The sequence below is a fragment of the Sminthopsis crassicaudata genome, chromosome 3 (genome assembly GCF_048593235.1).
Source record: "Sminthopsis crassicaudata isolate SCR6 chromosome 3, ASM4859323v1, whole genome shotgun sequence".
Taxonomy (NCBI): domain Eukaryota; kingdom Metazoa; phylum Chordata; class Mammalia; order Dasyuromorphia; family Dasyuridae; genus Sminthopsis; species Sminthopsis crassicaudata.
The window spans coordinates 182,028,332-182,161,837 of NC_133619.1; the positions used below are offsets into that span (position 1 = coordinate 182,028,332).

Here is a 133,506-nt window from a genome sequence, read left to right on the forward strand (position 1 = left end):
GAAAATATTTTACTATCATAATGACTCACACTCAGACTTTGTCTTTGAGGTGGTAAGTAGACAGGAACAAAACCTAGGGAAAAAACCTACAGCAGAAATATATTGAGACGATCACATAAACTGGACTAGACATTTTCTCTGATCTATACATTCTCAAACTTTTCTTAAATAGAAATTATCTACTATAGATAAAGCAATTTGAGCTATTTCCATGGTCTTGGGCATCCAGAATGCAAAAGAAGAAGGGGAAAAAACACCACCCAAACCTAGCAACTGATACTTACTGACCTTGAGCTCACTCAGGACCCCTGTGCCCTCCTCATCTGTGTTACCAGCATACTAAGACTGGCTTACGTCAAAACCCATCCCTCTACTTCATTCCTCCCTCCCTCTTTCTAGTGAGCCCAAACTATGGAAGTTTGCTCAGGTCTTCATCATCAGCTTGGTCACAGCCTTTCAGGAGGAAAAGCCTGAAGGGCTGCAACCCAGAAGTACTAACACTGCAAAGCTCTGAACTGCTGGTAACAGGGAAAGCAGACTGAAAGGAAGCTGGTGCTGAAAGGAAGGGATTCAGGACAGGACCCCACACAGGTGGGAAGTTCTATGGCACTCCACCAAACCAGAGGGAAGAGACATAGCATCCAGTTGGGGCCCATTTTATACACCTAGAGGTCAATTGAGGCAGATCTAGGCAGAGGATCTGTGAATTGCCTGGTGTAAGGAAGTTGAGATGCTATGAGATTGAGCCCCAAAGAAAACACTATCCAAAGAAAGGGGAAGGAGCAAGGAAATGAGTGATAAGAAAAAAAAGAGGAAAAGGAGATATATTGATGCAGGTATTACCCTCTTTTCTATCTCATTGCCTCTCAATCCCCCTCCTTTATTTATTTTTTATTATTTTCCTTTTTACTTTAAATCAACCCTCTGATTTCCCTCATTGCTATTGCCTTCTTTTTGAGATTTCTTTTCATTTACAGAGTGTGGGCCCCTTGAGAGCAGTGCTTTTTATTTTTTTGAATTGTTTTGCCTTTTTTTTTTTTTTTTGTATCTCTTCAAACTAGTAACTGTAGTGTGCTTGATAATTCGTAAATATTTAATAGATACTTCTTTTTTGACTAACAAAAAAAGAGGCAAATCCTTAGAGTCTTTGTTTTCATTCAGTTATGTTCCACTCTTTGTGACCCCATAGAAGTTTTCTTGGCAGATATTAGAGTGATTTGCCATTTATTTCTACAGCTCATTTGATAAATGAACTTAGTGACCCTGGGCAAGTCACTTAACTCTATCTCAGTTTCTTATCTGTAAAGTGAGCTAAAGAAGAAAATGTAAAACCACTCCAATATCTTTGCCAAGGAAACTCCAAAGTAGGGTTATGAAGAGTCAGAATGATTAAAACAACTGATTAGCAATATACCCCTTGACAATCTCATACCCCTAGTAGTATGCATATCCTAGGGTGACAGAGGTAGGTCTGGAACCCAGATTTTATCACTCCCCCTTTCCCATGAAGTCACACTGTATTGCTCTCTGCAGGTGGTGGAGGAGACACTGATGAGAAAAAAACATTTCTCAGTTCATCCAGGGATGTTTCATCAAATTAAGAGGGTCCCAAGTCTTCCACAAGAAGCACCTGCTTACATTGCAGTGAACAGCTTTGGTGCTGGTGAATCGACTAATGCATTTCTGCACTTGCACAGCAAGGCTGTGTCCTGGGGTAATCTTGTATGGAGCAGATGACATTAAGGGGTTCTCTAATTACACTTAGAGGTGTTGATATACCAACATGGTACATAAGATGTAGCAAAACGTGTTGTAAACCCATTATCAATATCTGACATCATAACTATAATTTCATGCAATTTGATATTGGAGATAAATGGGGGACAGTGCCAATTTTCCATTCATGTTCAGTGCTTGCCTAATGGTGCAATTTTCAGATTTTGTGTTTATATAAATACTAGGGGGAAAAAACTGCTTGCTCTGAAGCAGCTGACACTGAGTGGAGGCCCTTTCAAACCTGAAAACATGAATGTTAAGAATATGTCTAATGGACTAGAATCTACTGTGACCTGAAGATAGTGAAAGGTTCTCTCTGCCAGTGAATTTTTTGCCTTGAGGAGGCAAATTCATTTTTCTTGGGCTTCAGAGTAAATTGGAGAATTACCCAATTGGTAAATTACCCTGATTCTTCTCTGGCTACTGTTCAAAATGGTTAGTGATTTACTTCAAATTTACTGCCCCCGAGATGACATTGATTAAAAAATATCCTCTTAGGCCAAAAAAAATTGGATCTGAAATCGCCTCCAACCCATCTCAGCCAGATTGGGGACATGTCATCATTCACTGAGACAATCCATGTTTAGGGTCAATGATAGACAGACAGAGAGACAAAAAGAGAGAGAGAGAAAGAGAGACAGACAGACAGAGACAGAGAGAGACAGAGAAATAGAGACAAAAAAGACAGAGAGAGAGAGAGAGAGAGAGAGAGAGAGAGAGAGAGAGAGAGAGAGAGAGAGAGAGAGAGAGAGAGAGAGAGAAGAGAGAGAGAAGCTTAAAAACAGAGAAGGAAACCTACAGTGAAGCATAATAGGTATAATGGCTATTCAATAGGTACAATTAAAACTTCAATTGCCACCAATCCTACCCTTAGTATTTTACTTTTAGAAGATTATGGGTAGGGAATGAACCTGCGATTTCATTGGTATTGAAAACTTCCAAGTAAAAACATCCTCTCCATCATGCAGGTCTTTTCCAACTTATAATCTTAGAGTTCATTAGAACATTAAGGAGTTAAGTACCTGCTGGTACTCCACTACTTTGTTAACTCCTGTTAGGGTTAGTCTGCTTACTGACTAACTCCTTTTTGGGAATTTACCCTTATCGTCAATGGTGTAAACTCACAATACTTATACAACTCATATCTATGACTAGTGATGATCAGTATTGACTAAGAGGCATTATAAAATTCTTCTCATAAAGATGAGAGTGTTATGCTACAGTCTCCTTGAGCCGTTCTACCTCAGTTTCCCTCATTGTCCTGACTGAGTTTCCCTGAATTGTTCTATCTCAGTTTCCTTAACTGTTCTGCCTCAGTCCCCTAAGTTGTAAAACCCCCCTGGTTCATTAAGACTGAGGACCATTTGCTCTAAGGTTATAAATTGTCAATGGGAGATGAGGAGCAGATCAGACTTCCTGGCTCCTAGCTCCTTCTGCCCCCAAGAGTTTATGACACTGCCCCTCTAAAATATTCCAAAAGATAAGACTATCTCGGATACTTCACTGACATCTTTACTTCTGTTATTCAAATATTCTGACTCTGGCTTTCTTTGTATAGAATGGAATATAGTAGATGCTTGATAAATGCTTCTTGATTAATAGCTGAAAAGCAGTTTAGAATCATATCAATTAAATTATACTTTATAATCCTATTATACTTTACAAAGAAAAAATAAACTAATTCATTTTTAAAGATTTTTAATGGCAAAGTTATTAGGAAAGGAATAGAGCCAATAAAAAAAGTAAGATTCTAATCCAAATTTTGCCTCTAACTATCTGTGTGACTTTGAGTATTTCACTTAATTTATTTAGGCCTCAGGGATATAAAATGAGGGAATTCAACTAAATTAGGGATTATTAGTTTTTTTCTTTCATGGAATCCTTTGTCCGCCGGTTACTTCTCAGACTAATGTTTTTAAATGCATCAAATTAAATAGATAAAAAAGACAATTGATTTTGATTATGTTGAAATATCACAATTAATATATATTTTAAAGTTCATGGACCTCAGGTTAAGAATTGCTAGAGTAAATGATTTCTAAAATCTCTTCCAGCTTCCAAATTCTGTGATTCTATACAAAATACATTTCTGCTTTATCCTTAAGTAAAAATTTGATTTAACTCTAAGCATTCTATTTAATCAAGGCTTTATTATTCAATTAGAGGAATTTTGGCTTGGTGGATAGAGGGCTGACCTTGGTGCCAGGGAGATCCTAGATCAAAGACTGTCTCAGCCATTTCTACCTCTTTAACCATAGTTGAGTACCTTAACCTGTTAGTGCCTCCCAGTCAACTTTCCAAGTCTATATGTTAAAGATATGTTGTTCTGCATCGGTAAGAGAGTTTCTATATTGAGAATTCTCTTTATTGATTGAGTCATAACAAACAAACCTTCTTTCTTCACTGTTAATGATGATATAAGACCCTCAAAATTGACTTGAGTTTAATAAAGACAACTATTCTTAAAATTATGCAGTGATTCCCAATTGCTTTTTTTTGGAAGGAAGCAATTGAGATTAAGTAATTTGCCCAGGGTTACCCAGCTAAAAGATGTCTGAGGTCAAATTTGAACTCAAATCCACCTTACTGCAAGCCCAGCTTTGTCCCTTGTATCACCTCGGTGCCCCCAAATTACCTTTTGAATGGAAACTGACTTTAGGATCTAAAATCCTCTGTCAATCAATCAATCAATCAATAAGCATTTATTAAGTGCTTACTATATCACTCTGCTAAGCACTGAAGATAAAGAAGGAGCCCTCAAGGAGCTCTCAATCTAATGAGGAATACACAACATGCAAAATCTATGTCCAAACACTTTGTACAGAATAAATTTAAATTAATCTTAAAGAGAAAGCACTAGCATTATAGGGGACAGGGAAAGACTTGTAGAAATTAGGATTTTAAAGGACCAAAATATTGGTCCTTGCTACCCCCACCAACTTACCTATCTGTCTCATCTCACTCTCTCATAGTTGCTGCTCTCTGAATAGGCACAATTCACAGTATTTAGCATATCTTCCTACTGCATCATATTCACTATTCTGGCTTCCTGCAATTCTTCCTCTTTCTCCTGGCCCTCTAAATCATGGTTTTCCTCCATTCTTTAGAATTGCTTTTTTATAAAATCTTCCTCACCCAGCTCCAGCTGGCTTCAGCAACTTGTCATATGAGGTTTTAAACTTTTTAAAAATTTATTTTATTAAGAAAAATCAATAAGAAAAAAGAAAAACAGAAAAGTAATATAAAACAAAACAAAACAGAACATTGTCATGTGCCCAGCATAACATCAGAGGAGATTCAAAATATATGACAATAAATTACCAGTTCAAGAAAGATAGGTAGATAAACTAATCTATTTATTTAGTGCTATACCAATCAAACTCCCAGGAAACTATTTTAATGACCTAGAAAAAAATAAAAACAAAATTCATCTGGGAAAAAGGTCAAGAATTTCAAGGGAGCTAATGAAAAAAAATCAAATGAAGGTGGCCTAGCTGTACCAGATCTAAAACTATATTATAAAGCAGTGGTCATCAAAACCAATTGGTACTGGCTAAGGAATAGACTAGTTGATTATTGGAATAGATTATTCACAGGATAAGAGTCAATAACTACAGCAATCTAGTGTTTGACAAATACAAAGACCCCAGCTTTTGGGATAAGAATTAACTATTTGACAAAAACTACTGGGAAAATTGAAAACTAGTATGGCGGAAAGTAGGCATGGACCCACATTTAACACCATATACCAAGATAAAGTCAAAATGGGTTCATAATCTAGGCATAAAGAATGATATTATAAATAAATTAGAAGAACTTAGGATAGTTTACCTCTTAGACTTGTGGAGGAGGAAGGAATTTGTGACCAAAGAAGAACTAGAGATCATTATTGATCACAAAATAGAAAAATTTGATTATATTAAGTTTAAAAGTTTTTGTACAAACAAAACTAATGGAGACAAGATGAGAAGGAAAGCAATAAACTGGAAAAACATTTTTACATTCAAAGGTTCTGATTAAAGGCCTTATTTCCAAAATATATAGAGAATCGACTCTAATTTATAAGAAATCAAGCCATTATCCAATTGATAAATGGTCAAAGGCTATAAACAGTTTTCAGATGAAGAAATTGAAACTGTATCCACTCATATGAAAGAGTGTTCCAAATCACTATTAATCAGAGAAATGCAAATTAAGACAACTCTGAGATACTACTACACACCTGTCAGATTGGCTAAGATGACAGGAAAAATGATGAATGTTGGAGGGGATGTGGGAAAACTGGGACACTGATACATTGTTGGTGGAGTTGTGAAAGAATCCAGCCATTCCGGAGAGCAATTTGGAAGTATATTCAAAAAGTTATCAAACTCTGCATACCCTTTGATCCAGCAGTGCTACTACTAGGCTTATATCCCAAAGAGATCTTAAAGGAGGAAAAGGGATCCCACATGTGCAAAAATGTTTGTGGCAGCCCCTTTTGTGGTGACAAGAAATTGGAAATTGAGTGGATGCCCATCAATTGGAGAATGGCTGAATAAATTATATATGAATGTTATGGAATATTATTGTTCTGTAATAAATTATCAGCAGAATGATTTCAGAAAGGCCTGGAGAGACTTACATGAACTGATGCTAAGTGAAATGAGCAGAACCAGATCATTGTACATGGCAATAAGATTTGTATGATAATCAATTCTGATGGAGGAAGTTCTCTTCAACAGTGAATTTATTCAGACCAGTTCCAATTGTTCAGCAATGAGGAAAGCCATTTACACCCAGAGAGAGGACTGTGGGAACAGAGTTTGGACCACAACATAGCATTTTCACTCTTTTTGTTGTTGTTTGTTAATATTTTTGTTTTCCTTCTCAGACATTTTTTTTCTTTTTAGATCTGATTTTTCTTGTGCAGCAAGATAATTGGATTTAACATATTTTTAACATGTATTGGAATACCTGCCATCTAGGGGAGGGGGTGGGAGCAAAGAGGGATAAATTTGGAACAGAAGGTTTTGCAAGGGTCAGTGTTGAAAAATTACCTATGTTTTGTAAATAAAAAGCTATAATTAAAAAATAAAGAAAGGCAGGTAGATCTTAAAAAGCAACCTAGCAACTCAGCATTGTCATTCCCCCCACCCCCGTCCAAACCAAGCTAAGTCAGGTTCTCATCTTTTCCCAGCTAAACTATTTTATTTTTATTATTATTATTATTATTTATTTATTTATTTTTATTTTTTTCCTGAGGCTGGGGTTAAGTGACTTGCCCAGGGTCACACAGCTAGGAAGATTTGAACTTGGGTCCTCCTGAATCCAAGGCTGGTGCTGTATCTACTGCACCACCTAGCTGCCCCCCTCCTAGCTAAACTATTGCAATAATTCTTTAACTGGTATTGCTGTTCCAGGCTTTCTCTTTTCCATGATAAACTTTAAAATATTATAGGATCATAGGTTTAGAGAGGAAGGGATTTTAGAGACTATAAAGTTCAACCCCTTATTTTGTAGATGAGAAAATCAAGGTACATGGAGATTAAATAACTTGACCAGCTTTTAAGTTTCTGAGGTGGAATTTGGATCTTCAAATACAGAGTTCTATACTATGACTACTTTCTTAACTAGCCTTAACATGACTCTGATTTGGGTAGCATAGTTACAATGGAATGACCTGAGAGTCAGAAGACATGGGTTTTTCTAACTTTAATATTTACCAGTTTATTTACTAGCTTTGTGATCCTAGGCAAGTTATTTAGCTAGTCTGAGCCTCAGTTTCTCCATTTGGTATGTTTCACTATTCACCTCACAAAATTATTATGAGGAAAGTGCATTGTAAACCTCTAGGTGCTTTAGAAATGAATTATCAGGGGCAGCTAGGTGGTGCAGTGGATAGAGCATTAGCCTTGAGTTCAGAAGGACTGGAGTTCAAATCTGCTCTCAGACACTTAACACTTCCTAGCTGTGTGACCCTAGGCAAGTCACTTAACCCCAGCCTCAGGGAAAAAAAAAGAAATGAATTATCATTAATGTCATGTCACTTCAGGCAAACTAGATTATTTTTTACCCTTCTTTCTTGTCCCACCCTCTCCTAGCTTCATGCTCTTGCTTATTCCACCACTCCTAGAAGGGACTTTCCTTAATCTCCATCTGTTGAAATCTCTGCCTTCATCTTTTGTGAGATCTTCCCTCTTCCCCCACCCCAGTTGAAAATTCTTATAACCCTTTGGCTTAGGCCATGTAGTTATTTGTGTGTGTAACCTGGGTCAGTTTTCACATGTCACAATTGATTTTTGCTATCTCCAGCTGATGATCCAATCCCAGAAAATATGGGGTCTTCATTATAACAGCACACTCTTTGTCACTAACTCCCCTTGTGAATATGATTCACACGGCTCCAAGAAGAAGAAGAAAAGGTTATTCATACGTTGGAGAAATAATAACATTAACTCTAGCCAATAAGCATTCTTTTTCTGGAATTCTGTTAGTCTTAGTCATTTACAATTGTTCTGGATGTCGCCCCAAGAGCCAGCCATTGCCTCCTATAGCCTCTCAGTACCCACTGCAGTTCTCCAGAGTTCCCAGCAGGTGGCATTACTAGTCCTATTTTCCCTCCAGAGGAAAAAAATCATGTTAGTGGGCATCCCTTCTCAATGTGACTGAAGTGGGCATTTCAGAGTTCCCATGGGACCTTGACTTATCAGCATTGCTGTTCAAACACTTGGACCAGATCAAGATGCTGTCACTCCAAAGTCTTTTCTTTGCACACAGTTTCCACTCATAAAAAAGTTTGCCCAGTAGTGAAGAACCCAACTTTTTGGGTTTATCTTTGAGCTCGACTCCACCAGGGAATTGAAATGAGGACAAAATAAAATCAAAATCTAATGTTCTCTTCTCAGTGCCCAGGAAGTGCATTTTCTGCCCATACCAGCACTTTCTAGCATCAGTTTAGAAACTTGACAAAACAACTCATTTTTCCTGAAAGTTATTCCACCAGCTCCATGAGTGCCTCTGGGGTGGTCATCAATTATCTAAATTATGTAAAGCTGTTTTCCTTCATATATAGTCCAGGGGGGGCCAAACACCTTATCACGTGTTGAAGATAGGAAGGAAAATGTATGCTCCTTTCTATATGTACTTGTCCCTCTCCTTGTTAGATTACAAATATATTGCAGGGAGGATCTACGTCATATCCATTTTTCCATCACCAGTGACTACTTCACCATTCCTGGTATATTGTAAATTATGTCAAAATGAAAATAAAAGTGGTTGGTGTGGGTCTTTTGTGTGGCTTCTGGAAAGCAGTCTCATTCCTTTGTAATCACATAATATCTATCTCTGGCCATCTGTAACTAGATCAATGAATGAATTAGAGAAGGGGAAAAGGAAGGAAGGAACTAAGAACTTATTAAGCACCTAGTATATGCCGACGATGTCCTAAGAATTATTTTATTTGATTCTCATAAGAGGAAGATGGTGTTGTGATCCTTATTTTTACACTTGAGGAAACCAAGGCAAAGATTCAGTGACTTCTTCAGGGTTATACATTTAATAAATGTTTGAGGCTGGATTCAAACTCATGTCTTCTTGACTATAGACCCAGAACTTTATCCATTGTAACACTTCCCTGTCCAATATGAATGAACTAATGAATGTGTCAATGCATGAATGAAAAAGCATTTATTGAACATTTACTATTTTAAGGCCCTATGTATCACTTACCTATCCAATATGAGTGAAGCAATGAAAATACCAATGAATGAATGAAAAAGCATTTATTGAATACTTACTATGTGTAATGAGAAAAGTAAGACAGTCCCTGCTTTCAAGAAGTTCACTTGCTAGTAGAAGAGACAACACATGTTGGAAATTTGAGCAGGAAGCCAGATGGAAAGGTTCCATGATATGTAGGGTGGAAAGGTAAAGCAGAAGAACTTGATGTATGTTGTGAAAGTGGTAGTGTTTATGCTCCCAAATTGTACTTTTACTAGTTACTATTAATCTGCTTTGTTTTAAATGACCTCCCAGGTTAAAGAGTGGTCAAGCCCATTTGTTTAGAATAAAAACACTGTCTCTGGCTTCTTTTGAAAGTAACAGCATTATTTCAGTGCTCTTCATAAAGAGAAGTTGAATAAATTGTTTAATAAATACTTGTCAAACTTAGATAAATTAGTAAATATTGTCTTGTGTTACTTGCAGAAAAGGAGAAAAGAAGCAATAGAAAACAGAAAAGGGTAAAAAGGGAGAAGGAGAATTCATGAACTGTGGAGAAGCATCTTGGCATGGAGTTGGACTTGGGAGTCAGAAAGGTCTGGATTTATATTCTACCTGTGACATATTGGTTGTGGTACCCTTCATTGCCCCAGGTGATAGTACCTCTCCTTTCAGTTTGCCTTCCAATTACTCTTTAGATCTCTTCCATTATAATATAATCTGTCAGAGGGTTTTGTCTTTCTTTGTATCTCTAGCTTGTAGTACAATTTTTGACACTTAAGTAAATATTTAACAAATACTTGTTGAGTTACTGAAAGGCAATGTTCTAATAGTATTATCACATAACATTGGCAAATCAGCATTGGCAAAGGGCTAATAAGCTTCCTTCACACAAGTCAAAGATCACAGCTCCTAATGAAGTCACAGATCCAGGCAAGAAAAAAATTGCATAAGGGAAGGATGTGTTAGAACATCATCTTTCAAGATCATGAGGGCACCAAGATAAATGTAACTGGATTAGAAAACGGAGGAAACCTGTAACAGTTGCCACTGAGCCAAGGATACAGTTAAAGTGATTCCCTTCCTAGTATTTAGGGGTTTGTATGGAGGCAGTTCATTCTTTCAGACTCCTACAGGATCTCAGGGATTGGCGTAAATTTGGAGCCAATAAGACATCATCCTGAGTTCAAATCTTACCTCAGATATTTACTAGCTATGTCATCCTTGGCAAGTCACCTTGCTTCAGTTTCCTCATCTGTAAAATAAGCTGGAGAAGGAAATGGCAAATCGCTCCAGTATCTTTGCCAAGAAAACCCCAAAGGGGTCAGTCATTAAGAGTCAGGTACAACAGGATTCAACAATAACAGTAAAACAGGATTCCCAGACACCCTTTCATAGATAGTTTTCCTTCAAAATGAAAACACTTTAATGATTCCATGGTATTTAGAGCTGAAAAGAGCCTAAGAGAGTATATAGTCTACTGGATATTCTTTGGGGCTAATTTCATTTTTAACTCTATATTCTCCCAGGCTTCTAAACAAAGTATTTGGAACATAGTAGGTTCTTAATAAATGGTCATTGTTAGAGCAGAGCTGTGCCGGGAAGGGAGGGAGTGTTCCAAATTTATTTATAACTGCCTAACAATCAGTCATTTAAAAAGTAAATAGGCATTCTCTAGAAGTTGGGGGCTCTCCTCAATGTAGAGTAATCACAGAGATTATCCACTTTCTAGGAATGTTCTATAAGATCCCTGTTTGTGTACAGTTGGTCTAGGTGACCCTGAAGGTCCCTTCCAGCTCTGAGCTTCGAGGACTAAAAGTTCTACAGTTTTCATTTTTTTTCCCTATCAAAAACCACCCTGCCTGATTGAGAGATTCAACGTGAAATGGGAAATATCTAACTCTTTGGCCACAACTTACTTTGATACTGGGAAAATTAAAATCTGTTGTTCCTATGTTTGTGCATATTGAGGAGGAGAGAGAGAAAAATGAAAATAAAAACCTTTTCTTACCATTTTTATTTACCTGACTTTACATATTAAAAATGTCTATTGGTTTGCCTTTTTTATTTTGGACAGTAACTCTCCAATAATCCAAAACAAAATCTTCATTTTTTTTTTAAGTATTTTATTTCAGCAAAATGCTGAGACAAAAAACATTGCTGCTACAAGGAACATGGTATAATGATGTCATGGAGACTGAGAAGGTGAAAAAGGAATGCAGTAGTTGTAGTGGAGGGGAAAGAACAAGCAAACAAAATATCCTTAGTAACAATTGTGCAGTCTGTAATTTTGATCTCTCTCTCACACACAGAGTGACTATTAGATATTTTTCTCTCTCCAGAGATAAACATCAGACAGTAGGAGCAAGGAGGAAGAAAAACCAATATCCAGACAGTAATGGGGAGTTTGGGCGTAGGAACAGAATACCCAGCTTCTTGCTCAGTCATGCTGTTTAGGGTCTGTAGACATTGCCCAAAGCACCCTTAGAGAAAGGAGACTGGCAGCGTGATTGTTTATCAGTTTGGAAAACACAGAATGTAAGATTCCCAGGCACATCTAAAGTGCTGTTCATACAGATAAGTTAGTTCTTCCTGTTCCTAACATGCTAATTAGGAAAAATCTCATTGTGCCCTGGCCACAGCTGGCTCCTTCTGAGCAACTGGCATCATCTGATGTCACTGTTGTTCTCAGAAACATCTTGTTCTCTTCAATCCGGCAGAGGGAAGGGGTAGGAGGGAAGGAGGAAAGGATTGCTCAGCTGAAGTAATTACGGATATTGGTAGCTTGAAATGTGTTTGTTTTTCTGTTAAAAATGGCTTTTTTTTTTCCTTAAGAAAATCCACATCTGCATCCATTTTCAGGCTATGGGATTTCTTGCAAAGAGACCTAGGCTTTGTTGACATGAGAAGTGAATTAAGGGTGCATTTAGTGTGGGGAGCAGGTGATGGAGAACCTTCAGTATTTGAGTGTGGCTACTTTATTTCATTTTCCCAGACAAAAATACAAACACATTTTCTAGCTGAGGGACCTGGGGCCCAGGGAGTGACTTATCTAAGGTCACACAGATATGATATAGTTGCAGAGTTGATATTTGAACCCAGACTCTCTGACTTGAAATCTTTCTATTATACCACTCCATTGCCACTGTGATGAATCTAGTCTATATTTCACAGAATTACAGAAACTTAAAGTTAGAAGGAAACTCCACAGACCACTATCTAGTCTAACTCATACACAAAAGAATCTTAACTACTGACAAATGCATTAACCTAATCTCTCAGCATCTTAAAAGAGAGGGGAATGGCACAAGAAGGGGAAAGCATTTATTAAGCCCCTACAAAATGCCAAGTCCTGTGCTAAGTGCTTTGCAAATATTATCTCATTTGATCAAAACCCTGGAAGTAGGTGCTATGAATGTGCTCCACTTTACAGTTGAGGAAGCTGAGGCAGACAGAAGTTAATTGATTTGCCCAGAGTCACACAGCTACTCTTTGGCAATAAATTTGAACTCAGATTTTCCTCATTCCAGGCCCAGTGCTCTATTTATTCTGCCACCTACCCACCTCATATTAGTATCATAGAATCAGTTTTAGATCTGGAAGGAATCTTAGAGGCCAGCTAGTCCACTCTTCTTATTTTATAGATGGACAAACTATGAAGCAACTTGTTCAGGATCACACAAGTAGTAAATGGTAAATCAGCATTTGAATGTAGGGCCTCTGACTCCAAATTTAGTGCTTTTCCACTATTCATTCTCTCCCATTTGTCCAGCTTCCAACTGGTAATTTGTTAGTTCATCTGTATTCTGAAATTACAAGTTTTGTCTTGTGAGAAATGTGTTGTTTTGTTGTTGTTGTTCAGTCATTACAGTAATGTCTGATGTAACCCCATTTGAGGCTTTCTTGGAAAAGAAACTGGAGAAGTTTGCTACTTCCTTTTCTAGCTCATTTTACAGTTGAGGAAACTGAGACAAACAAGGCAAAATGACTTGCCCAAGATTATATAGATAGTGAGTATCTAAGGTCAGATTTAACCCTAGGAGATGAGTCTTTCTGATTCCAAGCCCAATGCTCTATCCACTGTGCCACCTAGCTGTCCCATGGGGATGCTGGGCATCATCATTTGGACTGGATCTACATATCAAAATTAAATTTGGGGGAAGGTTTGGTTTTGATGCTTGTTTGGAGCCAACAACATAGTCTTAAAGATGGATGTTAGGACAATAACATTTTATTTAAGACACATAAAAAATTATTCCTTTGAGATATATATATATATATATATATATATATATATATATATATATATATATATAACTTTTTAACAATATTTAACCTCAAACACACAGCATTTTTTATTGTAAACTGGAGAAGCTAAACCTTCCTTCTAAGCATGCATTTTTGACCTGGGATTACCATAAATAGATTCCTTTAACGACTGAAAAAGAAGGGGAAGGAACCCTTCACTTCTGTATCCCAGATATAATGTGTTACAAAACTATCATCTAATTCTTGGGAACAGGCAGGGGTTCCAATGTGCACTTTTTGTCTTGCCACTTTTCCTGAACAAATAGACTGAATTCTTATATCCCAATCAAAACGAAGCCACAAGGAAAAACTGTCAAATACTATGTTGGCATTCAGGACAGAAATAGAGTTGAATTGATTTGAATACTTCATAGGGCAATGCTTCAAAGCAAAGGCAATCAGCCTTTTCTTTTCTGCATATGGATGTTAATGCAATTGGTGAAAAAAAAAGTATCAGCTCATTTTCATCATGAATCCTATTTAAATAGATGAAACTAAATGAAATACCTAACCTCCTTTTTGTAGGAAATAATAATATGTAGAATGAGGAAATGGCCAGGGATCAGTGCTTCTCTGCATGCTTGTCTTAATTCACAGAAAGAAGATAAAAAAGGTTTAGATGATGTTCCTTGGCAAGACTTTAGGATAGAAATTGATATGTATAGCTCGAGTTTAGTTTCCTTTAGTTGTAGGGCTAAATCTGGACTATGATTATTCTGAGACCTATGTAAATTACAAATCATGCAAGATTTTTGACCCATTGAATCATGGGATTTTGGCACCTGAAGAAATCATCTAGTTCATTTAACAAATGAAAGAAAACTGATGTCTAGAATGATCATATGATTGCTCCAAGGTCACATAACAAATTAGTCCTATAGCTGGTATGGAGTTCTAGTATTCTGGAGTTTTTTTTTCTTTAATGCTCTGTTTAGCCTAAACCTGAGGTTCAGCTCAGCTGTAAACAAAACCAAATTACTTATATCACTATAATCCAAATGAAGAAAAGTCCAACCAAATGCTTCCTGGCAAAACTTGGAATGGGCAAAATCTGCCATATGTTATACAAGGACCAGTATGAAGAACACACACACACACACACACACACACACACACACAATCAGGCAATTTATCAGAGCTTCAAAACATGTTTACATCTCTGGGAACTGGGCTATTTAGGTGAAGGACAGGATGGAAAGTAGAGGAATGCTCATAGAGGGAAGTAGGAGGAGCATTAAAGTGAACAGGCTATTCTAAGAAGGTAGCATATCCTCTCCTTAAAAGCAATAATTTCTCTACTGAAACAGATTTTGTGCTCATGAAAGATACTGGCCTAGAGACTAATAATCTTATAAACTGATGAAGGAAAAAGAAGTTTAAAGAAGCGATTTGTAAATAACCCTTACACTCCTAAAAGGCAGAAGAAATCAATGAAAACAAAGAAATAGGATTTGTTGTTGTTGAATGAATTAAAGAGTTCATCTGAGAAATCAAAAAGAGAAGGAGAATACAAAGTAGAAAAGAGGAGAGGATAGAAGAATGGGATCTGAGGAGAAGGTGGAAAATAGAGAGGGAAAGTGGTACAGAAAGTAAATTGGGTTTAAAGCACTGCCCCATGAAGTTAAGAATTCTATGATAAGAACTGTGCTCATTGTGCTAAGCAAAACCAATGCAGCTAAGATTAGTTGAAAAGCAGAAAACTCGGGGAAGGGATTTACAGAAAGTTTTTCAATAAAGGCCTCATTTCTCAATTATATAGGCAATAGATTTAAATTTATAAGAATATAAACCAACCCCCAGTTGACAAATGATCAAAGGATGTGGACAGTTTTCAGATAAAAAATCAAAGCTATCTATGGTCATATGAAAAAAACACTCTGAATCACTATTGATTAGATAAATGGAATTTAAAATAACTCACACCAATCAGATTAATTTGACAGAAAAGGAAAATGACTAATTTTGGGGGGATGTCAGAAAATTAGGATACTAATGCACTATTGGTGGAGCTGTAAACTGATCCAATTATTCTGCAAAACAATTTGGAACTATGCACAAAAGACATACCCTTTGACCCAGCAACAGAACTACTATTTATCCAGAGGAGATATTCCTTTTAAAAGGAAAAGAACCTATATGTACAAAAATATTTATAACAGTTCCTTTTGTGATGGCAAAGAATTGAAAATTGGGATATCAATCAGTTGGGGAATGGCTGAACAAATTGCAGTATGTGATTTTGATAAGAAACTATTGTGTTATAAAAAATGATCAGCAGAATTGTTTTAAAAAATCTGTGAAAACATATGAACTGATGCAAAGTGGAATTAACATAATCAGGAAAACATTGTATGCAGTAATACAATATTATACAATGATCAATTGTGATTGATTTAGCTATTCTCAGCAACACAATGATCTAAGACAGTTCCAAAGGACTTATAAAAAATTGTTATAAATCTCTAGAAAAAGAACTGATGGAGTCTGAATGCAGATTGAAGCATACTTTTTTACTTTATTTTTCTTATTTTTGGGGGGGGATAGTCTGTATTTTCTTTTACAACATGACTTACATTGAAGTATGTTTTGTGTGACTCCACATTTAAAATCTATATAAAATTGTTCCCTTTCTCAAAGGGAAGAGAGGAAGAAAGAAAGGAAAGAATTTTGAATTCAAAATTTTAAAAAATGCTTAAAAATATACATGTAAATGGAAAAAGAATTGGAAAAACAAAACCAGAAAAGAAAGTCATTGTGCTATCCACAACTTATGTGGTCAAGTGAAAAGAAAGGCATCATGGTATGTGCATGTATATTCAGATAAGGCAAGTCAGAAGCCAAACTTAGTTCATTGTGCCTCACTAAGATAGAATCTATGTCTGAAAGATCAATATGTTTCAGAAAAGATCAATAAGTTTCAGAAACTGAGTAAAGATTATTTCATTCTTTGTACTTGTATACCCAGTACCTAACACAGTGCCTGGCCACAATAATAATAAATGTTTGTAGACTGATTGAACTAGAAAGTCAAGAAGTGTTGTTTTTCAAGTGTATGCAATAGCGACTCTTGGAAACAAATACTATTTCAGTGATTAAAACTTGGGTGCATTTTGTTCTTAGTATCTATTAAATACAAATCTAAAGTGTGCTTGATCCTTTTCCAAAACAAAGGATAAATAACAACAAAGAGTGTTGCAAAGAGAGAAATTACAATTAAAAAGAAAAATAATATGACATACATCATACTGACATATTGGTTGCTTTAAGTATTTTTATATTATTATAATATGGCACCATGGGTTTCTGTGGAATTAGGTTTAGGAAGAAGGTGAAGGTGAAAACCTAAATCATCTTACTACAACCTACCACCTCCTCCACATACACATCCACACAGCATTTTCTTAAAATTACCAGACAGTTTTCATCAGGCCATGTTATTTGTAATGAATAAGTAAAAAACTGAATTTTTTTTTTTTTTACCAGATTACAAGCTTCTTAAGAGCAAGGACTGTTTCAGTAATCAAATTATAGATTTCAAATTAGAAGAGACCTGGAAGATTATCTAATCCAACCCTAATTTCATAGATGAGGAATTGAGATCCAGTTCATTCAGGTGGGCAGAACCAGAACTAGAACCCAAGCCTCTTTCTCCAAATCTAGAACTTTTCCCACAGTATCACAAAATGATTTAAATCCTCACCTCCAGTGTCTACTGCAATTTCTTGCACATAGCAGGTATTTAACACAGACTTATTGAATTGAATTTGTAGAATGACATCATCGTCCTTTTTGGAGCAGTAGGTCATTTAATTGAATAATTTAAAAAAGCAACACATAATACTTATCACAAAAGGCAGCCAACCTTGCTATCACTATTAGATGCTGAGAACAAGATGCTAAGTTCTTTCCCATGACCATTTGCTCGATCTTTCCTCTTTGGTTTTTCCCTAAACTGCTGACTGATGCTCATTGCAAACATAGATGGTACTTGGATGGATCCTCCTCCTTGTCCGTCCAGGCATTTTGGGGAAGATCTTGAATGTTTTGGGTAGAAACTCCATGCAAGCTTCACGGAATTTCTTGATTCTCCAGCAGTAAATGACAGGGTTGAAGACAGACTTGAGGTAACTAAGCCACAGAACATAGGTACTGGTAATATAGAAAGAAGAGCTGTAGTAAAACTTCCGGCTAAACACAGACATGAGGCTGAATATAGTATGAGGCAACCAACAGAAGGAAAAGCCAATGAAGAGGATGAAGATAGTAGAGAAGGCCCTTGTTTTGAAGCTCATGTCGATGTTCAGTGGGTGTGGCCGCTGGAGACCCATCAGTCCCAGTTTGCTCACCTGGCTCAGGCAGAGGCTCTCAGTGTGATTGTGGACTCTGATGGCGTTCCTGCGCACAGTGTTTAGGATGCATAAATAGGAATAGAGCATGACGCTGAATGGTACAAAGAAAACTGTTACCAGCAGTATCACAGCATAAGCCCGGTCTGCTGGAAACTCTGTGTAACCCAGCACACACTGAGGGGCCCGGGTAGGCACTTCCACAAAAGTCCAGCCCACTAGGGAGGGAAATGAAATACAGAAGGACAGAGCCCAGGAGACTGCAATCATCACCTTGGCCCTTCCAGGACTCAGTTTGTCTTGGCGCTGGACAATGATGAGGAAGCGGTCTACACTGATGATGAGGAGGATGGCAACACCTTCCAAGACAAAAAACCAATAAAGCATGGCTGAAAAACGGCAAAAGTAGGCACCAAAATGCCAGTGCACAGTGATCATGGTGACTGCCATGAAAGGCATACAAAACAAGGACAGCATGATATCAGAAAAAGCCAAGGTTGCCAAGAGCAGATTAATGGCTGAACGCATGGCGGGTTTCTGGTACACGATGAGGCAGACAATGGCATTGCCGAAGAATCCAACGGCAATCATCAGCATCATGACTAATGCCAACAGAATCCTGAGTGGGGTGGACAAAACCACAGATCTGGATGCTGGGGACAGGCTGCTCATATTCAGCAAAAGGGAATCATAAGAATCAGTGGGAGTACTGTTGCAAGCCATCACTGAAAAAAAAATTTAGGTAGGCTAACAATGGTGGAAAGAGTTGCCACTAGTACAATGGTCACTGCCATTTTTGATCTGTTGGGTGCATTTTCTGGTGACACACCTATAGAGCTTTGCTAGGCCTTAACAGTTAAAGAAAAATCTTTGGAGAGTTCTGCTTCATACATGAAAGGCTAGTTGGGAAATAATGTTCACAAATCACTGACTTGCAAAATTCTTTTTGGTGACAACTGATTGTAGTCTCCCTTCCACGCTCTCCTGGGAATTGACCTAAAGGAAGGAAGAATACAGGGAAGAAAAGAATTATTCTTTACAAGTACACACATGTGATGGCTGATTCTTCTTAGCTTAAACCTATTCTGAAAACAACAGTGGAGAGTCAGGGAGAGAGGAAAGATTTTTTTTTCTTTATTGACATTTCAAGAGTTTTGACAAAGCGTGATATGCCTGGGTTTTATTTGGTCTGCGGGAAGTACCATAGGAAAAGAAGTCAATGGTCCTCATTTCAAAAGGCTGAAGTGGTGAATTCTTTGTAATAAGACTTTATACCATAATCTCCCTGAAATTGGACTGGTAGAATAAAGTCTCTGTCTGGCAGCATTCCAGGTTGTTGATGCCCTTCTCAGTAAGGTCTAAAATCTGTCTTTTGAAATTAGACTTTCCAGATTTGGGAGCTGAATTTGACTCTTTGAAGGCATGGGAAAAGCCTTTTTTAGGAAATTCTCTTAAAGCCTCTAAAATTAATTTGTTAATTTCTAATTTATTTTAGAATATATTCAGACAGTTTTTTATAAAGGTGCAAAGACACTGATTTGGAATAGGGATAGTTCTTTTTTGATTTGCTTTGCCTCATTTGTTTTTATGTGTCAACCCTCAAAGTTTACAGTTTGGATTACATTTTAACTTTTTATTAGGAACAATCTGGATTCAGTCTTTTGTTCCAGATTTATCTCATGTTATTATTCTCCCTTGCACATTCTATGCTCCAACAGAAATGGCCTGTTTGATGGTCTGCTAACACAACATTTAATTTCTTATCTCTGTGATTTTATGTGGGCTATTTCCCAAAGTAGGGATACTTTCCTTTCTTACTTCCTCTTGTAGAATGTCTAGATATTTCTTCAAAGCATAGCTCAGATGTCATCTCCTACAGGAATCCTTTTCTGATCTTTCTAGTTATTAGTGCTTTCCTTCTTTCCTCTCTTCCAATAGTACATAAACTTCTTCAGGACAAGTATTATTTTATTTTTGTTATTATTTGCTAACATTTAACATGGATGCCTAGCACCTACTTGTTGCTGTTCTTCCTTTCAAAGAGAAGCCATGCCATCATGGGGTGGAATTGAATTAACTAATGTTCTAATTTATAAAAATGTCCTTTAAATCCTCCCATTGTAATTAGCTTATCTGGTTCATGTTTATTAAGGGCTGCTAGAACCTGAGAACAGAAGTCTTATTGTTTGGAGAACAACTTATTAAAGATTTTGCCACTTTTCCATGCTCAAGTGCTGGAAATTCATATTCATTTAGCAAAACTGGATCTTTTGTTTTTAAATTCAAAGATGCTTTCAAGGGCTTTGTAAAGCAAGATTTACTATGAAGTCAATTTGTAATTTTCTCAAGATGCACTTAATTTAAAATGAACATCTATCAAAATAAAAGTGAGTGAAAGTGTTTAGGTAAGCCTAGAATTTGGCCATATTTTCTTTTTTTTTTTTCTTGTAAAAAAAAAAGAAAGAAAAAGAAAAATGGGTCCAGATCAGAAATAAATATTTCCACATTTCTGTTATTAAGAAAGGACTGATTTTTTTCAAATACACTGAAAACCAAAACAATTCTAAAATTTTACTAAACATAGAATTTCAAAGACAACTTAGTCTCACAGTGTAGTGGAATAAACAAATGCAAACATGAAGATTCTCCATATGCCATAGCATAGCTAGGGCAGCCAGCAGACTCCAACTCTGGGAACCACCATTTACTTCAGTGTAGCAAACAGGCATCCTCCACTGTTCATATCTCCCCCTACTTCAGCACATCCCCAGGCAAACTGGTGGACTATAACCCTATAGGCACTTAACTAAGCAGGCAGCCTTCAGAACAAATCCCCACATGCTTCAGCATAGCCCCAGGCAACAGGAATCCTCTAGAAGCTAGACCACAAAATGTTTCAGTGTGCAGTCTGGGGAACTGGAGAAAACATCCCACTAGGCCTCAGCCCAGGTCAAATACCACTAGTAGACCCAGTTCAGCACCAGGTGAGCTGCCAAGACAGTGTCCAGCAGCACCAGCTACCTACCACCATTACCCCTCAGTTCAGCATCAGACATGAGGGTTCCCTGGAGGGTCTCCCTCAAGCCAACATTAGTGTAGTACAAGATATACAGCCAGGAACTACAGTAACTGTGGCACAAAAAGCCTGAGACAGTATTCCTTTGAATATTGAGGAAACTGAGTTAATCAGAGTTTAAACACAAGATTACATAGAGGAATGCCTTCCTCTGAATTAGGGGCAGGGCAGAGTTAGTGAGGCAAGAGTACTTCTGTTTTTGACCAGTCTTCCTGAGGACAATTTAAGCATCCAGTTGTTTCAGGCACTTTTGGCTTTTTTCTTCAAGAGATAAAATGGAAGAGACCAATACCACTAGGTTTCTGAAGGAAAAGATTGAGAACACATGAGAAGAACTGAAAGTCTTCACCATATTTCTATCTCCAGTTTACTACATTAGAGATTGTAGGGCATGTCCTTTTGGATGAGATCCAAGGTTCTTTCTGAGTTGAGCTGAGTTATCCAACTCCCAATGACCCTGGGCAAGATAATAATCTAAGGCTGATAATGTGGGCTTGTACTAGGGTGATGGCAGTGGGAAAAGAGGAAAGAATACATATAAGAGATTAAATAGAGGTTGTCCAGAAAAATAACAGTCTGAAACATGAATCACCTTTCTATAACATATAAAAAGTACTCACCTACTTTCTGCCCAGGGCCTTACTTATTAACTTTTTACACTGTCTATTTAATTTTTGAGCAATTCTAACTGTTGTTGAAGCAACATTACTTAATGGATAGAGAGTTGGCCATAGAGCTGGGAAGACATGGGTTCAAATCCTGGCTCTTACAAATCTTGGCATATGACCTTAACCAAACACTTAACTTCTCAGTGCTATAGAAAGCAAGATAAAATTATAATTTTAAGAAAAGTACTGCTCTGTATGGATAGAAGGACTTTACAGCTACTTTATAGTTCCTTCCTCTAGGAGTTCTTTCTTATTCTAAATTGAAATCTGCTTTCATATAGCCTAATATCCCACCAATTCTAAAACATTATCCTAAAAGACAATTTTCTTTTTGTTTTTAATGATTATGTTACCCTTTCTCAGTTTTAGGACTATGAGTCATCAAATTTTCTCAAGTACCATGACAAATGCTTATAGGATTTTTGTTGTTGTTGTTATAAAATAACAAAAGTTAAAACTCTGTGGGAGGAGCTAAGATTTTGATGATGAGATTCACCCCATACCACCTAATTCAGTGGTCCTCAAACTTTTTAAATAGGGGCCAGTTCACTGTCCCTCAGACTGTTGGAGGGCCGGACTATAGTAAAAACAAAACCTCATACTTGCCATAACTCAGAGGGCCGCATAAGCGTCCTTATCGGGCTGTAGTTTGAGAACTCCTGAAATTGCTTCTCCTTACCTCCCCCAAACCTTGAGAAGCTATTTTCTGTTGTCTTTTATTGGACACAGGAAAACTATATTACTGACATTCTCAGATGTTCTGTGTTTTAGGAATATCACTCTCTTCTTTGAATATCACTTTGACCTGAAGCTAGAGAAAAAATCTGGATGGTGGCAGAGTACTGGTATTTTTTTGTCAGATAGACTGTAGTCTATAGATCATAGAAAGGTGTGAAAAGGAAAATCAGAATGATTGATTCACCTTTTACATTTCTGAAAAGCAGTATGGTGTAGTGGGAGGGAGGGAGAAGAATCATAAATGTGGAAGTAGGAAGAACCTTGGAGGCCATTTAGTTCCATTCCCTTATTTTACAGAGGAGGAAACAGGACCAGAGAAATGATTTATCTAAGCTCAGAAGCAGGTGATCTGCAATTTGAATCCAGATCCTCTGAATCAAGAAAACCTGAGTTCAAGCCCAGCTTTGAACACGTACTAGCTTTGAGAGCATGGGAAATTTGCTTATTTTCTCTCTGCTCCTGGCACTTTAAAAATTATAAGTTATAGATTAGTTTTATATATATACACACACATTCACACACACATACACACACATCAGTAAAGGAACTTCCCATAGCTGGGAGATGATATCTGGACTCTCTGTCACTGTCTATCTTTCTGAATCTGTCTCTCTCTTTATGTATATATGTCTGTATGTATGTTCATACACAAACATATTCTAGAAAAAATTGTCTCGGTTGAGATGTGATAGAGTACAGATACACAATAAGGCATTTTTAAAAGTTGTGACTGTGTTGATTTTTTTTGCTTTAGTATAATTGCTCATTATAATGAAAGATTGGTGTTTTGAGATGCATTGGTGAGAAGAGATAGATGCAAAAAAAAAAAAAAAAAAAAAAAGCAAGAAAGAATAAAAAGCCAGAAAAATATAGAGAGAAGAAAACAAAACAAAACAAAGCTTAGAAGGGGGAGACAAGGAAATTGTATTACTTCTGTATTAATTCGATATACAATTTAAAACATAAGCCATCTAGTATAAGTTGAGTTAGGTAGATAGTATAATGGATAGAGGGCTGGGTCTGGAGTCAAGAAAATGAGACTTACCGAGTTCAAATCTGACCTCAGATACTTCTTAGCTATGTGACCTGGGTAAGTCACTTTAACCAGTTTGCCTCAGTTTTCTCATCTATAAAATGAGTTGGAGAAGGAAATGGCAAATCACTCCAGTATCTTTGCCAAGAAAGCCCAAATGGGTTCACAAAGAGTGGAATACAACTGAAATAAGTGAATAACATATAATGTAAAGCCATTCCATTACATTACCTTCCAAGTATCTCAGACTTTTACTTGAATGAATATCTTCTGCTATTCCAAGCCACAATTTTTAAATATCTTGGAACTATGTAGCAGCTTTGAAAGGAACAGTATTTTCATCCATTTCAAATCACAGGTATGTTTCATAATATATGTGTATTTTTTGGGGGGTAAATTCTCAATCAAATGGAGAATGATATGATGGGATCTTTCCTCTGAAATAAGCTGTTCTTTAATATTAGTCCTTTTATCATGTCAATGGTTGCTCTACTGGACTGTCATTTCCTAAGAACACATGGGTCTAAAAATAGAAATCAACTTAAGCAAATGAGAAAGACTGAAACAGTTTTCCTGAGGAAACAGCTTGAATCCATCACTACCTGTCACCTGTCTTCTGATACAGACAACCCACCAGATGGCATACTTCAATTTCAATAACTTTATTGGCAATGAAAAAATATGTGAAATCTGTTCAACATACATCGAATAGTCATGTTTAAGAACAGGTGTTACACCATGTGTCCTAACTTCCTGAAAAAAAAAAAAAGGGGGGACTTAAAGGATTTATTTCTTAATTTCTTTGAGTTAAAACTGCTAGAGAAGAAAATTATTATTAACAAAACAACTTAGCTAATGGTTTTGGTGTCATAACCTGTGTGGGCAAATTAAAACTACTATCCCCATTAAATAATACATACATGTAAAAGGCATTTGTTAGTGGATTGAAAACAGCGCTGGACTATGAGTGGTGGTTTCCACAGCATCTAGGACAGGGGTTTTTAATTTTGTGTGTGTTTCAAAGACCCTGTATGGATTCTTTCTCAAAATATTTTAAAAGAAAGAAGTTCTAAAGTTCAGTTAAAGATTAGTGAAAATAAAGTTGCATTTTTTTTCCTATCTAAATTCATGGATCCCTTGAAAGCTATGCACCAATCTAGGGTTAAGGAGTTCCTGGTGTAGGGAAAGTAATGTTAAGCAAGATGTAAAATGGAGGGAGTGGGAAAGGGAGTATTCCAAACGGGGGTGGAAAGGGATTACAACAGGATAGGAGAGGAGCTCACCTCACTCCAACATGTGATAGCTTTCTGTTTTCACTAATTGTTTTTGCTAACTAGGTGCTGAACTCTGTTGCTTCTTCATTGCTAAAAGTTTGTGAATGCTGTTAGCATCCTCTATATTCAAAGCTTTGGGGCAAAGCTCCCATCATCATATCCTTGTTACAACTCTAGGAGTGAGCTAACATTAGACTTTTTCCTTTGGAAATGAATGAATATTTTTAGAACGAAAGTGACTATTTCATCAGGATGAAAGGACAAAAAATGTGGATAAGGGGTTCAGGTAGGTATGAGTGAATGAAACAAGGAATAAGAGAATCATTAGAAGACTCAGCATATCAAAATCACTCTCTTTTCTGAGGCTATACAGTTTGACATTGGTTATTTTTCAAGTGATTTGGACAATGAAAAACCAAACTGGCTTATTCTGACCCTCTTTGGGGATTAATTTAGTTGAGTTTTCTTTTATGCTCTTAAAATCAACCGATTATATAAAGAGAACTGAAAAGGACCTCAGAGGTCATCTAGTCCAAACTACTGTTACAAATGAAGAATATTAAAGCACAGAGAGTATAAATGACTTGACCAAGTTAATAAGCATCACGTGCAGGATCTGAATCCATATCCTCTAATGTCAAAACTAGTATTCTTTTCACTATAACATGAAAATCTTAGGGTGCAAACACTATAAAAAGGACAGATTTTCTCCTTCTGGGGATACATCTGTTTCAATGAGTCAAAAGGCATATCTACTGCACAAAGAAGCTCTTACATTATAACTCCTTTCTAAAACCTTAAAATTAAATTATTTGGCATTTGTAAAATCTCTCTAATAGCTTTACACTTACATAGATCCTTTTATCAGAAGTCAAAAGTACTTAATTCTTATTTGATTTAAAGTTGGGAATTTTCAGTTCAGCATTCAATTTATTTGAACATTTTTTTTAAAGCTAAAAGCAAATTTGGCAATATTCCCTCTCTTTTAAACTGTTTAGTAATGCCTTATTAAGGTGCTTTTATTAAGTCCCCAGATCCTGAATGAAGATTCTAAGGCAGGAAGAAAGCATATGGCTCTTGTTTAAAAATGGAAGCCTTAGCTTGGTATTTTAACAAAATCTGAGACAATTAGCACCTCCCCAAGATCCTGAAGAACCAGAGCTGCCAACAAACGGCCTGTTTCTCCTGGCAGAACAGATGACATCACCACTTTCCTAGACCCACGGAGAGTTCGGGACAGCTGTAATGTCACTTGTCTTGGCAGAGAGTCCAGGATGTTGGCAGCTCTGATATCTTAGGACTCCAGAGGAGTCATCTTGCAAAAACTTTTTCCTTCCTTAAAAGAACAGCTGTGGACTCAACCGCCTGGTTGGCCTTTCCAAAAAAGCAAATTTTAACTTTTATAAAACTTTTGCAATTTTATTTTATGTTCCTGTTGTAAAAGCAACTGAGACAGCAGAAAAGGCCATTTTTCCTTTGCCAATGCAATGTTGTCTGAGCACAAGATTAAAATGGACATTGTTTTGAGTTTGTGTGTAGAGAGATTGCATTGGGTTTTGAGAAAAGGGTATCAAGTGTGGGTAATTGTACATTGGAATGGAGTATGATTGCTAATTATAGCAACCTTCTTCCTTATGTTCCCATGTGTCCCCATGACAGACGAGAAGACTACTGTTGGAGAAGTTATGTCGCTCCTGAAATGATAAATTTCCTTGAAATTTTTAGGATCACTGGGTCATAGATTTAGAATTATAATTAACCTTAGACTTCATTGAATCCATCCCTCATTCTAAAAGATGAGCTGATACCCAGAGAATTTAAGTGACTTGCCCAAGATCACAAAATTAGGAAGTGTTTGAGGCAAGACTCAAAAGTAGAACTTTCTAATTCCAAGGTGAGCCCTCTAAACACTGTTATTACACTGCCTCTCTATTAACTTTCTGTCACTTGACCAATCATTACTTTGATATTTACAATGCCAAAATGACAAAGATGCTTTCACTTTGCACGTGAATAGTTTTAGTTTCTTTTAACTCAGTGGATGCTCTGAGAGGAACAACAGACTAAGCACCCCAAACAATGCTCATGGGCTCACCCAAGATATTTTACCTGAGACAGCTAGAAAGTTCAGTCCTGAAGACAAACCTATTCAGTCATTATATGTGGACTGACTCAGTCAACTCCCAATATGTGGACCCCCAAGCCAGTTTTCTTAAGCTTTTTTTTATCTTGATAAGGCCATTTCAGTATAATTGGCTTCTTTGGTGATCTTATATATTTTATTTTATGCATCTAAAAGCATTATTCTATTGGTTCGTGTTCTGTTTTGTCTTTCTTTTCCTTCTGTAAATTTTTTTTAAATGTTGTAAATAAGTTGTAGTTTTTTTGTTTATTTCTATCCATTAACATGCCATTCTTTGCTTGTTCTCTTTATTATAAATGTATTTCCAGCACAGTAAATTATGTTCTTAACCTTTTTATTATTGAGAGCATGAAAAGAAATTTTCTGTTAATCATTGGGGTGAAAAGTACACTAAGCTTCCCATATTCTACCAAGGCTGGAATGATAAGCCAAAAAAGTGAGATGTCCCAAGTGTATCTCTAGACTCTTCATGTAAAGAAGGAGTCTCTGATGGGGAAGTTTACTTTAACTACTAGTCTTTTTATCCTAATTTTACATTGAGAAAAACTTCAAATAGTTAAGTGACTAATTAATGTTTACACAGCAAGTCAATGATATAACTTAGATGAGAACTCAGGTCTTTCAACTCTCAGCTCAATGCATTTTTTTCAACATATAATATTGGCATTTTAACCCACATAGCTCAAAATGCATTGGGAGGATGAAATAGAGTTATTTTGTTTAAGATTCTCAAGAATTTGAAAAACTAGCCAAATTCTACTCATCATTTTAATGTGCTATCCAACTGACACAAACCCTTTGATATGATATCAAAATTCATATGTGGAAACAAGCCAATTTGTTGATGAGTTTCCCATTTGTAAATTGTTGGTCTTGGCATGTATGCATATTACATATATATCTAAGGTACACACTATTTTTGCATGACATGGGAAATCCTGGGTTAATTCCTGTGCTGGATTCCCTATAATAAGCAAAAACTTAAACATTTTCCCTTTTGAAACTATCTTTGGAATATACATGAAAATGTGATGTCTCTAGGGGGACAAATGAGTCAGCTGATGGCTTTTTCATAGTGCTACAAAAAGGACATTGGTGATGAGTCATGATTTGGGTCAAATTTCTAAGACCTGGAAAATTATGATAGGAAGTAAAAGGCTGGCTGAACCTTATGGCATATTGCCATATTAGTCATCCAACAAAAAATGGAATTTATGGTCTATAATTGCATTATTATAAAACACAATACCATATTTTTAAATAGGAAGTTATAAAAGCTTTAATTTTTGAAGCCTTCCCATGTTTTCAGAGTCATAGGCTTGAGCTAAATTGTTGTGCAGAATTCTAAACATTCCCTCAAGCAACCATTAGGAAATAATACTATTAAAAGATGTTGTCAGACTGAGGGAAGAAATCAGATACTACTGTTCTTTGAAGTCTCTTCTAGATAGTTTTAGGTGGGTAACCAGGAATGCTCTCACCTAATGCCTTTATCTTCCCCCATCATGTGCCAAGGAAATCTAACTCATTGTCTATTCACATACTTTGTTTAATCATTCAAGGGATAAACGTTTAAAAAGTGATTTCCCAGAATGGGTACAACTTGAGGAGATTCTATTCTCTTCAATGTCTAAATCCCTTCTAGTAATGTCAAGTGCTTAGGAATCTGTATCAGAGAGAGATTGATGCAAGATTGATTCATCATGGAGGAATGAAGAACCTAAGAGAATTTTGTTTTTGTAAAATGACTTTTAAGTCATTTAAGTGTAACTGTTTTGTCAACTTTTCCTCACTCTTACCCTTAGACACAAAGAATCCTTTTATTTCTCTGAGTCCTTACCCAGAGATCTTAGAATTTCAATATCTTCCATCCCCCCACAATGGGTAGCCACTAGCTCCCCTTACAAGCTCACACACTCACAATGCCTTATTTATTATGTCTATGGAAATAAATAGGATTCACAGTCATTCTCCCTTGTCATCTCCCCAAGACCTATCTAGTTTTTGTAGTTTACAATACTTTTTTAGGATAGTTTACAATACTTTTCTAGGACCTGGTTAAAAGATAGTTGGGATTTGTTTTCACTTCTCAGTGCTGCCATATACAGCAATTTTGTCTGCTATACTACATTGCTTGTTTACTTTTAAGATAATTTATACATGGTTTTCCAATTCCTAAACCTTACACAGCAGCCTTTTGAAGGGGGGATGAAGGGAAGGAGCTATAGTTTGGTTTAGAGAGAATGGGAGGAGAGGAAACTTCCCTTTCTATTCAATCTATTTCAACAATCAATAAATAATTTGTTAAGTACCTACTATGTGCCAGGCACTATGCTAAGTACTTAGGATAAAAACAGAAGAAAAGACAGTTCTTGCCCTCAAGGAGCTTACAATTTAATGGGGGAGATAAAATGCAAACAAATTTATACAAAATAATCAATATATTGGACAAATAAGAAATAATTAACAGGAATTAATTAATAGGGAATAATTAATAATTTCATCAGAATTAAGAGGAGCTGGGGAAGGCTTCTTAATGATATTAAAGAGCTCTAGAGAGAAAGACTCTGGAGTCAGAAGCTTTGGTTTTAAATCCCCCTCCCAATATTATATATTTCACTTTGGGCAACCTCAGTTTCCTCATATGTAAAATGAGAAGTTGAGCTAGATGGTCTCAGAGAACCCTGCTCTAGAACCCATAAACAAACACTTGTTAGGTATTGATATGTGCTGAACGTCCCCACTCAAATGAGTCCCTGACCCCAAACCATACAGATTTATTTATTGTTACCTATTTCCAATTCTTTCCTTCACTCTCAGAAAATATATCTTTCAAGATGATAAAGCTGATGGAGCATTGGATTTAGAATTAGGAGAACCTGAATTTGAATTTGCTTACTTTATTGAACCCCAGTTTTATTATCTGTAAAAGGGGAATAATAAAACTCACCTAACAAAGCTTTCTGTAGTACTCAACTGAGAAAATGCATGTAAAATACTTTGTGAATCTTTAAATGCTATATTATTATAGGACTGACTGATATGAGGTCCCTCCAGTCCTTTCTTTCACAATGCAACACTCCTCAGTAGTTTTATTTATTTTCTCCTTTCTTGGGGAATAAGGTGTTCCTTGGACTTTGCCAAAGTTCATACCCAATACTCTTGCCTTGATGCCTCTCTGGTTCCATCAATTATTTCTTTTCTTTCATGTATATTTTCCCTTGCCACTGATGCTTCCATATCTTTTTAAATATTCTCAAGTTCCTCAAGGCAAAAACAAAACAAAAGAAAAGCCATTTCCTTTATTAATTTTGTGTTAAATTAATGCCATAGGTTCATCAGGCTAAAGCTGGTAGGGACCTCAGGGTCCAGCCAGATGAGGAAATGGAGGTCAGACATGAAGTTAGCAGCAGACATGAAATGTGAATTCATGTCCTCTGACTGTAAGGGAAGTATTCTATCTACTAAGCCACCATTACCTTATTCTCCTCCATTTTACCTTGAAAATGCTCGGTCTTCACTAGTCATTCTTTCCTCAAATTCTTTCTTCAATTCTTCCACACAATTTTATTAAATAAACGTCTTTCACAAGGATTATCTCCTTATTGTCAAATCCAAAGACCTTTCCTAAGTCTTCATTTTCTTTGATTTTCTATTACTTTGGACTTTCTTGATCATCATTTTTTTTTTAAGTATTCCTGCCTCCCCTGACTTCTAAAATGTTTTTCTTCTTATATTCCAACTCCTTGCTCCTAACTCTGGGTGCAGAAGCTGTATTATTAACCCTCTTCTCTCACTTTCTTTTATACTTTTCAGAGTTTTAGAGCTTGAGCCCTCCTTAAAGAACTAGAGTTCCAGAGATCATTTAGGCCAGGGGTTCTTACCTTTTTTTTTTTTTTTTTTTTTTTTTTTTTTTAAAGTATGGGCCCCTTTGACAATCTGATGAAACCTATGGACCCCCTCTCAGAATCATGGTTTTAGACATATAAAATGCCAAGGATTGCAAAGAAAATCAATTATATTGAAATTGTATTTGCACTATTTTTATAATGGCAAGGAATTGGAAATTGAGTGGTTATCCATAAGTTGGTGAATGGCTAAATAAGCTATAGATATGAATGTAATGAAATATTACTGTTTTATTAGAAATGATGAGCAGCTTTTCAACAATAGATGATTCAAGGGAATTCCAATAGACTTGTGACAGAAAATGTCATTCACATCCAAAGAGAAAACTATGGAGACAATGTAGATTTTAGTTGTTAATTAATTCCCACTCGATTCCCACTCACTTTCTTGCTCGCTTCTTTGCTTGCTTCCCGCTTGCTTCCCATGTGCTTCTTTGCTCATTTCCCATGCACTTCCTTGCTAGCTTCCCTGCTAGCTTCCCGCACTTCCTTGCTCCCTTCCCGCTCGCTTCCTGTGCACTTCCTGCTCGCTTCCTTGCTCGCTTCCCGTGCACTTCCTTGCTTGCTTCCTGCGCAATTTCCACTTGCTTCCCCGCTTGCTTCCCACTCGCTTCTCACTCGCTTCCCGCGTGCTTCCCTGCTTGCTTCCTGAGCGCTTCTCTGCTCATTTCCTGCACGCTTCTTTGCTCAAATCCCGCAAGCTTCCCTGCTTGCTTCCTGCTCACTTGCCACGTGCTTCCTGCACGCTTCCCCACTCGCTTGCTGCGTGCTTGTTGTGTGCTTCCCGCACGCTTCCCCACTCGCTTCCTGCTCGCTTCCCGCTCGCTTCCCGTGCACTTTGCCGCTCGCTTGTTGTGCGCTTGCCGCTCGCTTCCCGCTCGCTTGTTGCGTGCTTGCCGCTCGCTTCCCGCTCACTTCCTGCTCGCTTGTTGCACGCTTCCCGCTCGCTTGTTGCGCGCTTGCTGCGCACTTGCCACGCGCTTCCCACTTGTGCTTCCCACGCGCTTGTTGCACATTACCGTGTGCTTGCCGCTCGCTTCCCGCGCGCTTGCCGCTCACTTGTTGCGCGCTTGCCACACGCTTCCCACTAGTTTCCCGCTTGCTTGCCGCGCTTGCAGCTTGCTTGCCGTGCGCTTGCCACTCGCTTCCCGCTCACTTGTTGCGCGCTTCCCTGCACGCTTCCTGCTCGCTTGCCGCGCGCTTCCCGCTCGCTTCCCGCACTTTGTTGCGCGTTACTATGTGCTTCCTGCACGCTTCCCGCGTGCTTCCCGTTCTCTTGTTGCGTGCTTGCCAAGCGCTTCCCACTCGCTTGCCGCGCGCTTGCCGCTCGCTTGTTGCGCGCTAGCCGTGCGCTTCCCACGTGCTTGTTGCGTGTTACTGTGCGCTTGCCACTTGCTTGCCGCTCGCTTGTTGCGTGCTTGCCGCTCGCTTGTTGCGTGCTTGCCGCTCGCTTCCCGCTCGCTTGCCGCGCGCTTGAAAAGATGACATTGATAAATAACTGGAGGTTTATCTGTTAACAAGACTCCTCTCTGAACTACTTCTGAAAGAAATTGATATAAAGCTTGATATTTATGTGTCATAATCTTTAAAGGCTTTTGAGGATATATCCATTCTATAATACTTGCATCTTGAAAAAAGACACCAAAGAAAGAATCTTATAAAAGAGCAAATTTCATGGGAACTAAAGAATCCCATCTAACTATACACATACCCATGTTCTTCATAATTTGCTGAATAGCTTGTTCTTATAGAACAATAATATTCCATAACATTCATATACCATAACTTATTCAGCCATTCTCCAAATAATGTGCATCTACTCAGTTTCCAGAAAGTTTTTTTTAAAGGTTAAAATGTTTACAACCCTACATGTGAAGATGATATATGTAATGTCTTGAGACATTACATGTAGGGTTGTAAACATTTTAACCTTTAAAAAAAACTTTCTTTTTCAGGGCAGTTAGAAGGGATATATTTAGATGGTGTAGGTATAAGTGATGATATAAAAATGAAATTGGTGTAGAAAAGATATTGTACTGGAAGAAGAGGAAAGGGGAGGCAAATTATGTCATATGAACAAAAGACCTATTACTATTGAGGTTTTTTTTTAAATTATTTTTTTGCAAGGTAAACTCAATTGACTTGCCAGAGTCACATATTATATTTTATTATAATATAATAATACAATTATGTTATATATAAGTATATATATAATATATATATGTTATATATTTTATATATATACTTATTTTGGTATAGAAATTTTTCTCATTCTATAGGGAAGCAGGAGGAAAAGGGGGAAGTTAATAGAAGGGAGAGTGGAAATAGAAGGGAAAACAAATAAGAAAGTGAGGAGCTGAAAAAAGGGAGGGCAGATTGAGGAAGTGTTGATCATAAGCAAAACACTGGTTATTAGAGAAAGGGTGATGGGAAAGAGAAAAGTATAATCTGGGGGAAATACTATGGTGGAAAATACAAAATTAGTCATCTTAACAGTGAATTTGAATGGGATAAAATTTCCCATAAAACAGAAGTGGACAGCAGAGTGGATTAAAAACTAGAATCTTATAATATATTGTTAACAAGAAACACATTAGAAGTAGAAATATACATACAGAGTATGAATGGAATTCAGTTTTGCAGTGAGTTGTTGGAACACAAAACCCAAGCTAAGGAGATTAATTCCAATCTAAATTTGCTCAGAAATGTTTATCAGATCCAAAAGGATCCAAGGGAGTTCCTCTAACAACTCCCTGACCTTTTCCTTGTACAATAATAACAGGCATCCTGTGAGTGTGCAGACATAGGAAAAACTTTTGATAGGAATGATCAGCAAAGTAATATCTCAAAAGGATTTTTTTTATTTTAAAGTGGTGAGGAGGGAGGAAGAAGAGAATAATGGTAATTATGATGTGTTAATACAATTATTACAAGAGGTGAGTAGAATAACAATTATGTAGGATATGCCTTATTAAAATACTTTATTATTCCCTTTGTGCATAAAGCTACTATCTTTCTTGTGAAAATTTTGGTGAAATTTGTTTTTGTTTATTTTTACAAAGCTACAGAAGGGGATATTAAGTTCTAAAAACTTTGCTGTCACATGTAATTTGGGTCAAGAAAGTGTTCTGGAAAGACTGGCCAGGGAAAGAATTCCAAATCTTCCCTGCCTGCTTTACCAAAAATACTTTGCCTTCTCCATTTGGAAGCATTCTTAGGTTAAAGTCACCAGGACAGGGTGAAGTAGAGGGGAAGAAGAAAGGAAAGAGGTATGTAACCTACCATTATAGGCCATTTTCCAGATTTTAGTCAAGTTCTTTTTTGAATCCCAAACTAGAATTTAATATTCTCCTTTTCAATATTTATTATTAAAAAAAGTCAACTCACCAAATCAAACCTAGGGCAATATGTACTTGAATGCCAGATGCTCAGATTTCTAATAATGACAAACATATTTTAAATGTTCAGGTTTCTGGTGACACCACATATGTCTTTCATAGGATGAGGAACATATTTAGTTCAAAAACAGATGAAATTTGAAACATGTGAATTACACGTCAAAGCTGGAGGTGGGTAAAATGACCCTCAAGTCAACAATTTATAGTGTTCCTGTACTCATATACTCAAATAGTAGAAAATATTTGTTTTCCATAGTGGAAATACAGTTTTGGCTTGCAAAAACAATGCTTCTGTATCATCTGGATCACAAACATATATGTGATTTCTTGTTGGCTGCCTATATGAGGAATGTATATAGAAGCAAAGGCATATGAAGAATAATGAATATAAAAGTAAAGTATGACCATATAATGACAGTGTTAAGAATACTAAAACACAGAATGAGTTGATACAAGAAAGGAAAACTAAAGAGAACAGTTATATTGAGAAATTGCTCAAAGAAAAGGCAGAGCTGATGAACTCAATTTGCTTCTGTTTTCTCTGACAAGAAAAATAATCTTTGGACTTGAAAGGGCAGATTGAAAATTGGTAATGGGGGTTGATAGCCAATATAAAGTAGCAAAATTGTAAGAGCACATTTTATGAGCCCAGATTATCTGATCCAACTGAACACTATCCTAGGGCACTGAAAGAATGGGCAAGTATAATTCAAAAGCAACTATCAATGATTTTTAAAAGACTATGGAAAAGGGCAGCTAGATGGTGTAGTGGATAGAGTGTTGGCCCTGAAGTCAGGAGGATCTGAGTTCAAATCTGACCCCAGACACTTGACACTTCCCAGCTTTGTGACTCTGGGCAAGTCACTTAACCCCAATTGTCTCAGCAAAAAACTAAAAAAAAATTTTAAAAATAAAAAATAAAATACTATGAATTACAAGAAAGGTATAGTCAGATTGGATGAAGACAAATGTCTGCATTTTCAAAAAAGGAAAGAGACCAATGAGTTTGGCATAAAATACCAAAAAAAAAAAAAATACTAGAATGCCTTATCAAAGGGTTGGTTAGTGACTATTTGGAAAAGAAAGATACAATCATGAAAAGCCAATATAGCTTCAAGAAATGGTAGCCCCAGACTAACCTAATTTTCTTTTTTGATTAAAAAAAAAACCCAACTAAACTAAAACTGGATCAGAGGAATGTCATAGATTTACTTTACCTATATTTTACAAAATATTTTACATTTTATTTATTTTACATATTTATATGTAATATAATATTGTAATTCATCATTTAGTTAATTTTACATCTTTTAAATTTACAAAAATATATAGCCAAATATATAATACAAGATATATAATATATGATCAAATATACTATATTATAATTTATTGTTTATTTCATTTTACATATTCTTTCAGGAGATAGAGATATGTGACCTAGGACAAAGCTTCTTAAACTGTGGATTGTGACCCTCTATGGGGTTTTTCACATAATTGAATGTGAAGATCATGAAAAATTTACCCATAGTAAAAAGCATCTGATATTCTACCATGATTTAATTCTTTATATTAAAATAAATAAGCACATCCATTTCATTAGTTTGCAAATTTGCTTTCATCTTTATTAAATGGTAAAATTATATGTATACCAAAGAATTTCTATACCTATTTTTATATATCAATATACTTAGGGTCAGATAAAAATTTCTCAGGCAAAATGTTTAAGAGGTCTTGACCTAGAAGATAGTATAATCATATGGCTATAGTATAATCATACGGCTATGCATTTATATGTCTGAATGCCTGAATACAAAAAGTAGTCAGTCACTAAACATTTATTAAATGCTTATTATATGCCAGACACTATACTAAGTGCTGGTAATATAAAAAGAGGAAAAATAGTCCCTGTCCTGAAGGAGTTCAGAAACTACTAGAAGAGACAACATGTAAACAAATATGTACAAATAAGTTATGTATAGGATAAATGGGACATAATTAAGAGAGAAAAAACTATTAGGATTAAGAGGAAGCTTTGGGAAAGGCTTCCTGTAAAAGATGTGATTTTATTTTTATTTTATTTAAAGCTTTTTTTATTTTCAAAATGTATGCATAGTTTTCAACATTTACCCTTGAAATCTGTTTCAAATTTTTTCTCCCTCCTTCCTCCCACCCCTCCCCTAGACAACACGTAATCTAATATATGTAAAAAATGTGAAATTCTTCTATACATATTTCTACATTTATCATGCTGAACAAGAAAAATCAGATAAAAAAGGAAAGAAATGAGAAAGAAAACAAAAAAAAAAAAACAAGCAAAAAACAATAAAAAAGTGCAAATACTATGTTGTGAATCACACTCAGTCCCCACGCTCTTCTCTCTGGGTGTAGATGGCTCTCTCCACCACAAGACCATTGGAACTAGCCTGAATCACCTCGATGTTGGAAAGAACTACATCCATCAGAATTTAACCTCATATAATCTTGTTGCTGTGTTCTGGTTCTACTCACTTCGTTTAGCATCAGTTCATGTAAGTCTCTCTAGGCCTCTCTGAAATCATCCTTCTGATTATTTCTTATAGAACAATAATATTCCATAACATTCATATACCATAACTTATTCAGCCATTCTCCAACTGATGGTTATCCACTCCGTTTCCAATTCCTTGCCACTATAAAAAGAGCTGTGACAGGGGCAGCTACTGTGGTACAATGGGTAGAGTACCATCTCTGAAATCAGGAGGACCTGAGTTCAAATATGGCTTCAGATACTTAACATTTACTAGCTGTGTGACCCTGGGCCAGTCACTTAATCCCATTGCCTCAGGGGGGGAAAAAAAGAGCTGCGACAAGCATTTTTGAACAAGTGTGTCTTTTCTCCTTTTTTATGATCTCTTTGGGATATAGACCCAGTAGAAACACTGCTGGAGTTTGATTGCCCTTTGGGCATAGTTCTTTATTGCTCTCCAGAATGGTTGGATCAATTCACAACTCCAATATTAATCATTTATCTTTTCCAGAAGTCTTAGCCAATCGAGAGGTATGCAATAGCACCTCAGAGTTGTCTTAATTTGCATTTTTTCTGATCAATAGCTACTTAAAGCATTTTTTCATGTGACTAGAAATTGTTTTAATTCAGAAAATGAGATTTTAGTTGGGACTTGGGAAGCCAGAGAAACTAGAATACCAAGATGAGGAGGTGATCATTCCAGGGATGGGATAACCAGAGCAAATATGGAGAGTCAAGAGATGGAGTGTCATGTTTATGGAAAGGGAAAGGGGCCAATGCCACTAGATGAAAGAATATATGGCAGGAAGTAAAGTATAAGACTGGAAAGAGAGGAGAAGGGCTAGGTTATGAAGGACTTTGAATGTCAAATCAATAATTTTATATTTGAAACTAAAGGAGCTAGAGAGCTACAAGAGTTTATTGAGCATGAATAAGGGTGAATTGACAAGGTCAATCCTGTGCTTTAGGAAAATCACTTTGAAGAGGATGTATTGGAGTGGAGAGAGACTTGTGTAGGACATACCCACCAAAAGACTATTCCCATTATCCATCTCTGAAGTGATGAGGGCCTGTACCAGAGAAGTGGTAATATCAGAAGAGAGAAAAGGACATAGTCAAAAGATGTTACAAATTGACAAACCTTGTTAACAGATTGAATATGAGGGATGAAAGACAGTGAAAAGTCAGGAATGAACCTGATGGTCTGGGAGAACGAGCTTATCCTACAGCTATGTTTGGCCCGATGTTGTTTAATATTTTTATCAATAACTCAGGTGGGGCATGCTTTGGAACTATTCTTATGATCCCTACTGGCAACTGGTCAGGACCCTTGAGAGTGGCTATCTCTCCTGATAGGAATAGCCCTAAGAGATTGAGAGAACAACTTTCTAATTCTACAATTCACAAGTTCCCACTAGTGTGCTTCCTCTCATGATTATCATTTGATGTCCAGTTAGCCAAATTGCCCAAGTAGTTTTTAGGGATTTCCTAAGATAAAATAGTAATAATAGCATTTATATAGCCCTTCAAAATTTGCAAAATATTTTCCTATGTTATTTCATCGGATGCCCACAAAACCCTACAAGGTGGAACGACTGTGTAAACCTCCTCAATTGTTTGTGACAAACTTTCCTAACAGTATATACAGAGTCCAGGAACAGTGTACACATATGGCAAAGGGGTTAACTCAAAGCTCCAGGCTGCTATTAAGTTATTTTCTCTCAGTCATGGCATACTTATGAAGTACCTCCTGAGTATAGCTTAGCTGCTCTACTGGGCTTGCAAAATCCTAAAGCTACCTATTCTCATAGGTCTAGTTTGTCCTTGGCTCCTAATTCAGTCAGCTGTTCTGGAGAAACTGCTAGGATTGGGACCCAAATATGGGGGAAGTCAGAAAATGATTTGGTTCTATAAAATTTACAAGTCTCCCCAGGGCAAGGAGAGAAGAAGAAAGCAAAGCTAGTTTATTTCTTCTCCTCTAAGTGATTCTTCCTCAGGGAATGGCTTTCTGTTCTCTGCTGCTAGATTCTTAAGTTCCTAATTCTAAACTAGCTTAATGGTTTTTTAAAAGCTCCAAAGGGCATGTGACTGATCCAGACTTCCTGTCATCCCTACTTGAAATGCTTTTGATCAATTGATTCAATGTACAAATGTGGGTTTATATATATATTTGTATTTATTTATTTTCTATTGATGCTGTAAAGTATTTTTGTATGTACTTATCTCCCCTATTATAATGTAAGTTCTTTGTGAGTAGCATTGTTTCATTCGCTTGCATTTTCATTGTCAACCATAGTGCCTGTCACATAGTAAGTACTTAAATGCTTGCTTGCTTGATTGTTATACCAATTCTTTCCTCAGTGTATTTGTCCTGGACTCCTGAGGATGCACATTATTCTGCAGAGGCTACTAGAAAAGATTGCCTCAAAGGAATTGTTTTTTTCATCCGGTGATGGCTAAGGCTAAGTGGGATGGGAAGATTGATTGATTCATCCTTACATGTGTATGAAGTCACAGAGGGCATGTTCGTTAGATTTGTTGAAAACACAAAGATGAAAGGGATAAGATTTTTTTTTTTAAAAGTCCTATCAGACTAAAACATTTGGCCCAATCTAATGAGACAAAGGGGCAGCTAGGTGGTTCAGTGCTTAGAGCTTCAAGGTTGGAGTGAGGAATACATGAGTTCAAATCTAACCTCAGAAAACTTACTAGCTGTATGACCTTGGGAAAGTCACTAAATCCTGTTTGCCTCAGTTTCCTCATTCCTCAGTCCTCATCCTCAATTCCAAGACTGAATTTGAACTCAAGAAGAGTCTTTCTGACTCTAGTCCTGGCCCTCTATCCACTGTAATGAGGTAAAATAGGAATTTGGAGTGGTTAATAGAAATAGATTTAGAAGAGTAATAAATTGTAAAAAGAATGTTATATAAAAATAGCATAATAAAGATTCAGTTCACAACATAGAGAAATCATAAAAAGCCATCTTCACAGATTGCAAAGTTTTACTATTTATTATGTGAATTAAAAGGGGAGAGATAAGTTCTCTAATGGTATTCACAATTAACCAGAAGCCATTAGAAGGAAGACATAATAAATAGTAAAACTTTGTAATCTGTGCCAGGACTAGAATCAAAAAAGTCTCAGGAGAGCAGAGGCAGGATCTATGAAGTAAGGGGAGAAACCAAAGAGGAGTTTGGAAAGATAAAGGTGAAATCTAAGAGGAGACCTCTAGCTGATCAAGTCCCAATCCTATCTAAAGATATACTAATTAATATAGTCTCTGAGAGGATGGAGACTACAGAGGCTGAAAAAGAGTTTTATTTCTCATCACTCTGCACAAACAGACTTCACTATGGTTGATAATAGCCATTTGGGCCTCTTTCTGATAAGGGAAGAGAATAAGGGTTTCAAAGTCCTCATCAATTGAGCCATGTAACTACCCCATTGAGGATTAGGGTAGGTAAAAGTCTGGCTGTGCTCTTTCCTGATCTGATCACATATTGGACTGTAATGCTTACTTTGGGGCATTACATATCAGGAAGTACATTAGTAAGCTAGAGATTGTCAGGGGTGGGAAGTGAGGGCAAGCAGAGTGGTGAAGGGCTTTGGGATCATGCCGCATGAAGACTGATTGAAATAACTGAAGCTATTTATCCTAGAGAAGACTTAGCAGTTGACATGCTAATGAAGGCTGTCAAATGAAAGGAAGATTGGACATTCTACTTGGAAACATAGGGTAAAATCAGGAGCGATAAATAAAAATTATAAAGAAGCAAACTTAGGCTTAATGTTAGAGAAGAAAAACTTCCTAATAACGACAGCTACATAAAAGTGGAATGCTAGGTCTTGGAAGAAATGGATTCCTGCCCAATGGAGGTCTTTAAGCAAATGCTCAACCTTTGAAACCAGTTGGTTGCTTGATATGCAATAGAGGGCATCCTTTCTCAAAATGACTTGGATTAAATGACCTCAGAGATCCTTTAAACAGTTGTGATAAAGCAGAAAGAGCCCTAAAATTAGAATCAGAGGTCCAGTGGCTAAGTAACTATTTTGCTGAGTCTCAGCTCCCTCATCTATGCAATAGAGATAAAAATGATGTGATGATCAAGTGATATATCATATTCAAAATATTTTATAAACTAATAAGATCCTTCTGAATGTCAGAGGTGATAATGGTGCTAATTAGTAATGCCTTCTCTACACCCTAGAATAATAAACAAAAGATGAATTATCTGACTCCCCACCTTGAAAATAGATCTACTACAACAGAGAAGAGATGACCTTTTGGGGATGACACTGTTGATATTCTAGGAAACTGGTGAGACATGACCAGGATTTTATGACAACTTCATTGATGAGGTCCTGGGTTATTAGGTAGGGTTGGCAGAGAAAGACTGCAGTATTGATGAATTACTCCCTGAGGCATGCAGGGAAGGGCATTGAAGAGGATCAGCTTAACCTTATAGTCCCATCCTCTGTGTAAGTTGTCCAGTCAGAAATGAAAGTTATGTCAAATTCTTGAGATTAAATGTCCCCTATAAATCTGTCAATGGCTCACACCATCTTTGCTGAATCCCTTTTGGGATTATAGCCCACCACAGCACACTGCCTTATAGTGTCTTTCCCCTCATCCCTTCCCTATGCTTCAGGTATCTTTCCTCTCATTTCCCCACTCTGCCTCAGATTGTATTTCCTCTTTTTATTTGCTAACTCTTTTAGGGTGCTAAACTCCTCTGTAGATTTAGCCTTCCAGCTAAGGGCATATGTTCCCTTTCTCCTGGTTAACTGGGCATTGCACTAGGGAACGTGTCTTTTCCATTATTAATTGTTAAAATTCCTTTCCTTGCTAAACTTGATCTCCTAATTCCATTTCATATTTACCACTCCTGGTGCAATCTCTTCATTTTGTCTGTAACTTTTTCTCCTAAATAAACCTACTTTTTGCTAAAGAGAATGGCTATTGTGAATTATTCACACAACTGAACTTGAACTTTTGGTGTCTACATCAATCACAACATTTGTAACTAGGAATTGCTCTCCTAAATCACATCACCATGAACACACAGCCTTGCTTGTGTTGAATTATGGCCATAACATGTTAAAATTATGCCAAACCAGATTAAAATGTAATTAGAAAATATTTAACAAAATAAATAAAAATAAAGTAGAACATAGGTGTCAACATATCTAAGTCAATATGTTGCTGTGGGAATCCTTACATTCAAAGTAGTAGCCGCTTCTTTACATTCTCACACATATCTACACACACATATAAGTTATACATGTACATTCATTCCCCCCCCCCATATTTCCATATGATTTATGATGGAAGAGAAAAATCAGGACAAAAGGGAAAAACTACAGGGGAAAAAAAACAGAAGAAAAAAATGGTGAAAATAATATGCATTGATCTGTATTCAGTATCTAAAGTTATCCCTATGGATGTGAATGATGTTTTCCATTCAAAGTTTATTATAATTGCCTTGGATTACTGAATTCCTGAGGAAAAAAAAAACAAGGCTACCATAGTTGATCATCACACACATTTGTTGTTTCCTGATCCTGCTTGCTTCACTCTACATCAGTTCATATAAGTCTTTCCTGGCTTTTCTAAAACCAGCTTGTTTCATCATTTTTTTATAGAATAATAATATTCCCTTACTTTCATATACCATAACTTATTCAGCCATTCCCCAATTGATGGGTTTTTACTTATTTTCCAATTCTTTGTCACCAACAAAAGAGCTACTACAAACATTTTTGCATATGTGGGTCCTTTTCCCTCTCTGTAGCCCATTGTTTTTATTTCAATTTGATACCACAGCATTACAATATAGCTGTAATTCCCCCAGAACAAGACTATGTTTGAGTATTTAGTAATGTTGTGACTTAGATGTATTTGAAAAATTCCTAAAAATTCCTAAAAATGTGATTCCTAAAAATACCTCCTGTAGAGGGCAAGGGACTCTGAAAAGGTATACTTAAGGCTCAGTATGATTGAATTAATCTTACAACAAAGTATTAACTCAGTAAAATTGAGATAATGGTTCTCTAGTTTACATGTACTTAATTGACACCTATTCTACATGTGTGACACTTATGATGATGTATATAATAGAGTATATAAGAGCTAAGAGATCTGGGAGGAAAAAGAGACTTCAATTTAGAGTCCCTTATGGGGGGCTGGCCTGTTCTCCTTCACTTCTCCACTGAGACCAAGGTCCAACTGAAGATCCTCCAGATGGGTCTTGGTTTCAGTAGAGAAATACAGGAGGCAAGAGAGCCACCAGGATGGTGGTCAAGTCTTCTCTGTCTCTGGCTGAGTTTGTCCCCAGTTTATACACTCTATTACAATTACATCATTACAGTATACTGAGTATAAACCAATTATTATATCACTAGGGAACCATTATTTGTTGTAAGATTAAATCAATCATACTGAGCTAGAGAACTATTAATCACCATGCTAAACTAGATAACCATTGTATTATCAATTCTGCTGCATTAACACCTTGTTGTAAGAATCCTTGCCTCAAGTATATTTCTCCAGAGTTCTGGCCCATTACAATCTCCTCCTCTACTGATCAATAGATTTTTAAACTATTGGGTACCTAATTTGAGAAAATAGAAAAAAATGATGAAATTTGGATCCTGAAGATAATTTTCCCTCTTTTACACTTTTCCTGGGGGCTCACCCATTTCTCTAAATTATCATAGATTGAGCTGACTTCTGTCTTAGGATGAGGTCCTAGGTCTCTAGGTGGGGTTGGCAGAGAAAGTCTAAAGTACTGATAAAATTATTCCCGGGGCAGCTAGGTGGCGCAGTGGATAGAGCACCAGCCTTGAATTCAGGAGGACCCGAGTTCAAATCTGATCTCAGACACTTAACACTTCCTAGCTGTGTGACCCTGGGCAAGTCACTTAACCCCAGCCTCAGGGAAAAAAAAAAGAGAAAATTATTCCCTGAGGAAGGTGGTGAAGGGCACTGATGGGGATCAGCTCAACCTCACAATCTCATCCCTTGTGAAAGTTGTGGATAACCTCACCTTACTATATCTAATCAGAAAGCCAAGAGATTAAATTTCCCCTAAAAATCTGTCTGTGGCCAATGTCATCTTTGCTGAATCCCTTTTGGGTTAGCCTGCCATCACATTTTGCCTTGTGGTACCTTTCTTCTCACCACTCCCCCATACTTCCTGGTATCTTTCTACTTCTAATAGCTAACTAACCCACATTTAACACCACATACTAAGATTAGATCAAAATGGGTCCAAGATTTAGGCATAAAGAACAAAATTATAAATAAATTGGAGGAACATGGGATGGTTTACCTCTCAGACTTGTGGAGGAGGAAGGAGTTTGTGTCCAAGGGAGAACTAGAGACCATTATTGATCACAAAATAGAACATTTTGATTACACCAAATTAAAAAGTTTCTGCACAAACAAAACTAATGCAAACAAGATTAGAAGGGAAGTAACAAATTGGGAAAAATTTTTTACAGTTAAAGGTTCTGATAAAGGCCTCATCTCCAAAATATACAGAGAATTGACTTTAATTTATAAGAAATCAAGCCATTCTCCAATTGATAAATGGTCAAAGGATATGAACAGACAATTTTCAGATGATGAAATTAAAACTATTTCCACTCATATGAAAGAGTGTTCCAAATCACTATTGATCAGAGAAATGCAAATTAAGACAACTCTGAGGTATCATTACACACCTGTCAGATTGGCTAAGATGACAGGAACAAATAACGATGAATGTTGGAGGAGCTGTGGGAAAACTGGGACACTGATGCATTGTTGGTGGAGTTGTGAAAGAATCCAACCATTCTGGAGAGCAATTTGGAACTATGCCCAAAAAGTTATCAAAATGTGCATACCCTTTGACCCAGCAGTGCTACTACTGGGCTTATACCCCAAGGAACTACTAAAGAAGGGAAAGGGACCTGTATGTGCCAAAATGTTTGTGGCAGCCATTTTCATAGTGGCTAGAAGCTGGAAGATGAATGGATGTCCATCAATTGGAGAATGATTGGGTAAACTATGGTATATGAATGTTATGGAATATTATTGTTCTATAAGAAATGACCAACAGGAGAAATACAGAGAGGCTTGGAGAGACTTACATCAACTGATGTTGAGTGAAACGAGCAGAACCAGAAGATCATTATACACTTCAACAATGATACTGTACGAGGATGTATGCTGATGGAAGTGGATTTCTTCAACATAGAGAAGAGCCAATCCAATTCCAATTGATTAATGATGGACAGAACCAGCTACATCCAGAAAAGGAACATTGGGAAATGAATGTAAACTGTTATTTTTACCTTCTGAATCCAATTCTTCCTGTGCAACAAAAAATTCGGTTCTATACACATATATTGTATCTAGAATATACTGTAATATATTTAACATATATAAGACTGCCTGCCATCTGGGGGAGGGGGTTGGGGGAGGAAGGGAAAAAATCTGAATAAAAGTAAGTGCAAGGGATAATGTTGTAAAAAATTACCCATGCATATGTACTGTCAAAAAAATGTTATAATTATAAAATAAAATAAAAATTAAAAAAAAAAAAAAAGAATTACAAGATAGCCAATGACAACACACAAAAAAAAATAGCTAACTAAATCTTTTAGGGTACTAAACTCCTTTATGAATTTAGCCAGCCAGTCAATGGCATATTCCTAGTTCAGGGAGTATTTCCTTTGTTCTGGTTAACTGAGTTACACTGGGGAACTTGATTTTTCTATTGTTAATTGTTATATACTATCTCAAATCTATTTCATATTTACCACTTCTGGTAAACCTATTTTACCTCTTCATTTTGTCTGTAACCTCCTTTCCTAAATAAATACCCCTTTTGGCAAAGAGTATAGCTATTAAGAATTCTTCACATGAACAAACCCCATTACTAAATTCATAGATTCATTATGTACTATCAACTACTATCATGTGAACATTTATTTGATTTCTTGACAAAAGTCATAGATTTAGGATTGGCTTGCCCAGCCACTCTGGCTTCCTCACTTTATAGATGAGGAATTGAGCTCCAAAGAGGTCATCTAATTTGTCAGTGGTCATACAGGTAGGAAGTGTCAGAGCTAGACTTCAAACCCAATTCTTTTAGCTCCAAATTCTGTCTGCACTTAATATTTGAGAAGACTGAAAACCTTGGGTCTGCAAAGTCTATGGACTGAAGAAACCAGAAGACAGTAGATCTAAGGGAAAAAATAGGAAGAAGTTTTTCGGTTGTTTTTTAGGTTTTTTTTTTTTTGATGATTAAGGAATAATCAAAGAAGAACCAAGAATAGTGATTTTTTTTTTTTTCAGTTTTTTAAGTCATTTCCAACTCTTCATGACCACATTTGGGGTTTTCTTGACCAAGACAGTGGAATGATTTGCCATTTTCTTGGATTTGAATTCAGGTCTTCCAACTCCAGCATTGGAGCTCTATCCACTTCCACCTAGCTGCTTCTCTGACTCCAGAGGCAGTCCCTTATTCCCCGTAGCTCTCCTCCGTTTAGTCAATGTCCATATCAATTTGAGGATAAAAGAAAGGCTATGCTTGACCTTTGGTTTATTCTTTGATACTGGTATAGTCATTAGGTTAATGTAAATAATCTTTAAGAATTTGACAAAATAATATATTTTTCATTATGAGATGTAGAGAGAGACAAGAAATGAAAAGGCAAAGGCAGGACCAACTGCACTTAGTGAAATCAAACACACATTTTCCTTTATTCAAAACAACTTTTAACCAATACCTTTGAAAATGCTAATGTAAATCATGCAAGTCTTCTTTTTCTCTAAACATGTAATATCAAAACCAGAAAAAAAAAACCCACAATTTTAAATAAAAGGATATTTTTCTTCTTCAGGGAAAAACTAGAGGTCAAATTTCTAAGAGTTCTTTATCATATTTGTGTATACATAAATATGATCTAATTATACAATGAATCCCAATCCCTATTCCTATTGGACTTACAAAGGCTGGTTAGAAAGAAGTGGGATGGTTGTTCCTTTGTAGAAAGGAAGAAAGCCCTCTAAGCATAACACGTTCAAGCAATAGTTTATTAGGAGGTTCCCAGAACAAACCTTATCTTTTGGCCTGATAGGATAAAGGGAAAATCCCTGCAGACATTCTGGTATTCAGAGGTCTCTCCAGTGTACACAGAGTCTGGATCTAAGGTTGTGGTTGACATCTAAGATGAGGTGAGAAATAGAATTTGAATCAAGCTGCTTAAAACTAGCAGGTAAAAATTCTAGTTTCAGATGAAAAGACACTGAATGCAAACAAATACAAACATGATGGCTAAAAGATATTTGGGTAAAGAGAATAATAATATCTCATACTTGTAAACCACTTTAAAGTTTTTAAATTATTTGTTATATTTATATATGTCTTTGTAGAGATATATATGTACACATAAATGTATATGTGTGTGCATGTATGTTCACATATGTGTGTATGTATGTATAAGCCGCTAGATGATACAATGGAGAGAGCTCCAGGACTGGAGAGAGGAAGACCTAATTACAAAGACAACCTCATTCATGAGCTGTATGACTCACTGTGTGAAGTAAGTCACTTCACCCTGTTTGCCTCAGTTTCTTCATCTATAAAATGATGTAAAGAAAATGGCAAACTACTCCAAGTATTTTTGCCAAGAAAACCTCAAATGTACTCATGAAAAGCCAGACATGGCTGAAATGACTTAACATATATATCCCCACATATACACATATTCATACTACCCCTAACACACACACACATAAAGTTTCATCTGACACAACAATATTGTGAAATCATGAATTTTTTTCTTTTTTACAGATGGGAAAACCACAATTCAGGAAATTTAATAATTTGCCCAAGGTCACATAGCTAGTAAGTATCTGAGGTGAGAGGAAGAGCCTAGGACTGAAGTCCCAGTCCATCCTCTACTCACCCTGCCTTTTGCTCTAGAGAAAGGATCTTTTGACCTACTCACAACTCAGGAGCTTTAACGATTAAGGCTTTTATGAGCATGGGTTTTGTTTGATTATTTAAATGTTGATATTGGGACTTTCCACCTCACTCAAACTAGAAGAACAGAAGCCACTCTCAGTCTGGCCAATTGTTGATCTTCACGGAAGCTCTGACCTTCTGTTGTTCATCTCTCCACAGCCAACACCCAAATTTGTCAGCAGTTCAGAACTCCCAACTACAAACACCAGCCTCAGCATATTATCATGTATTGATATGCTTGGCCCTATCATCATGTTAACAGGGAGATTTAGTTAAGAGCTAAGAGAAAATAATAATATACATTTTACATGTAATCTAAAAATAATATGTAATATATAATCTAAAAAGTGACAATACACATGATTTCATTTGAGTCTCACAATGTCTCTGGAAAACAGGTATTCTAGGTATTATTACTCCCTCTTCCTTGTTTTTCCGATGAGAAAATGGAAACTCAGGAAGTTAAATAATTTCATAGTTAACAAGTTACCTCAGGTAAACTTTGATTTTAGGTTTTCTCAGCTTGAGCCTAGTTGTCTATCCATTATCCTTTTTCCTATTTCTATTTCTGCTTTCAACTGTGTGTCACTGCACAAGTCATTTAACCTCATTGAATTTTAGTTTCTTTGTACATCCTTAGTTTCCAGATATGTCAAGTGAGGAGGGTGTACTAGGTGATCTTTAAGGTCCTTTTGTGCTCTGACTCTTATGACAGGTAAAGGTTATAGGGAAGGTGGGGAGTGTGGGAACTGGGAAATATGTATTCTGACTCTAAAGCCAGTAGGAGGCTTTTATGATACAACCTAAAAACAATGAAAGGAGAGCAAAAACAAAAAGGACAGCACACCCATGATAGGACCAACACGTCTTTTCCTCTTCTCTACAACTTGGAGATGCTTTACTTAAAAAAACAAAAACAAAAACAAAACAAAAAAAAAAAAAAAAAACTGCCATTGGACATGATTGGCTTATCCAGTTCCCTGATCCCTATTCCTTCTGTGTCCTCTCCTCATACACTTTCCTTCCTTCCCTCTTCTCCTATCCCTTCATAGCCAGCATGGGGCATGCCTAGGACTTGACTGCCTTTAACTTCCCTGATGCAGTTTTCTGGTAATCTTGTTCAGTCATTTTCCAATCATGTCGGACTCTCTGTGATCCCATTTGGGGTTTTCTTGGCAAAGATACTGGACTAATTTGCCATTTCTTTCTCCTGCTTATTTTACAGATGAGGAAACTGAAGCAAGAGATAAGTGACTTATCCAAAGTCACACAATAATTAAGTTGTTTGAGGCCCGATTTGAACTCAGGAAGAAGAGTCTCCCTGATTCCAACCTCTGAACTCTACTTATTGAGCAACCTAGCTGCCTTCTGGTCATCTAAGCTCTAACACAATTCATGAACCTAGGCCCTTCACAGTTGGTGGATTTCTGAAGTTTACATAAGAGGGCTTCTAGGCTAGTGGGGAAGGTAGGAAGAACTACATCTAGAGAAACTAGGTGGCTTTTCTTTGTTGTTTTGGGCAAAATAAACCTCATTGTATTAAATGTTTAATGACTTGCAAGTGCCTCATTTCTCTCTGAATTTGACCTAAAAATCATGTTCTAGCTACACCTCCTACAATACTTTACTTACAAAGGTTCTGGAGAATAAGAAGTGGACCTTCCTGGGAGCTCCTCAGTGTTTTGAGAATACTGACTAATGCATAAAACAAAGTAAGGAGTGGTGAAGGAGGAGCATTGATCTGCCTTCATTGATTGTAAAGTGGCTAAGAAAAGACTCCAATTACAGGTGGCTTGATACAAATTTTAAAAAGCCAAACTGAACAAATTGAACCAAAACTAATGACTGTTCCCTAAGTGGCTTTATATAAACCTTGCCTGAGAGGTTGAGATTCTCTTCTACTGTTTGTAATATTTATAATTTGGACAACTTCTCAGCCCTTTCATTTGTCTCAAGTGTCTGATTAAACGGTTCTCTTAATTACTAAAGCAACAATAGTAATAAGGCTCCCTCGTATTGTATAGAAAACAATGAGAAAATTCAGTATAAAAAAATCAAAAGGGATTCTGTAATAAAGATCCTTGATTATTGAATTGCACTGACTAAGAACAGAAGGTTATAACATGAATGTAGAAAAAGAGAAAACAACATTTTATTAAATAAAATGGTATTTTTCCCCTGTAAAATATTCATCTCTGCTTGTTGAAATTCTTAGCATCATAGATTTGGAAGAGACTTCAAAAACCATCAAAACCAGGATTACAGAGGAACTTATGAATACCTTAGTAGTGCGCGAATAAATTCTAGGGGTTCCAGGAACTTGGATGAAAGAAAAATATATCTTAATTATCACTGATCTCTAACTAAAATTTAGAATTTTTTTCAATTACTTGTGTTGTTTATCCTTCATTTTCAAATAGGACCAATGTCTTGACTTGTGAATTGGATTGAAGTGAGGCAGAGCTGCAGCAAGTTGTCAGGCTCACTCTTCCAGTCATCAAAGTCTAGTGGCAAGAGAAAAGTCAAAATGACTTGGGATGGCCTGGATGCAGGGGCAAGTTCTAAGCCCCTGAACAAGTTCTAAGCACTCCACAGTACCTGCTTCAGTTTCCTTCATGGCCACTAAAAATAAATTCTTCTCATATGCCCATTCTGCAGGGGGAAGTCTTCACATGCTTGGGTGAACAATACAAGTAACTGAAGAAAATGCTAAATTTGGATTAAAGTACCCTGTTTGCCTCAGTTTCCTCATCTATAAAATAAGGAACATGAACTGGATAATCCCTTAGTTGCCTCCTAATTCCCACATTGTGTAATTCTACAACTGAACAATATGTAGTTCTGCCATTTAACAGATACATTCAAAAAAAAAAAAAAAAAAAAAGCTTGGCCGGAAAGGAGAGGCTGTCACTCCTATGGTTTGCTCCTATGATGTCAAAACTTGAATCATTACACTGCCTTTGCTAATGACTTGAAATGCTCTTCACTGAATCCTGACAAGCTTCTTTTTCTTCCCTTCATTCCAGAGGTCTTGTCAAAATAAATCAATTCAACTTTTTTTCTGTAAATTAAAACTCAGAAGTCAGCATTTTGTTCAGTGTAGCAGAGTGGGTCTGGAGCACTGCATTTTAAGCCTGAGAATTGGGGTCAAAGGCAGTTTTGTATAACTCACAATTTTTAGGGGAAACAGTAGTTAAGAGGGACTCCTCCTTCCCATGGACCTTTGGGTGCTTCTGTTCTAACAATTTGTCAATGATTCTAAAATCTTCTAAAATCAGTGGTTTTGAGGTCCCACCAACCTTGGAGTGCTATTGTTCTAACAATGTGTCCATCAATGATTGTAAAAATCTTTTGATCTAGGAATATAATAATATTTTCCCCTTAGATTTTAGGGAAGATATATTAGGAATCCTGAGCCCTCAGACCTTACAGTGCTGTTGTTCTAATAATCTGGCTGTCAATGATTCTAAAGTCTTCTGGCCTTAGGATAGTCTTACAAACATTGCTGACTGTCAGGTACATAATCTGTTGGTCAGTGATAACCAATTCCTGAGACCATTCCTTAGTTCTACTTCTAGGCCATAAAATTAGCCTAAAATTAGGACATGAAGAACTGGATAAATGTATCTCCTTTGCTCCTGGATCTTTGCTGAATTATTTTGAAATTTATCCCACTTCAATTGGCATTACAATTACAATAAATTTTGCCCCTTGACTTGGAAATGGGTTCAAGCTTGCAAATTCTTTTGAGACACCTTGAGACACCAAACTGAGACCCCCAACCTTTTGGGGTTTCTTCTGAACCTCAACATAATTACATGGAAAGGGTTTTAGGTCTGAATCAGAGGATTTGAATCCTAGCTCTGCCACTGATTTACTATCTGTTTAATCTCAGGCAGATTACTTAATTAAGCTCTCTCTTAATTAATCTCTACCTCTCTAAATATGGAGAAGTTGAAGGAGAAAATGACATCTTTGTATCCCTTTGTTTTCCTTGAGGTTATTTTTTTGGGTCTATGTTTTCTTTTACAATATTATTATTATTATGGAAATATTTTGTATGTCTACACATGTATAACCTATATCTAATTGCTTGCCTTCAAAGACTTGGAAATTGAGTAGTAGAACCCATCAATTGGAGAATGGCTGAATAAGTTTTGGTATATGCTTGTAATGGAGTATTATTTTTCTTGAAGAAATGATGAGCAGGATGATTTTAGGAAATCCTGGAAAGACTTAGATGAACTGATGCTACATGAAATGAGCAGAACCAGAACACTGTACACAGTAATAAGAAGATTATGTGATGATCAACTATGATAGACTTAGCTCTTCTCAGCAATGCAGTGATCTAAGGAAATTTCAATAGACTTGGGATAGAAAGGTCATCTGCATTTAGAAGGAGAACTATGGACACAATGCAGATCAAAGTGTTGAGGCTGGGAAAGGACCCCAAAAAGTTGGGGGTAGCAGACCTGTGTCATGTGGTATCTCAAAAGAATTTGCAGACTTGAACCTATTCCAAGTCAAGGGGCAAAGTTTATTGTACTTGTAATGCCAATTGAAGCAGGCTAAGTTCCAAAAGAATTTAGCAAAGAATCTGTAGCAAGAAGACATATTTATACAATTCTTCATGTCATTGATATTTTAATTTTATAATTTAGAGATAGAACTGAAGAGTGGTCTCAGGAATTTTGGTTATCATTGACCAGCAGATTTAGGACCTAAAACCAGAAAACTTTAGAATCATTGACAGGCAGATTGTTAGAACAATAGCACTCTGAGGTCAGAGGATCTCAGGATCAGTAATATATCTTCCCTAAAGTCTAAGGGAAGAATTATTATTACACTCCTGGGCTAGAAGACTTTTACAATTATTGATGTACAGATTGTTAGAACAATAGCACTCTAAAATGGGAGGGGAGGGAGGAACCTCAGGATCACAGATTCCAAAGCCAGACTTTAGAATCACTGACAGATTGTTAGAACAGAAGTATCCCAAGGTCAGGGAGACCTTCCCTACTACTGTCTTCCATAGAAGCTATATTCCTTCAAAAGCATATTTTTTAAAAAATTATTACCCTTTTTTGGTTTGCTTTTTTATTTTGCTTGCTTAGGATAAAGTGAGAAGGGAGAAAGAGCGAGCATTTGGAACTCAAAGTTTTGAAAAAGAATGTTAAAAATTGTTTTATAATTGAGGGAAAATAAAAGACCATATAAAATTTTTAAAAAGGAAAAAAAAAATTTGAAGGGAATGAAAGGGAGAGAGGAAGGAGAAGGAAGGGGGGAAAAGGAGATAGAGAAAATGAGAAGAGACAGCGAAACAATTTTTAAAATAAATTTCTCAAAGAGTGAAAAAGGAAGTTCATAAGGAAGTACAGATGAACCAGATTTCCTGGAAAGCAATGGGTTGAATTTACTATATATATTTTTAAAAGAGTAAGTCATAGAATCAATATTCACAGATACATAATGTTCTTTTTGTGTTCTAATTTGTATAGGAAACACTTTTTTTATTTTTGATGATTATTGTTCAGAATATAAATAAGTAATTTCCTCTTAAAAAGAGAATACCCTAAAAATTTGAAAACACTAAGAAAAAAATAAATTGAAGTAGTTCATACGGAAAAAAAAAAAAAGAAAAAGAAAATGACCTTTAAATTTCCTTCCACCTCTAAGTCAATAATTTTTTTTTGAAGTAATGTTACCTTGGGCAAATATCTTAATTCTTCTTTTTTCTTATTGGTAAAATGAAGGACTTTGCCTAAAACTGGAGTCTTGTTGTTCACTTGTGTCTGATTTTCATGACTCCATTTAGAATTTTCTAGGCAAAGATATTGGTTTGCTGTTTCCTTCTCTGGTTCATTTTACAGATGAGGAAACTCAGGGTTTAGTGATTTACTCAGGGTCACAGAGCTAGTAAGTGTCTAAAGATGAATTTGAACTCAGAAAGATGAGTTTTCAGGCCAGAATTCTATCCATTTTACCATGCAGCTGCCCCTAAAGTTGAGGTGTGAGAACTGAGGGTAAGAGATCCCCTCTGGTCGAAAGAATTCGCAAACCCAAAGTTTGTGGCAAAAGAGGATTTATTTGTACCAAGAAGACAGCTTTCTTAGTGGGCAAAGAATCTCGTTAGGATAATTTTGCTAAATGTCTGGGCATATAACAGATATATTGGAGCTGCTTTGATCTTTGGCCTCAAGCTAGGAGGCCAATCTCCAGATGAATCTGAGAGACATTTTCAATTCAATACAATTCAAAATTGTATGAGATTTTTTTATCTTCAGAGTTTCCCTTATGGACAGGAGGGTGTGCCCCTCCTGTCAGGAGGGGTTGAAACCCTCAATCACCCTTCCCCCAAAGATTCCTTTCCAACCCTACCCCCACAGATTAAAGGAGACACAATTTACATCATTTTCCCACCTCAAGCAGTCCCCCAAATTCATTTGGGGCAAAGAGAAGAAGGTCTCATTTTCTGTAGCTGCTTCAAGCTGACAAGGGCCAAAGAGTTGTCCCCATGTTCAATGGGGATTCAGGCCAGGAAGGGAAGTACGAGATCTGAAGACAGCAGTAGCTGCATCTAAGGGATGTTGTGTGTTCAAGTCAGATGTGTCATGATCTCCAGGCCGAACAAGCAGTTGAAAATTCATAGCTTGGAGCCTGGAGGAAACAAATCTTACAAGCAGATTAAAAATGCAGGGGCCAAACATGAGTAAAAAAATAATAATTAGAAGTGGAATAAATATAGACCATAAGCAGGAACCTCCCCCAGAGGAAGACTGAGGATGTGTGAGGAGTTTTCCATGAATGTCTTTCATTCAGCCAGCTCCCTCTAAGCTTCTTTCAGTTCAAAGCTCAAACTTCCTTGAGTTGCTGATGTACATACAGCAGGATGAATTGACTAGGGCACAAACACCTCCACTTGAAGCAAGGAGATAATCCAAGGCCATTTGGTTATTTAAAGCCATGTTAGCAAGAGAGTCCAATGATTCTTGAATCTCCAGGAGAGGGTGTGAATTTTCGTTGGCCAGCTGGTTGATTGTGGCAGTCAGGTTAGAGAGAATGTTTTCATGTTCTAACTATCCCATTCAGAGAACCAGCATTGCTGTGCCTTTCTTTAAATACCAAAGAACATTTTCCCCCAAATCCCCGTCTTTGTCTCCTTGAAGGGGTGGGGGCAGTGTTTGAGGAACTGGCATCATATACAGTGAAAGGAACACTCAGGTAACCTAGGGTGCAAGACCCATAGTGGCTTAAAAGGGATTAAGCTCTGGATAGAGAGAATTACAAGCTAGGAAGGGTTGTAGTCAGAGGCATTTCTCTTAACAGGTCCCTTAGAAACATTGGAGTAGAATGGAGAACTTACTTCACAGAGAAAAGCATATTCCTTAGGCATACAAATGGTACCTGAGATCAGGTTCTCTAGCAGTTCTAGCAGTCTCCTGGTTGCTTGTCCCCAAGGATGATTGTAGTTACATGACATTCTATCAATTGGATGTTAGTTTTCAGGAGGTTATGAAGAAGCTTCACAGAAGGTGCTGTGGAAGCACTGTAAGTGAGTTTGCCAGGATATTCTTGGAATATTTCTCAGATATTTCTCAGGATGGTCCATAATCATAAGTACACCTAGCCCTTGACCCACCTGTGCAGCTGGTTCAGGTTGCCGAGGTGAAATTGAGGCAGGCTTGAGAGGAGTCACACACACTTGCACCAACAGTACTAGTGGTACAAGTCAGAGTCCCCACATCAGGGATGTAAACATGGCCATTATGGGACACGGTGACAACTACTGTTTCTGCTGTATGGGTGTGGTAATGTGTGGGGTGAGATCTTCCCCAGCAAGGAAGCGGGATAGTCAGGTCAGAGTAGTTCCCCTGGGGGGTAGTTAGTACAATTGGGGTAACCTCCAGGGTGGAGATGGCGGCATTTGGGAATGGGACCTTTGCAAAAAATGCATTAGATTGTATCTGTGGTCCACCTCGGGGGTGTTGAGGGCATGCCCAACAATCCTGGATACCCCCATTATCCACAGAGTTCCCTAGTCTGACCAGGAAGTTATCTCCCACTGGCGAAGACTCACAAAGTAACACCAAGAAAGCTGGAGAGAGAGTCTTAGGAGTAGAGTCCTCAGGGTGAGAAAGAAAGGAAGGAAATTATAGTGAGAGAAAGAGAGACAATTTCATTCTTCTTTCTCCAAAGTTTTTTCAGGGGTCCTGTGGAAGAGAAACTTCAGGTCCTCTATGGGCTCACAGGAATATTCTGAGATATCTGAAGGAGAGGTAACAGAAACAGCATTTTTAATCCTAGAAATGAGTCCAACTGGGGGACCCTTCCAGTTTAACTGACATTGGAGTAGTCAGAATGACCTTATATGTTCTTTTCTACTTTACTCCTAGATGGTCAGCACCCAGAGGCTTCCAAGACCACGATGCTGGGGTTTACAGGGAGGGCAGTCTGAGTGTGAACATCTGTAGGTTTAGGGAGATGCTCCTTTGGGTATTCAAAAAGGGCCTTCTGGGCTGCACCAAGCTGTGTGGCAAACTGAGTGAGCAAATGCTGTTCCAGATCTACAAGAATGTCGATGTTTAGGAAAGGCCTCCCATACAGAAGTTCAAAAGGGCTCAGCTTAATGTTCTCCCAACTCACAATGAGGACTCTAAGAAGCCCTAAGGGGAGATTCTTTACCCAATCCTCTTGAGTCTCTAAACACAGTTTTTACTTGCTTGAGGGTGTACCAAAGGAAAAAAAAAACAAGCTATGTGACATGACTTGGATCCTTAGAATACACAGCTTAGAATCCTACCAAATTAGGATTCAAAGTCATAGTTTTGAGACTGTATAAAAAGAGTGGAAAAGTGAATCCCTTCCAAGTGTTAATCTTTAGAATGACAGGTAGGACTAGATCAATTCTGAGGCCATGACTCTTTCTAAAAGAATCTAAAATATCTGTTCTTTTTGTGTGTCTGTTGAGTTAGTGATTTTAAGGCTGTGGAAAGGGTACTTCTCCCTAGGCTGTGCATAGCTCTGCTTAAAGTTTTAGGGCAGAATAAACCACAATGTATGCCCTAAAGGCAATGTATTGCTTTTGGAAACTACAAAGTTAAAAAGGCATGTTATTCTGGACTTCCTATTGGCCCTGTGGAGACATCTGTTTAAATGAATCTTGCTGGTATTTTTCTTCTTAAGGTATTCACATATTTTTGTTCTTGAGGCAGTTGAGATTAAGTGACTTGCCCAGAGCCATACCATTAGTAAGTGTCTAAGATCAAATTCAAACTCTTGTCCTCTTGACTCAAGGGTAGGTGCTTTATCTTCTGCTCCACCTAGTTGCCTTGAGCGCACACACACACACACACACACACACACACACACACACACACACATATAAATATAAACATATATATATGATGCAAAAAATGAACTAAAGGACTGCCATTCATAGACACAAATTGCTTAACCCTAGCAAGATAGTGTCTGTGAATACTGAACATCTTGCTACTTTTTGAGTATACAGTAAATAGTTCTCTTTCAAATTTCCATTGGCTATTGAGCATAGGTCTCACAACCTGGGACACCTTTTCCCTAGAAGCATGGATAAATTGACCAAAGCAGTGATCTGAAAGAAGGGTAAATGCTCTGGGTTGGTATAAATAAATTAATGGCTCTATTGTGCAATGATGAGGGTGAGGTTAAAAGAGAAAAGAATAAGATTATAGAATCCATGACTGAAAGAGATCTTAAAAATTATCATGTCCAATTCTTTCATTTTGTAGATGAGAAAACTTGACATTCAATAGCAATCCAAGATTTAAATCTACATCCTTTTATTCCATTTTCAGAATAAAATAGACAATCACACAGAATTTTATCCAATTATAATAAATATAAATTATATTTATCCTTGAAGACCTAATTCATAGACTATTTCCTTTGCTAATTCACTTCTGAACAATGTAGACCCCATAAAAAGTGATTCCTCCCTCCTCTGAGTCCTTATTGAACTTACAATTCCTAACAAATCATTTGATAATTAATTTTACAATTCCTCTTGGAAGGGTGGGATTCATTGAGTAAAACAATCAAACACTCTTCCACATCCCATTTAAGTAAGTGATTAGATACTATACCTTAATTCTTTAACTGAGTAAGAACAAGTTCAATCAACCATATTGTTGTTCTTCCTTCTTTTTTGAATGACATTGTGGGTGGTATCTTGACTTGCTATCTTGACTTGCTTATAATTGGATTAAAGTGAGGCAGAGTTGCACAAAGTCATCATCCTTAATCTCTCTTCTACAACCATCAATGTTCAGTAGCAAAAGAAAAGTAAAGGTGATTGGCAATGGCCTGGGATGCAGGGAATGACCTTGGCATCTTCATTCAATGTCTGACCAATTTCTAAGTGTTTCATACTGTTTGCTTCAGCTACTTTCATGGCCATGGAATAAATTGTTCTCATCCATCCATTTTGCAAGGGGAAGACTTCCCAGGCTTGGGGTAGATTATTGAGGGCTGAAACTCCAAAAAGGTGTGCTTGAATCAGAAAACCAAGCACTTAAGGCTAATTACTTACTCGATATGAGACAATGACTCTATTAGCATCTATTTGGATAAATAGCTCTTCTCACCACTGGTGCTTGCTGAATATTTAGTGTCATAAGCCAGGATTGGAGGATAGAGAGGGGCCAGAGAGTCACTTAGCAGCAGGACAAGGAGGAGAGAGGCTGGTGACTCTGGACTCCAGGATCCAGGATTTTGCTTGGCTGCTTCCTTCACTTCTCCTCCTAAAGACCAAGGACTTTAATTTATCCTGACTCTGGCACCCTAGGCCCTCCAGGGAGCTAGCCCATACTTTACAGTTAGACATCTCCCTAATTCATAGATTGGTTTGATGTCTGTCAGTTCCCTCAACTTGGTTTAGCCCATGTGCTAAGATAGTTTACCCAGGTGTGGCTGCTGTTTATGTGATGCTTAGAGTCACAGGTGAGAGTTAGGTGAAGGTAGACACCATGGATGATGGATGAGCAGTTCTGAAAAGATCTTGGCAAGCCTCTCACAACAGAGGTGCTAATCCTCCCTGAATATCTCATACACTCAAATCAATCATAGGCTTTATACTAAATTTGGAAAAGTCCTTGATCAAAACAAAGAAAATATATTTGTTTGGATGAGGAAACTTGTTTCCATTCTGTGAGTCATCTATAAAATTCCAAGTCATTTAACTGCCTGGCAACAGAGAGGAGAGTGCATTCCAGCTAAACTCCTGCAGAAGAAGCAAAAACCTGAACCACAGCCTACTGGTGGGAGCCCATGAGGCAAAGTCCTCAAAAGATATTGCTAACTCTTCAGGCTTACCCTAGAACCCGGAAAGGATACAGTACTAATTCAGTTTTGGGGAGCCTACACATCAGGAAAAGTGGAAGTTTTGGTAGGGATTTCCAGAATCGATTTGTATTAGTTATATTTTATATATTTGTGTTTTATCTCCTTCAACTAAATGGCAAGCTCTATGAGAGAAAGAATCAAGCCTTATATTCTTATACTTCATTTTATTGTATACAATTCAGAGTCTTGCACATAATAGTTGTTTAAAAGAAGATGCTAACTGATTGCTTAAGCTGGAAGTGTCTTTATTGATAATCCATTCTAATCCATTCATTTTGCAGATGAGAAAACTGATGTTTTAATGATATACCCAAAACCAGCTCTGGAAGTAGGACTGAGGCAACAGGTTTGAAACTGGCTCTTCTGGCTAAAAATGAAAAATGCTCAGCACATTTGCAATTAAAGTGCAAAATTTTAAAAACATTTTAAATAAGAAAATATTTTGACATGATATATTAGCAACTCCATGAAACTAAAAGTCAAATTCCTCATACCAAATACCATTTAAAAAAAAAAACCCTCTATGCAGCAAAAAAACTTCTAAACCTCAAACAATATGTAATGCAACTAAATGCAGGTATAACAAAAAAAAAATGAGAGAAAGAGAGAGAAGTGCAATCTCTAGAATTTTTTAATACCATAGCATTTGACCTGAATGTGCATTTGTGTGAAGGAGACATCAAGGTGATTCATCATTCCTTCAACATATAATATGCTTCTTTATATATTTCATTGCATTTGATGTGTACAGAATAGAAATTTAGTCATTTTTCTTCTTTTCTTTCATTTTAATCTTTAAGGATGAGATAGTGGCCCTCATGATTTTCAAGGCTAATCCTTTTTTCATATGCCATTGATCTCATCTCTTTTTCTCTCCTCTGGAACACTTAGCCATCACCCTCTTTCACTCCCTGACCTTCAATCTCCCTTTTCTTCTGCTGGCTCTTTCCCCTCTCCTAGAATCATCAACTCTAAGCAAAACCTACAACTTTTCTTTTGGTAGTAGTGGTGGGGAGTGGGTTGGACTGATTATCAATATGGGGAACTTTTGGTGTAGACATTCTCCATTGATTCCACTAAGTAATACAGCTACCTCTACAAATTCATAAAAGAGTTGCCTGGGCTTGACCACTGTCTTAGTGTATTAAAGATAATACTTTGAATCCAGGTTTTTCTAACTCCAAGCCTGCTACTCTTTCTACTGACTCACTACCTAAAAGTAACTCTTTATTACTTTAGGATACTTTCCCCTTCCTATCCGCCCATTCCTTGCCTCCTCTCCTGCTATGATCATTGTACAGAATGCTGGGTCAGAAGTTGCTGGGTCAGAAGTCAGAAAGACCAGATTTCAAATCCAGCCCCAGACATTTTACTAGATATGGATCACTGGGCAGGTCACTTAACTCTGTCAGCCTCAGTTTCTTTACCTGTAAAATGATGATAATAATAGTATTAATCTTACAGAGTTGTCAAATGAGATAATATTTGTAGAGTGCTTAATACAGTGCCTGGCATAGAGTAAGCACTATATTAATGCTAGGAATTATTAACTATTATCATTAGTGACAGTAATTTTCAAAGAGAAACACAAGGAGGTCACATATCCATAAAGCTCTATTTTTAGTTTAGGAAGCAAATATTAAACATTAAAATTTTCATATTCTATTTTTACCATAACCTTTAGTCATTCCATCAAAATCCTCTGTGATCTTTTCTTTTACAAGTCAGTTTGAGCTCTCCTCCCTGGTGCTTATAAAATAACACAAAGGCAAAACTGCTGAGAAATCTATGCATGTCAGATACTTTTTCTTCTAATTGATAAGAAAGTGCACCAAAATAGAACTGTCATCTGATCAGTCCTGGAATTAACTGATATGCCTCCTTCAGTGTGACTGCCATTCTCCACTCAAATGAGTGTTGCTAAGGAAACCAGATCAGCACATTCATGAGCAACCGTGACCCCTTGTGAGTCTCTGCCCATTGAGATGAGTTAACACCAGCAAGGAACTGAGAAGTCATTTGATGATTTTGCTGACAGCTGAAGAGCAGGAGTTTCAAGAAAAAGATACATCTGTGTTTAATTATCAATCAACAAGAATTGATTAATTAATAAACATTTATTAAAATCAATCTTTTATGTATGCTGGGAACAATGCAAAATACAACATGACCATCCCTACTTTCAGCATTTGGAATCTAGCTAGGGAAATAAAACATGTACATAGGAAAAATACCTAACAATAAAAGGCAATAAATGACAAAGGACAAATGAGAGTACAGTATATTCTAGAGAAGTCCAGATGAAGGAGAAAAAGCTCTCATGAGGATATAGGAAAGTATTATGGGACTTCAAGTGGGTCTTTGAATATTCATGGGTATTATAGATTGTGCACTGTGCATTTTAAAAAGATAGCAGTATAAATTAGTAGAAGGAATACTGGCGCTGGAGTCAAAGAACTCAAATTCAAATCCAGCCTCTGACAATGACTACTTGTGTGACAATGGGCAAGACTAAGCTTTAGCATCTTTGTCTATGAAATGAAAAAGTTGTCCACGCATGATGACCTGTAATCCCAGGTCCTGGGGAGGCTGAGGAGCTCTGAGTTGTAGCAGGTTGTACTGACCATGTGCCACATTAATTCAGCAACAATATGATGAGCCTGAAGGATCAGAAAACTAGTGGGTTGCTTAAGGAGGGATGAAGGATATAAAAGGAAAAGATCTTAGGTTAATAAGAAGTGAGAATGATTCTGTGATTAGTTTCTGCACTTTTAGTCACATAAATAGTAGATAGGAGAACCAGAAATGTGATACAGTTTATAAAGCCAGGAGAAATGGGTTCAAATCCTATCTTTTATGCTTACTACTTATGCGATTTTGGGCAGTAAAGGTGATGAAATAAGTGACCACTGAGGTTCCTTTTAGGACCTATGATTCACTGACTAAATCCCAGATCTCCTAGAAGAATGATGCAATGGATAAAAAAATTGAGCCTGTAGAAACTGGAAATTGAATGGATGCTCAGAAACTGGAGAATGGCTGAATACATTGTGGTATATGAATGTTATGGAATATTATTGTTCTGTAAGAAATTATCAGCAGGATGATTTCAGAAAGGCCTGGAGAGACTTACATGAACTGATGCTGAATGAAATGAGCAGGACTAGGAGATCATGATATACTTCAACAACAATACTGTATGATGATCAATTCTGATGGACGTGACTCTCTTCAACAACAAGATGAACCAAATCAGTTCCAAGTGTTCAGTAATGAACTGAACCAGCTACACCCAGTGAAAGAACTCTGGGAAATGAGTGTGGACCACAATATGGCATTTCCACTCTTTCTGTTTTTGTCTGCTTGAATTCTTGTTTTCCTTCTCAGGTTTTTTTTTACCTTATATCTAAATCCGATTTTTCTTGTACAGCAAGATGACTGTATAAATATGTATACATATATTATATATAACATATACTTTAACATATTTAACATGTGTTGGACTACCTGCAATCTAGGGGAGGGTCTGGGGGAGAAGGAGGAGAAAAGTTGGAACAGAAGGTTTTGCAAGGGCCAATGCTGAAAAATTACCCACGCACATATCTTGTAAATAAAAAGCTATAATAATAATAAAAAAAAAATTGAGCCTAGAGTCAAGAGATATGAGTTCAAATCCATCCTCAGATACTTATTAGCTAGGAAAGTCACTTAAGTTCTGCCTCAGTTTCATATAAAATAGGGATAATAATAATACCTACTTTCTAGGGTTGTTGTGAGTATAAAATGAGATATTATTTGGACATAGTAGATGCTTAATAAATGCCAGTTCTATTTTCACCCCTTCTCTCTTGTTTATTTTCTGTTATAAAATGGAATTAGGAACATTAATAGAAAAAATTAACAAAATGACTTCCTGTCCCCTCACAGTGGATCTACCTATAATGAAATCAACCACCTCTATGTAAGTCTATAAGAGTGATCAGGGTTTTTTGTTTGTTTGTTTAATTCTGTTGTTTTTTGCAGCATTTTTATTTTGATGTTGCAGATATTTGTTCTAAGTTATCGTCCTAGAGTAATTTGGCTAAGTTTGTTAAGCTTAACTTCTCTTATTTCTCTTTCCAGAAACCCAGTAGGATAGAATCTATATAATTCTCTTTTACAGTCTTTTCTGGATCATGCAGAGATGGCCTTTAGATTGATTTTTTTCCCCCAAAAATGTTAATTGATAAAATAAAGTACCTGCAGACTTTGTGTTTCTGTGGACCACTCCACAGCCAGTGGGAAATTTGTTGAGAGAAACTAAATGGATAATTATTGGCAGTCAGCTGAATGTTGAATAATAAAAAAAGCATTTATTTATTTTGTAGAATATACTAAGCATTGGAGATATATTTTTTAAAAATCAAGAGTTTTATAACAGATATGGCCTCAATTACAAAAGATGGAAGCAAATAAAGAAACGCAAAATATGAATTCTGAGGGTTTTCTTTCTTCTATTCTTTATGGGTTTCCCCCTCTAATTTTGTAAAAGTATGTCATTCAACATATTTGAGAGCCTATTAGTATTTCTTGTAGGAAAATGGCTCTAATGAACAAGTTTGTCAGTTTCAAAATCCCTGCGATAATTATGGGGTCTGACCTAGCAAAAATCACCTGTTCGTTTCCATATTTATCACAGTGTAGTCTTTTGCCAGGATTTCTTAGAATAGTAAGGGCATTCCCTCTGGCTTTAAAAGCCTCTGAGGCTCCAGGTGCTCACTTCCTAACTGGCTAAAATTTCTTTGGCAGGCTTTCTTTAAATCTTCATTACTGATCTCTCTTCCAAAGGCTTAAATTTCTTAGTAATTTCTGCATTTATCCTCTGCACAAACCTCTAAGTAATTACCCCTCCACGTAAGTAACAGTCCAGATTTTGTCTTTCCATATATTTATGGTATCTGCAGAAATCAGGGTTTTACCTGATACATTTTTATTTCTTCTAAGTGTATCAATTTATGCAGCAAAGAAATAGCACCTCCATTAGACCAAGTACTCTCTCTCTCTCCTCTCTTATTCTGGAGATCTTTCTGTGAGCTCTCAGCAATTAGAACTAGAAATCCTAGCATCATGAAACTGGAATTGTGAGAGACCTCAAGTTCCATCTCATTCAACTCCCTCATTTTACATACATTTACAGGAAACTGAGGCCCAGGATGGTTAGATTACTTGCCCATGACCTTGGGCAGTCATCTAGCTAACCACTAGCAGTAGATATGAGAAGCAGGATTCAAATCAAGAGCCAATGCTCTTATCACTGTACCACACTAATCAGCTAAGTGTTGGAACCATATGGTGGATTTTATATGGGTTTCTCAATTTCCAGACAAAAGTTGAACAAATAATTTTCTTTTGTTCAAACATCCCTTAATTTCCAGTCATAGATATGTTTTCTTTCTTCAACAGTTAAACAGTATCCTATCTTTGAGTTGTGGATTGAAAAGAAAGACTGAGCTATGGAAATGGTTTGTTACTGATGTGGAAATTGTTTCCAATTTAGCCACTTGTGTACAGTCATATCAAATTGTTAGAATAAAGGTCAAATTCAATATGAAATAAGCAGAAAGGATAAAGATTAGTAAAAGATACAGCCTATAATTACAAAAAGTTGAAAACAAATAATCTCCAACTGGATCTACTTAAACTTTACTACCTTTGGGGGAAAAAAAGGGAATAAAGGTAAAATCACTGACTCTAGTAGATAGATAAGACAATTATTATAAGGATAACAAAAAAGCTCAGAACCTGTTTTAGCCAGTAAATGCTTCAGTACTTCATTAAGCAGAGAAACACGGAGTACAAAGCACTTAAAATCATTAAGGAACAGAATGATAGAAGATTTTTAAGTGATGTCACTTCACAAAACAGAAAAAAAATGAAGGAACAAAAAATTTTGAAGCAAACATTGTACAAAATTTGGCTAAACAATCATTTCAAAAATAATTTATAAGTGAAATTGGAAAAAGGACAACAAATATGGAAGAAATTAGAACACATTTGCCAACATTTTTATAGCAATGTATCTTCATCATCAGCTGACCCATACCATGTACACATAATAGACATTTATCCTGGAGGTGACAAAGATTTTAATGTTAAGGCTTAAAGACTGGGAAAAAATAAAGTATTTTGTTATTACCAAAAAATAAAAAAGATAGCATTTTATTCTTTCTCAGCTCTACAAAATGATTATGAGAATGGTCTATAGCACACACATATTGAGGATATCCTTGATGAAAATATAAGAAAGGAAACAGATTTTCCTTTGCAAAATCCCAAAATATTTTTGCTGAGCATAATATAGAAATAAAGATTCTCTGTTAGAAAGGAGTGTGTTGTGCAAAAATTATTTGGTCCAAATTTGTTATTCCATTGGCACAGATAATTCCTCTGTGAAGGAAAAAATCTATACAACCTTTGTTGGCACTAATGACAGTATAGATTTTTGTTGTATTTGTTTTTTTCCTAAGTATATCCTCTCTCATACGACTTTCTTCAATACTATCAAATTAGAAAGTAACAGCAAATCTGACTAGTCTCTGGCTTCACCCACTCTATGACTTGAACTTCACTGATTACTGCTTGTCTGGGAAGCAAAAGCCTGGATATATCTAAAGCTATGGCTTTCCATGTTCCCTTTCTAGTTAAGAAATACTATGAATCCAGGACTCATATACAACCCATAAAGAAAAGAGATAATCTCTTGCGAGTCTTTACTACTTTACTAATACTTTACTACTACTAATAGTACTAGTACTGCTGCTGTTGCTGCTACTACTACTACTACTTAGTAGTACTAAGTAGTTCATAGTACTAAGTACTTAGTAATATTACTAATACAGTAGTATTACTGCTACTATTGCTCTTTCTTCTACTATTACTACTACTATTGCTGCTACTACTACTATAAAATAGTATTTATATTCTCTAAGTTTTTAGAAGTGCTTTACATTTGTTATGTCATTTGTGATTCACAATAATCTTGGGATGTAGTTGCTATTATTATCCCCATTTTATAGATGAGGAAACTGAGATCGAAAGGTTAAGGGTCTTGCCCTGTCTATTAAGTGAGGCAGGATTAAATTCATGTATTCCTGACTCAAAATCTAGCAGTCTATCTACTCTGGCACCTAGCTTTCTCTAAGTCACTGTTTTGTGCTTTACTCTGATTCCCTGAATGATAACTCACTTTGAATAATATCTGACTCAGTGTTGGCTCTTTCTCCACTGATGATGACTGAAATCTCTCCCATGATTTCTTACCCACATTACTCTTCTCTACTTTTACCTCAGACTTTCTCAGTTAATACTCTACTCAACAAACTTGAGGACTTACTCTTTTCTTTTTCTATCTTGAGGGTACCAGGATACATGCTTGTTGTCTCTCAGTCTTGCCACTCAATGCCCTGGAGCTCACTTTCTTTTCAGGTCAGCAACCCATGCTTATTTAAAGTATTAATTAATACAAGGGCACAGACGTGGTATGGAGTTAGTCCATCCACAGGGCCTTCTGCTAATTTCTGAGATTTTTTGTGGTACAGAATTAGAGACTACTGTCCTCTAAGGACCTCTTTGGAGCTGTGAATACAACTTTCATATTAATCCCTCCTTAATAGTCAATCCCCAACTCTCTCTTCTAATTAGCCTATTTCCATCCCCAATGAACAACTCTTCCTCTAAGTACTTCTAAGCATTTTCTGCTGGAGAGTTTTAACTATGTTTTGCTTAGGAAAAGGGAAAATGTCTCATCTCTATTACAGCATAATGCCAAGATTAATTTGACTCCAATTCTTTTGAAAGCCCTTCTTGAGGGTTTGTTTTTTCTTGTTATTTTGATTCTAGGAGCATATTGGTCTGATGTTATGATTTCTGGGGGATATATGGATGTTGTCCTTAGTTTTTGAAGAGGACCAAAGACATCGTGGGGTGTTATTTTAACTCACATCATGAAATGGACTTAAGTGAAGAACAGGAGCATAAAATCATCAGCTTCACTCATCTAGAATCACTGAAGTGCAATGGCAAGACAAGAGTCAAGATGACTGGCGATGGCTCAGGATGCAGTGGATGACCTTGATATCTTCACTGTCTGACCATGCTCTATATGCTCTACACACCTGCTTCAGCTACCTTCATTGGACATTGGAACAAATTGTTCTCATACACTTATTTCGTCCTGGGAAGTCTTCACATACTTGAGGCAGACATTCCCCTAACTCACTGATGGATTTGAGGCCTATTAGTTACTCTTAACCTTTACTAGGCTTGACCTATATGCTGAGATGGTTTTACTGAGGTGTGATCACTGTACCTGCTCTAGTTTCTTGGAGCTATATATGATAGCTAGGTCATAAGCAGATACCAAAGATGTATGAGAAGCTCTTTTCAGGACTCAGCAAACTCTCACACCAAAAGTAGTTTTCTCTGAACACTACTTGCCACCTAAATAAATGATTAAAATCTCTTATTTGTCTTAATGTATTATTCATGAAATAAGAAAAATTCTAGCTACCTCACATTTCCCATAATTCAAATGTTTCATTCCTTAACAAAACAAGTAAAGATATTTATTGCCCAAAATTCTTATTTTAATTTAACTTAATTAGCAAAACATATAAACTGTTTTTTTTTTTCAAGGAGAGTGATTGACAGTATTCACGCATCTATAGCCTTTATTAGAATAAGATTTTTTTCTCAATTTACTACTAAATTCTCATTAGTATTCCAATGTAATCAATTTTTAGCATAAAGATAAGTTAGTTATAACTGCAGTTTCAGGGTAATCAGTAATAAAGAATTATATAATAAATTTGTAAAATAGAAGCTCACATTCATATATCCCTGCCCCCAAACTTATACATTGATTTTGATGTCTTTAGAATTACCAGGTCTTTACAGAAATAATATTCCTTTCAACTTTGATGAGGTAGGACAATGAAAAAATTCAACTAAAGTGTTGTATAGTAGCTTGAACTCCTAAACTGGTAGTGATAAAACCTGATTATAATCCTGGATCTATCATGTAATAGCTTTGTGACCTTAGATAAATCACTTAACTCTGGATCTCATTTTCTCTTTTTAAAAATTATAGCTTTTTATTGACAGAACATATGCATGAGTAATTTTTACATTGTCCCTTACACTCACTTCTGTTCCAATTTTTCCCTTCCCTCCCTCCATCCCCTCCCCTTATACATGTTAAACATGTTAAAGTATATCCTAGATATAATATATGTGTGCAGATCCGTACAGTTCTCTTGTTGCACAAGAAGAATTGGATTCATAAAGTAAAAATAACCTGGGAATTAAAACAAAAATGCAAGTCAGATCTCATTTTCTTTCTTGCAAAACAAGACTTGGATTAAAATGATGTCTAAAGTTCCTTCAAGCTCTAATGTTTTACTGAGAGTTCTGTGGTCTATGTTAAGTTATCATTATCAGCATTGTATAAAATTTCTAGAAAGGCCAGAGTAAGAGAACAAAACTTGGAGTCAATATGGCATAATAGGATTGAGCACCTGGATTCTCATCTTTGCCCTGCAATGAACTAGCTACATAATCTTAAAAAAAAGTTGCCTACCTCTGAGTCTCAGTTCTCTCATCTTTAAATAAAGGAGGAGAAAGATTAGATGATTTTTTCATGCTTTTTGTAGCTGTTAGATCCTATGATTAATATTTTGCCTAGATTATTCAGGATAGTAGCTTTTAAAATTGATACTTACACAGATTATGACCATATTAAAATTATTTGTGTTTATTAAAGATTAGGGTAGAGAATTAAAATCCCTATGTCATCTGGGAACTTTATTTTACTAATTTATTTGAATTTCCTCTAAATTGACTAACATTTTACCAGAGCTGTCAAGAGAAGCAAAATAGAGACTTCTTGGTTTTCATTTCTTTGTCTGTTCCTATGCAGACTAGGTTGTTCTAACAAGTAATGCAATGGTCAAAAAGGAGACTATGCAAAGGAAAAGACAGGGTCCTAGAGAAGCTAAACAATTATAATGGATATTAGAATCTAATAACTTATGTTCAAATCCTTTCTTTGATGAAGACTAATGGTATCACCTGAAGCAAATCATTTTACCCAAGTTCTTGTTTTTCTCATTTGTAAAAGGGGTTGAACTAGGATTAGATACTGAACCCCCCTTCTAGCATTTTACTATGATGAGATGATCTAGTCCAATCCTGTCATTTCAGAGATAAAGAACATAAGGCAAATAAAGGAAAAGAGATTGTCTCTAAAAGCAACAAGTTAGTGGCAGATCCAGTGTATGAAGTTTGGATACTTTATTCTACTTCCAATGTTTATTCCAACCCTGTTTGTTTCCATTCTGCCCAGAGTAGGGCAGTGAGCAATCTATAGAATTTTATTTCTATGTAGGGTAAGGCTCTTGGAGTGCATCCAGTTCTCCTTCACCCAGTAAGTATGATTTTACATAAAGAATCAACTATACAGGATTTAGCTTGCACTATTAAAAAAAATTTTTTTTTACACAAATGAAGATACTGAATGGCAAGAACTCTAAAAGTACAAATCCTGGGCAATTTAGTAAATGGAGGGACAATGAAATGTCTATTAATATACTCGAGACAGACTTAATACCACATAATTAGTGCAATCGAACCAAAGAAAAAAAGAAAAACATGTAATTAAGTTTGAATACATTAGAAACAGATAAAAATGGTCTAATAATAGCTAAATCTGCCAAAACAAAAAGGTTATAAAAAGCAATCTCAGATCTTCACAATCAGAAGATGGGAGGCCAAAGAGGAAAAAGCAATGGGAATATGGGTAAAGCTACCTTTTCATAAAAAGGGAAGATAATATGGTTTACTGTGGTGAATAACAGTTATTGGTAGCTCTGGAGAATTTAGGAAAGTATTTTTCTTATAAATGAATCCTCTTTCCTGCTCTCTCCTAAGTTTCAAAGAGTAAATTGTAACATGAATCACATTTATGTGTCATTTCTGAAGTACAGAAACCATGTAAAAAAGATAGAACAAGTATTATCATTCCCATTTTACAGATTAAGGAATTCATATTGCAGGGTAGTTAAATGGCTAGCCTATTTATTATTAACTAAAGCTAGAGTTTGAGCTAGGACTGAAATTCAAGTGTTCTGGTATCAAGCCCAGGGATCATTACATTATCCCCTTCCACCTTGTTTACAACTATTCATTATGTATTTACTCTATAAAGCACTGTTTGGGCTGCTGCTGGAAACCCTCCAAAGAGATAATATGAATTTACAATCTGTCTCAAAGATGGACAACATCCAACCATGAAATAATATCAGAAAATAGAAAGTATCTTATACAAAAATGAACCATAAGCTGTAACTGGAGTAGGTACTTAGTCCACCTAAGTGGTATATTTTTTTAGGGACATCAAGAATTCTACCCTCCAAAAAATCTTGCCCACTGTTGGACATATTCACTACTAATACCATTTCTTTGGGTTAAGTCATAGTCTGAAAATATTCTACCTATTTATCAACACTTCCTGAATATTGAACTCTGTGTGTGTGTATTTAAATCAAATTAGTTGGTTAAGGATGAGGGTGGGGTAAACACAAAATAAGAAATTTTTATTAGCAATTGTCTTGTTTATTATTATTTATGGGTGTTGGTATTATTATTATTAGAAATTTCTTGTTAGAAATATGCTACAAAGATAAATGTCTTATTTTAAGAGAGTCAAATGTCTGATACATGGGAAGATTTTTAAGGAGATTGGACACCAGGTCTCAGAGGCCCTAAATAATAATTAACAAGAACAATATACATAATAATATAATAATAATAACAATAAGGTAGCATTTATGTAGGACTTACTATGTTCCAGGCACTGTGCTAAGGGCTTGATAATCCTGGGAAGTAGGTACTATTATTATTGCCATTTTATAATTGAGGAAATTGAGATATATAGAGGTTAAGTGACTTGCCTAGAGCCAGATGGCTACTACAAGGCTGGATTTAAACTCTGGTGCTCCTGACTCCAGACCTAGTACTATATCCACCAAATCACCACCTAGCTGCCATATAACCAGAAAGCACTGAAAAGGCATGGGGAAGCAAGAGGAGAGGCATTTGATGACGGGATATAATACTGCCAGATCTATGCACAGTTTTGATCCTGACATTTATTTGACTCAAAAATTTTTTATTATTCCCCATTAAACAGTGAATAATAATATGATCACAATGTTCTTTACATCCATTGTTTCATTTGAAAATCACAATGACCCTAGATAGTTGTTGAATTGTTACAGTTTTTCCTAACTCTGTGACTTCATTTAAGGTTTTCCTGGCAAAGAGTAGTTTGCTATTTCCTTCTATAATTTATTTTACAGATGGAAACTAAAGCAAATAGGTTTAAGTGACTTGCTCAGGGTCACACAGCTACTAAGTGTCTGAGGATAGACCTATCTGCCCCCATAGTGAGGTAGTTAGTACAAGTATTATTGGTCTCATTTTGTATGTGAGGGAACTGAACATTAGTAGTTGGAATCAAAGGTCAAGCCCATATTTTCTGACTCTAGTGCTATTTTCAGTAAACAATTATGTCTCCTGGAATAATGGGCTCCCCATTCAGAATGGTCATGTTATTTTGTAGACCTAGTACACTGTAGGTGCTCTGTAGGAGCACACAGTTTCACCCAGCCCTGTTCTCTCTACTTCCACAACTGTGGTTGAGAGCTATCTTAATTCTCCCACCAAAAGGGGCTTTACATCCTGAGGTACAAAGTCTTTCCTTAAAGTTGTTGCCTCAAGCCACATCATTCAGTATTTCTCTGAAAAAGTTAACTTTGAGAATTTATTTCCTGCTCCCTGACACAGGTACCAGAATTGCTACCAGGGGAAAAGGATTGCCCTGGCATATTGCTTTTCTTATAAATATTTTGCTCCTCTGAAGAAATATCTTTGGGGTTCCCTGGATTGGAACCTTGGTTGGTTATATTCTGTCCTCACTTGACTCAGCTTCTCATCACCATGCATATTTTACTTTTTTGATTTCATAGTAAGTAGGTTATACAACTCTCTCAGAGTAAATAATAATGTGACTACATTTATTGATCAGTATATATTTAATAACTTACTGGGAACAGGCTTTCATGTTAAACAAGTGGCCATTGAAACCTAGAGTGGTTCCTAATAACATGACCTAAACATTTTTAAACATTGGGTGGGTCCAAATTTTCAATATATTATTTATAGATTAAATGTTTGAGCAAGACCCTTTAGAGCTCTGGACCTCAGTTTCCTCTATGTATAATTGGGCTACATGATCTTTCATGATCCTTCTACTTTGAAATTTCATGATCCTAAAAATGATATTTTTTAAGGAAACCAACAGCTCAACAATTCTGAAGAATTCAGGACAAAGCTCCTTGACATTTTCCATTTTCATATTAAAATTTAAAAATACATACAAGTATGTCCTACTATCCTATTCTCCATCTCAATTCATTTTCCCTAGCATAGCACTTTACTACTAGAAGAGATCTTAGAGGTCGCCTAGTCCAACTCCTTTATTTCACAAGTGAAAAAACCAAGGCTCAAAGAGGTCAAGTAATTTGGTCAAAATTATTCAGCTAGTGAGTCATAGAGCCAGAGTTAGACCTGCTCCATTCCCCTGACTCAGGCTTTGGAGTAAAATTATGCCATACGATTTCTATGAACAAAATTTCCAGGAGAAAGAACTGTGTAATTGGTTAAGCTTCAATAGCATTATATATCACCTGAGAATTCAACAGTTATAAGGCCCAGGCAGGGTATTAGGTCATGTCAGCATCGGGGAGGAGATTTGACAACATCAACTCTTAGACACTTCTGGGAATTCTCAGTGACCTGGAACCAAAATACACTAAGAACCAGCAGGAGGCTTCTGTTGCTGCTTCTAAAACCATTACACTTAATCTGAGGCTATATCTCTCGCCTTATGCTCTAGCCCCCAATAGGATCTCTTCTGAAAGTTCCTCTGAGCTAATTCCATTATCTGAGGCAACAAGGGTGCTGTCTTTTTATGTCTATCATCTGAATACGACTATATCCTGTTTAGCAGCTTGGATGGGCTGCCCAAGATTTCCTTTATATCTAAACCAACAGGTAATGTCAATGCCCAGGAGGCCAGCATACTGACACCCACAAGAGGCAAAGATAATACTTATTGCTAGAGAGAGAACTAGAAGTCCAGGCTGTAAGTCAAAGGCTACTTGGCTCCACCATAATACCTTCTAGACAAGATGTTTTTAATATAAATCTTGGTTTTTAAATTGTTTTTGCAATTGTATTTTAATATTGTTCGTCTCCTTTGTAATTCAATGTATTTTGTTTCATGCATTTAAAAACATTATTCTGAGAAAGGTTCCACAGGTTTTATCAGATTGTCAAAAATGTCTATCTCTTGTCTATCTGCCTGTTTCTCAGTCTCTCTACCTCTGTCTCACATACATACTATCAAAATTATTCATTCTAAATTATAATGGATCAACAAATACAGAAAAGCATAAAATCACTCAAAGAGAAAACCTCTACAATGAAAAATCACTCCCTATTGACATGATCAAAAAGATATAAGTTCTTTCCCCCCAATAAACACGATCTAGACACTATATTGTGTTATACATGGTTGGCAAGTAAGTCACAAGGAAACAAGATAAAGATATTTCAGGCAGTAGAAGGCATTAAGAAAGTACAGAAGAACTGTCTTCACCAGGCAAGGAATTCCCAGACTGGAAATTACAACCAGAAATGAGAGAGATACTAGGCACTTTGGCTTTTTTCCAATTTACACTAAAGAAAAAAAGAGAGAAAATTACATTTATAATCACTGTCTTGCCTTGGTTTGTACACAAAAGCTTCCCAAAAAGATGGAGGACTAGCTAGAGTAAGGATTCATCACATTCAGTTCAATAATTAAAATATGTTAAATATTATAGAGAGCAATGGAGGAAGAATCTCCCAATGTTACATAAAAATTTGAGTCTTTTCCTCTCCTTCCCTTTCCTGTCATCATTTGGGGAAAAGAACTATCAAATATTACCTCAACTGGTCTCAGGGAAAGAAAACTTAGGTTTCTGTATGATCCCATCCTCACACATATTAAATCTTTTGTTTCTCTGGAGTCCATACTTTGGGGAACCATCACTTTCTACTCCCTGGATAAGGATCCATTCCCAATAAGATCAGTCTTTTTTTTTTTTTTTTTTTGTCCCTTATCTTGCTTTGCTCTAGGGCATTCTTACTCCTTACCAACAATTGTTGGTTCTGATAGACCAAAACCCTGTCTTATTCTTTTTTTTTTTTTTTTGCATCTTTTCCCCTCCTGACTACCTGATCTTAGGCCTTATCCTTGATATTAAGCTCAGGTTTAACTTTTTGAATGGTGGATTTCTTCACCAAAATCAACTGATAGGGATCTTATATATGAGTACAGTACCTGGGAATCTGGGGTGATGCCTGATTCTGGAAAACTGTAATGTGTAAGAAAAATGCCTTGGAAAGACTGTGGTGTATGTGTAGACATATGTATTTGGTTCTGGTCAGTTAACCACATTTTGAAAAAGATCTTTGATTATTTGCAAAGGGATTCAAAAAGGTCTGTCAATTTTATCTTTCTTCTTTTGCTTAGCTTCTTCTGGCTTCATTTAATGACTCCTTAGGTTATTATATCTGGTGAAAGACCAGTCAACCTTGGGAGTTTTGAAAGGTCAGGAAGATGAGCCACAGGAATCCAGTAGTCAGAGTTCATGGATAATTTCAAAGTTAATGCATCAATGACACAAGGAGCAAAGAAGCAAAAAAAAAAAAAAAAAATGACCTTTGGAAATAATCCCAGATCCACTGTAATGGAATCATTGAGTCTTTTATCATCCACATTTAACTTTTGGATATGATTTTAGTAGGACTTATGTTATATAGGAACTAAAATAAATTGCAAGCCAACCCTCCCAGAGACCACTCAAACTGTAGTTTTGAGGCCAACTTTCTTTTTTTAGTTTGCAACATTTATTTTTGCAAGATTTTGTGTTCCAAATTTCTCTCCTTCCCTTCCTTCCCTGCCCCCTTCCCAAAACAGCAAGTAATCAGATATAGGTTAAATATGTGCAATTCCCTTAAATATATTTCTAGATTTGTCATGTTGTGCAAGAAAAATGAGGCCAAAAGGGGAAAAAATGAGAAATAAAAAGCAAAGATGCAAATAAATACTATGCTTTAATCCTCTCTCTGGATGTGGATGGCATTTTTCCATCCCAAGACTGTTAGAATTTTAAGTCAACTTTCTTTCTGCTATATTTAATTTCTTTTTAATGGGTTAGTATAAATCATGAAAATTCAATTTTAGGAATAGAAGAGCAAAAGAAGAGAAGAATCTGTCAGATGAGGCTACATAGTTCCATCCCTAAATATTCAGGATGAGAGTCCTCCTCCAGGCTAATTTCTTATAGCTATAATTCTATAACAACTAGGCATTTAACCAAAAACTATTAGCCTTTAAAAGGGCCTAGGGTTTCACACACAATCAATCTAGTGACTAGAGTGCCAGTTTCATTCTATATAAATAATGACCAATGGTCCTTTATAAATGTACATGGTTCACTTTACATAAATTAACTTTCTATAATGTGATATTTACTTCAAAGCTATATAAATAACAAGTATACAAACATTTTTCTTCAATACTTTATGGAATATATTCTACCCTATACCCCTATAACTAGTTACAAGGAAAAAATCAAATGGATGAGACCATTGAACAACCACTTATTAAATACATATGTGGATTCTTTCACAAGTGTTAGTTGAACTAAATGGCTAATGAGAATCCTTTGAACTCTATATTCTGTGTTTCTATGGTTTTTATAAGCTCAGTCTAGCATGATTTTCCTGAATTATAACTATAGCCTCAGAGATGAAAATGAACATAGTGGCCCAAAGAAGCTCAAGAGGTCAAGTCTAGTTTCCTTTTTTTCCCCTCTTTTTTTCTAAGTTTTTAAAAATTATTATTATTAAAGCTTTTTATTTTCAAAATATGTACATGGATAATTTTTCAACAATGACCCTTGCAAAACCTTGTGTTCCAAATTTTTCTCTCCTCCCTCCTTCCCCCTTCCCTAGATGGCAAGTAATCCAAAATATGTTAACCAAGTTAAAATATATGTTAAATGCAATATATGTATACATATTTATATAATTATCTTGCTGCACAAGAAAAATCAGATCAAAAAGGAAAAAAAATGAGAAAGAAAACAAAATGCAAGCAAACAACAACAAAAAGATTGAAAATGCTATGTTGTGATTCACACTCAGTCCCCACATCTCTGGGTGTAGATGGCTCTCTTTATTATAAGATCATTGGAACTGGCCTCAATCATTTTATTATTGGAAAGAGTCACTTCCATCAGAATTGATCATTGTATAATCTTGTTGCTGTTCATAATAATCTCTTGGTTCTGTTCATTTCACTTAGGATCAGTTCATGTTAGTCTCTCCAGGCCTCTCTGAAATCATCCTGCAGATCATTTCTTATAGAACAATAATATTCTATAACATTCATATATCATAACTTATTCAGCTATTCTCAGGCATCCACTCAGTTTCCAGTTTCTTGCCACTACAAACATTTTTGCACATGTCCCTTTCCCTCCTTTAAGATCTCTTTGGGATATAAGCCTAGTAGAAGCACTGCTGGACCATAGGGTATGCACAGCTTGATAACTTTTTGAGCATAGTTTCAAATATCCCTCCAGAATGGCTGGATCCGTTCACAATTCCACCAACAATATATTAGTGTCCCAGTTTTCCCACATTCCCTTAAATACTCATCATTTTCTTCTCCTGTCATCTTAGCCAATCTGAGAGGTGTGTAGTGATATCTCAGTGTTGTCTTAATTTGCATTTCTCTGATCCATAGTGATTCATGGAGCACCTTTTCATATGACTAGAAATGGTTTTAATTTCTTCATCTGAAAATTGTCTTTTCATATCCTTTGGCCATTTATCAATTGGAAAATGGCTTCTATTCTTAGAGATTTTAGTCAATTCTCTAATAGTTTAGAAATGAGACCTTTATCAGAACCCTCAAATGTAAAAGTGTTTTCCCAATTTATTGCTTCTCCTCTAATTCTTTTCTGCATTAGTCTTGTTTGTACAAAAACTTTTTAACTTAGGCATTGGTCAATGCCTAGTTTCTGCCATACTAGTTTCCAATTTTCCCAGGTTTTGTCAAATAATGAATTCTTATCCCAAAAGCTGGGGTCTTTGGGTTTGTCAAACACTAGATTGCTATAGTCATTGACTATTTTGTCCTGTGAACCTAAGCTATTCCATTGATCAACTACTCTGTTTCTTAACTAGTACCAAATGATTTTGATGACTGCTGCTTTATAATATAGTTTTAGATCTGGCACAGTTAGGCCACATTCATTGGCATTTTTTTCATTAATTCCCTTGAATTTTTTGACTTTTTGTTCTTTCAGATGAACTTTGTTACTATTTTTTTTAGGTCTGTAAAATAATTTCTTGGGAGTTTGGTTTTATGGCACTAAAAAAGTAGATTAGTTTAGGGAGAATTGTCATTTTTATTATATTAACTTGGCCTACTCATGAGCACTTGATATTTTCCCAATTGATTAGATCTGACTTTATTTGTGTGGAAAGTATTTTGTAATTGTGTTCATATAGTTCCTGACTTTCTCTTGGCAGATATATTACCAAACACTTTATACTATCAACAGTAATTTTGAATGGAATTTCTTTTTGTATTTCTTGCTGCTGGACTTTGTTGGTAATATATAAAAATGCTGATGATTTATGTGGATTTATTTTGTATCTTGCAACTTTGCTAAAGTTGTGGGTTGTTTTTAGTATTTTTTTAGTTGATTCTTTAAGGTTCTCTAAGAATACCATCATATCATTTGCAAAGAGTGATAATTTAGTTTCCTCATTACCTACCCTAATTCCTTTAATCCCCTTTTCTTCTCTTATTGCCAAAGCTAACATTTCTAATACAATATTGAATAGCAATGTGATAGTGGGCAACCTTGTTTCACTCCTGATCTTACTGGGAATGGTTCTAGTTTGTCCCCATTACATATGATGCTTGCTGATGGTTTTAATGCTATTGATTATTTTAAAGAAAAGTCCATTTATTCCTATACTCTCTGGTGTTTTTAATAGGATTTGACGACCAGTGATGATGATACATATATATATATATATGTATATATATATATATATATATATATATATATATATATATATATATATATATATATATACATATATATATATATGTATATATATATGTATATATATATATATGTATTTGTACATTATCAATATAGGAATTTGTTTTGTTTGTGCATATTAGTTACAAGGATTGTTTTTTTTTTTAAGGAAACAGATGGAATGTTGAGGGATAATTAGAATAGAGGAATAAGAAGAGAAGAAAAGGATATTCAGAAATGTAGGATAATTTTAAAGGTTGTACACTAAATTTGTTGTGTGCTGAAAAAAAGAAAAGCAAACTATATAATAGAGATTTATAGTTTCATGTACAGTCCTTTTCTATTACATATCACCTATGTTTTATTCTTGATGTTTATTAATTTCTTCATCTGAAAATTGTCTGTTCTTAAAAAAAAAAGGAAGAAAAAAAGAAAGAGTTCTAATTGCTGTTGGACTTAAGATTAGTCATTTGACTTCTTTGGGATTCACCTTTCTTGGTCTTATTTTTACTCTTATTTTCTTATGCTTTCAGTAGATACAATAGATCAAAGAGCAAAATCCACCTTAAGGGGCACACATCTTATTTTTAAACAAGGCCAGGCCATATTATATATAAAAGGAAGGGATAAATTGCTTCCAACTCTGAAATTCTATGATTTTATTACTCATGGAAATACCTATGAAATTGGCAAAACTGCTCCTAGGGAAACTAAATTCCAGCTGAGATGAAGGACCTGCCACATTTGCCTCTTAAAATGATGGATCATTTGAAAAAATAAACTGCCTTTCTACTCCAACTTTCTATGGAGTGAGGTGGGAGAACTTTTCTGGCTTGCTAACCTAGAATATACTCAGCTCCCTCCTGGCAGACCATAAATAAATAAATATATAGAATTAGATGATTTAAGATTGGGCCCACATAGAGATGCAAATTCAGTGAGCTATCTATCTTTCTATGAAATCAAGCTAAAACAGTCAACCCCAGTATATTTTTTTATTTGCAAATGTGATTAGATTTTATTGATTCTGAGTTACATTGCTAATTTGTTAATTTCCTCTTTAATAAATTATTTTTTCCCCCTAAGGGTTCCCCTATAGGTTGCAACAAATCTCTTCATCAAAGTCTTTTAAGTCTTTTTTGATGGTGGTGGTGGGGGGGGGGGGCTAATGTGGGAAGGGGTGGGGGGTTTCAAAGGAAATGAAGGGTGGGATGGGAAAGACAACATCTCTTTTAGGTATTGAAGTGTTGTGAATGTGTCAGCACCTGAGGAACACCACTTTGGAGCATGATACCAGAATTGCAGGGTTCAGAATATTAAATTCCCAGTTGTAGCCTCCATATGCCTGATGGCAAACCAGATGGCTGTTGAAATAAGTTAGGAAACTACATTATCTTTGGAAGCTATGGAAGCCATGTAGGTACTAGTCAGTAATTCCCCATTTGTACAAAGTTTATGCTGGAAGAGATCTTAGAAGTAATTTAGTCCAATGTTTTCATCTCGCAACTAAAGAAACTGAAACAGACTCCATAGGTGAAGGTGTGGCTGAAAGTTATACAATTAATAAATAGCATTTATGTTGTTCAGTTGTATCCTCTTTGTGACCCTCTTAAAGGTTCATTAAAGGATTATTTCTATCATCAAGGTGAAATTTCTGTAACATAGTAAACAATGAAGACTGAAACTAGAGAGATTTATGCTGTGTAGTGCTACATAGCAGCTCTCAGATAACATTTTATTTTCTAGCTATTTTATGAGGGCATGAGAGGGGTAGAATCAGACACGTGTAGTTCTATAGCCTATAGTTTTTGTGATTTCAGGAGGAAAAAAGAACCACTTTTATCAGGACTGTAGAATTTCTCAAGAACCTAGTTGGTTTTAGAGAAAAAATCAATAAGTAACCCTTTGTTTTGTGTCTAGACACAATGAATCTTTCCTGATTTGTGCATTGATTGGGATAAACTTTGGTTTGGAGAAGTTAGAAATCAGTTACGTAAGATTCAAGTTAGAGAGCCTTTACACTGTACAATATATAGCAAGATTTCTTAATGTGGAGTCTATGAACTGAAAAAAAAATCTTGATGAATCTATTTTGATATAATTGTTCTCCTTTGTAATTCTATGTATTTTATTTCTTGCATTTATTTTTTTTATGAGAAGGGGTCATTGTCAAAGGAGTCCAGAATTAGAAAAAAAATAGATTAAGAACCCATAAAAGAAGTAGGTTCTCTACTTGCTTCCATGAGAAAAATGAGTAAGAACAAATGATCCTACAAGACCAGGTAGAAAAGACCTGAGAATTGTTACTAGGGTGGAGATTTATTTCTCAAGTGTATGAGCTAACTCCAAAGCATGGTGCTACCACTATTGCTCAACAACAATTCTATAGCCTTTGGCTTTTGGAAAACTAGTGACAGATCATCCTCTTGAGGACATTCAGTATACTTGCCCATTTTGTTCACAGTAGAAGCAGAATGTCACCTAGGATGAGGGAGAAGGAAGCCATTTTCCCCTCAACTAATTTATAATACCTTGGTACTTTGAAAAATTTGGGATTTTATTAGCTCAAGTGAATAAACATATATTAAGAACTTCTTTTGTGTAAGGTATTATGCTAAATGCTAAGGATGCAAAGATGAAAAATAACAAAGTTCCAGCTCATAAGGATCTTATAATCTTTTTTTTTTAGTTAATCTTTTCATTTCTCAATAGTATTTTATTATTTCAATTACATGTAAAGATAGTTTTCAACATTCATTTTTGTAAGATTTAGAATGCTAATTTTCCCCTTCCCTTATCTCCTCTGTCCCCAAGACAATAAGCAATCTGTTACAATTTGTATATGTACAATCATTTTAAACATATTTCTATACTTGACATGTTATGAAAGAAAAGTCAGAACAAAAGGGGAAAAAACACGAGAAAGAAAAAGCAAATAAAAAGGTAAAAACAGTATACTTTGATCCACATTCAGTCTCCATAGTTAGGAGCCTATAATCTAATAGGAGCAGGATAAAACATGTACACAAGTAATATAAAATGCTATTCATCCTTTCTTTTTAAAGAGGATTGATGACATCATGATTTTGGAAATGAAATAATGGATGATGAATGATATTTTGACTTGCTTGTGAGTTGGATTAAAGGGAGGCAGAGTTACACAAAGTCATCAGCCATCCTCTTTCTTCCAGAGCCTAGGAAATGAATCCACTAGTTGGACAAAAGTTAAGACAAATGGTGACAACCCAGCATGCCACAAATGACTTTGGTATCTTTGTTGGCTATCCCCCTTTACATATGGCTTTTGTTTTCATCTATCCATTCTGCTGGGCAGTCTTCACATGCTTGGGGGATAGACATCCCCAAACTCAGATGAATCTGAGACCTGTCAGCAATCCTCAATGTGGTTTAGCCCATTTGCAGAGATGGTTTTATCCAGGTATGTATGGCGTAGTTTCTTGGAATCACAGGTGAGAGTTGGGTGATAGGTGGATAGCAATATAAAATATAGAATATTACTAAAGATAATGAGGAGTAAAGAGAACTGGATTGGGAGTGAGGACTTGTGTTCAAACTCCAGCTCTTCTGCTCAAATGTGTCATCTTGTTCAAGTAACTTAACTTCTCAGCCTGTTTTCTCACCTGTCAAATGAGTGGGTTGCATTAGAGTGACTAGCTCTATGAACTTATAATCTTGCATCCAAACCTACCTTCTCCCAAGGTAAATGCTGCTGTAAAAAATATGAAGAGAGGGAGATAATTTTCTCCTGAGGTAGAAGGTAGCCTCCTGCACTAAAACAGACTGCAGCTCCTTAAGGGTTGCAGTGTGAAACATGCATTACCTAGCAGTCAGCCTTCAGGTAAAAACCTCTCTGTACTTAAGGTCCTCAGATAATAACCATATTATCTTTCTGCTTATGCTCAAAAATCATTCCAATTCAAGTCTTTAAGCAGAGGCTTAAAGGCAATGAATTAGCGTGATTATGAATATAAGGTGAAAAGTTAGGAGTACAATCACAGTTGTTTAGAGCTCCCAGTTAAAAGTATTCCTAACATTTAGTCAGAGATTTGGCTCTCTCTTGATTGACATAGTTTCTCTCTAGCCTCATCTCTTTATAGTTGAAGCAATATTCAGGTTACCAGAAAATTTTGGAGAACATGTCACAAGATCTGTTAATAGATAGGCAGTAGGGACAGAAGTTGAAGAAAGAGCACATCTTTTCAGGTAAAAGTAATTCCAGTGGCTTGAGCCAATCTTTGACTTTGAAGTGCCTTTGAGGACTGATATTCCTCTTCAGACTCTATTGTTCACTATTGCTCAGACCTGCTTTTTCTTTTACCTTTTCCTTATCATCCCCATCCCAATGGTTCTTTTTAAAACTGATCTGGGGAAGCTAACCTCTTTGCTTTTGCTTTTCAGCTCTTAAGGCCTCCACAACTTTTTCAGTCTGTCTCTCTCAGACTATGTGTATATCTTTAATAATTCTATAACATGACTTAGTTCTTCCTTCTGGCTCAAAGTTGGTCCACAATCACTTCTCAGGGCTAAAAGGGAAATGCTTGCCTGGGACTGCATGTCTTATGTTATACTTCAAATCCCCAAACAACAGTTCTTAAATCCCTTATTACAGTGATAAGATTCATCTAAGCTGATGGTCTAGCCTTTGAGTAGTCAAGCATTAATCTGCACCATGATACCATCAGAGTATACCTTTAATGAGGATTATATAGTCCTAATATAAATAAGATAAGAAGGCACAGATGTTTCCTCTTTAGTGAAGTGAAACTCACAAAAATGGTCATTTCTTCTATAATAATAATAACATTCAAATAGTTATTCAAGGTCTCCAAAACACTGCATACATAATCTTCTAAGACAGGTATTGTTAAATATCCATTTGACAGATGAAAAAAAAAAAAAAAACTGAGGCTGAGAAAGGTCCTAGAGTCACAAACCTAATATCTGAGGGAAGATTCAAACTCTGATCTTCCTGACTTCAGAAGAAGCAATTCTATCTACTCTGCCACCTATGCTTAATAATAGATATATAATAATCTTTTGAATATGGAATGATTTGTACGCTTATTTGGAGGAAATGTGTTTCTGTTAGGAAAACCATGGTTATATAGCATATGCTATACATGGGAAAAGACAGCTAAAATTACTCTATTGGGGCTTCTTTTTCCATAAGGAGAAGTAGAAACTACCTTAATTTGACTGAAAGCCTAAAAGCACCTCTGCTGGATCCCTGCTGACAGATTGTAGGCTGTCTAACCTATTTGACCTTAGCATTACTGCTTTAGAAAGGGTCAGCTCTGTTCTGTCAGAAGGAGAAAACTTGTGAGCAACAAAGATAGAAAGGTTTCAACCCTCTGGAGACATGAACTATAAATATCTATGGAGATAGATCTGTCAGTAGGGGGGGGAAATAAAGTAGAAACTTGTGATAAAAAGCTGCAAATGTCTTCTTTGAACAGGATTCCAATTATCCTTACTTGCCCACAGGCTCTACATGGCAGTGTGTTTACAGTCTCCTTCAAACATTCACCTCCCTAAAAAGTTCTTTGCAAACAGCTCACTATTTTCCTCTGCTCTCTGCTTTTTAGTAGGAGGGTAAAGATAGAAGTAGAGAAAGCCAGTTTATTCCCTTCCTCAATTTGATGAATGAATCAAAGTCCATCACATTTCATGTTATCCCTGTTACTAAATATATTTTTAAAAATAGGAAATGGTATTAGATATTGAATATGATTTACTGAGCAGATAATATAGATAACACTGGCTGAAATTAGTATCAAATTGGTATTAGAAGAGGCAATATGGGGCAATGAAAAGAGAATATGGGACAGGAAGTCAAAAGCAGATCGTCATAACTAGGTAGGACCATGATACCAGGGAAGTGATGCCATGATATGTAAATGATTGGATTTAAAGTGAGGGAGGGCTGTGCAAGGTCACCTGCCTCATCTTCTTCTCCAGAGCTATCTGGGTCCAGTGGCAAGATATAGATCAGGATGATTGGAGATGGCCCTGGATGCAATGGGAGACTTTGACCATTTTAAGCTAAGGTCTTCAATAGATCTCAGTTTGACTGAGGCAATTTATTCAGTGATTAAGGCTAGGCAGCAGCTGAAGCAAAGAATCTCTTCTATGATCTAGTCCAAAAAAATCTAAATAAATAATAAACAAAACAATTAGGCAAACAACTCAGAACACTGAGATTTAGAGGGTGTCAACTATCCCATCCCAACCATCCCATTCTACCCTAATAGTCAAACTTTCTATCTTGGCCCAATGTCTAGTAGTAATCAGTTGTTGAGAGGTGTCTATAAAAAAGTGTTTCAAGTTTTGTTTCCAGCTTCCTTCCTATCTATCCTATCCCTTCCCTTACCCAAGACAAAAATCATATCTACTTATGTTCTAGAACCAGTTCTGCTACTAACTCTTTATGTGACATTGGACAAATAATTTCACTATTCTTGGCTTTAGTTTTCTAACATAATAAATAAAGAGTTAGAAAGAAAACCCCAAATGAGGTCCCAAAGAATTGGGCATGAATCAACAGCAACAATAAAATCTAAGGGCCTTTCTGGCTTATTATATAATTTTTTTCCTATGGGTTGCCCAAGTGTTTAAAGTAAGGGAAAATCATTAGGTGGCTAATGTTCTTCACTATTCTCCTGCCATATCTAGAAAAATCAAGGAAGGCCATTAGCACATTGGATGATCTTCCTATCTTATAGGGAAATTATAAGAAAATTTGAATGAAAGTAATGCAGGACAAAGTAATATAGATGAGTTGCAATCTGCAAAATTAGAAAGAATATCCACATCAATGAAATCATAGATCTAATTGAGTATATAGAAGGATTCTGTCCTATGAATAGGTTATTGTATACTTTTCTTATACATTCAGTTATGTTCTGTGATAATTATCTGCATTTATATAATTTTTCCTTTATTGGACAATAAGTTTTTTGAGGGGAGGGATGATTATTTTTTCACATTAATATAGCCAGTCCCCTAAGGATACTTAATAGGCATCCAGTATATTTGGCTGATTTGAACAAAATGTGTATAAGGCTATCATTCCCTTGTTTATATATTTCCTTGTATTTCATCTGTGTTTTCCTCATCTAGCCCTGCTCTATACTTTCTGTGCCCCCATCCTGAGGACTTTCTGCAGTATTATGCATATTGTAGGTATTTGACATATAATTGTTTTAAATTAATGAAATTTGAATGAGAAGTTAAGCAACTAGCTAGTTCCCAAACTATTTTTCAGCTCTATATAACAAAGGTGATGGTTTTTCTGTCTGTAACATTATCTCAGTTAGCTTTTCCAAAGTTGCCTGACCTTAGAAAGGAGTTTAATATATGAAGTATATTAAAAAAGGATTTGAACATGCTGCCCTGAGGGGTGCCATCCATCCATGTATAGGCACTGTTCAGCAGGAGGGCAGAGGACAAAGCATTGAACCAACTGTCCTGAATATAGCTATAAATTAGCAAGCATACACTTTGAGTGATTACATTCATTTACTACCCTGAAGTATCCAGATATTTCCTTTCTTTCTCCTTTAGGCAGTAGCTTGTCTTATTGATTTCTATTAGAGGTGGAAACAATCCTCAGAATTGAAATGACTGATTTCAAACAGAAACCACAAATCCTTTACTAAAGAAAGATAGAATTAAGGGAACTTCTTTAGAACTGTGGGGTTATCTTGCAATGTCAAATACCATTATGGAAAACTTGGTGCAGCTAAGGAAATTTTATTTTCCAAGCCCTGGAGACAAAATGGCTAGAGGCTTCCCAGTACTGCTGAGAAGACTCCTGTCCCCATAACTCATTTATTCATTTAGTAAGTATCACATATCCATATAAGCTTGGTCTTGCAGAATGCGCAGGACACTAAGAAGTTTAAAAAAAAACTTGCCAACTAGTATGACAGAGGCAGCACATAAACCAATGTCTCCCATTCTGAGGGCATACTCTGTGGGCAGTTAGGTGGTGTAAGGAATAGAGACATGGGCTTGAAATTAGGATCTGGCCTCCAACAGTTAATAGCTGTGTGACCCTGGGCAAGTTACTTAAACCTGTTTGCCTCAATTTCCTCATGTGTAAAATGAGATGGAGAAAGAAATAGCAAACCACTCCAGTATCTTTGCCAAGAAAATCCCAAAAGAGGTCACAAAGAGTTGTACACAACTGAAATAATTGAATAACAAATCCATCCTAAGGTAGCTGTCTAATAGGACAGGGGTTGATCTTTGGTAATAGAGGAAGTTAAGAGAATGTCACAGAGACACACATCTCTGGCCATAATAACTCCCTTTTCTTCCATGTATATAGCAGTTATATATTTATTCAGTTGTTTTTCAGTCATGTCCAATTCTTCTTGATTCCATTAGGATTTTCTTGGAAAAGATACTTCTTCACATCATTTGACAGATGAAGAAATTGAGGCAAACAGGATTAAATAACTTGCCCAGGGTCATACAGCTAGGAAATGCTGGAGGCAAGACCTTTCTAGCCATTGAGTCCCTAGCTGCCCCTAGCATTTATATATAATTCAAAGCAATTGAGGAACTTTTTTTAAAAGTTAGAAAACTATACAAGATCAGCATTCAAAGGATTAATCCTTCATTTCACAAATTGAGAAAATTGAGATCAAGCATAAATATAGTATTACGAATGGAATGCTATACTTGAAATAAAAAAGACCAGGCTCTAAATTCTTCCCCAGAAGGCCTTCTAGCTGTATGATTTTAGATAAGTCAATGACCTCTCTGCCTCTGGGTATTAATATTCTCATCTGAAAAACAAGAGGATTGAATTTGATGATCTATAAGTTTTCTTTCGGCTCTAAATTGATGATTTCATGATCCTAAGTCAAAGTTCTTGAACTTCAGGATATTAACAGGAGAAATAAAGACATAGTCCTTATGAAATAGCTAAGTTAGCCAATCAAGGAGGCAAATAATTAAATTCCACAACAGACCTCAAAGGCTAAGAAAGTTCAGACAAGAGAAGACTCACTGTATCCTGGGATGGTTTTCTTGGATCTCATGCGTGGATGTGGGGAGATGACACAGGACTGGAGAAAAAGAATAGTAAGAATTGGGTAGATAGAAGGGAAAATGAAGAGTTGAGTAGTTGAGGAAAGGAGCCCTGTATGCTTGCACATAGTGGAAGATAAAGATCACTATTCCAGATCTGCTAATCCAAAAAGACTAGAATGATACCTTCCCCTCTAGAAAAGGGCTCCTCTATCTATAAGGCAATGAATTAACCAATCTAAGAACAAATTATCCTTTGCTGAGCAATCTGGAATATAGTCCCATTTAGGCTAACGTGAATTCAATAGGTTTACTAACTTAGACTAGCAAGGAGGAAATCTGATTTGTTTATAAGATTCATGGAGTAGAAAGCCTACCCAAATTTTACAAATGAAGAAATTGAAGCCTGAAGGAGAAGTGAACTGAGATTTGAAGCTAGACTTTGCCTTTGCATACAAATTCATTGTTTTTCCCACAATAGCTTGTGGGCTGCCCAAAAGGCCAAGGCAACTTCAATTTTACTAAACTAGGAGAGAGGATGTAAATCTTAAAAACTGAACCCAGAGCATCTTTAGCTGTAGATGTGCTATCATACTTCCATTTCCATGAAGCAAGAAGATATCTCAATTCTCTACTCTATGTTTGCCTCTCCCTTTGTTTTAAATCAGAGGTAGAAGCTTTTATTTTTCCTCTTTTACAAATGGACAAATTGAAATATTGTAATTTGATCTTAATCACTGATCTAGAACATTCACAAATGTATTGAACCAAATCATAAGCTGACCCCCATAACTCTCACATTACTTTCAGAACTAATTACTTTCTTGTGAGTTCCCAAGAATAAGGAGAGCCTCAATCTAATACAGATACATACTAGATCCACTGCAGACTCTAAAAACATTACTTCCTCCCCTAGGTTAAATTAACATTGAGATACAGTCTAGAATTGGGCTCATTGGCAATATCAATTCTCTTTCAGGCAATCCACAAGGTCAATCCAAATCTGTCTCAGCAAGTCTAAGTACAGTCTAGATCTTGAGCCCAGAATTTACACACACACACACACACACACACACACACACACACACACACACACACACACACAGACACACAGACACACACACACATATCTCTAACAGGTGACCGACTCCTTCCCATTCCTCCTCTCTCCTCCTTCTCTACATCCCCTCACTCAAATCAAATACCAATTTGCTTTAACTTGAAGCTTTTGCTTAGCAAGCCCCAGCACCTTTGGCTGACTCTCTGCTGGGTTCTTACAGGTGTTAAATGAAACTCCTGCATGCCCCTTAGCACCCTAGAAGCCCATGAAACAGATTCAGGGACAGCTGAGAAAATTGATCTGAAGTCCATATTTTACCAAATAACTGTGAGAAAGGAGGAGACAGAAAAGAAAGATAGTGAATGTGATATAATATAAAGAACACTATTCTTAGAATACTAGGATTTAGAATGGGGAGAAACATTAGAAATTATTTAGTCCGAGAAACTACTTAACCTTTTGTCATGCATAATGGAACTCTCTGGCAGTCTGGTGAAGCTTATGAACCCATTCTCAGAATGTTTTTAAATGAATAAAATAAAACCATGCATTTGTATGTAGGTAATATAGCAATATAAATACATGGTAGTATGCTAAACCTAAAGTTCAGAAGTGTAGTCATTTTTCATTTATATTCAAGTCTTCATGATCTCAATTGGGGTTTTCTTAGAAAACTGGACATTGGAAGTATTTTTGAACCCAAGTCAATCCCAACTTACATTTTTACTACTCATGTGACCCTAGGAAAGTCATCTAATCTTTGTCTTAGTTTCCTCACCTATAAAATAGGAGTAGTAATAGCACCAATTTCCCATGGTTGTTATACAGATCAAATGACATAATATTTATAAAGGTACTTTACAAATTTTAATGCACTTTTAAAATATTAGATATCTTCATTATTATCAATAAACCAATTATATACTAATACAATTATTGAAATGATTTTTTTTTAAGTTCACAGAATCTTGATCAAGAAATTAATCTACTCCAATTCCTTCATTTTACAATTGAAGAAAGATCAAAATAACTGAATTGGTTAGCCATATCTAGCTGGGGAACCACTTTATCTCATATGCAATTCAGATATGACTGAATTTATGATTTTATTGGCATTAGAACTTCCTAGTTAGTAAACTCCTGAGTTATGCAAGTCAGCACCCAAAAAATCTTAAAGAAGTGCCAGGAATAAAGAGAGATTAAGAGATTAGGTTATAAATGGAGTAGATATAATTTAAAACCAGGTCTATCTGCTTAAGACTCCACGTTGCCTCTCTTCCTTATCAATAACATGGAGCTAATATTTGTATTTCCTATCTCAAAGAGCCCTGATGAAAGTACTTTGTCATTGTTATTGTTATTGTTGCTATTGTTATTGTTGCTGTTGTTCTTACATACATAGTTCACATAGAAATAGTCATGGAACAAGTCACTTGCCTATTATTTTTTCTTTCATGTTTAATATTCATTGAGTTATTGTGCAGACAGACTAAAATCACAGTTTTTTGCCCACGAATGAAAGTGCTGGGATACAACTTCTATAGACACTCTAAAATAATCCTTGGGTTAGGAAAGTGGGGAAGATAATTCCTTCTTCCTATTCCTATATATTTTTGACTTATTCTGTTTTTTCTCAACTTTTGAGGTCCTTTTTCTTAGATGTAGTTCAGAAATTATTATAGGTGAGATGTTCTTAAGTATTTATGAATTAATCTTATTTGCAGGTGGTATATACATATATGTCTACCTATAAATACATTTATGCCCATATATCTATATTTATATCTGTGTATGTATGTCAATCAAATATTATAAATATAAATCAAATATTTCTCAATACTTCTTCATCCTTCATGCCTTCTAGGAGACAACTTTCCAGCTTTTGTTTTTGTGTTCATGAAATAAAAATAAAAAGAATACTCACTCATTTTGTCTTCTGGAGCTTTTTGAATCATGAAATTTGTACAAAGAGGAACCATGGTTTAATTATCTCATTTTGCAAATTATTTGGGATTAGACTCAGGTCACTCAAGTTCCATTGAGGCTCCTTCCAATGCAACAGGTTGTTAATCTTGTGGTAAGGATAGCCCTATCTTCTCATAACCATTATTTAACTGAGTCAAGACATTGCATTCTTTTCTTACTCAACTATGCTCTTTTCCCCCCTATAAAACAGAACTCTTTATTAAATCAAAAAAGAACAGTATTTGCCAATATTAGCCTAACCGTTTTCAAGGATCAATGATTTAATCTGTGTGAGAATGCCTTCTACAAACAGAAACTGAAATTCCTCTTTTTTAATATGTGGTTTCATTAGTTGCTGTAGCCTAAAATATCCATTTCCTGGTAGTCAACCTTTTGATGATGAGCCACTTTAAATTTAGCTAAGTTGGTCCTCAGCCAGCAAAAACAAATTACTCTTGGCTAATAATATTCAAATTCTATACAGTTTGGCAAGATGTGATAGAATTTGCACTCTGCTGGCATAGCCTTTAAGAATCAAGGGTCAAGTCCATATAATTTTAAGGGTTCAGATAGGACTTTTATTGTGCCACAATTCTCTTTTAATTGTCCTGACTCAGTTTCCCTAAATTGTTCTGCCTCAGTTTCCCTAATTGGTCCTGCCTCAGTTTCCCTCATTGTTATGCATCAATCCCATTAGTAGCAAACCTCCCTTTGGTTCATAAAGACTGATATAATTCAGGGCTATTTGCTCTAAGATTATAAATTGCCAATGTTTAAACTCAAAAAGGGGGAATCCAGACATTCTGACTCTTGCCAGACATTTTCTTAATTCCCAGCTTGTTAGAATTTATGATCCTAACCTCCAATCTGTCAGAACCAATTCAAAGGTTCCTGCCTGGAGATTCCTACTCACCAGAGTTTGGATTCCACCCCCTGCCTTTGTTTAGCTACATATGTCATTGAGAACTTGCATTGGCTGCTGGATGATGGCTGAATGCTGTATTCTTGGAGACCACAGTCTCATTCAGCCCTGGGACCAAACCATGGATCCATTTGGTCCCAGTAAATCTCTCCCTTTCAAATAAAATATTAAAAACTCTCTAATCTCTATCTTCCCTCAATTTCTCTGGAATTACACTTTCATGGAGATAATAAAACTAGAGCAAGATTCAAAAAATATTATTGAGGTGTGTGTATATGTGTATCTACATAAGCTTTCCTTACATTGCTCTTTTAAACAACAATTACTTTGTAATAGCCAAATCCCCTGAGCTTTTTATCCATCTCTATCTTCCATAACGTTAGATACCATTAGATACCATCTCTTTTTTTTGTCACATATTTCCATAGCTCAACTACTACATTCATGTTGATATGTCCAAGCTCTATATCTATATTCCTAAACTCCCTTTCTTTCTTTTTTCTGAAAATGAAAAATAGCACTTTTTCTTAGTCTGTATTCAACAATTATCTGTTCTTTTTCTGCAGGCATATGGTATGCTTCACCTTTAGTCCTTTGTATTTCTTAGATCCTAAGTCATTCAAAATTCTTCATTGAAAAACATTGCTGTTACTGTATACAATATTCTGGTTATATTCACTTCACTATGCCTCAGCTCATGTAAGTCTTTTCAGGTTTTTCTTAACCATTCTGCTTGTGATTTCTTACAGCACAATAATATTCCATTACAATCATATACCGCAGCTTGTTTAGCCATTCCTCAATTGATGAACATCTCATTAATTTCCAACTCCTAGCCACCATAAAAAGAGTTGCTGCAAATATTTTTTATTCAAATAGGTATTTTCTCCCTTTTCTGGTTTAATTTAGAATATAGATCTAGGAGTGGTGTCGTTGGATCAAAGAAAATTTATAGCCCTTTGGACATAGTTCCAAGTTGCTCTCCAGAATGATTGGATCTCAATCAACAATGCATTAGTGCCCCAGCTTTCCCATATCTCCTCCAACATTTTCTTTTCTTTTTTTTTTTTTGGTGACATTAGCTATTCTAATAGGCATGAGATGATACTTGAGAATTATTTTAATTTCTAGCATATAGTAGCATTTTCAGTAAAGTCATATTTAATAAATTTGCACTGAATTCAATTATTTTTTTATTGCAGAAGAAAAAGAAATGATTAAAGAAGCAAGATGGCTTAATCATAAACAGATCATGTCAGGCAAGCTAACAGTTACATTTTTGAAAGGGTTACTAAACTGATATATCAGGAAGGGGTTAAAGATATTTTTCACTTGAAGGTTATTTTAATAGCATTTTATTTTTACAAACATATGCAAAATAGTTTTATATTCACTTTTGCAAAGCCTTGTTTTCCAAATTTTTCTCTTTTCTCTCAACTCCTTTCCCCTCCCTAAGAAAGCAAGCAATCCAATGTTGATTAAATACATGCAATTCTTCTAAACATATTTCCATACTTGTCATGTTGCACAAGAAAACTAAGATTTAAAGGGGAAAAAACATGAAAAAGAGGGGGAAAAAAACCAAGCACACAAATAACAACAAAGGTGAAACTACTATGCCTTTGACCCACATCCAGTCTCCATTGTCAGATGTCACTTTCCATCACAAATCTATTGAAATTGCCTTGAATCACCTCATTGTTGAAAAGAGTCATGTCTTCACAGATGATCATCACATTATCTTCTTGTTACATATACAATGTTCTCTTGACTCTGCTCTCTTCACTTAGCATCAGCTCATGTAAGTCTTTACAGGCTTTTCTGAAATCAGCCTGTTCATCATTTCTTTTTCTCTTTTTTCTTTTTTTTTTTTTAAATTTTACAAGGCAATTGAACTTGACTTGCCCAGAGTCACACAGCTAGGAAGTGTTAATTGTATAAGGCCAGATTTGAACTCAGGTCCTCCTGACTCCAGGGCCAATGCTCTATCCACTGTGTTATCTAGCTGCCCCTATTAATTTCTTATGGAATAATAATATTGCATTACTTTCATATGCCATAACTTATTCAGACATTCCCCAACTAATGGGCATCTACTCAGTCTCCAATTCTTTGACACTACAAAAAGGGCTGTTACAAACATTTTTGCATATGTGGGTCCTTTTCCCTTTTTTAGTCTCTTTGGGATATAGATCCAGTAGAGACACTGCTGGATTAAAGGATATGCACAGTTTCATAGCCCTTTGGTCATAGTTCCAAATTGCTCTCCAGAATGGTTGGATCATTTCACAACTCTACCAACTTATGCATTCAAGTCTCAGCCCTACTTCTTTTACAATAAAAAAAAAAAAGCCTTTTCTCTTTGGCAGTTAAAAGAGTTTGGCTTCTAGATTGGTTTCATAATTTGGTTTTAGCTTCATTCCACAGTATTCTCCTCCAAGCACTCTATATTCTAGACAAACTGCTTAACTTGCTATTTCCCACATATCACCCTATCTCCTATCTCCTGTCTGTCCTTCATACTTGGAATTCTCTTCTTCCTTACTCCTTCTTTTTGAAATCCCTTGCTGTCTTCAATCTTGGCTCAAATGACACCTCCTTCAAGAAATCTTTATTGATTTCTATAACTATTAGTAATCCCTTCTGACTGTATGTACTGTGTATTTGTTTTATGTACCATTCTCTGGAGGCAGTTATCTATATACATGCTGTATCCTGACAGTAGAATAGAAGTTCTTTGAAGGCAGCAGCTATTTATAGGTTTTACATCTGTATTCTTCTAGTCTATTTCAAATCCTCAGAGATTTTTTTTGGGAGGGAATTTTTTTGCATGCAAGAAATGCCCATTGTGATTGATTACTTTTTAGTAAGAGGCTTTCTGATTCTAGGAAGACCATTAGAAATTATTAGTAAATGAAATTTTCCTCTTGAGGATGTTTACATTTCTCAATTTTGTTCTCTATAATAGAGAACCAGATCCAGTTAATATTTCGTGCTAATGACACTTATAATTAAGTCATTTGAGTCTTAAGCTAACAAATAAGTCTCTTTAATATGACTTCAAGCTCAAACCTAAATCATTAGCTCATAATTAGATGAGGCTACCTCATTAGCCTTTTCTTTTTTTTTTCTTTTAATAGTATTAATATTCGCCTTTGCAAAACCTTGTGTTATTAATTTTTTCCCTTTCTCCCCCTTCCTCCCGCCCCAAGACAGCAAGTAATCCAATACAGGTAAAACAAGTGCAATTCTTCTAAATATATTTCCATATATATCATACTACACACACACACACACACACACACACACACACACACACACAAATCAGGCAAAAAAAAAAAAAACCCAACAAAAAGATGAAAATACTATGCTTTGATCTACATTCATCCTCCATTGGTCTCTCTCTGAATGAAAATGTCACTTTCCATCACAAATCCGTTGAAATTGCCTCGAATCACCTCATTGTTGAAAAGTCAAATCCATCACAGTTGATCATCACATTATCTTGTTGTTACTGTGTACATTGTTCTCATAGTACTGTTAGTACTGTTCACTTCATTCAGCATCAGTTCATGTAAATTTTTTCAAGCTTTTCTGAAATCAGCCTGCTCATCATTTCTTATGAAACAATAATATTCTGCTATTTTCATATATCAAAACTTACTCAGCCATTCCCCAACTGATGAGCATCTACTCAATTTCCATTCATTGACATAATAAAAAAGGGCTCTTACAAACATTTTTTACACACATGGGTCCTTTTCCCTTTCTATGATCTATTTGGGATCCTGACCTACAGTTTTGTAGCCCTTTGGACATAGTTCCAAATTATTTTCCAGAATGGTTAGATTAGATCACAACTCCACCAAATAATAGTATCTCTGAAATCTTATCATCTGCCATTGTTATGACTGAAAAAGTCAGTGGATAGGCCTAGAAAAATTCAGACTGATCCTTAGCTACCTATACCACATTCATTTGCCAGAAGCGGAAGCCAAGATCGAATTTAAATGAGATGGAGAATGATACAGAGAAAAGAGTAGTGACTCCAGAATCAGAAGGCATAGTGATTAATCTGGTGTCCTGGGGAAAGTTATTTAATCTTTCTGGGATTCAGTTTCTTCATATGCAAGATGAAGGTTGGATTAGATAGCTTCCAAGATATTTTCCAACCCTAGGTCTATGATTTTGCATGTCAGTGAAGAAAAGGCAGAAGAGGATAAATCTAATCACCCTTCTAGACTGACAAATGGCAGCACTCAGATTGGGTGTACTAGAGAAATTTCTATATTTCTACACCAAAGAACAACCCAGGACTAATCACTAATGAGCAAAAGCTATATGACTAATCTCATCACCAGCAGACTAAATTATTTTAGCTTCCCACTTGCACTGGAGTCAAGGATGCAGAAAGTCTAAGAAGAATACACAGATCATGATTTCTGTAATATCATTATAGTTTCTTTCCTATGTTTCAGCTTAAGACCTTCCCACAAAATGACAGGCTGACTTCAGAGTAAAAAGAAATGAAGAATATTTTCATTACTGTTACTTTCCTCATGTGCATTGCTTGAAAAGCCTGACTTGTTGTAAAGATTATCTTGATGGCTAAGAATCAACTAATTTTTTCCCAATAATTCCCCAATAAAAAAATCCTGACATTTCACATAAACATAACACTCACCCATCTCTGATGGATTCTGGCTAGAAACTGCTTGGGTCCTGCTATCATAGCTAGAGTTCATACCTGAGAAGCAGATTAAAAAAAAAAAAAAAGTTGTTGACTTGTTTTTGAGTTGAAGGTCTAGTAACCACATGGATTCCAATGTGTAGTTAAATGCCTGTTGCCAACTCTCTCTCCTCCCACCCAAAGGGCACTATGATTTCAAACACCTGGGTTTGGATACTGCCTGTAAAAATTACTAACCTTTGATTCTGGATAAACCTTCTTGACCCCTATTTTCCTCCACTGTTAAATGAACATGATAAAACTTGTAGTGACAGTGAGGTTGTGAGCAAAATGTATTGCACTGAATTAAGTACTAAATAAATATTAGTTAATATTATATTTGTTATTTGTAAAGTTCCAGGGTGCATATGGCAAAACACTTTCATTTATATTATGTAATAAACGATCAGTTTTGCTTATAGAATTATGGATTCAGAGTTGGAAAAGACCTAGGAAGTTGACATAGTGGAGTAGAAAGAACATTTGCTGAAGATGGAGGGCCTGGGTTCAAATTCTGTTTTGCTACTTACTACCTTGTGTGGCCCTGAGAAAGTTACTTTACCTATCTGGGCCTCAGTTTCCTCATCTGTATAATATGGATCCTTTAGGACTCTTTAAGGTCTCTTAAATCTGTATTCCTGTGACTTAATCCAGATGAGGAAATTGTGAAAAAAAATTTAAGTGACTCACCCAGTATCATAGAAGTACTAAGTGGTAGAGCTCGGTTTTGAAGTTAAGTTATTTAACTTCAAATGCATTCTTTCCGCTGCACTATTCTGAATGTATTTCACCACACATTTGTTACTTCTTTTTAAGAATATAAAGCAACTATAGAGAGCAAACAAATTAAGATTTGTAAAGTCCCCTGCTAATCTCAGCCACTAGTACATAGGTTCTTAAAATACTTGTTCCTCCCCTTAAAAAAAAACAAAAAACAAAAAACAAACAAAAAAAAAACTTCATACTTTCTGCGAGGCAACAAACATAGAAAACATACAGCGGGAGGTTAGAAGTCCATCATATTATAAAGTCCAGGTCTCTCTCTCTTCCTATCACATTTCTTTTTCTAAATGCATTTTCTTTGGGATGTGAAAATATCACAATTCACTTTAATATATGTTTTTTTCAATTTACCAAAAGAGAAGCATATGGCCTTGCGACAGTACTTCCCAAAGATGCTAGTTAAAGATAATGATAATCTTTATATATGGGAACGGTAAGAATTGAGGTGATTTCTTTGATATAAAGATTTCTCAGCACCAATGCAATTCGACATGTGGTCTTCCTACAGAACATCCAGAATGTACCAGATGTGGGATTTTAACTCAAATTTTGACACTTGAACTCAGGACACCCTTAGTTTAAAAGACTGTGATTCACCCTGATGCACCATCTACCATCATTCTCTACTCTACCTTTGCCTAACCATCTTTCTAAGCTGTAGAGTTAGAAGATTTTGTTCTTTCACTTTTACAGATGGACAAAATGAGGTTTTGTAATTTGGAAAAAAACCCAAGCCATCTATTCCCTTGGGCATCTCCAATAACCTGGACTAAAGGCAACGTTGTGCCCAGTTATCTTTCTGCTGTTTCCGTGAGCTTGCACTTAAGAGCTCTTCTGTGCTTTTCAAACTATTCTCCAAATAATAGATTTATTTAAAAAGTTGAAGATGCATAGGTTAAAAAGATGACGAAGGGAGGAGAATAAAATGGGAAAAACAGTAGGATGCAAACATTGTCCGCTTTTTATTTTAATTCTATAGGTTCCCTCTCCCTCCCGTGAACTGTCATTAAAGCTTTCCCATTTTCTGATTGTTTTCCATTCATACAATTTCCTTATGTGATTGCTTTTGCCTAGAGAAATACACAGACCTGCATTCAAGCCATACGTCAACCAACAAAATGCTGCAGTGTGATCCTCTGTTCGTTCTGGGCTTTACCCACAGAACACCCCCCTCAACAAATCTCAGCAGGGAAGACCCGAAAGCCTCCTATTTCTAACCAGCAGCCAGGACTCCAGAATATAGAAAGGAGATGGGAAGAAGTACTTGTGGGGGCAATGTGTAAGGAAGAATGCCTTGGGGGTGAGAAAGGGTGCAGGTGCAGAAAGACCCACCAGGGTAGAGAGGGAGAGAGCAGAATATCCCACCCCGGCACCCCCCTCCCCGCCACGCACACATACGCACTTACACACGCACATACACACACTTGTAGGGCTTGGAGGATGAGATGGAGCAGCAGATGGATTGGGGCTGGAGTCTAATTTAAAGTGCCTGTGTCCTGCCCCTACTTCCCATTCAGTCCTCAACCCTAGCCCAGGGCAAATGACACTTACATCTGCAGGTTATCACCGAAGGTGGGAAGGGGTGAGTGGGATTGTCCAGGATCAGGAGACAAAGAGTCCTGCTTATACAGCTCGCAGCTTCTTTGGTGGTGGTTGCTACCGCTGCTGCTGCCTGGGATTTAGGGGGGAGGGGGAGAGGAAGGAAGCGAAGGAAGAGGAGGAGAGGAAAGCCACCCCCACCACCTTAGTTGATGACAGCAGCTACAATATTAGCTATATTCCAGTTCCATCCACCTCTCCCTTGCTCCCCCGGCCAGCTCCACACCCAATCAATCACCTCCATCCTTTCCCAATGAAGCCCCTTCCTTTAATGTAGTTTCCCCTCCCTAATTTTGAAATTTAGTCACATCCCCAACCGGGATCTAAAGGGAAATAACCTGGCACTTTGGGGAAGGGGGTAAAAGAAGTGTAGGAATAGAAAAAGGTAAAGCAGCCTGATTATGGAGCCTAATCTTAAACTTGATTTTCCTCTACAAATCCAATTAAATTGAAGACCTATGATAATAGCAGAAATAATAACTAAAATGTGTATAATACTTTACAATTTTCAAAGCATTTTCATATCCATCATTTTACTCCTCACACCAATTTTGAGTTGGGCAGGGTATATATTATTGTTGCCATTTTATAGATGAGGAAACTGAAGATCGGATAAGTCAAGTGAAATCTTGTCTCTCACCCAGTGGGTAGCACTCTGTACATAGTAAACATTTAATATTCTTTAAATAAATTAAAAATTAAGTGCACTTATTAAATTAGTCCCTAGTCCCTAACATGATGAGCTCTTAACAGAAGTGAAAGTTATTTGAGTAAGAAGGTCATTACTAACTGGGGAAATCAGGTAAGGCTTCTTGGAGGATGTAATATTTTGAGTTGAACTTTAAAGGGTAAGAAAGACTTCAATAGCTAGAAAGGGACAGGAGTGGACATTACAGACATGGGCAATCTTGTTAACAAGGTAAGAGTCAGGTATGTATAGGAGATAAATCATGGATAATGCAATTTGTCTGGATTCTAGAGTATGCAGAGGAAAGAACCCTAAAAGGCAGGGTAACACTAGTTAGTGGAAGATCTTAAATACTGAGTTACCCAGCATGAGGTAGGGCTGACTTCTCTAGGTCTTGGTGTCTTGTATGTCAAATGAACAATTTGGATTCGATGATCTCCAAGGCCCTTTCAACCCTAACATTCTATGATTCTAGGATCCTCAGTCATTGTATGATTTATCCAAGTAAGGTTAATTATTATGCTACAATACTAGTACTGCCGCAGTTCTGTTCACTGGCTATATCAGCTTTTTCTCAACCAGGTCCTTGTTGGCAAACAGCAGCACACAAAGCAAAGATGTCCTCTATTTATTAAAAAAGAAATTAGTTAGAACCTAGGATAAGCATGGGGCAGGGTTGTGCAATTATATTGCCAGTCATAATAAATGTGGTTTCAGAATAAAAAAAAAAAAAAAAAAAGCACACTATAAAACGTGGTATACTTTGGACCCTATACAAGAGTGTCTCATTGTCAGAGACTCTAATATATACTCTAAATAATATATATTCTATATTATAATATAGACATACTCTATATTATATATATATATTTACTCTATACTTTTTTTTATAACATATACTCTAAACTTACAGTAGAACAGTAAGTTCCTTGGGGATAGGGGGTATATTTGTTTGGCATTCCTCAGAATGTTGCACAGTGCTTGGCACAAAGTGGGCACTTAATAAATTCTTGTAGGTGAACTAATCAATCTGGTCTCCCTTCTAATTTAATTTCTAAGACAGGAATGCAAGGGATGACGGTATGATTCTAAGGGCTAAAAGATGAAGCAGGTGACCAAAGTCCTTTAAAAGGAAGGCTTTTCTTATGGCACATTCTGCTGAGATTTGAAATCATAGTAGTTGTGATATTAACTATTGATGTTAATAATTACTACTACTAATAGGAGTTGGCTTTTCTATAGTGTTTCTATAGTGTATATAGTGCAAAATATCTGGGCGGTAGATAATGGAGCATTTATTAAGGACTTTCTATGTGATAGGCAGTGTTGAGTAAAGGCAAAAAACCCAGTCCCTTCCCTTAAAGGGTTTACAATCTAATGGGATAAGAGAACATAAAACTCGGAGCTAGAAGGGGAGGAGAAGAAGAGGGATGAACTTTTCATGCATCTATTGAGTCAGTAGAAACAGGAACAAAGTGAGCTTGGATAATGGCCCAGGCATTTCATGAAATAGCAGTTTCTGCCAGAAATTCACCAATCTGAGAAGAGGGCCATTAGAGGCCAAGTCATCTCTATAGAATGAGAAAGTTTGGAATGAATCTATTTTCCACATTCCAGGTGTGTATCTTTTCATCCTTATAAGAACAAAAGAACACTTTAAGGAGCCCCTGGATCCTCACTTAACTTTGAAAAAAAAATGGCACAATCACACATATATGAAAGTTATTTAACTATAACAATAGCAATAATTTGTAGGACATATTTGTCATATGGGGAATAGGTCTTAAAATCATAGTAGTTGTGATATTAACTATTGATGTTAAAAACTTCCATCATAATGCAGAGGTACCATAGAATAGTAGTTCATACTTATATTGTACTAAAAGATTTACAAAGTGTTTTTTCCTCATGATAATCTTATCAGATAGGCAAGGAAAACATGATTATCCTCATTTTACAGATGAAGATCCTGGGGGGCAGAGAAGCAAACTGACTTTCTATGGTCACATAACTATTAAGTGTTAGAGCCAACATTTATGAGACCAGAGTGTATATGTCAAGTAGAGATTGGCTTATTTTAAGCAGACAGCTAGCCCTCTCATTTTTTTCTCACTGTAGTAGAAGTAGGAGCTGGATGAGTGAGTGAGATAAAACTGCTACCTGTCTATTTGGCACAGTATTCAGTACAAATATTTATTGACAAATTACTGTGGATTCCTCCCCTAAATACTGTGACTTTCTTCATTGAACCTGTCAAAGAAAGGTAAATCTTTACAATATTTTAAGAATGTCAAAGAGGAGACCTTCTCTAACTTTTTGATTATTGAAAGTGAAAGACTTCCATAACACTGAATGTTCATCAGCTCACCTTGCTTGCTATTTTCTTACATTTAGAAGGGAAGCAGTGGACACCACGACATTTGGAATAAGGATGACATGAGTTTGAAACTTTCTCTAGACACTAATGAGCTGGACAAATCACTTCATCTCATTGTGTATTATGTTGATTTCTAAAAGGAAAGCAAATCACAGCTCCTTCAGCATTATAATAAAAGGCCTTCTCTTCCCAACCTCTCTACTCCCCATGATTCCAATCCCTGAATGATTATCATCTTAACTATCTTTTTCAATGTAATGGATGATATTTCAGTTTTAAACTGCATTTTCCTAATTATTAGAGTATCTGAATGATTTCAAGAGATCATTGGCAATATGTACAATTTTTTCATTCAAAGGACTTGCTTATTCATATCCATTGATGATTTATTTATCTGTTTTAATTTCTTCCACTAAAACTTCATAGTTTGGAATCTTTATATTTTACATAGTTTAGTGATTCCAAGTATTTGGTATAGGTAAATATTTTGAAATTTTTATGGTTAAATGCTATGTATGTGTGATTATAGTAAACAGTTTAACTTGTGATTATGCTTCAATTTCAACAGAATTTAATGTTGAATTCTCAGGAATTTTTTGAGATCTGAATTTATGCTACAGAGATTTGTTGCCTCTTAGTTTGTAAAAGACAACAAGATTCTAATGTCTAAATCTTGTCATCAAGTCATGCCTTAATCCTACACGCTAAGGAAAAAATTTCAAATTCCAATACCTTTGTGTATGTGTGTGTACATGCACATGTGTGTATGTGTATGTATATTTCAAAATTAAATAGGTTTTTTCCAGGTCAAAAGCTTTTTGTAGAATAATATGAGTTTCATGGCTTTTCTTATAAATATAATTATTATATTGATAGTTTTCCTAACTTGGAGTCATTTTTACATTCTTTATATGTTACATTTAATCATAACAAGTAATTTTAAAATATATTGTTATATTTAATTTTCTAATATTTCATAAAATAATTTTTATCAATTTCTCATGACAGGCAGGATGACCTAGTGGATCATTTCCTAGACTTGGAGTCAGAAATTTATCTGTAAATAAATGGTTTTTAAATTACTTCTAAATATTGCTTTGACAGCATCTCATACATTTTTATACATCATATTTATATTGTAATTTTATCAATTATTTCTTCAATAATTTGTTCTTAGAAATGACTGACAAAAACCCATTTATTAAGAAGTATATTCATGATGACATTAAAGAGAAAAAAGGGAAAAAATTAGTTGAATTTGGAGCTATAGAAATTAGAAAATTTTAACAGAAGCACAAAGAAATAAGAAAGAAATGGGTATATATTTACAAAGCCAAAAATGACACGAGTAAATAAATGTGTTGGTATGCAATACTTTTGATTTTATGAGAATGGGAATTCTCTTCTTGATTGTAGATTGGAACTTTTTGAAGGATTAGAGGAGTTAAGTGACATATCCATGATCACAAATTATCAGAGGCAAGATATGAATCTAGGTTTCCTAAAGAAACTGATTTTAACAGTAATATTGAAAGAGTTAAATGGGAAAAGTAGAAAATAATACTTTCTTTCCTCTGCCCCCATACAGAATATAAAAAAATTTCCAAACCCCCAAACAACAAACCCAAACTTGATTACATTGTCGGGAATAAAGAAGTTATAAATAAATTCAGAAAGGCAGAAATGTTAAATAGTACATTTATAGATCATAATGAAATTAGACAATAATCAGCAAAGAACATATTGACAAATGCAAGGCTAAGTGAAGATTGAAAAATGACCCAATGAATAATGATTGAGTATAAGAATAAATTCTAAAAGCAATATCTGTATCTAACAAATATAAAACATCAGAATTTATGGTTTGCAAAGTGGCATCTGAGGCTGGGCACTGAAGGAAAAGATTTTCAGCAGTCCTTTATGTAGTCTACACCTCTTTCTCCCCCAATTTGGGCAGAGAAATGAACTTCTTGTCTGTTTCAGAAAATATAAGAAGGCTGAATGGGCTGGGTAGGAGAGGGGACGGGTGGTCTAAAATATGTGTTGTGAGTTGAGATACTATATTAGTGTGTTATATTTATTTTCTCAATTTGGTTGTTCCTAAAGCAACAAAACGACATTGATAGAGTAGATTTTATAAGACACAGCACCCTCTGGTGTTTGCTTGTGGCCAAAAAGATGAAAAAATGAATTCAGTGCTATAATTAATTGAAATACAAATCAAACTTCTTAAGCATTTAGCTTATTGCTTATGGGATGGTGGTGGTGATATTTAAGCTAAAATATCTTCCATCTAAATGTTTGCCTAGTTACCATCAAGGAGACCTTTCCAGATATACCAAAGTTACTAAACATAAAGATATAAAGATATGTATTTTGGAAACTCTACTTTCAAGACAATATTACAAGAAGGGAATCAGGTAATGATAGAACTAGCATTAAAGTTCTAATCTTATGACCTCTAAACATACCCCTGTTCTCTTTGCTAGCTGGTTTCATTTTGTATAAAGAATTGTCCTCTTAATTGTCAAAAAATTAAATTTGTACCTAATACACATAACAGAGCTGGGGGGTGAAGGAAAGAGGTGGGAAAAAAGGAAGGAGCATGGAGGGAAAAGTCTTTAATTATTTTTTAAAAAACATTCAGAAAACCTACCTATCTCCTTTCATTTGCAAAGATGGGCAGTTTATAGGCACAGATTGTTGCATATACTGTTAGATATGATGAATGTTTTTGGTTTACTTTATTAACAAGGTTCCCTTTCCCCTTTGCTTTGTTTATATTTGTTACAAGTGGTGGTTCCATGAATAGAGATTAAGGGGAAAAGAATTTAGTATAACAATGTCATCAATACATTTTTTTTTTTTTAAATTTGAGAGATCAGTGTAGGTAGTAGTATCATCATACTTTACCCTGGCCCTTCTCCCCTGACATCTCTTTCCCACTGAGGACTCTTCTCCCAGGATTTCCATTTTGGGAGGAGTTCAAGCTAGTAAAAGGCATGATTATGTAGGTGGCACAGTAGAGATTACTCTGCTATCTGAAGTCAGTGTCCTCTCTTTTCCTCCTCCTTCCCAAACACTCATTCCTATGGGGGTCACCACAACCTTCTCCTTTCCTCCCCACCTCTACTATCTCCTCCACATCCTAAATCTGGTTCCCCCCTCAGTTCTTCTTTACCAGTGGGAGACATCCAGAGAATCGCATTTGATTCTGAGAAAGAATGTCATGAAAGTAAAGCATCCAGAGATTATGCCATGCAAAGACTGTTTGAAGGATATGTTTAACATAGAGGAGTGAAGTCTTGGGGGATGGAGAATTTTAGTTGCCTTCAAATATTTATTTATTTATTTATTTATTTATTTAGTTTTTGAGGCTGGGGTTAAGTGACTTGCCCAGGGTCACATAGCTAAGAAGTATCTGAGACCAGATTTGAACTCAGGTCCTCCTGAATTCAAGGCTGGTGCTCTATCCACTGCACCACCTAGCTGCCCCCGCCTTCAAATATTTAAAGGCCTGTTGTAATGCTGGAGAAACTGAGGCAAGATTGAGATTAGAGAGTTTTAATATTTTATTTGGATTTCTGAGAGGGAGAGATTTTCTGGGACCAAAAGACATTTGGTCCCAGGGTTGATTTCTTAAAGCATTCAGCATCAAATGTGAGATGCCAATGATTTTTATATGTAGCTGTAAGCAATCAGGGGAGATAAAGGCAAGGAGTGGAGTTCTAGCATTGGTGAGTGTGGGAATTTCCAGCAATGGACCATCAATCTGGTTCTGACAGGGTGAGGGGGTAGGACCATAAATTCTGATAAACTGGGAGTGAAGGGGGTAGTCACTAGAGACAAAAAATCTAGAATTTAGAGATAGAAGATGCCAATTAGGTATCTGAGATAGGACATCTGGAGTTTTGTCATTTGGAATGCTAGAGTGGCCAGATCTCTACAGCCCTAATTATCTCAGCCCTAATGAACAGGCAATGGGAGTTGCAACCAGGGGGATTGAGGCAGAACAATTCAGGGAAATGGAGGTAGAACAATTAGGAAAACTGAGGCAGGACAATTTAGGGAAACTGAGGCAGACCAATAAAAGGAAATTGTGGCACAACATTCCACTCTCTCTCTCTTCTGAATATTCAATCATTGAATCACCTTCCCCTAGATACCTGGGAGGTCTTAGCACCATAATTTTGACCAACCCTATCTGGAGCAGATAAATCAAAATAAAACTAGAAAAAATGCAAGGACTAATGGCAAGCATAAGTCTTTCCCTGATAACTCCAAAGTTAACAGCAGTCCAAAGGCTCCCTGTTGTACACATGTCAGATTCTCTGAAGTTTTGGAGCACCATTTCCGCCGGGGAATCCAGTTTGAGATGGACAGTTCACTGTAAGTTAGGTCTGAAGTCATTTGTGCACTTAATTCAACCTCTGCTTATAGAGCAGCAGTAGTCAATCATTCTCAAGACAGTTGTGCTGCCCATCCTAGGAGGGGCACCTCATGGCTGCCAGAGACTCCAAGGGGGAAGGGGGAAGGCTGGAGTTGCTTCACCTGTCCCCAATCAGAAGAACAGGCAGGTGCTGCTACTAGGATACAGGAAAGATCCAAATTTCTGAGCAGAGTTATCAAAATATGCAGTAAGACCATCAAGGCAGGCACATTCAAACTTTAGAGGCCTGATACCAAACTGCAATATCTTTTGAGAAGGCTGAAATACTAATTAAGGAACAGGGGAACAGGAGTGGAGAAATGGACTAGAGAGTCTGCCAAGTCCCAAAGGGCCTGATTTCTGGTTGTTTCTAAAAGCAGGAAATCAGGAAATAAAACTCAGTCTGCCAGGGCAATTCCAACAGAATAAGGAGTTTCAAAGCTAAAGCATAACCAGCAGTCATAGTCCAGTAGGGACTTAAATAATTAACCAAGCAAGGAGTAAAAATGAAAAAGGACTGCTAGAAGGGCTTTCAATTCAATCTGAACTAGTGGGATGAGGAGAGGGGCAGGCGTGCCTAAGACAAAGTGAATAGGAAACTAGGGGTTCCCATTCTTTCAGATTTTTTTTGAGAAAAATCCACCAGCTTCCCTAATTCTTTATCTCTTCCTCCCTTTTGATTTCACAGAAGGAATCATCCAAGGAGAAGTAAATAAATTATCAAGTGATCATACCATATAGAAGCCCTGAGAGTGAATTAAAGTTTCTATACATAACAGTCTAGTACAGTAGGGATTTTCCAAAGATACCTCAAACAATTACATGTTCTGAAGCGAACATAGTGACCAAGTAGATAATGCAGATACATATTATAAACATCCTTAATAGCAACAGTTGCCTAATTTTAACATTTTTTTTTATGCCAAATCTTAAGCACACAGTAATAGGTGACACAGTCAGGGTTTAACAATCATTCATCAACTTTCTTCAGTTCCCTCATATCAAAGTCCATCAAGGGCAGAGGTGATGGTCTCAATCAAAGCTGCTTCCTGCTTAGAACAGGTGGAGAGCTGACTCTCTTCTCCAAGGAGGGGGATGGGTATGGTGTGCTGAAAATGATCAAAGCATGCAATGGGCCGATCCAGGTCCCAGAAGCAATTCAATATGGCTGTAATTTGACCAAAATCTAGAACAAAAAACAAATAAAACAAATAGAACAGTCTGAGATAGAAAGATTGCTATAAAATGTGAAGAGGACAGCACAGACTACCCAGTAGCTTCCTATGTGAAGAAAAAAGTTTGCCTCACAGGACAAGCAAATGGCTGTCGTCCTAATAAACACAACAGCAGTTAGATCTCACAGACCACTGTGCTAATTGTCCTCTCATTATTTAGGAACATTTAAAAACCTGAATATCCAGACACAGTAATAAATAACTGACCAGGATAAATACTCATTTGCCTAAGTATTTAGGATATTTAGGAAACAGCAAGTTATATCATAATTAAATTGCATTAATAGTTCCCACTGACTATTGGCTCTGATCAGTCACAGTAGAAAAAAATGCAGTGATATGACTATAACATAATATAAGCAGCCAAAACCTGATCCTTCAGCACATATAGGATAAAATAGCCTTAACTCCGTTTTACTCCAGGTAATTGTCCCAATAACTTTCAGAAGGTGAAGCTTTAAAACTCCCAAATAATAATAATAGCTAAAAGCCCAAGAAATTTTACTTCCAATAACAAATCCCATTAGCCAAAGATTCAAATAAATAAATCCTAAACCGGTATTTACTATGCTCTTATACTGATAACAGTAAGAAATTTGTCCCAGGAAGTTCACAACTTATCTTACATATCTAAGTAGATGTTTAATAAATGAACATTACCCAATACATAAAAAAAATCCCAAATTGCATAGTGTCCATAACAGAAACATATTCAAAAAGTCAAAGGAAAATTATTATCCTCAGAGGCCCTTTAAATATTAGAACAACTTTAAGATGGTTCAGTGCAATCAATTAAAATTTATACAGAATATCCAATTCTGCATAAAAGAATCTGAAAGATCCTTTAAAAATATCAATTAAACTTTTAGAAATAACCCTACCAAATTACAGATCACATTTATGACCATATTCCTTAAACAAGGAAACCATTATGCATCTAAAGAAACAAACATTCAGTCAATTAACTTCCTGCAGTAAAAGTAGGACTGTCCCTTTAAGTCACAATTTGATCCCTGCAGTGAGAGCCAAACAGCTGCAACACTTAATGGAGGAAGGGGAATTGACAAGACCCTTTCCATGTGGCCCTTCCCCCCATTCCACATGGCATTTCTCCCAACTATTGACCCTCATTCAATTTTTCTACACAGTTAAATAACTCCATAAAAACAGCAGAGCTGACAGAATTTAAAGCATAATTTATGATGTTTGCAAATTGCCCAAAATGTTTCAGAAGGTAACATACTTAATCTAATTAGAGGCATGTGACCTCTCCAGGCAAGTTATCAGAATTTTGCTTTAACAAACTATTGTTAAACTGAACCAAATCAAATACAGCTTTAAAAAAAGTTTTCCTCTTCAATAGCAAAAGTCTCAATATTCAAACAAATTCTTAAGATCTTATACACAGAATAAATATAGCATGCGCAAGGCAACAGTAAAATTATTTCCCACAATTTCAGAATCATAATACCACTTTAAAATAGCCAAAAAGATATTTTTCTTTTCTTTTTTTTCAAACAGCAATTAGCATCAACCTTTTTGTCTCTCTTATTTCTCCAGGCAGAGCTTGAATTTGAAGCAGGTAAGGTTTTATTGCTTTCTTCCTTTTTAACCAGCAGGCTGCTTTTTCTGTCAGAATAGCCAAAACTTTTCTGTCCCTTTATGACCAATTGCCAAATTTCTTAATTTAAAATTTAACAGAGCTTTTTAAACATCAAAACAGACAAAAAAGTCACAAATACAGACTGCACCATTAAAACATTTAACAAGACATTAAACACATACAAACTAAGGGTGCTCTGGAAACTTTAGGAAGGCCCCTGGGGGAAGTTTTACTCTTCCCCTCAGAAATCCAAATGGAGCCTTTATAATAGGCTTCCAAACTCCAGTTTGGTGCATTTCTCTGCTTGCATAGATATCTCTGTCCAGAGATAACCAGATCCAGAACCAGATGGTACCAGAGCACCCAGATAGATTTGTTGTCTGAATAATATGTAGACCAGATAAAAGATGTATCTTAAAAGATATTCTAAACACACAGTATCATCCAGCGTCCTGTTGATACTCTTCTCAGAAATTAACACCTGTTGGCTTCTTATTTTTCTGAGAATCCAGAAGCTAGCAAACAGACAGAACAGGTAAACAGACCAGATTGTGTCCTAAGACACCCAGACTTACTCTCCTGTGACTGAAATGAAAGTGTCCATGATGAGCCTTGTTGCAGCTGAAGACTGCTGTCCTTTTTTGGGCACTTGGGAACAAACTAGGGCTAACCTCTCCAACAAAGAGCTCAGACCTCAGTCACCCCCAGGCTCCAGGTGGAGACCCAAAGGTCTCTAATCTCTAATCCTGCTCTCAGTCCTTATTTCTTGCTGGGGCCTCCAAAATGTAATGCTGGAGAAACTGAGGCAAGATAGAGATTAATATTTTATTTGGGTTTCTGAGAGGGAGAGATTTTTTTGGGACCAAAGGATCCATTTTGGTCTCAGGGCTGATGTCTTAAAACATTCAGCAACTGCATTGAATGTGAGATTCTAATGAATTATATATGGCTCCAGAGATCAGGGTAGACAAAGGCAAGGCGTCGAGTCCGAACACTGGTGAGAGCGGGAATTTCTAGGAATGGACCATCAATCTGATTCTGACAGAGTGGGAGGTGAAGACCATAAATTCTGATAAACTGGGAGTGAACGGGGCAGTCAGTAGAGACAGAAAGTCTGGAAGTTAGAGATATATAAGCATGTCTCTTAGTAAAGTCTCAGAGTTCCCAGCCCTAATGGTTAGGAACGGGGGTTGCAACAAGGGGGATTGAGGCAGAACAATTTAGGTAAACCGAGGCAGGACAAGTTAAGGAAACTGAAGCGAACAATAAAAGAGAACTGTGGCACAACACTGTCACATAGAAATATTTTAATTTTACCTGATCCCAGAAGGCACAACTAGGAGCAATGGTTAGAATTTGCAAGGAGATAAATTAAGAAAATGCCTTGGAAACCTACATTCTCCTTATCTCCAGAGTGCCTCAAGGGAAAGTTAGATGATTATAAGAGACCCTTTACAGGGTAATTATTGCTCAGTTAAATCTTTACCTTCAGGTAAAGGCTGAAATATATAATGGCTAAAGTCCTTTCCACCTTTGGAATTTTGTGATGGTGAGATTTGTCACACACAGGGAACATGGGAAAAAAGGATAAGCTAGGAGGAGACAATATTCTATAAAACTTGGCAGATCAATGAATATTACTGACAAATATAATGTCAATATTCAACTTTGTCCTGCCCTTTTCCTAGTTCCCCAGATTGCTAGTCTTTCTAAAGCTACTTACTATCTATTCTATGTATCTTTTATATACCTGTTTTTATAAATGTTGACCATTAGAATATAAGTTTTTTGAAGGCAGGGAATATTTTCACTTGAAGTGTTTAATAATTACTCTTTTTTTATTATAGCTTTTTATTTACAAAACATATGCATGGGTAATTTTTCGGCATTGACAATTGCAAAACCTTTTGTTCCAACTTTTCCCCTCTTATCCCCCACCCCTTCCCCTGATGGCAGGTTGACCAATACATGTTAAATATGTTAAAGTATAAGTTAAATACAGTGTATATATATATATATATATATATATATATATATATATATATATATATATATATATATATATATATATATACTTTTCCATATATATATATATACTTTTCCATACAGTTATTTTGCTGTACAAAAAGAATCAGATTTTGAAATAGTGTACAATTAGCCTGTGAAGGAAATAAAAAATGCAGGGGGACAAAAATAGAGGGATTGGGAATTCTATGTAGTGGTTCATAGTCATCTCGCTGAGTTCTTTCACTGAGTGTAGCTGCTCTTAATAATTACTCGTAATGAGAGTTCTGATTCTTACTCTCTATACTTTGGGGAAAATGAGTCAGGTGACCTGGTATATCCCTCTCTCACTTAAATCCAATTCATTTGCATGTTATGGCATTACCTCCCTGGTGTCATAGTCCTCTTCAAGAATGAAGGACAAACAACAAATTTACCATAATATGTCAGATACTTTCCCACCCTAGAACTTTCCTCAAAGGCCTGTGGCCTGCTTATCTTGAGACATCTTTTTGCCCCTGAGCACCTTCTTCTCTTCAAGGTGAATTTCTCCCAGGATTTCCATTTTTAGGAAAAGGCTCCAGGATAGCCAAGAGCAAGATCACCTAGGTAGCAGAGTAGTTTGCTAAGTTTATTGGAGTCAAGAAGATCTGAGTTCAAATTTAATTTTAGGCAAATAATAGCTGTGAGATCCTGAGCAGTTACTCTTTGAGAGAATTCTTTGAAAAAACTGATAGACTACTTGATTCTCTAGGAATAAGAAGTGAGAAGTGCGGGTAGATAGAAACATATCATTTCCTCACCTGTTAATTTGAGGAAATGATTCTGAGTAAGAAGTAGCTTCATTTTGTTGCTCGAAGTGATTTCAAATGCATCTATATTCAAATACAAATTCAGACACCTATTCTAAAGCTAAATGTAGAGAAAGAGTTTTAGGTTTTTGCTGCTTTGGGTTATCTAGGCTTCTCTTTATCTCCATCACTGTGAATGACCATTACCAAAACCCAGCTATCATGAAAAGACCTTTTGGAAAAGGTTCCACAATATGCTGCATTGGACAAGGGCGGTAGAGTCAAGGTTTAAATGTGAATAGTGTTCAGTCCAAGAATGTGTTTGGGGAACTCAAGCCTGTCAGTATTTTTCCATTCTTATTGTTCAGCTGGTTTATTAACCAGCTTTATTATATTATTTATTTGTTATAAGGGAGCACTACATCTTCTAGAAGAAAAAGAAGCAAAAGTGAAAGATGATTCTGACCAATTAGACCCTCAAACTCTGCTGGAGTTCTTAATATGAACAGCATATGCATTAGTTTAGACTTTAATCAATTCTCCTCCAGTTCCTAATCAAATTATCTTTTCAGGAAAATCTGATTTCTTTTGATAACTTAATTAATATTTTCAGAGGAAGCTTGAGAAACCAATCCACTTAAGACCCTAAGTTACATGTGTGTTAATTCAAATAAGGATGATTTCCCATATATTCTAAATTCTCATTTTTTCCCAGTTTTGGAAAAAGGTAAGCATTGTGTGGGACGGGTGCTAGACCCCTTTCCCAAATTAACTAATGAGAGACATCTTCAGGTACAAAGAGAAAACATTTATTTAATCCCTGCAGGGAAGAAGTCCAGATACACTTGGGAGTCATCCCAACTCCCATCATGTGCTGGTGGAACTTAATCAGCTTCTGCCTTCTCAGGTTTAAATAGCAAAGACCCAAGCCTTTTCACTGGATAGATTAAAAGGAAGTAACTATCATTGACCAATGGTCACCAATGTTGTCTGCTTTCTATGGGTTATGTCACTGCCTATGGGCATCACTTCTTGAGGATCTGACCTTTAGAGACCACATGACTCCCTGCAATCCAGGATTCAAGACTGGGAATAGGGATCATGTAACTTAGGCTTAGCCTCAATAATGAGAAAATTTCATATAATCAGTCCCATTCAGCATTTTCTTAGGATGAGGATTTCCAAAGTTTAAAAGGAGATGTAACAACTTGAAATGAGAATATGATAAACTTATTCTAAGGATATTTATTTTTGGATTCCTGAATATTTCTCTCTCACATAGCCTTTGCAGAAAGCACATTTTAAAACTGTTCTAGAAAAAAAATTCTCTGGGTCTTTTCTTATTTATTTATTTATTTTTGTTGATTATTTTTGTTTCTTTCTTTGACTTAATAAAAATAGGTACCATTTAAGTAAGTGCTTTAGGTAGTGAAGTTTACAAAGTGCTTTACACATATCATTTCATTTTATCCTTATAATAATACTGGAAATGGGTGCTATTATTACCCCCCATTTTAAATTTGAGGAAATGGAGGCAACCAGAAATTCAGTGACTTGCCCAGAATTATGCAACCCATATAACTTGAGGGAGGATTTGAACTCAGATCTTTACCACTCTTAAGTCCAACTTTCTATAGAACCTAGATGCTTCCTTTAACCTCTAAATATCAGGGTAGTTTCTCAGTTCTCACTCTACTTAATTTCTAACTTTTGATACTGTTGACCACTCTTTTTAGTTTTGGTGACATTCCTTCTATCAGTTCTTTTCCAGTATCCTTTACTGCCTAATTATCCATCTTAGCCTCTGTTTTGAGCCCTCTTCAATCCTTTCTCTATAACCTTTTAATTTCATTTTCATTGATTTCAATTAGCATCCAGAAGCAGGTAAGATATTCAGCACTAACCTCTTTCATGAGCTGCAGTATTGGACTATGAGCTGCCTGCTAAGACATCTCTACCTGGATGCTTCTTAGGCAACTCAAATTCAACATGCTCAAGATGGAACTAATCTTCCCCCCCAATCTGACCTACATCTCAAAGTGCTATATTTCAGTTGAGGTAAATACCATCCTTTTAAGTAACCAATTTATAGTCTCATATCCAATCAATTGGATTTCACATCATTTTCTGCATCTTTTCTCCTACTCTCATTCAAGCTCTCATCATTACTTGCTTAGAATATGTCAACAGCTTTCTATCTGCTTATCATTGCTTTCAGTTTCTTGTCTTTCCTAGCCATCTCACAAACAGCTCTCAAAATCATCTTCCTAAGACATGTCTGACCACATCAACTCTAGCTTGGGATTGAAATGACATTACAATCTGGTTCTAACCTATCTTTCCAGACATTTGATATTTTTCTCTTCCACATCCTCTATATTTTAGCCAAACTGGGCCATGATCTGTTACTTGAATTTGGATTACCATCTCCTATTTTCATGTCTTTGCATAGGCTACCCTTCCCAGTGCTAGAATATTCTACCTATATGCTCTGAGTTCCTTAGCATTTTTAGTTTTCTGTAAGACTAAACACGTTCCAACTCCCTACCTTTTCTAATTTCCTCTAATTCCTAATACTCCCTCTTCTGAAATTATCTTGGGTTCACATATAAATGGATATATAGGGACATTCCATGTTCCCTAATAAAGTATAGGCTTCTTGAGAGCAAGAATTTTTGTAACCCCAGTACCTTGCACATATTGTTGAGCCTGTTATTTAAAAAACCTTCACAATCTGGCTCTAATTTATCTTAAAATAGTAATTAGTAAAAACACCATCCCATTTCATAAACTTTCCATTCTAATTAAACAGGACTATGAGTTAGTTGTTCTTTAGTTCATTCCTGGCTCTCATTCTCATCACATTCTTACCTGCTGAAATCCTTGTCTTCACCTGTATCTGACTAAAGTGGTTAAGTCCTTCATAAAAAGTCTGCCATTCCCCCCTCAAGCCTCCAGCTGAAAATGATCTCTTTCTCTCCTCAAATCTTATAGCACTTTGTATAGACTTCTGTTGCCCTATAACTTTCAAACTTGTGCCATATTTATACACATGCCATATTCCCCTTGAAGTTACTTAAAGGGTGGGGGTTATGTCATTTTAACCTTTGTTTCTCCAACTGCACATAGTAGGTATATAAATATTGGACATAACATTTGTAAGGATTTAGTGAACACAGGTACTAAGTAAACATAAAAAATTACTCTCATTTTTAACAAGCTTACTAGAAATTATGCATCTAAATAAGTCTTTTCCTTCAGTTATGTATTCTAAAACTGCAACCATTGCTCAAAGAATTTGGAACCTGTGTTAAGTATTAATCTTTTACAGGGCTGGGGAACACCTGGCTTCTGGGACGGCCCTTGAAAATCATTTGCAAATACAACTGCAGGCAATGATAAACAGAAAGCTAGGTATAACACATTCCCACTACTTGAGTTCTATAAGTTGATATTTTTGTATGGTCCATTTTATGGTATTATAATAATGACTATAAATGATATTATAAATATCCAAATGGTCCTTGGCAGAAAAATTTTTCCCTACTCCTGCTTTAAGGATGGATTCGATTTTTGGAAATAGTTCAAAGTAATTTGGATTTAAATGTGGTGAACAAGGTAGAAGACTAAGTTGAGTAATTCTGCTTTCCATTCAGAATGAAATGGTTGTGATTATAAAGAAAAAAAAACCACATTGTTTCATGTAGTTGTAAACTGCCTTTGAAAGTAATTTCAAAAGAAGTGTTTCAAAAAACAACTAATGACTGGCAGGTGCAGAGTCACAAGTTTAACTATTTTAAAAAATTATTTGTATTCTGTAATATCACTTAAAATGAGCATTTCCTATATGCAAAATATAAAATAGAGAGGATTATATGTGAAATTGCAGATCTCTAGAAGTATAATTAGCTCTTCTTTTCAAGTATATAATGGGTTCAAACTTGATTGTTTCTTTCTGCCCTTACTTCTGCTCTCTTCTCTGCATAAAAAAAGGTACTTGTTCTACTCCTCCTCCTCACACTCTTCTTCCTCCACTTATATTCCCTGTCACTTTCCTACATACAGAGAGAGGAAAAGAAACACAAAGCTCTTGTAATAAATATCAAGCAAAGCACATTCCTGTATTGGCAAAACCTCTCTTCTTTGTTAAGTGGGTAGAACATTTCGTCATTAATGATGATGGAAGCATTGGTTGTTTCATTGTGTAAAGTTCTCAAGATTTTCAAATTTTTTTTCTCTTTATAATGTAATACTATATATTGATCATTTTGCCCTGCAGTAGTTCATAAAGATCTTCCTAGTTTTCGTTGAAACCATGAATTTTGCCATTTTTAAGAGTGCAACGATATTTGCTTATGTTCACATTTTTTGTTTCCTCATCTGTAAAATGGAAGTAATGAATTTGCAAAAACAACTGCAGGCAATGATAAACAGAAAGCTAGGTATAACACATTCCCACTACTTGAGTTCTATAAGTTGATATTTTTGTATGGTCCATTTTATATTATATTATATAACATTCCAGAAAAAATATGAAGATCAAACAAAAATAATGTGATTGGAGTTCTTTGTCAGCCTTAAGGTGCTATATAAACATCAGTCTTACCCTAAAGGCAACGAAACAAAGTGTTGGAGTTTTGAAGACTCCAGTCCTGCCTCTATCATATTCTAGCTGGGTGACTCTAGGAAGGTCATTATTTCTCAGACAACTCTCAAAAACCAAAGTTACTTTTTGTAGGATTTGCCTTTGCATGGGGTTTTGATCGTTTCTGTGGAAGTATAAAAAATGTTATGATTCCCTTTTAGAAATATTAAGAAAGCATTTAAAAACTATCAGTCTGCAGCTTTTGTACTAATCTAAAAAAGATTTTTCTTTAGATAATTAGCTACTCATGGGCTATATACCCCACTGTAGAATAAAGCAGGGTACTTTGATCTATTCTTTTTACAGTCTCACTTGTTTGCTCCACCCTAAGCAGTCTGGAATCCTACCTTTATTTCCATACTTCCCCACTCCTGCTCTGGGGATCACTACATTGGTATCATATTTACTGAGGAAATCAGAGATATATAGAATGGTTTGGTAAGACTAATTCTTTTGGAGTGTTTCAGAAAGAGTGACATGATCAATTAGATAAAACAGAATGTTAATCCTAAATTGTGTACTTTTCCTTGTTCAAGATTCCTATAAATGTTACTTCAAAATGTTATTTATATGAAGGCATGAGGAGACTGTCAGTTTGGAATTTTTCCTTTAAGTAAAATAATATTTGAATTTAGATGAATGATAAATGAACTTCAATGCTTCTCTTGGCAGACACGGCTAAAATGCGTATTGAAAATTAATTTAATATTTAATTTAAAAAAACCACATATACCCATAAGATAATATGATTTCTGGCATATAGTAGTTAATACTTGTTTACTGAATGATTGATGAAATCAAGATTTGAAAACTCCCTCCTTCCCCCCAAAAGATAAAAGTTAAGGCCAGCATTTTCAGAATTAAAGGACTCTCAGGAGGCTTTCAAATCTGATTTTTTTTGGGAGGGAGGGGAATTGAGTAGATATAGGAAATAAAAAGCAAAAGAGCTGTATTTTTGTTCTGCCATGAAAAATAATAATCTCTCACCTCAGATAAATTATTTGACTTTATTAGGGGAGTGGGTGAAAGTAGTGATCAGTTACTTCATCTGTACAATTAAAGGGAATGGATTCAGTGGTCTTCTCTAGTCCTTGTGACTTTAACATTCTACGACACTAGCTTCTATGACACTTAGGAAAAAAATCTTAGTTGACATGGAGTGTTATCTACTATGATTTAACATATCTTTAAAGTTCAGCCAAATTTAATATATATTGAGGAAAGGAAGGAAAGAGGTGTAAAACAGAAAATGGTTTCTTGCCTACACTGAAAAGAGAGAATAGTTTTCTCTGGAAAAAATATGTTTTTTTTTTAGAAAAAAAAATCAACAATTTGTTATCTTTTTCTTCCTTCCATAAAAAAAATCATTATACATCATGCTTATCAAATTCTTTTTTCTCTGGATGGAGCATGCATATTACTAATCGTTCAAGAAATGGTCTATTTGGATCAAAATAGAAATTTGTACCATCTCCACTCCTCAAAACAAAAGATACATATACCTAAAAATATATCCTATGAGAGATGGTAATACACAAACAACTATCAGTTAAATGCTGAATCTCTTCCAACTCCCTACTAATGTTAATAAACTTAAGTCTTTAACAAAGCTTCTGATATAATTTAGATGAATGGAAAAAATTAGTACTGGGCTTTATTTTGTGCTTTTCTCATTAGTTACAACTATATGTGAGATAATTAAAAACACATTATTAATCAATTTGCATACAAAATATAATTTTAATTATTATATATTCATTGTTCTTTATCATCATCATCTTAATCATCCATCAACTGCTGAAAATGCATTCAAATCTTCTATTAACCAAAATCTTGCTTTATCTGTCGCTATCAAACTTAGATATCACTCCAATTTAACCAATAGGTGATATCTTATCGTTAAAATAGCCAAAATATGTCTACTATTAGAATTGGAACTACTGTTAGAATTTAAAGGAAATCTTTCTGTTTATTGCTACTGCTGACTGGACATATAATATAGGATAACTGATAGTGGGATATTATCAAACTACCAAGTCTGGTTAGCAGAGCATGGCTATTCCATCCCTCCTCAGAGTTCTAGGGTTAGTCCTGAGGAGTGATCCTTTCTAGTATTGTCACTAGTATTATTATGAGTCCTTGTGCAGTAAAAATCAATGTTAACATTGATGTTAACACATCTTCCCAATGTAAATTAACTGATAAATATCAATTACCATTTACAAAGGGATATTTATTGAGAAGGTATAATAAGGATAGAAAATCAGAAATAGACTCTTCCCTCTAAACATGAGATCCCTGACTCTGCCCTAAAGTGCTCCAAAATATTTTCCCTACTCAGTTTATTTAGTTCACTCCCCTTGTTTGCAGGATATGGTATTGTGGCTCTTATATTGATTCACTGTTTGACTGGGTTACTCTTTAATGTTGACTCCTCACTTGATTCAGCTACTGCTGTCACCAGATCTTATTGCTGAGGGAACTTCTGATGCCTCCTCTTACCTTTCAATGTATATGAGGTTATAAGCTGGCCCCATCTCATCTCTGATACTCATTCAGCTAACATCAGCAAAGGACAAACACAACAGAAGAAACAGAGGCATCATGTGTTCATGCACACATGGTGGCTGAGTGGAGAGATAAAGTATCTGGCAGCAGTTAGTAGTAATTATTCCCTTGCCAACAGGAAAGAGAGTTGTCAATTCAAGCCTTTTGTATGTACTCTCAATTCCAGGCCATCAGTCAATTAAAAGGCTTTTTTTTTTTTTTTTTCCGCCCCCCATCACCATGCTATCAGTTGACAGGAAACCGTTGGAAAACATCTGTTCTGAATTGGGTTGGGGATGTTCTCCTCCATCCTGCACTTCTGAAAGCAGGTTCAGCAAACCTTTATATAGATTCACATCAGGCAGATAGTAATAATGTGCCTGTTCTAATGACTGGATACTTTTTCTCTTAAAAATTTTAAATTAAAACATGTTATAATCCTTATCAAATCATCTGAGTACATTTTGAACTCACTATCCCCTAAATATAGAGTTCTGCAAATTTAACAGAGAGTGTTTTACAATGTTTAGCAGCAATTAGTGCTTGCTTAGTGTGCTAGTGCTTTCAAAATTCTTTTCTAACCCAACATTAATAAGGAAAAGGCAAAAAAGGAGTCTTACCTCAGCCCCTATAGAGATTCTTAATATACAATAAATTTTTTCCCAGAAGGGTTTTAGAACTTGGAGTCAATGGGCAGGCACTACCCCACCTCTATGCTCAGGCAAGAAATCAGACTGATTTGGCTTGATACCTGTATACAAAGTTCAGCCCATGTACCAAGTGCTAAACAAACTACTATAAGAGGAGACTGAGGCACTTGTCCACTTTCTCTTCCCCTAAGAGCTTCTCCATGCTGCCCCATATTGAAAGAATACATTTAATGATGAAAACTGGATCGCTGCAAAAATATAAAATACCCACATTTTCCCCATGGATACTCCCTAAAACATATAGGGAACTTCAGACAAAATCTCTTTCTACACAAGAACACCAATATTTTTTTCCCCCAGAAACCATTGTACCATATGTAATCTTATTGGAGGTTCAAACAGATTTCTTCTGGGTTCTCCACACTAGAGTACTTGAAATTTTTTCAAAAAATTATTGCCACTGCAAAGGTAATTATAATGGCATTTGTCTTAACAATGAGACAAACAAGCTCAGTTCATGAGGAAAGAAATCAAAATTAGGTAAGGCTTGCACATATATATATATATATATATATATATATATATATATATATATATATATATATATATATCTCCAAAGGGATTAATTACTTAGGGTTGATTATGAGGGGGTTTTATGCCCTAAGCCACTCTAAATATTCTGTTGAAAAAAGAAAAAGAAATCATTTATCATCAAGGAACCAGTATTTTAAAGATAGATATTTTTATATTATAAAATTTATACTAGATACAATAATATAACATATTGGTTTAAACAAAAGCCTTTAAACAAGCAAAAAATCATCACTAAGAAATCAGTCTGACCCATAAGGAAAAGCATAGAAAATAGTCCAATTCCTATCTAAAACAAAGAGAGGAAAAAAATAGCCAAATTTTCTCTGCAATATTAAGAACCCAGAATTTATCTCAGAAGCCCCATATATATATATATATATATATATATATATATATATATATATCTTGTATGCACCTAATTCTTTGCAAGTTGTCTCCTCCATTAGATAAAAGTTCCTTGATGATAGAGGTTGTGTTCTCTATTGACGATAGAGATTGTGTTCAACATTCTTGGGAATGTTTTTCTGGGACTGCCATTCAAAGGCCCAAGATCCGTGGTTTGAAAGCCAGAAAAAAATAGTTTTAGCGCTGTGTGAGTTTATATGAGTTTGGACAGATCATTTAACCTCACTGGAAGTCAATTTCCTCATCTTTAAAAATGGGAGTATTGGAGAAGTTGTTCTCTGAGTGTCCTTCCAGCTTTAACATTCCATGATTCTGTGAATTTATAATATACATACAATAAATTCAATTTTCTGCACAGATGATCCTTTGTGGAAAATTGTAATAAATAACATTTATTTATTGCTTTGAGGATTACAAACAAAATGTTTTATCTACATATGAAAAACAGTCAATAAGTAAACATTTGGTGATGTACATATCTATTTTGTTCTCACCTAGAACAAGGCACAATACAAGAATATGCAAAATCATAATGAAATTGACAGTAAAAATGATTTACTTTATAGCAATTTCTTTATAGAAATTTGCTTTTCAGGCTATCCCCTCTCCTCCCCCTTGAGTACATTTATTCTGTAATTTCAGGAATACCCAAGATAGTATGTGACACTTATTGTGCCACTATTCATGTTCTTCTGAGATGTTAAGAAATGTCTCTTCTAGCTCTAAGATTTTATGATTGGGATTCTAGCAACTCTGGCACAAATTTCACTTACAGCAGATATTCCAAACAACAAATCTGTCTTTTCTTTGCAGTTTATGAAGCCACAGTTTCACAGGTTTTTTTCCCCCAATACAAAATGTATGTATATATTTGCTTACATGTGTATACATTTGCTCATAGTGTAGAGGAAGGAAGAGAAATTGGAGGAAATTGGGTAAGCTAACCCTTTCAGCATTTCACTATTTCCAAAGAATTCACTGGTAATACTAATTCCTTTCTCTCCAAATTTATCCATGATGGTTCTCAAATCAATGGACCAGCTAGTCAAAGCCTTTCCTAGTTAGAAATATCTGCTAAACAATTTGGCACTATGCCTATATATATATATATGTATATATAATAAATGTATAAAAGCAATTATTTCTACTGAGTCTGTATCCCAAAGAAATCATAAAAGAGGGGGGAAGAACCACATGTGCAAAAATGTTAGAAGAACTCTTTGTGGTGGCAAGGAACTGGAAGATGAGTAGATACCCATCATTTGGGGAATGGCTAAATAAGTTAAGGCATATGAAAAGTAATTAAATATTATTGTTCTATATAAAAAATGATGTACAGGCTGATTTTAGAGAGGCCTGGAAATATTAACATGGACTGATGTTGTTTGAAGCAAACTGAAATCATTGTACACAACAACAGCAGGATTGTGTGATGATCAGCTATGATAAATTTGGTTCTTCTCAGTGGCTCAGTGATCCAAGGCAATCCCAATAAACTTTGGATAGAAAATACTCTCCATATGCAGAGAGACAATCATGGAGACTGAATGTTGAGCAATTATTTTCACTTTTTTTTTTCTCTTGTGGCTTTTCCCTTTTGTTCCAAAGTGATCTACCAAAATGATCCATATGGAAATATGTAAAAAATGAATGTACATGTATAACTAAAAATGTTTTTACATGTAACTGGGAAAAATAAAAATTAAAAAAAATTAAACAATAGTATTTGCAGATCATTTCTGATGGACTTGGCTTTATTCAGCAGTGAGGTGATTCAGACCAATTCCAATGGTCTTGTGATGGAAAGAGCCATCTACACCCAGAAACGAGACTATGGAGACTGAGTATGGATCACAACATAATAATTTTCATTTTTTTGGCAAGTCATTTAACCCCAATTGCCTCAACAACAACAAAAATAATATAGTACTGTACTTAATAAGAGCTGTTTAAAATAAATGTACTTTCTTTGCATTTTTTCCTTTTTGATCTGATTTTTCTTATGCAACATAATTATGGAAATATGTATAGATGAATTGTACACATTTAACATATATTGGATCATCTAGGAGAGAGGTAGAAGGGAAAAATTTTGGAACACAAGGTTTTGCAAAGGTAAATGTTGAAAACTGTACATGTTTTGAAAATAAAAATTTTTAAATTAAAAAAAAAAAAAGAGAGAGAAAAGTATTCACACATTTTTTTGAAATCCCAAGGGTTACCTCCATGCTGCAATGAGACCATCAGGGTAGAGAGATTTTTACCCACTCTGCTTTCCTCTGAAAATGGGTTGAATGAAATTAAGGTTCAGAGTAGCTCACAGGTTTTCCATTTACCCTAAAGAATTTTTACTATTGTCAGCTCAATTGGCTTTATGCTTTTATTGCTTTGGGGGAGCCATATATAATGCTCTAGCAAAACAGTAAACCTTTCAGCATTTTATTTTGCAAAGGATTTCACCACTGGATTCATTTTAATAGTTTTAATGGTTTGTGCATTCTGGGGTAGCTAGGTCTTAAATGGAATTACATAAGAAATAGAATCAAATACCCATAATAAAACCTCCAGCTACATTTAGACATTGTCTAGGTCTCATTAGGAAGAATCCTCTTCCTTTCTCTTTTCTTTCTTCTATCTCTTTTGGGTAGGTACCATCAAGATCCTCTTGTTCCTATGTTCTCAATCCCTGACAGAGTATAAATTAAAACTATTTTTGACTGACCAGATGCTAGTCTTAAAGTGCCATATAAAAATAAAATTTAAAAGGGAAGAAATATGAAGTCAAAAACATAGGCTTGATAGGAATGTAAATTATAAAACATTTGTATATCCCTCTGAGGCAATTACAGTTAGTACTGGGAAGAGGAGATTCTTTTTTAACTAATGCTGTCCAGACATGAATGAATTCCAATTCCCTCTTAAAATTCGACTTGATATTCCTATGCTCTCCTAAGGTATATTTTATATGGCTTTGACATATGCATGGATAATTTGTTTGAGATGACATTTTGTATGCTAAATCACATGTTTTTTTGCAATCCACAAACAATAAGCACAGAGAGACCTTGCATCACCTGCATCTTTTAGTTAACTGTGTGAATGTAAGGATGCAGGCTACTGTGGAATTCATTTGTAGAAGATTGCCTATTCTCTTAAACATGGATGTGCAATTTTTTACATGAAAATTTGGTATCTCCTCATGCTTTTATACAAGTGGTGCTCCATGTCTGAATGTACTTTTCTCACTTCTACTTTTCAGAATCCTTAACTTATTCCAAAGCACAGATCAAATTCCACCAGCATCTAGTATAGCAACTTGTATAGAGCTTGTTGAATTGCCAATGAGTCATTTGGCACAATGGCTGTTGTTGATAAGTTCTAAGTTGCCTCTGGGTGTGTATGTGTGTGGGGTGTGTGTGTGTGGACCCACAATATATAATATTAAGTTCCAAGAATTATTCCCCCTATACATTTAGAATATTTCCTTCCTTTGGATAACTTGAGAATAGATCCCATAAAATTGCATGTCCTCTAGCACAAACCACTTCTGTTTATTTGATCAAATAAAGCATACCAGTATATGATTAAGTATCAGCTCAATCAAGCTATTATAATTAAACTTAATTGTCCAATCCAATAAGCAAAATCATAAAATCTGTGCATGCATCTTTCTAAAAATGTCAGTTATCATAATGACAAGTCTTTGTAGACTCTGAAGGCAACTAGAGGGTTCGATGAAGAGAGCACTGGCTCTGGAATTAGGAAAACTTGAGTTCAAATGTGACCTTAGTCACTTAACACCTAGTAGCTGTTTGACTTTCCACAAGTTATTTAACCTCAATTGCCTCAACAATCACAACAAAATTAATATAGTTCTATACTTAATCACAGCTGTTTAAGTTAAGCTTAGTTGTCTAATCTTAACACCTCATAATTGAGTCACAAGTTTTAATACTGCCAATTCATTGATCTGAATATAAACTTGATTATCAACACTGAAATGACAATTTTACTTTTAAAGAAACTGGCAGTGGGCTAAGGTATATAGTTCTTGGGATACTGGAATACAACTCTAAACACATTAATAATTAAGACTTTGGAATTTAAAAGTTTTTCTCCATTGAAGATAATGACATAGAGTATTAATACAACTTTTCCTTAGGACATCTCTCTCATACCAATTTACATCTTTTACAAAAGGAAGGAATTTAGTGGGAAGTGAAACTAAGATCATGACAATTCATAGACTTGTATGTGAAAAGTCAATAAAGCAGAATTTAGAGATTATTCATTGACAGGAGGGGATTTCCAAAAATTTTGATCAGTACTTATGGTACTTTCAACAGGTGTTTAAAAAAATTGAATATGGATTAAAATCAAGAGAGAAAAGAACTCTACTTCTCTTATTTCTTCAAGGTTCCCTGTCAAGTGCAGTTCCTAATTTCATTAGATTGTAAACTACTCCATCTTGTGGTTAAACAATGAAGAGCAGAAAGCAAAAATACCACACGTCTCCTTAAGACTTTAAATGAATCATCCAACCAACACCTTACTACTTTCAAGAATGACATACATATATTTTGTGAAATATGTGTAAAAGAAATAAAATCTTATTCCATTTATATGTTTTTGTGACTAATGTTGTACTTATGATTGTCTTTTAGCTAAAATACTCTATTCCTTACTCTCCTTTCTAAGAGTTATTTTTTCATTTTCAAATTTTTCTGTTTTATTTTCTGTCCTTGTAAGAATTGAATTTGGATTCATAGTTGAATAATTAATGTGATTTGGAGAAACACACGAGCAACCCAAAAGTCAAAAAATAAAAAATCTAAGAGATAATTAAAGTCATTTATATCTCTTTTTTGGAGTTTATTTTATATATGTGGATTATCTAACTTTACTTAGTTTGGAGTACTAGGAAAGGTATACTAAATTAGAAGACAGGAGATTGTGTTAGTTCCAGCTTTACAATTAACTATATGGTTCTTAGCAAATCACTTAATCTAACTGATTCTTTGATGCCTCTTTTATAGATAGCTTTGGACTTTTCCAGTTATATCTGTTACATGTTAAATGAAGGAGTTGGGCTTAGATGGTTTAGGTGGTCCCAAAAGTTAAAACAGGAGGAAATACTGGGTTAAATCTGATGAGGTGAAATTTGGTAGTCCCCTAAGTTGAGAATTATCCTTAGGTTAAAAAACTCAAGTCTATAAGTTCAGGAATAGGAAATAAAACTGAACAAAACTTAAAAAAAAAAAAAAAAAAGAATGATAAACTCAAAGAGTGAGATTATAATAAAGAAAAATATGCAATTAAGTTGCATTAACAGAAACACTACATTCAGAACAAAGTCAGTAAGTCAATAAATATTATGTATCTTTCTGTGTGCCAGGGCCTATGAGAAGCACTAGAGATACTAAGAAAGGCAAAAGATAGTTTTTGCTCTCAGAGTTCAGTCTATTGGAAGATTATTATTCTGTTGTACATGGAGTCAGCTTGTGGTGCCTGGCTTCAGGAAAACCCAACTTCACATCTGACTTCAGACATATACTAGCTATGTGACTGTAGGCAAATCACTTAAGTTTCTGTTTGCTTCAGTTTCCTCACTTGTAAAATGGGATAATAATAATAGCACTTACCTCACAGGATCCTTGTGAGGATGAAATGAGATAATATTTGTTACTTTCCTTTATCTTTCCCATTTTCTGGGTAGACCAACACGTTGTTGTTCTGCTTTAGAGGAAATATTAAAATGTTACTGTTTTAGGCATCTGACCAAAGGAAGGACAATGACAAATTAAGACTTATCCAGGATGATGTGCAGGTTTGAGACTTTTTTGTCCTTTGCTTTCAAAGACCAATGACATCATGGGGTGATGTTTTTGACTTGCACAAGAATTGGATTTAAATGAGGCAGAGTTGCTACAAAGTCATCAGACTTGCTTTCTTGAATCATCAAAGTTCAGTTGTAAGACAAAATTCAAGATGATAGCAGGGATGCAAGGGATCCCTTTGGTGTATTCCATGTCTGAACAAGCTCTAAGTACTCCACAGTGTCCCAGTCAGCCCGATTAGCCACTGGAACAAATTGTTCTTATCTGCCCATTCCACCAGGGCTAGTATTCACATTTTTGAGGTAGCTACAAATCAACTTTACATAGGTTATTTGATCCATTCAAGAAATTTATGAGGAAGATAGTAATAAATTCTATTATATAGATAATATAACAGAGTCAGGAATTGAATTCAAGCCTTTTGACTTAGATTGTCCAAAATGAGAATAAACCAGATTTCTTCCAAATATGAGGGTATTTACTTAATTGTAGTTATCATTCAGTTATATTTTATCACAGCCAATAGTGCCAAATACTTGGTAGTAACTGTATATGGCTGAGTTACATGAAATTAAAGAAAGGCTGGATATGACAGAACCTTGGTAACTATTTAATGGGAATTTTAAATATTATTTAGATATTTTTCCAGAATCATACTTTGATTGAAACTAATCATACACAAGGCATAAAGATCTGATAAATACAAAAAGGCAAAATATTTCACTTACAGCCTGTAACCTGGTAAAGACAAATGACAAATCAATAAAGAAATTGTGAAAGATAAAGGTTTAAAGACTCAACATTATCCTAAAGAATAAGTTGGTTGAGGAACAAACAGTAGAATAATAATCTTATTAAATTTTAATAAAAATTAAATATATCAAAATTTGTGGAATGCAGTTAATGCAATCCTTAGTGGAAAGTTGCTGCTGCTGAATATTTATATTAACAAGAGAAAAGGTGAATTGAGTCTGCAATTAGAGAAATAAAAAAATTAACAAATTAAGCAGAAAAATAGAAATTATAAAAATCAAAAATACTAAAATACCAACCAAAAAAAAAATGCCAGAGATCAGGTTAGAAAACATCAACAAAACCAACTATTAGTTAATAACTTCAAATTAGGAAAAATAAAAATGAGGATTCAGAAAGATAAAGGACTTTAAATACAACCTAGTCCAATCCCACCATTTTCAGAGGAGGGAATTGAGGCCCAGAGAGTTTAAGTGCCTCACCCAAGATCACAGAGAGGTAATATGTGGCTTAGTCAGGGCTCAAACTCAGCACTTCTGACGCTTCTTTCCCACTAAATTAAATGGGGAAAGAAAAGTATCAGAAACTAATAAACAATTGTATGCCAATAAAACCAAAGATTTCAAAGAAACTGTTATTTATAAAAATCCAAAGTTTTAGAAAGAATTGATTAAAAACTAATCAATTCAGGAAGGACCTCTTCAAGTTTTTTTTTTTTTTTTTTAATTGCTGGTTAAGAAATATATCTATCAAACATCTAAAATACAATGACTTCTTTGCTTCATGAGCTTTCTACAAAATTAGAAGCCACCTTAACAAATTCCAGAGAGAGGGAGAAAGAGAGACAGGTAAGAGGGGGAAAATACCACTATAATTATAATGCAAAGATATTAAATATTAGCAAAGATGTTCACCTGGCATATTAAAAATTTATCATGACCTAGTTTTATTTTTACCAGAAATGCCAGAAATTTTAAACATTAGGAAGACAAAATAATAATGTAACAGAAATCTTATGATATTGACATATGTAGAAAACTTTAAAATAAAGCACATAGGTTAAATATTCTAAAAAGCATAGAGATAAAATGACTTTTCCTTGATATGATTAAAAGGATTAATTTAAAACCAAAAATTAGCTTTGCTTGTAATGGACAAACACTGGAAACTTTCTCCAGTAAATCTGGGGGAGGGGATGAAGCTAAGATTCTATCTCCATGGTTATGGAGTAGGAAGTAGTAGGAAGCTACTAGTAGTAGTAGGAAGCTAGCTAGCTAAAGAAACATGCATTAGCAACCTTGCTAATTCACAAATATGGGTGAGAGAAAAATTCTGAACCACATAGAAAAAAGTCACAAAAGACAAAATAGATTACTTTGATCATATAAAACTAAAAAACATTTAAATAAATAAAACATGTGAACATGCTTTGAGGAAAAGATCTCGGTTGTTATTCTGCACAAACAATTTCTAGTAAAATTTAATATAAACCTATATGGATTTGACACAAATCTCTAACTAAAAGCTATGATTTGTAAGGTGAGTGGTCTAAAAGACATGAAGTTTTCAAAAAAAAAAAACAAACATAAACTATGTATATTCACTTAAAAGTATTCAAAATCATTATAAACAGAGAAATACAAGTAAAATCAACATAACGTATCACTTCACATTTATCAAGCTATGAATGTTGGCTGAGAAAGGAAAATTAATTGTAATTCCTTGCTACGATGGTTCAACTATTCCTACTGTTTGTAGGAATCGTACAATAAAAATTGCTAAGTATTTTGGATCCATGAAATAATTTTATTGCCACGATTATCCAAGGAGGTTACTGGAAGAAAGAAAAGACATATATAAAGAAATTTTGGGGGCAGCTAGGTGGTGCAGTGGATAGAGCACCAGCCCTGAAGTCAGGAGGGAGTTGAGTTCAAATCTGGTCTCAGACACTTAATGATTACTGTATGACCCTGGGCAAGTCACTTAATCTGTCTCAAAAAAAAAAAATCTTCACAAAAGTTTATTTACAATAACAAAAAGATAGAATTAAAATGTATGGCTAGTGATTGGGGCATGAATGAACAAATTTTGGTGCAGTAATAATATAGTCACGTGTTGTTGTTCTCAACATACAGAATGTTAAAAGCCTGAAATGATATAAAGAAAGCAAACCCAAAAGAACATGCATAATGTTCATAACAATGCAAATAAAAGTTAACATGTAGAATCAACAAATTCTGGTTAAGTATAATAATAGTGTTAAATGTTACAGGACATATTCCCCCTGCTTTTAATAACTGACATTGTTTTAGGGGGAAAATGTTCATAAAGAAGTCTGAATGTTTAGAAATGCTATAGTGTCAAAACAAAACCTATTATTAAATTTCAAAATAAAAAGCACATTTTTTTTTTTTAATTTCATTACGTTTCATAATTAACATATGTAGTGTAAGGTTTGCTCTTCTTCTCTCATTCTACAGTATGGTCCAAGATGGGAAAAAAGTAACCAAGGAGGACCCACAGAAAAGACTTTTCAACAGCAGATCTCTGATCTGCAATGTGAATACTCCTTTCAGTGATATACATCTATGCCTTCTCATCTTGTCTGATTCTTGTCAATGAATGTCTATAAATTCTGCATTAAGTATCTATTAATAAACTTGCTAAAGGGCCTTTCTTTAGAACAGGAGCATCTAAATCCTTTCACCTCTCCCACAAAGGATATGAGAATCTGCTCAACAGGACATGGGAAATTTTTGGTAATTATGTATATTATTCTATTAAAATAATCTCAAAGTAGTAATGTTAATTAAAAAAATATGGATTGGAGTGATAGAGTATTTATTAAGTGCTTACCGTATGGCAAACAATACAAGACTTTCACTACCCTCAAGAAATTTATAATCTTATGGATGAAGACAATACACAAAAAGGAGCTGAAAAATCTGGGTATGCAACTGATTAAGAGGTGGAGAAGTCCAGAGACAGTTGAGTCAATCCTGAGATTGGAAGTGAGGGAGGTGATGAGACAAAGTAAGGAGAAAATGTTACACAGAACACCTAAAATTTTTGAAAGATATACTGACATAAACGTAATGAGTTTAAATACAAAACTCTTTTGATACTAAGCTAAAAAAAAGCAATGACAATAACCTCAAATGAGTTCAAATCAGTGAAGTTACAAAATGTTTGGTGATCCCTTGGAGAAGCCTATGTCTTTCTTTTTTAAAATATTTTTTTAAATTTATATTTGATTTTTCCCCCATTACAAGTAAAAACAATTTTCAACATTCATTTTTAAAACTGAGTTCCAAATTTTCTCCTTCTCATACCCCTCATTGAGAAGGCAACCAATTGGACATAGGTTATATATGTGTAAATATGCAAAATATATTTCCACTTTAGTCATGTTGTAAAAGAAAACATAGCCTAAAATTAAAACTCAAGAAAAATAAGGTTAAAAAAAAAGTGTGCATCAATTTGTGTTCAAATTCCATCACTTTTTTCTCTGGGGATAGATAGTTCTTCTTTTATCATTATATTGCTAAGAATAGCTAAGTAATTGACAATTGATCATTTTAAAATTTTGTTGTTACTGTGTATAATGTTCTCTGTATTATAACTTAGTAAAATTTCTAGACTGATTTAACAATTTGTAGTTCCGCCAGAAGAAATATTAATAGTATTTAAAAAAAATAGTATTTTTTCCTTGGTCTGATAATTCTGGAATTTAGCTACAATATTTCTTGGAGTTTTGATTTTGGAATCTCAGTAGATGATGGAGGAATTCTTTCAATGTCTGTTTTACCTTCTGTTTCTATAACATCTGGACAGTTCTCTTTGATGATTTCCTGAAAAATAGTGTTGGCTCTTTTTTTCATCATGATTTTCAGGGAGTCCAATAATCCTTAGATTATCTCTCCCAGATCTGTTTTCCAGGACTGGCATTTAACTTTTTTTTTTGGTTTTGCTTGACTGATTCTTGGTGTCTCCTCGAGTCATTCATTTCCATTTGTTCAGTTCTGATTTTTAATGAATTATTTTCTTCATTTACTTTTTAAAAATCTTTTTGTAATTGTCCAACTGAGTTTTTAAATGAGTTGTTTTGTTCTATTGAATTTTTTTCCATTTCGCCAATTTTATTTTTTAAGGAATTATTTTCTTTTTCCAATTCACTAAGTCTGTTTTTCAGGGAGTTGTTTTCTTTTTCCACTCTATCTTTTAATGAATTACATGTCTTCTCCAGACCCTCTTGCAAAACTTCCCTTTCTTGACCTGTATGTGCCAAAATGTTTGTGGCAGCCCTTTTTGTAGTGCCTAGAAACTGGAAAATGCCCATTAATTGGAGAATGGCTAGGTAAATTATGGTATATGAATGTTATGGAATATTATTGTTCTGTAAGAAATGACCAGCAGGATGAATACAGAGAGGCTTGGAGAGACTTACATGAACTGATGCTGAGTGAAATAAGCAGAACCAGGAGATCATTATACACTTCAACAACAATACTGTATGAGGATGTATTCTGATGAAAGTGGATATCTTCAACAAAGAGAAGATCTAATTCAGTTCCAATTGATCAATGATGGACAGAATCAGCTATACCCAGAGAAGGAAGACTGGGAAATGAGTGTAAACTGTTTGCATTTTTGTTTTTCTTCCAGGTTATTTTTACCTTCTGAATCCAATTCTTCCTGTGCAACAAGAAATGCGGTTCTGCACACATATATTGTATCTAGGATATACTATAACACATTTAACATGTATGGGATTTCCTACCATCTAGGGGAGGGGGTGGAAGGAGGGAAAATTCAGAATAGAAGTGAGTGCAAGGGATAATGTTGTAAAAATTTACCCATGCATATGTACTGTCAAAAAAAAGTTATAATTATAAAATTAATTTAAAAAAAGTTAAAAAAAAAAAAGCTTCCCTTTCCTTTCCCTATTTTTCTTCTAGCTCTCTTTTAAGAGCCTTTAAAATTTCTTCTATGAGGGCCTTATGTGGTGGGGACCAGATCATATCCCACTTTGGATCTAGAGACAAACTGTTTTTAGTCTCCTCAGGGGTTGAAATCTGCTATCAATATAGAAGCTATCAAAGCTTTGCCTTTTTACTCATTTTAACAACAACAAAAGCTGCAGTCTGCATTGAGGGCAATGTGGGGTTACCAAGCTTCCTCAACAGACAACAGGAAATAGCAGTGAAGCAGCAGTGGGATAGCAATGGCTGCCCTGGGATCAGAGGTTGTGCTGAGATTGTATTGAGTCCCTCCTGGTGCTGAGTGGGTATGGTCAGGTCCTGAGTGATTCTAGTGTTTTAGGGTTATAATCTTTACCCTTGGTGTTTAGAGCTTCTCTGCTGATCTACTGGCAAAGACCACACCTCATCCCCCTCCAGTCTACACTGACTATCTGCCTGAGTCTGCACCAGGCCTAACCCTGTTCCAACCTGGGATGCAAGCAAAAATAGACCTTTTCTGATGAATTTCTATCTTTTATTGGTAATGTGTTGTACTCCCAATATTCGTGGGTTTTAACAGTCAAGCACTAATTCCAAGTAAAAAATAGCTTGAGGGTAAAGGAGAGCTCAGAAAGACGTGTGTCTCCTACATCATCTTGGCTCTGCCTCCCTCAATTCTAATTTTTAAGGAATTATTTTCTTCAGTGAGATTTTTTACTTCCTTTTCCATATGGATAATTCTATTTTTAAAGTTCTTTTCTTCATTAAACTTTTGTTCCTCTTTTCCTATTTGAACAATTCTGCTTTTTTAAGGAGTTCTCTTTGGCAACTTTTTGCATATCTTTTTCCATTTGCCCAATTCTGCTTTTCAAGTAATTCTTTTCCTCAGGGAATTTTTATACTTTATTTACCATTTGACTTAGTTTGTTTTTTAAGGTGTTATTTTCTTTAGCATTTTTATGTGTGTATGTGTGCATCCTTTACTAAGCTGTTGACTTTTGTGATTTTCTTGCATCACTTTCATTTCTCTTTCCAATTTTTCCTCTGCGTTTCTTATGTAGTTTTAAAATCTTTTTTGAGCTCTTCCACAGCCTGAGATCATCCATTTTTCTTAGAGGTTTTGGATGTATGAGCTTTGACTTTGTATTCTTTTGAATGTGTTTTGATTTTCCTTATCATCAACTTTCCATAATCAGAATATTTTCTATTTGCTCATTTTTACAACCTATTTTTTGACTTTTAATTATTTATTAAAGTGGGGCTCTGCTTCTAGAGTAGAAGGTGCACTATCCTGTACTTCATGGGATTTTGTGCAAC

The 133,506-nt window shown here is 35.7% G+C and overlaps 1 protein-coding gene across 1 annotated transcript; it reads right to left on the bottom strand.

Moving 5' to 3' along the window:
• Positions 1 to 16,258: 16,258 nt before the first annotated feature.
• GPR45 (G protein-coupled receptor 45) lies at positions 16,259 to 98,728 on the bottom strand. Its single transcript, XM_074299707.1, has 2 exons — positions 98,623 to 98,728; positions 16,259 to 19,127 (listed from the first exon to the last, which is right to left on the bottom strand). Exon 2 carries the CDS (start codon positions 18,852 to 18,854, stop codon positions 17,733 to 17,735), a length of 1,122 nt encoding a protein of 373 aa, XP_074155808.1. The 5' UTR covers positions 18,855 to 19,127; positions 98,623 to 98,728; the 3' UTR covers positions 16,259 to 17,732.
• Positions 98,729 to 133,506: the final 34,778 nt, after the last annotated feature.

What these genes read in the sequence shown, in the direction of transcription:
- GPR45 (XM_074299707.1), bottom strand. Translation starts at nt 18,854, where the DNA reads ATGGCTTGCAACAGTACTCCCACTGATTCTTATGATTCCCTTTTGCTG.